This window comes from Salmo trutta, chromosome 34 (assembly GCF_901001165.1).
Source record: "Salmo trutta chromosome 34, fSalTru1.1, whole genome shotgun sequence".
NCBI lineage: Eukaryota > Metazoa > Chordata > Actinopteri > Salmoniformes > Salmonidae > Salmo > Salmo trutta.
Window position 1 is genome coordinate 12,836,782 of NC_042990.1, and position 121,896 is coordinate 12,958,677.

General features: G+C 43.6%; 9 protein-coding genes and 1 pseudogene across 10 annotated transcripts; 3 read left to right on the plus strand and 7 right to left on the minus strand.

Annotated features, from left to right (window-relative positions):
• Window positions 1-4,937: 4,937 nt before the first annotated feature.
• On the plus strand, window positions 4,938-6,770 carry LOC115173201 (cocaine- and amphetamine-regulated transcript protein-like). The gene is made up of 3 exons (XM_029731122.1): window positions 4,938-5,280; window positions 6,162-6,251; window positions 6,477-6,770. Exons 1-3 carry the CDS (start codon window positions 5,134-5,136, stop codon window positions 6,582-6,584), a joined length of 345 nt encoding a protein of 114 aa, XP_029586982.1. The 5' UTR covers window positions 4,938-5,133; the 3' UTR covers window positions 6,585-6,770.
• Window positions 6,771-10,061: 3,291 nt separating this feature from the next.
• LOC115173614 (protein JTB) lies at window positions 10,062-14,236 on the minus strand. Of its 2 annotated transcripts, none has more exons than XM_029731883.1 (6): window positions 14,115-14,236; window positions 12,846-13,033; window positions 12,717-12,757; window positions 12,295-12,380; window positions 11,715-11,791; window positions 10,062-11,384 (listed from the first exon to the last, which is right to left on the minus strand). In XM_029731883.1, the coding sequence occupies exons 2-6, from the start codon at window positions 12,941-12,943 to the stop codon at window positions 11,228-11,230; spliced, it is 459 nt and encodes a 152-aa protein (XP_029587743.1). In that variant the 5' UTR covers window positions 12,944-13,033; window positions 14,115-14,236; the 3' UTR covers window positions 10,062-11,227. The 2 variants fall into 2 exon arrangements, with proteins under 2 accessions (XP_029587743.1, XP_029587742.1); XM_029731882.1 differs by having other exon boundaries at window positions 11,715-11,794; window positions 14,115-14,235.
• A 1,506-nt stretch (window positions 14,237-15,742) lies between these two features.
• On the plus strand, window positions 15,743-29,560 carry LOC115173615 (CREB-regulated transcription coactivator 2). Its single transcript, XM_029731884.1, has 14 exons — window positions 15,743-16,035; window positions 18,468-18,569; window positions 20,235-20,348; window positions 24,269-24,330; window positions 24,417-24,485; window positions 24,568-24,671; window positions 24,834-24,907; window positions 25,065-25,114; window positions 25,219-25,430; window positions 25,528-25,979; window positions 26,093-27,067; window positions 27,956-28,042; window positions 28,170-28,326; window positions 28,775-29,560. Exons 1-14 carry the CDS (start codon window positions 15,862-15,864, stop codon window positions 28,954-28,956), a joined length of 2,814 nt encoding a protein of 937 aa, XP_029587744.1. The 5' UTR covers window positions 15,743-15,861; the 3' UTR covers window positions 28,957-29,560.
• A 435-nt stretch (window positions 29,561-29,995) lies between these two features.
• LOC115173616 (glycosylated lysosomal membrane protein-like) lies at window positions 29,996-37,583 on the minus strand. The gene is made up of 6 exons (XM_029731885.1): window positions 37,450-37,583; window positions 34,243-34,518; window positions 33,701-33,895; window positions 31,834-32,052; window positions 31,370-31,635; window positions 29,996-31,125 (listed from the first exon to the last, which is right to left on the minus strand). The coding sequence occupies exons 1-6, from the start codon at window positions 37,555-37,557 to the stop codon at window positions 30,954-30,956; spliced, it is 1,236 nt and encodes a 411-aa protein (XP_029587745.1). The 5' UTR covers window positions 37,558-37,583; the 3' UTR covers window positions 29,996-30,953.
• Window positions 37,584-39,667: 2,084 nt separating this feature from the next.
• LOC115173617 (T-complex protein 1 subunit gamma) lies at window positions 39,668-49,919 on the minus strand. The gene is made up of 13 exons (XM_029731886.1): window positions 49,815-49,919; window positions 48,841-48,902; window positions 47,475-47,525; window positions 47,308-47,370; window positions 47,109-47,205; window positions 45,801-45,918; window positions 44,614-44,800; window positions 44,246-44,528; window positions 44,054-44,135; window positions 43,638-43,818; window positions 43,138-43,383; window positions 42,835-42,966; window positions 39,668-40,534 (listed from the first exon to the last, which is right to left on the minus strand). Exons 1-13 carry the CDS (start codon window positions 49,840-49,842, stop codon window positions 40,442-40,444), a joined length of 1,623 nt encoding a protein of 540 aa, XP_029587746.1. The 5' UTR covers window positions 49,843-49,919; the 3' UTR covers window positions 39,668-40,441.
• Window positions 49,920-51,609: 1,690 nt separating this feature from the next.
• On the minus strand, window positions 51,610-66,077 carry LOC115173618 (protein disulfide-isomerase A3). The gene is made up of 13 exons (XM_029731888.1): window positions 65,801-66,077; window positions 65,299-65,377; window positions 64,546-64,663; window positions 64,361-64,468; window positions 64,016-64,145; window positions 63,625-63,738; window positions 63,307-63,432; window positions 62,747-62,929; window positions 54,043-54,151; window positions 53,771-53,899; window positions 53,425-53,504; window positions 53,229-53,286; window positions 51,610-52,677 (listed from the first exon to the last, which is right to left on the minus strand). Exons 1-13 carry the CDS (start codon window positions 65,959-65,961, stop codon window positions 52,588-52,590), a joined length of 1,485 nt encoding a protein of 494 aa, XP_029587748.1. The 5' UTR covers window positions 65,962-66,077; the 3' UTR covers window positions 51,610-52,587.
• Window positions 66,078-66,334: 257 nt separating this feature from the next.
• LOC115173619 (GON-4-like protein) lies at window positions 66,335-85,504 on the minus strand. The gene is made up of 28 exons (XM_029731889.1): window positions 85,309-85,504; window positions 84,367-84,650; window positions 84,125-84,226; window positions 83,683-83,888; window positions 83,397-83,471; window positions 83,246-83,296; window positions 83,096-83,146; window positions 82,639-82,734; window positions 82,254-82,370; window positions 81,889-82,086; window positions 81,112-81,310; window positions 79,705-79,806; window positions 79,539-79,579; window positions 79,320-79,438; window positions 78,060-78,270; window positions 75,514-75,600; window positions 75,176-75,353; window positions 74,835-74,985; window positions 74,447-74,597; window positions 72,427-72,543; window positions 70,899-72,158; window positions 70,694-70,778; window positions 70,131-70,303; window positions 68,782-68,979; window positions 68,507-68,650; window positions 67,984-68,312; window positions 67,735-67,837; window positions 66,335-67,456 (listed from the first exon to the last, which is right to left on the minus strand). The coding sequence occupies exons 2-28, from the start codon at window positions 84,635-84,637 to the stop codon at window positions 67,334-67,336; spliced, it is 4,938 nt and encodes a 1,645-aa protein (XP_029587749.1). The 5' UTR covers window positions 84,638-84,650; window positions 85,309-85,504; the 3' UTR covers window positions 66,335-67,333.
• An 11,096-nt stretch (window positions 85,505-96,600) lies between these two features.
• Window positions 96,601-100,548, plus strand: LOC115173620 (tripartite motif-containing protein 16-like; annotated as a pseudogene).
• Window positions 100,549-106,872: 6,324 nt separating this feature from the next.
• On the minus strand, window positions 106,873-112,177 carry LOC115173621 (tyrosinase-like). The gene is made up of 5 exons (XM_029731890.1): window positions 111,204-112,177; window positions 108,347-108,563; window positions 107,676-107,823; window positions 107,342-107,523; window positions 106,873-107,172 (listed from the first exon to the last, which is right to left on the minus strand). The coding sequence occupies exons 1-5, from the start codon at window positions 112,029-112,031 to the stop codon at window positions 106,919-106,921; spliced, it is 1,629 nt and encodes a 542-aa protein (XP_029587750.1). The 5' UTR covers window positions 112,032-112,177; the 3' UTR covers window positions 106,873-106,918.
• A 2,988-nt stretch (window positions 112,178-115,165) lies between these two features.
• LOC115173154 (uncharacterized) lies at window positions 115,166-120,816 on the minus strand. Its single transcript, XM_029731085.1, has 9 exons — window positions 120,799-120,816; window positions 120,491-120,595; window positions 120,270-120,336; window positions 119,905-120,058; window positions 119,584-119,620; window positions 119,166-119,476; window positions 115,747-118,750; window positions 115,480-115,561; window positions 115,166-115,314 (listed from the first exon to the last, which is right to left on the minus strand). The coding sequence occupies exons 1-9, from the start codon at window positions 120,814-120,816 to the stop codon at window positions 115,166-115,168; spliced, it is 3,927 nt and encodes a 1,308-aa protein (XP_029586945.1).
• Between the last annotated feature and the right edge of the window lie 1,080 nt (window positions 120,817-121,896).

Sequence of the window (121,896 nt, forward strand, 5' to 3'; positions counted from 1 at the left end):
AAGTTACTATCATTAGCTACTGGCTGATAATGTGAAGAAATCCATTGTAGTTGTCCAACGGCCTTAAGTCAGGTTCCATCAACATTAAATACTCTCGGCTAAAACAGTTGTACATGCGAGTGAACCAACAGAGAAATGGAGATGGCCCTCCGATATACTTTTGACTCTAATCACAGCTCCCAGACCAAGATCATTCCTGGGGCAAGTTCTGGCCAGACAAAACAATACCTAGCATTTATAATAACAGTACAAGGAGGACTGTCAACAACATTTTTATAATCATCGATACTGCCCACTGTACACTTCCAAAATAACTACCGCCCCTACAGTAAACAATGGAATGTTGTTTATAATGAATAAAAGTTCCTAGAATTGATCCCTGTGGCACACCTGAATGCAGGTGTAAAATGTCTGACTCATGGCCACCTGCTGATACAATGATTTTAGTCAATAAGCCCAGGTTTGTTAAAAGAGACACTCTTTGAGTTGGGTAATAAATGCCACCCACTAAGCACACGTAAATATAGGCTTGTTTACAATAGAATACTATAAGATTCAGAGTGATATCATCCCATGCCCTTGAATTACACAACCGAAGTGTTCATGTAGATGTGTCTCGTCAGATTAAACAGCTCTCTAGGATTTTTCTTTGAAAACAAATACCATTTGATCCACATTTCGTTAGCTACTGTTAGAATGCAGTACTGTATTTATGGAGTTCTGAATTAAGGATACACATATTGAGACATGCTTGCGCCAGCTTTCAGCAGCTTGGGAATATTTCAATTTAAATCCCCACCGACTACATGTGAGTGTGGTGATGTGCAGACTAAATGGCTATGGCAACTCAGAAGTGAAGAGTAGTAAAACTCATAAGTCCTTGGTGGACAATTGCAGACTTGTTGGGTCAGTTAGTACTTCATAGAACCCAGTCCAGAGTGCAACTCCTTCCTATGTGAGAGGTCCTTGGGGAGGCTTCGCACGGTGCCGCTGACGCACTGCCTATACATATTTCAGAGTGTTTGTTCCTCTGTGTGTGTGTTTCACAAGGTTATTGTGATAATCAGGTGAGGGGCTGAAAAATGACCTGACTTCTTGTAGATGGGGGACATGGCAGACCCCACACCTCTGAATAATGCAGGGCTGTCTGTCAAGGGCTCACACGTATGTGCACACACAGACATGTAAACAATCAAAATCGACCAGTATATGTTGCCAAGTTTTAATTTACACTATGGCCTTGGTGAACAATCTACTTTCAGCTCTTTGCCTAAATTATTCTCTCTTAGTGATCATCGAGTGCAAACATTTTCAGTAATATCTTCCAAACTCTTCAGCCAATTACTTCAAATACTTCAGCCAATTGCTTTGTGGCATGTTTTTTTCCCAGTATTGCATTTCGACAGGACTGCATCACGGAAATTGAGTAGTTAATTTGTAAGACGAGTCACTCCAAAAAAGAGGGAGAGTGAGTCATCTAGTCATTACAATTGTAAGTCATTCAATAATCAATAAAACGCTGGAGGAGTGATCCCTCTCTATTCCCTGCAGGCTGAAGACCAACTGTCCATTCCTATAGTATTATAATTATAAGAGTGGACCAAGAATTTACCTGGGAATCAGTATTAGAAACTGGTCTGAACTGGCCAGCAAGGCCCTGGTCATTCCACATTCAGGGGAAGTAGAGATGGAGTTAGGAATTGTGATAGAGAGGTCAGAATGAACTCACAGACTGCCAACATGGGCCAGCATCCATGTGGAACGCTTTCAACACCTTGTGGAGTCGCATGACGAATTGAGGCTGTTCTGAGGGCAACTCAATATTAGTGAGGTGTTCTTAATGTTTTGTACATTCAGTGTATATTGGGTGGTTGAAATGCAGAATTTTAGATTCGATTGCACATAGGTTATTTGACTTTGTTTCAATGTTGATAGCGAAATGGTATATTTTAATCAACGTTATTGTTTTAATGTCATTCTGTCAGCCTCAGCGACAATTACTAGAATAATTCAATGGATGTTCTGTGCACAAAGGTGATGACTGAAGTGTCTTATTATAGATTTTCAAATCTGACCTCTCTATGTAGTCATCTACGGAGATTGTCTTTCTGGGCCCGGCGTCAGTTAAGCTGTAGTACCGAAGCAAGACTGTAGGAGCAGTCAAAAACATTCTCCTAGACTGGATCCCTGGCCCCTTGGTCCAAACCCTGGCTCAATCCTAGCCCTAATTCTGACCCTTTTGTTCAACTCTGGCTCAACCCTTACCCTCAGCCCTCTTAAACTCACCCACACCCAAATACCCAATATAATCCCGAATTACCACATCAATCCAAGAACCACTGTGATGAGGCCAATTGGTTCACTTTGGAATGACTGAATCCTTTCATTACCTACAACTTTACTTGACCTGTCAATTAGTCAACAATGGATAGCAGCAGCCCAAAGGTGACCAAATGTGAAAGTCCACATCACTTGCACAACAGCATGTGCCTTTCTTCTCAGCAAGTGCTAATTGCATATCACCCTGTAGCCACTTTCCCAATGGACGTCCATCATGGCTCAACACTGCAGTCCAGTTTCCACCTCCACTTGTCTGTGGCTGGGGAGTGTCAGGAAAGTAGGAACTTAATTACGCCTTGGTGATGGAGAGGGATCCTTGAGCTAAACCTTCTGCAGTGAATTATAATGAGACGACAGTGATGACAGCTGTTGAACTACAGTGGCAAGAAAAAGTATGTGAACCCTTTGAAATTACCTGGATTTCTGCATAAATTGGTCATCAAATTTGATCTGATCTTCATCTAAGTCACAACAATAGACAAACATAGTGTGCTTAAACTAATAACACACAAATGATTGTATTTTTCTTGTCTATATGAACCAAGAAGGGATAATATGCTACTTTTGACAAAGACTTGGAGGAGAACAGTGAGGACGAGTCTGTAGATGTCTTTATAACTTCTAGGTCTAATATAGGATGGATCAAGACCCACATGGTGCGCACCATAGAGGCCTGAGGCTCCTTGCACTTTGAGGTCCACAAAGCGCAAGCTGCTTTCTGACTCATCAAAGTCCTGATGCGAAGAGAGGCCAGTGCATGCTTGGTCCCATTTAACGCTCCTCGGGAGTCCAATACCAACGCCTTGCTAAATTTGAGAAACGCACAACGTGCCCTCATTCTCTGAAACAAGCTGTGCTCCTGACACCGGCGCTCTTCCTTCGAGATTTACATTGATGAAGGGAAAAAATCAGTATTGACTGTAGGCAAGTTGTTTACGGACCAGAAATTGCTCAGATGTTACCTAGGCCTAGGATATATCTGCTGGACACCATAGATTGAGTCATTTGACATTTATGGTGGACCTATTCTCTAGCCTTGATTGCCCTTACACACTAGCAGATACTTATTGGATTCAATCACACTAGAATAACATTAAAGAGAGGAAATTCCACAGAGGCAATAATTCAAGCCTCAAAGCCTAAAGTGACGTCACCGTCTAGCAAGGGAGCCATGCATCAAGTATCCCAGCAAATGACATATGTGCCGTTTGCTTAGGTACTTTAGGCACTGTAGGCAGAGTCATTCACACAACATTGAGAAACATCCATAAACCTCTCATGTGCATTTAGGCCTAGATATTGAAGAGTAATACGGCATTTGATTTAATCACGCCAGTTAAGCCAATTGTAAAGGTGACTGTGGGAAAGGGAAAAGGGGGATACCTAGTCAATTGTACAACTGAATGCATTCAACTGAAATGTGTCTTCCGCTTTTAACCCAACCCCTCTGAATCAGAGAGGTGTGGGGGGGGGGCTGCCACAATCAACGTCCACGTCTTTGGCGCCTGGGGAACAGTGGTGTAGTGTAGGTCATTTTCTACTGACAGTGAGATGATCAGTAATCTCACATTAGGCTACATTACATAATCTTGTCCTATTCCTGATGGTATCAGAAGGCACTTTATGTCCAAGTGATCCATAAATTAATTAACATAATTCATCAAAATGAAACAATTGCAAAGTAAGTTGTGCTTCATATGCATTTATACAAGGCATATTGTAGTTTCCTTCCTTCGAACTGTTGTGCATTGAAGAAATGAGAACAACATCAATCATAAAGCATTATACAGAATGTTGACTTCTCTTATTTGATGTAGCACCATAGCAATATGGATACATGACACCTTTCAACCTGGACTCAGAGATAGATGTAACAAAGTAAATATAAACCTGTCTCCCTCCATTTAGTATGAAATGTTACATTTCCGTATGATATGTTACGAATTGCAATTCGTACAATATGTAGAAAATGTGCAATACGTATGATATGTTATGAATTCCAATTTGTTGTGGCTAACGTTAGCTAGGTGGCTAACATTAGCTAGGCTAGGGTTAGAGGTTACGGTTAGGGGTTAAGGTTACGTTTAGGAGTTAAGGGAAAGGGTTGGCTAACATGCTAAGTAGTTGCAAAGTAGCTAAAAAGTAGTAAGTAGCTGCACAGTCGCTAATTACCTAAAATGCTAAAGTTGTCTGTGATGGGATTTGAACACGCAACCTTTGGGTTGCTAGACGTTTGCGTTATATGGCATCCATCCTCCCCGACCAACCTCCCTCTTTTCGTTTTAGCATAAGTAACCTTCTGTCTTATGTAACTATAACAAAGTAACATATACTAATTTGAGTGTCACAGATTTACATGTACTATGTTACGTCTAGCCTGAGGCCAGGCTGCAACTTTGGAGGCACAATATAAACATCATGGTAATATATGGATAGGCTCCTAAAGTTTCACCCTGGTCGATGAATTCCTTGGTGTCGCGTGAATGTTTAATATTATTGACCGAGATACCCATCTCACCCAATCCATGCAAAAAAAAGTCTGAGGATACGACGGTGATGACGTTTGAGCGAAACGGGAGCAGCACGGGGCTGGTTCTGTATAAATAGCCAACAAAAGTTTCCAAGCAACAACAGAAGCAAGTGCAGTACCCATGAGAAGAAAGAGTGAGGACCTGAGCTGTGAAATAGAAAGGGAGAGAATAATACCAAAGACACGGATAGTTACCAAGAGAAATTAGCTGAAATTCGACTTGTTTCGCATTCTCTCAGTTCAAGCGCAAGATTTTGAGCACCATGGACAGCATCAGGGTCCGAGCACTCTTCTACCTGGGCATCTGTCTGTCTGTCTTTAGTGTTGTTTGCCAGGGGCAGATGTCAGATGACAACAGACTCTCTTCACAAGAGGAACAATTTCCACTGGGATATGTCACCAGAGATTTGGTAAGTCACTTTACTAATTTACTTGGTTTTGTCCTTTTTGAGGATTTTAGGATAAAGCAGTTTGTTTCGATTCAAACCAATCCAGAACTTGTTCAAGTTTGATCTATTTTTTTTTACCATCAACTGATGTGTGACTATTCTTTGATAGAGATGGAGGATAGTCTACTTTTACCTTACTTATTCAAATTAGCTATGTAGGCTATATGTTATCTACATCAGTGGTTCTCAACTGGTTTTGCCTAGGTACCCACATTGAACCAGGTTGTCTCAATCGTGGCCCAATATTTGCATAACGAAAAAGCATCAGCAAAATACAACCTGGAAAACTATTTTTTTTAATCTTATATTGATATTAAATGTAGCAATTATATGACAAGAGAACAACATTCCCACCTCTTTCATTGTCAATAATAACATTTGGCCCATATTCTTGATGAAGAATGTTAGTAATCTCGCTGGTTTGAGACCACAAAATCAACCAAAATAGTGCTGCTCTATATTGAAAATACTGTGATTGAACAATTCTCTTCAGAGATTACATTATTTAAAAGATTACGTTCATTATAATTTCTACACACTTGAATTGAAGTTGTTTAACTTCAGACTGTAGTATTTTTTCATAAAATAAAAAATGTAAATGTTTTTTTACTCAGACACCAATGACCCATTCAAAACTTCACTCGACCCAAATGTGGGTCATGACCCACCAGTTGAGAATCGCAGATCAACATGATACATTTGTGCCCATTCTTTCCCAATGTAAAGTAGCCGATTCTATCGTCCCAACTTCAAGCTAATGTCAAAAAATTGATGACATGCAATATTTATTTGGTCTGATAATGAAGATGGTTCTAATAATCTTTATTGGGGACATTTTTCAGGCTGATGCGCTCGAGAGGCTTCTGGAAGGCGTACAGCAAGACAACAGGATAGGTCTATCGGTGGAGAAAAAAGCAAGTCTCATTCCACGGGTAAGTAAATTAAGTCAAGAACCTTCGTTCTTTCACATCTACCTCATATCTCTCATTTCCAAAACGCAACAGGTTGTACCAGAGCCATTTGTTTGGAGAGCCAGCATAGCCCATGGTGCTGTGAGAAGTTGTCTGTTACATTGAAGATGCTTTGATTTGGGAACAGAAATGTGCAAGTAGGACCTAACAAATTTAGGTCATCTCTTTCTTCTTTCATATATACAGTGTGATGTTGGAGAGCGGTGCGCTATGAAGCACGGGCCGCGCATTGGAAGGCTTTGTGACTGTCTGCGAGGCACCGCGTGCAACACATTTTTCCTGCGTTGTTACTGACCCCGGTCACATACCTATACCCTCAGACGCACAACATTTCCGAGACCCAGGCTTGTGATACTCCCATGCACGTATGCCATTACCAATGTAAATGTCAGTCTGCATGTATGACTTTGTCTTGAGTTTCTTTGTCTTCTCGAAGTATAAATAAATGTATTTATTTGTTTATTAAAACGTCTTCATAAAGCTCCATGCGTCCTCTTGCATTGTATAGTACTAGCCTTTTGATGACCCATTTAAAAAAAGTGAACTTACTATTTTCCTATTGCATTTGTAGCCCTACAGCTACATTTAAATCAGTTTAGGTTAAACTCCAAATGGGTTGCTTATAATGACATTGAAAATCGAAAAATTGGATTAAGTTTCATCCATCAGAAATGCTGTCTAAAATGCTGTTTTTATTAGGCCTACAATTTTGAACACATTTTAGTTAATGGATAAAAGACCAAGGTGATAACTGCACGTTTGGAAGTAATTTTACATTGATGCAATTGTTGCTAGGCCTTAATCTTGCCGAGAGATGCAGTCACTGCTGTCTTTGCTCCATAATGACTAGGCCTATGACTAATTGTGCTACAATTGTGCTACCACTAATTGTGCTACCAATTTGTAGATTGTTGAAAGTTTCCAAGCGCACAGTGGTCTCCACATTGGGAAATTGAAAAAATATGAAACTACCCAGACTCTGCCTAGAGCTGGCCGTCTGACCAAATTGAGCAACAGGGAAAGAAGGACCTTGGTCAGGGAGGTGGCAAAGAACCCAAAGAACTCAGACAGAATTACAGAGTTCCTGGGCTGAGACTGCAGAACCTGCCAGAAGGACATCCGTCTCTACAGTACTTCACCAATCTGGGCTTCATGGTAGAGTGGCCAGATAGAAGCCACACCTGAGAAAAAGACACGACAGCACTTCTGGAGTTTGCAAAAAGATGTGAAAGACTCAAGAGCATGAAGCAAAAGATTCTGGGGTCTGATGATACAAAAATGTAACTCTTTGGCCTGAATGCAAATCTCTGTCTGGAGAAAACCAGGCACAGCTCATCACCTGTCTAACACCATCCCTACGTAAAGCATGGTGGTGGCAGCAGCATCATACTAGGTGGATGCTTTTGAGCAGCAAGGTCTGGGAGACTGGTAAGGATAGAGGGAACAATGAATGGAGCCAAATAAAAGCAAATCCTTGATGAGAACCTGCTTCAGAGTTGAACATCTGCAGAAAGACTTGAAGATTGTTGTTCACTGCCACTCCCAATCTAAACGGAGGGTCTTATTTTGGTGACATGAGGATTGATGCTTGACTGCCGTTTGACAAATAAAAATATTCTAGCGCATTTGTCCATAATAATCTCATCATGTAGTAGGCTATATCTGCAAGCTGTTGGCTTGAGTGCATGTGCCAAGACCAGGGTGGGCACATATACTATATAACGCAAAATGTATTGTGCCAAAACCAACAGTAGAGTTTAAAATGTGATGGAAACCCATTTAAAATGTGGGAATTTAATGTAAAAGTTATTTTTATGTCCACTACCTCATCATGCTTTTATCCGCAACAAGTAAATTAGATGGAAACACACGGTGGGAAAATGCGCATATTGTTTTTATGCAGATTATTTTGACTATTGGAATGAAAACGTCACCAACTGGATGGAAACCTAGCTAGTAAGGTTGTTACCCAGAAATGATTGGATAGTGATAAAAACGATACACTAATTATTACACACGGTGATTCCATGCAAATCATTATGACTTGTTAAGCAATTTTTACTGCTGAATTTATTTAGGCTTGCCAAAACAAAAGGGTTGATTACTTATTGACTCAAAGCCATTTCAGATTTCATTCATTTGTAAACATTTCGAAAAACATAATTCCACTTTCACATTATGGGGGTATTGTGTGTAGGCCAGTGAATCTAAATGTAACATGTGGAAAATGTCAAGGGGTGGGAATACTTTAAGGCACTGTAGATTAACAAAAATGAAATTGTGTGATTAGCTAATAGGCAATGTTTGTCCTGTCTTGTGGATATAAACCATGTTTGGTTCATTTGAGCTAAACGCCAACGCCTACAGCCTGTGTCAACTTGTCAAAGTGTCATTGCACCTGATGTGATCATTAAATCCGTTAAGAAACAGGAAAGATTACTGTGCATCGAGGACAGTGTTTTCGGCAGGGTGCTATAGTGTCAGTAATCGACGTCGAGACAAAATATTGTTTGGGGACAAAGGAGTCGAACGACTCACCATTTGACCGGAAATCCGCTCAGCACCTTTGAGTTCTCGCGCGTTGTGAATCGCGTGACGTGTACAGATCAGCTGCGCAACTGTCTGACCATTACGGAAATTACACTGACGAATTTCACCGTATCATTTCTGCTGTGTTGTGCACTGTCTGTCTGTTGGAGTAGAGGCTAGATTACCAGACGTCCCGTCGTTGGAAACGCGTGACTCACGCGAGCGTAAATTAGGTTAGGTATCCTGGCTATGATTCAAACAGCATAGTCATTTGATAAGGCTAAGAGACTAATTTAATGCTACGAACAAATTGTCTAATATAATTGTTTAATGGTAAGAGGAGTATGATGATTTGTATTATGGTCTCGGCCCCAATGTAGCTGTCATTTTCACTCTTCGATTCTACTTCCAAGATAGGGGACAACTTCAGAGGGAATGGTCTTCCTTAGTTTTGAGAAATACGTTCAACCGTCTTCCTGGAGTATGTCAACGTCTAACGTTACCCAGAAAGCGAATCACAATTATTGTACATTATGGTCTGTAACTAACCACAGGTTTAGACCTATTTTATATGCTTCATAGAGCGGCTTTTTTGTTGAGCTGTTTTGTATTTTTTTTAAATTATTAATTAATATGCAGTTGGACAACTTGTTTTTAGTAGCCTAACCCTGTCCCCTTTCCTAATTTTGGTATTTTATAAACTAAGGGCCCAATCAAAACCTTTAACCAGGTTTCTGGGATATCCCAGTTAGGCCTACCAGCTTTGAGTAGGGCCCCAAGTTTCTCTAGTTGCCTTCAGTTTGATTCTGTGGTACTAGAGCAACATCTAGCGGTTACTTGGAAACCCACACCTTGTTTGCGAGAGATTGCACTACCCAAACAAAATCAACTTTGTCATTTACTTTTCTCTTTTAGTGCAATTCCAACGTGGACAAGTACTGTTCTGTCAAAGATGGAGCTCAACATGGCCACATTTGCTGCTGTCCAAGAGCATCAAAAGAGTCTGTGGAGCTCATTCTAGATTGCCCATGTCAGTTGTGCTGTTTTGTCTCCCTCAAACTGTATTGAAAACAAAACTGCACATTTTCAAGTGAAAAATACAATGAATGCTTTCCTGGTACATTAAAGTGTATTGATACAAATACTGTGGTCCAAGTTGACTCTGGGAAGCATCTTTTTCATATTCAACTTGTGTTGTCTATTATATCCCTGAAAAGTGGACTTAATTACAACAAAAACCCAGATTTTTCTCCCCCATTTATTTTGTAATCTGTCAGCTGCTGAGGTTTGAAAAACATCTTACACCTTTCCTAAAAATACATTATTTACAGTTGAAATGTAAACATATGATAAAATCATTAGTTTGAAACAAATCTGTAAAATCTTGGCAATCACTAAGCTCAGAGACCAACATTAAAAGGAGTAAAAAAAATAAAAAATTGAGTCACAGTGCAAATCCAACAGTTTTTAAATGAATGTGTGTTGTGTATATTGGAAACTCTATAGCCTATCAAAAACACTACTAGGAAATGTTAGTGTTTGCATTTAGAACCATGTCTGGAATGGAATCTCCAAACACACAAGATTTCACAACATAGTGATCCTAGACTTTCGGCAGAACATCAATACAGAACTTTGGAAATATGAAACCCACGAAGGTGAAAACAGCATTGCAGCATGAAACTCATACTCCAGTACACGGTAACACTATGCAAACCCATCCCATATTAAAAAAAAAAGTAACCTTTATTTAACTAGGCAAGTTAGTTAAGAACAAATTCTTATTTATGCCCCAATAAGACCAATTCTAGATCCATTCGAGTCACAGACCTAGTTATTAGTCCATGTTTCCAAGTGAGACAGGGCATTTGACACTATATTATATTCTTGGTTCTCTCAGAGAACAGAAACGTGCCAGAAACTTGTTTGGTATTTGTCAGACAATTCTGTACACAGGAAAATAATAATAATTCAAACGTAATTAAAGAACCATGTATGTAGCTTGAACGAATCCATCAATTGTCTGCTACTTAGAATGCAGCCAGTTCCCAACGTTCATCAACTTCAGACTTTGTCTAGATCAAAGTACCGCAAGTTCACTGCTCAGAAGAGCCATTCCCTTTAGGGATATTAATTCCATTGACAAAACGCCAGACACTGTTCATCATTTGTGCTTTGGCGGGTTATAATTAGGGCTGGAGTTTCATTGTCAATCTTGATTTCATTTTCATTTCTTCAACAACAAAACGTAGAAACCGTTTTCCAGTAAGCCTGGCCCATTGTCGGATATACCGTTCTCCAGACCTCCATGCTGTTGAAATTTGGTGGCTCTGTTCATTCTTAAGAGTTTGAAATGAGCTGAGCGACTATGTTGAGGTCTATTAGTCTCTTCACTCTGGTGTACTGTGCTAGATGGACTCGATCTGCCTGCGGACTTTCTCGGAGGCAAGCCGGTCCAGCGAACGTTGCCTAGCGACCACTACGAGGGCGAACAGTACGGTAAGGCCCAACATGGCTCCCTCAAACTTCCAGAAAAGGTGTTCCTCCATCAGGGTAGAGCGGCAGCTATGCGCAGGAGGGAAACAAGCGTCTTTATTATGGAAATATTAGCTTGACTGAATAGTATTTCTGATATGTAAAAATCATACAAACTTAAATCTTCATTCAAACTTAAAAATCAGTCTGTGTAGTAGTCTAAACATTTGAGTTTGTCTCCTGTAATCTATGATGAAAAAGTGCTTCAAGTGCTTCACTTTTTATTATTAGTCAACTGTTTACACAGGTTAATTACATCCAATTCACACAAGATCTGGATCCAACCTGTCAAATCAAGAGATCGTTGCTGTGATGCCGAGCGATCACAAAGAAATGTCAATAGCAGCTGTAGGGACTCACCTCTTGTACTCGTCTTTATTAGACTTGGTGCAGTTGATCCTCTCCACATATCCCGTCTGAGTACATGCTGCCCATGACTTCTAGAGTGAGGACAGGATGGTTAAGGGTGCCTAGTCTACCAACTGTCAAATGATGCATCAACAAACAAAACAATGTTTTAATTACAGTAATGTGTTGGTGGAAGGTGCAAGACAATTTAATGGGTTTACACCGAATTTACAAGTCCAACAGAAAAGTTGGAGAGAGGGTTCTATTTTGGCTGGGAAGCGTCCTAAACCAGATTACAATACTTGACAGTGTTCTCTTTCACTGAGCCATCTTAAAACCTGTCCACTTTAAAATCAGATAAGAGTATCTAAGTATCTCTATAGCTTACAGTTAAAAGGCCTTGTTGCAGCTTGAAGTCCACTGTCATAAGCCACCATTTGGACTGTGAGGTGGCATAAACCATGACTACATTAATGGCATACATTCACATCTCCCAAAAATAAACTCTCTCTTAAGCAGAGAACTATTGGCGGACGAAAGGAAAAGTCAGCAGAAGTGTGGGGAGGGAGATGGACAAAGAGAGAGATCTCACCGACTGGAAAGCGTTGCACCGGAAGCATTCCACCGCAACCACAAACTCCTCCATCTGCCAACAGGGGGTGGTCACCGGCCTGGCCACTAGAAGACAGGCAAAACAAAAAGCCTTGAATCAGTATCCGAAAAGGGCTGGGAATAGTTGACAGAAATTGTGCTTAATGAGACGAACAGAGGCACACTTTTTAAAAAATCCTGACAGGAGTCAAACAAACTGGAGCTTCTACTGGAACATTGATATATGTTGCAAATAGTAGATGCACATATCAGCCCCACGCACAAACATTTGCTTCTCCGTGAAACGTGTTGCTAACTTGCTATACTAACAATGTATGAGCACTCATTTGTGTTTGCAGCACCACATCAATCCTGGACTCAAGTTCTCCAACTCATTCTTAAATACAGATACAAGTATAGTACCTGTGGTCTTCTCCTCACTCAGCAGAGCTGCACCAAACACTCTGAAAGAGACAGTAATGAGAGTTAAGCTCTGAAGCAATGCAGAGCATAAAGCATTATCAGCAAGAAGTACAACACCAGTACACTCACCTGAGAGACACCAAACCCCAGAAGAGTGCATGCAGAGCCAGGACTCTGGGCCTCAAGCACAACATGGGGATTCTGCAATCGTTCTCCATCCTCCCCATGCAGGTGTGTGAGATGTGCGCCACAATTACAACCAAGGCTGGAAGCTTGTCATAGTGGAATTATCCTCTATGGTCCAAAATGGCTGAAACCTGTCACACAATCAAATGACCACTAAGAGACAAACAATGGGCAAGGGCGATGCTCATGTTCAACAACTCAACACCCCTTTATCCCATTTATAATTAGCAACCACTTAGACACGGTTTGAAAGAGGTCAAAGAAGCTTATCTAGTTGCCACTGTTAATCTCATTACATGTCCAATTGAAGCATGCTGGTTCAAGTTCAACTGTGTCTAGAGCTGGACCCCATACCTCTGTCTTCCAGTCATTTAAAACGACCCCCCATCAGATACAGCGTAAGTCGACACCTAACGTTACTTCTGTGGGGAAGGTCTGCTAAACAGCTGTAACCGACTTCATGATGAATACATTAGCCAGGTGTGGTTTATCCAGCAATTTCTCTCTTAACTCACCAGTGGATGAGACAATGCAGTAAATATTTCAATAGTCAACTGGACTTCAACCTTGATCTCATCTTTCCAATAGCGATATTAGGCAGCTCCTTAACGTTGTGAGCAAAGCAGATAACGCGGGTCGCTTTTAGGGAGTGCAGTTGTGGCCAACCAACGTTAGCTGGCTAACTAACAGCTGGAAACAGTTACAACGCTAGCTAAGATAAGTTACTTAGCTATTATCAGTTATATAGTGAGAAGATGGCATACTAGCATACTCACCAAAAGCCCTTCTTATACAAATGCTGAAAGAATTGAACATAAAAACCACGCCAGGCCAATGTATGCATCACGAAGCTAAGATAAATTACTTAGCTAGCTAGGTAACGTTAGTGAGCTGGGTTCTCTTTTTTTGACAACGTGAAAGTAATAATTATATAATAGCTAGCTAGTAGCACTATCATAACTTCGTTTAGGCAATAACTAACCAACAAGTTAGCTACATGACATCCCAAACAAGATGATTAGCAGCTGGCTATTTTGTTCCAAGTAGTCTGGCTAGGTTTACTACTATAAGTTAGCTAGTAACAGTTAACGTTATATAGTGAGAAGATGGCTAGCCAGCATACTCACCAAAAGCCCTTCTTATACACATGCTGAAAGAATTGAACGTAAAAATGTATCGTTAGATTACGATATTATTAGTTGAAAAACAAACCTTAACAGATGTCGAACAAATTGTTGGTGGGATTAGGTTGCTTTTTCTTTCAGTTCCCGAGTAGCCGTCTAGTGGAGAAGAGCACAGCCATTTTGAGTCATGTTGTAAACGCTGATGAATACGTACGTCATCAAATGCGTTGCACCCGGTCCCAGTACCGACAGCGCCCCCTGGCACTAGTCTTGAAAGCAGGCCTTTAATAACCTGTGTCTATGTCTGCTGTTAGTGAAAGAACTGGAAAACAATTTATATGACAAATGATGTTGGATAACTGAAATGACAAGGGGCCGGTCGGCCCAGATGATGACCAACTACTCTATTACACTTTCATTTTATTTTTATTTTTTTTAATTTTCACCTTTATTTAACCAGGTAGGCAAGTTGAGAACAAGTTCTCATTTACAATTGCGACCTGGCCAAGATAAAGCAAAGCAGTTCGACAACATACAACAACACAGAGTTACACATGGAGTAAACAACATACAGTCAATAATACAGTAGGAAAAAAAATAAAAAAATAAATAAAAAAAATAAATAATAATAAGACTATATACAATGTGAGCAAATGATGTGAGATAAGGGAGGTAAAGGCAAAAAAATGCCATTCAAAGGTATCTTTTGGGCATACATTGGCCTTATGCATAATATTGCTCTGTAGTATCTAACTTGATATTTGATCATGTCAGATCAAATGTAGGCCTACTTCATTTCCAGTTGACCGTAGCCAATGCATGGCCCCAATACCTGCCCTTATGAAAAAAAAAGATTGCTGTCGGGGTGCAGTATAACTGCAGTACACTGTAGTATAACTGTATTTAGAGTGCAGTGTAACTGCAGTATGCTTCAAATACTGCTTCCAAAAGAACAGTTTTTTTACTGCAGTAATTTTGCAGTGTGTCTGCAGTTACAGTGCAGCATAACTGCTGTTCAACTGCAGTTATTCTGAAATTACTGCGTCCAAAATACCACAGTTGACAGCAGTTACTGCACTTTTAACTGCAGTTTCAAAACTGCCATCTTTTTTTTGTAAGGGTGATACATAAGTGGGTACAGCAGATTATTGGAGATACAGGTACACTGTGTCTCCAATACTGTTATTACATTATATATACTGGTAGACCATGGCTGTGTCTATTCATAAACAATGGTAGATACACAGTTCTATAATACATGGTGTTTGCAACGCCAGGGTTGTGGGTTCGATTCCCACGGGGGGCCATGTATGAAATGTATGCATTCACTACTGTAAGTCGCTCTGGATAAGAGCGTCTGCTAAATGACTAAAATGTAAATGTAAATGTAATTATACCAGGTTGGTTGTGGCCAATGATTTGGAAATAAACTCTCAAAAGAGAGGACTAAGTGATAAAAAAAGGACAATTGTTCTATAGTGAGGTGATATATACATCTATAATAAATTAGACATAGTTAACCTGTAAGAAACTATAAACAGGCTATAAACAATTACACTATAAACAATGTAATTACAACGTCGTCACAATGTAATGGGACACAACACTTAAAACCACATATCCCATATCCACAAAGTTGTTTTTGTCTGTGATGAAAAAACTAAGCCTGGGTCTTGTAGTTTAATTTTGTGGTTTACACGCCTCCCGCTTCTATTAAAGAACAACATATCCCACAAAGCGTTTCGAAATGACGTGCATAAAGTCGTCCGTCTCGGCTTGCAACTTGTTCTCTAGGGGCTTGTGTCCAGTTAATTGTACACTAATTGTGATCCATTATGTTTATGGCAGGTACAGGCAACGGGGGCTGCGGGGTAGGCCAGGGGCCAGGCTCTAGTTCTGGGTCCTGCAATCCGCGAAAGTTTAGCGAGAAGATAGCACTCCTCACCCAGCGGCAAGCTGAGGACACCGCAGCCTTTCAGGAGGTTATGATGGACATCACTTCCACCAGGGTGAGTCAAGAGGACAGGCCTACGCGCTTCGTGTTGATAAAACTAGAGTAACCACAAAGCTGTCAAAAACAAATCAAACGTCAGTGATGTTGACCACCAGACAAAAAGAGGACTTTGTTTTCACTTTTCAGAGGCGCAATAAATTCCAGGCCATATCAAGCAGCGCGCTCAATTTTGCAATATAGAGACTATCACCGCAAATAGGCTATACCCTGGTTGACAAATCTCAGTTTAATCCAAGGTGTCGATATAATTTAGCTTCAAAACACTCTAACTGTAACCTTTAAACATAATATATGCTTTATATATACTTATACCACATTTATTGCATGCTTATAACACCTGTTGATTTGTCATACAGCTGCATGGAGTGCAGGCTGCCCACAACCTCCAAGGCTAGAATTACAAATTGCACTCTTGGGATAGCCTGCATAGTAGATTTGAACAATGTAAATATGTTAAGATTTATGGGCTATGTCCTCACGTTGCTATTCATGTGGGTGTCAATTAGGCTAGGAGTGTGCTGATTTGTTATTGTGTCAATATTAAATATAATTACTATTCTATTTCTATGGGAGTGTCATTGTCCCAGTACACAGTTGGAGTGCTACAACCTCACAGTTCAGTGAGCGTATTAAGTAGTGGATAATATGATACTTTATGTTTTCGTTTCGGAATCTAATTGCCTTCTGTGCATTTGACTCCAGCATTTTGCCGGGGGTGTAATAAATATATGTTTGAAACATGGTAGATGTATGTGTAAAGTGCGCAAGTTTGCGTTTCCCTATTCTGCGTTATAGAGCGCACTGTCCATGTTATAGCTGGGCTACATTGCACCTCAATCTTCAATGTTGTGAACACAATACAGAATCCTATTGAATAAGCCTCTGGTGTTGCAACCTGGTCTCAGAGCTTTTTGTATTATTCTGTATGTAAATCCGGGACACTCCATTTAGTATGATATGTTACGTTTCGTACGAGAATGTATTAATTTGTGGATGACCATCACCTATTTCGTATGATATGATACAATTTACAATTCGTATTATATGTTACGAATTTGCAAAACCTACAATATGTTATGAATTTGCAAAACCTACAATATGTTACGAATTTGGAAAACGTATATGTTATGAATTCAGGCTAGGTGGCTAACGTTAGCTAGCTGGCTAACATTAGCTAGGCTAGGGGTTAAGGTTAGTGTTAGCTAAAAGGGTTAAGGTTAGCGTCAGGGGAAGGGTTAGCTAACATGCTAAGTAGTTGCAAAGTAGCTAAAAAGAACAATGGTAAAAAGGTATACACAAACGCGCTTCAGCACAGCTTAAACAAAAAAAGGGGGGATCAGGTGCTTGACTGAAGGCCTTGAAAATGCAAAAAACATTCCTTACCCTAGGAGAGAATAAAGAAAAAGAGCACTCTGTTGCTGCATAAACCTGATCGATTTATTGACGGGACAAACAAAAAATAGGCCTATGTTTCGGCATGAATTGCCTTCATCAGAGTGGCCGATGAAGGCGATTCATGCCAAAACGTAAGCCTATTGTTTGTTTGTCCCGTCAAAAAAATTATCAGATTTACACAGCAACTGAATGCTCCTTTTTCTTTATTCTTTTGGATAGTCACCAGTTGAAGTATCCTGGGATAAGGAAAGTTTTTGGATAAAAATAAGTAAGTAGCTGAAAAGTTGCTAATTAGCTCAAATGCTAAAGTTGTCCGTGATGAGATTAAAACACGTAAGCTTTGGGTTGCTAGATATTCAGGTTCCACCCTACTTTTGTTTTTTCCTTAAGTAACCATCTGTCTTATGTAACCATACCAAACGTAACATATCATACAAATTTGAGTGTCCTGGATTTACATTTACTATGTTACGTTTAGTCAATGAGACCAGGCTGGGTGTCAGGGGAAATGAGGTGCAGCCCCCTGCTCTGGCTTGAAAGGGAGGAGCCTAGACTTCATGGCACTTGTTTTAAGGTAGCTCTTTGACCTCTTGCATAGCCTACACTTTACATATCATTAATACTCGAATTCGTCATGTTACATAACCACCATGCAACACTATCCTTAAAGTAGCAATAGGAGATGGTAGTCAGCTATACTTATCGTTTATTACACATTGGCTTTTGAAGTATGCCAGGGTATTTCTCCTGCAGTATCTGATTTCCATGTTCATGCCAAGGGTTGGCAGTCAGGGGGTATTCTTTCCAAGATTGAGCCAACAGTAACCTTGACTCACTCTTACAGTGTCACTATATACGGAATATACTTTGTCTCAGTTTTACAATTACCAGTAATTCCATTATACAAGTGAGACTGTTATAACAATGACTGTAAATGCCATTAGCTTTTTCTGGTAATTAACCAAATTAAACTAGTTGTTGTCTTTATTCACTCCTCCTTTATCCCCCCCCCCCCCCCCCACACTCTTTCAGATTCAGGTCCAGAGAGCGCGGCAGGCCAGAAGCCTTGGCACTTATTACGGAGGCTCCCTTCCCAATGTCAACCAGATTGGGAGAAGCACTTCAGATGTACAGGTGAGAGTTATTACTAACATATGACTTTTAACTACATGACTTACTATTTATAACAATTTGTCTATTTCTTAGCCTATTTACATACATGTAGGCTATAGCAATGGTTATATGATGTACAGTTGATGTCAGGAAGTTTACATACACCTTAGCCAAATACATTTAAACTCAGTTTCACAATTTCTGACAGTTAATCCTAGTAAAAATTCCCTGTCTTAGGTCAGTTAGGATCACCACTTTATTTTAAGAATGTGAAATGTCAGAATAATAGTAGAGAGAATGATTTATTTCAGCTTTTATTTCTTCCATCACATTCCCAGTGGGTCAGAAGTTTACATACACCCAATTAGTATTTGGCAGCCTTTAAATTGTTTAACTTGGGTCAAATGTTTCGGGTAGCCTTCCACAAGTTTCCCACAATAAGTTCGGTGAATTTTGTCCCATTCCTCCTGACAGAGCTGGTGTAACTGAGTCAGGTTTGTAGGCCTCCTTGCTCACTCACGCTTTTTCAGTTCTGCCCACACATTTTCTATAGGATTGAGGTCAGGGCTTTGTGATGGCCACTCCATTACCTTGACTTTGTTGTCCTTAAGCCATTTTGCCACAACTTTGGAAGTATGCTTGGGGTCATTGTCCATTTGGAAGACCCATTTGCGACCACGCTTTAACTTCCTGACTGATGTCTTGAGATGTTGCTTCAATATATCCACATCATTTTCCTTCCTCATGATGCCATCTATTTTGTGAAGTGCACCAGCCCCTCCTGCAGCAAAGCACCCCCACAACATGATGCTGCCACCCCCGTGCTTCACGGTTGGGATGGTGTTCTTCTTCTGCTTGCAAGCCTCCCCCTTTTTCCTCCAAACATAATGATGTTCATTATGGCCAAACAGTTCTATTTTTGTTTCATCAGACCATAGGACATTTCTCCAAAAAGTACCATCTTTGTCCCCATGTGCAGTTGCAAACCGTAGTCTGGCTTTTTTATGGCGGTTTTGGAGCAGTGGCTTCGTCCTTGCTGAGCGACCTTTCAGGTTGTGTCGATATAGGACTCGTTTTACTGTGGATATAGATAGATACTTTTGTACCTGTTTCCACCAGCATCTTCACAGGGTCCTTTGCTGTTGTTCTGGGATTGATTTTCACTTTTCCCACAAAAGTATATTCATCTCTAGGAGACAGAACGCGTCTCCTTCCTGAGCGGTATGACGGCTGGTCCCGTGGTGTTTATACTTGTCAAGCAAAGAGGCACTGAGTTTGAAGGTAGGCCTTGAAATACATCCACAGGTACACCTCCAATTGACACAAATGATGTCAATTAGCCTATCAGAAGCTTCTAAAGCCATGACATCATTTTCTGGAATTTTCCAAGCTGTTTAAAGGCACAGTCAACTTAGTGTATGTAAACTTCTGACCCACTGGAATTGTGATACAGTGAATTATAAGTGAAATAATCTGTCTGTAAACAATTGTTTGACAAATTGCTTGTGTCATGCACAAAGTAGATGTCCTAACCGACTTGCCACAACTATAGTTTCTTAACAAGATATTTGTGGAGTGGTTGAAAAACAAGTTTTAATGACTCCAACCTAAGTGTATGTAAACTTCCGACTTCAACTGTAGGCTACTGAAAGTCAAATGAACCCTTGATCTGTCTGACTCTGTTAGGGTCAGCTCTCCTGTAATCCAGACAATGGCTACCCCATAAGACTTCACCCAATGGCAGAGCGGGCACAAGGAGAGGGGCGGCTCAGTTTCCCAGTCAGGCCAAACAGGAAACATGTATCCTTTATGTTCAGTCAAAGGGCAGGCAGTGACGGGTCACTTAAAGTGACAAAGTGAAGTGAGGCCACTGCTAGTGTAACAATGTCTGTATTGCTTAGTTGATCCCATAGAACAGTGGTCACCAACCGGTCAAGCCAGTCCTAGTCAATCACCAAACATTTCAGTAAAAAAAACAACGATAAAGCCTTACGTTTCTATTTTTGTATTTGTTTCGTGCTGTTGACGGTAGGTGCACTTGATTCAGCAGCCCTAGCGCCGGGAAGGCAAAGTGTTCCCATTTTGAACCATTTCATATCTATGAAGGTAGAACTCCGCCTACCCGGCAGGCCCAGCCTGCATAGTAGATGGCAAATCAAGTGCACCTATAGGCCAATCAGATAGCTCAGATCACTGTGTCCCAACAGTTTCCTCGCGCCATAGACTGTTAAAAGAAGCCTCAAACGCACAGCAAAGTTGATAATGTGAAATTTCAAAACCCTGACTAGAGAGAGACTCAATGAATATAGCAAATAACTGCTGTTTTTATGAGTAAGTTTATGTTTAAGTTGTTATTCAGCACTGTAAACACTTTGCTCAAAAGTTTAATAAGCCATAAAATGCGCATTTCGATAAACTTGCGTTATTATTTGCGGCTTGTGTCTTTTTTAATATCGAGGAATATTTCACTTTCTCTGGTCATAGGACTAACAACATGAATTGGTTCACGAGGCAGAAGTAATGCAGTTCGACTTAAGTTTCGCCATCAGCTGGAGGACTGTGTCCCTTTTCTCAGCGGAGGGAGAGAGAAGGGACGGTGAGTCCCCTATTTGACCTAGATAATTTGTATGTGTTCATTGATATGTAGGCTACGTGTGCCTTTTTAAAAATGTACGTAGCTGCTGCTTTTGCAACAGCTAATGGGGGTTCTATTAAAAGACCAAATACTAATACCTCCCCTCAGACTGACCATCAGATGCAAGCCATCAGTCCAGTAAAAAGTAATACAATACGTGATATATTACCAGTGTGATCATATACCTTATATACCATTTAAAAAATATATAACTTTAAAATGGTCTGAGAAGAACAACATTGGCAGGGCAATTCAAGCGTCACCAATATGCAGTGATAAGGTATTGGGCCTATAGCCTACTGCACAAACCTCATTGCTACATAACTGTTTTCAATGGGTTAATGTTGTATAGGCTTATGTTTTTTAAGTCATGTGGTCATGTGACCACTAACATAGGACTAGCTGCGATTCAAAGTTTGCTAAAGCACAAACAGAAGCTTTTAGGGCAAGGTTTTCTAATGGTCAATGCTAACGTTAGCCATTTGCTACTCTAGTAAAGTAAGCACACAGAAATGATGGTCGTGCTCCATGCACTCCAGATATCTGTCACGTCCTGACCCTTGTAAGAGGTCATTTTCCATAGTAGAGTGGTCATGGCGTGACAGGGGGGTGTTTTGGGTGTGTTTTTGGGTTTCTGTTTCATTGGGGGGTTTCTAGATTTCTATTTCTGTGTTTTCCTTTTCTATGCGTTGGCCAGGTATGGTTTCCAATCAGAGACAGCTGTCTATTGTTGTCTCTGATTGGAAGCCATACTTAGGTAGCCTGTTTTCCATGTGTGGGTTGTTTAATTTTTGAGTAGTGTTTGTTGCCTGCTCTGCGTTACGGTTGTGTTGTTATTTCTAGTGTTTAGTTATAGCATTCAGTTTCAAGGTAAATAAAGATGTGGAACTACGAACACGCTGCGTTTTGGTCCAATCCTTCAGAGAGCCGTGACAATATCTGAAGTGCATGGAGGACGACAGTGCTCGACTTGGACTAAAATAGGTGCCTGTACTCATTTTGGGTGCCAGCACTGTTTACATACTGTTAACCATGAGATTCTCATCACAAAATCAAGTTACATTTTTCCCCCGATGCTTTGAGATGGTGAAATCATACCTTGAAGGCAGAACCCAGTGTGTCAGAGTGAGCAATGAGCTGTCACCCACTCTTAGCTATGATGTGGGCGTGCCCCAAGGGTCAATACTGGGGCCCCTCCTGTTCAGGCTGTACATTAATGATCTGCCTTCTGTCTGTACTGAAGTTCAAATGTATGCAGATGATACAGTGATATATGTGCATGTAAAGAGCAAACAACAAGCTGCACAAGAACTCACTACTGTAGTGGTCCAGGTTACAAAGTGGCTCAGTGACTCGTGTTTGCATCTCAATGTGAAAAAAACTGTCTGCATGTTCTTCACAAAGAGGGCAACAGATGCTACTGAGCCAGATGGCTATGTGTCAGCGGAGAAGCTCCAGGTGGTATCTGATTTTAAGTACCTTGGCATCATACTTGATTCCAACCTCTCTTTTAAAAAGCAGGTGAAAAAGGTAATTCAAATAACCAAATTCAACCTAGCTAATTTCCGATTTATACGAAATTGTTTGACTACAGAGGTAGCAAAACTGTACTTCAAATCTATGATACTCCCCCACTTAACATACTGCTTGACTAGTTGGGCCCAAGCTTGCTGTACAACATTAAAACCCATTCAGTCTGTCTACAAAGAGGCTCTCAAAGTGCTTGATAGGAAGCCCAATGGCCATCATCACTGTTACATCCTCAGAAAGCATGAGCTCCTGAGTTGGAAAAACTTGTGCAATACACCGACGCATGTCTTGTATTCAAGATCCTAAATGGCCCTCCCTCCACTTAGTACTTTTATTAAACAGAAAACCCAAACATATGGCAGCAGATCCACAAGGTCTGCCATGGGAGGTGACTGTATAGTTCCCTTAAGAAAAAGCACCTTTAGTAAATCCGCTTTCTTTGTGAGAGCTTCCCATGTCTGGAACACACTGCCATCAGACGCATGTAACTGCACCACCACACTTTCACAAAAAACATGAAGACATGGCTAAAGTTCAATCAGACTTGTGAACATAATCCCTAGCTGTGTATTTGCCGCTTTCCATGTTGTCTGTTGTCTGTAGCTTGTGAGGTGTGGAAACACTGTTGCTTTTATGGATTTTGTCTTGTTGCTTTTTGTTCTATGTTGCTCTGTCTGTATGCTACATCTTGCTTGTCCTATGTTGCTCTGTCTGTATGCTACATCTTGCTTGTCCTATGTTGCTCTGCGTGTGCTCACTGTTCTATGATTGTGTGTATTGTAATTGTTTTTAATAACCTGCCCAGGGACTGCGGTTGAAAATTAGCCGGCTGGCTAAAACCGGCACTTTTACTGAAACGTTGATTAATGTGCACTGTCCCTGTAAAAATAAAATTAACTCAAATAAATAAATAAACTCAAACATTTAGGTGCAGGAGCTCCACAATACTTTTGAGCTAATATTCTAGAAGAGGAACAGGAGCTCAAACAGTAGGAAATTGGTGGTGCCAGTACTCAGCTCTGGTGAGCTCCTGCCCAAGTCAAGCACTGGAGGACGACCATAAAAGTGGATGTAACGCAATAGTTATATATTGCAATAAATATATTGCAATAAAGGGGTGAACTATTGCCTTAAATCCACAGTAGCCTACTTCCTGCCTATTGCAAGATGACCAAACATCTATTGTGTGTAAAAGCGGGCTGGGGTCAAATGCCACACTACTGTTCTTCAGCTGTCCCCTTTTTGGTTCCATGTAGAACTCTCTGTGAAAATGGTTCCACCTGGAACCAAAAGGGTTCTAGCTAGAACCAAAAAGGGTTATTCAAAGGGTTCTCCTATGAGGACAGCCGAAGAACCCTTTTAGGTTCTAGATAGCACCTTTTTGTCTAAGAGGTTAAATGTTGATCCACTTAAGAAACAGATAAGGGGATTAATCATGTACACCGCACAGTGCAGGTAATGCCCTGTCAATGTTCCGTACCGTTGTTTGCCAACAGTAGGTCTATGCCTAGGTTTTTCTAAGGGCACTGTGTGTAGCCTTAACACTCCGTCACAGACTGACAACTCTCCCTACCGCTCAGTTCATCTGTCTCCACCACCCGAACCCAGCTGGAGAAGGTAATGGATCCAAACTGATATGTTTAGTTCACTTTGTAATTAATATCTTAATACATATTTTGACTCTGATTCTGTCACACGAAAAGGAACTGGTCTAGCAGCTCTCCAGTGGACAAAAGCCACCAGATGCACCATCCCATCACAGCACTTAATAGGTGAGCAATGTATCCATGGTGTTTCTCTGTTGTTCTTCTAAACTCTTGCTTTCCCCTCTAAGATGTGTGCTCTCCTCCCCAGAACTAACTCGGACTCGGCCCTGCACACCAGTGTGAGGAACACCCACACGGGGGACCATTTGAGCCCAAACCAGCAGGCTTTAACCTCACAGAACAGACATGGTGGTAAGTCCACAAAGCCTCCAGTTGTATTGAAATAGTCATAGTATTGTGTTCGGTGTTCCTGCGTTAGTCCTTAGTTAATTATGGCGAATGCCTCTTGAAAGGGAGTTTTATTTTCTATGCCATGCGTTAATCCATTTGATGGTTTCCTCTTTGTCGACTCAGTTTTTCCATATCCAGTGCCTCCGATTGAGGAGAATGTCCTAGAAGAGGGAAAACCATTAAGAAATACCAAGAAGGTATTATTCTCTTATTTCCTGCCAACGTAACCATCCACAATGCTTCATATTTCCTATGTGAATAGGTGCAGTATTGCTCTATTGAGTCTAGCAAATGCATGACTATTTTTCTCATTGATGTAGCTGATGTATCCTTGCTAATTGTTTCTCATCCTAGTGTCCTGCACTTCCCACTGGAATCAAATCACGTAAATTCCCTGGTGTAAAGTAAGTTCTGCTTTTCCAAATGAATGTTGTCAAAAAGAAAGTCAACCCCTGGGCCCTAACTGAACCTCCCTTTCTCCTACCTTTCCCTCTTGTGGTTTCTCCAGCATCCTGTCCTCTCCAGATCAGCAGTTCAGTGCTCTCAACGTCCCTTCCGCTCTCAATGTGAGTGGCTCCTTGCCCGACCTCTCCAGCCTGCACCTTCCCTCCCCACAGCCTGTAGGTGTGGACCCAGACAAACCCACTGCCTGCAGCACTGGCCACCTACCTGGAACTCCCTCTCACCTTGGTGCGAGGGACGATGAATTTCCTTTGCCAGGTGTGTTTGTCTGTGTGCTAAGTTCTTACTGTATGTCAGTGCCAGTTTAGGTATGTTCATATTGTGATGATGGTGTCCATTTATTCTGTATTCTCAGGTTTGTCGTTGTCTCTCCAAGGTTCATACAGTAATCCATTGCTCCAGTCCTCCCACAGCATCCCCAATATCCAATCCTCTCTCAGCAGCCACTCCCTTTCCAGCTCTCTAAGCTCCACCTCCTTGAACTTCTCACTCAGCAACACTTCCCTGCAGTCATCCCCTAGCAACCAATCCCTCCAGTCCTTCCTCAGCAGCTCTTCCCTAAGTGGCTTATCCCTGCAATCCACAACTAGCCACTGTAGCTACAGCAGTGGGATTGGTGGATCTCGCTCTTGCTCCTCCTCTTCGCTATCCTGCTCCCCACGTCCAACTAGCCAGACGCAGGTGCCTCCGTCAAGGAGGCGGACTCCCCTCAGCCCACTGGTCGTTCCCACTGGTGGAGAGTCTCGCTGGCTCCAATCTAAACAGTTTTCACCGGTTGGGTCTCCAAAGTTATCTTCTATAACTCAGGTATCTCAAGCAAACTGGAATTTAAGTGACATCATTGTTTTTCATTAATACGATTATTTCATATAATTCCATATTAAGACAGTTTGATGTATTGCTCTTATTTACATTCCAAGGGAGTTCTCCTGAACACCAACCAATTACCACAGGAGTCAAGGCCACCAGGATATCGTCACTGCCAACCTCAACACGAGGGTGCTCCAGCAGCTCAGCAGCCCATGCATAGAGGTCTGCCACAGCGACAGCATTCTCTGACAGAGGGGCAGCAGCAACCCAGGCAGGAACCGCAGAAAACGCCGCCACACCACGAGAAATCCAGGGATCTACAACAACAAGGTGTACATCAGCAGCAGCAACAACAACACCCACAGCAACAGCTCCCACAGACACACAATCTCCAACGAGTGGAATACCACCATCAACAACAGTACCAACACCCAAATCAACTATATCAATGCCAGACCCAGCATGTCCAGACAGAAGGTCAGGACCTGGACACAAAACAGCAACGTCAAAGTGGGTCAAACCAGTGTGAGAACTTACAGCAACAACACTTACATCAATTACAAAAGGAACAGCATCAACGACAACAAGAGCACCAGCAACAACAGAAACAAGTGTACCAAAACCTCCCACAGCAACAGCAAGAGAAGCAAAGGCAACAATACCAGCTGCACCAGCAACACCCACACCAGCAGAACCCACATCAGCAACAGTATCAACAACAAGCGTACCAAAGACAACCTCAGCAACACCGAGCACTTCGACAAGATGAGGTGCTACAGCAGCAACAGCAGCTCCAGCAGTTTCAACCATACCAACAGCAGCAGCGGCAAAATGGCAGCCAGCAGCAACATCAGTGGCATCTCCAGTGTGCATACCCGCCATCTCAGAGCCTCAACTTGAACGGACAGAACATGTCAAACCCACAAAAAGTACCTACAATGCAGATGACTCGTAAGCATCAGACCCAAGCCCAGGGAAGGAGCTGGGCACATCAAAAGGTGCAAGGTCAGAAGGACCAGATTCAGTCGACCAAAATCTCCTCACAGATGAACTCCTTCATGGACAACAGTCCGGACCTCTACAATGTGAGAATAACCCCATCTGTTTTCACTAGTTTGAGTTTGTTTATTTTGGCTTTGTGTCAGTGTACATTTTGCACTTTTTGTTTTGTCTGTGATGTAGGCTATGTTTAGGATCAGTAAGAGGCCATTTGAGGTCTATCAGTAAGGTATGGTAATGTAGGGCTGCACAATATGGGCAAAAAATCGAATTGCGAAATTTCATTTTGATTAAAAAAATTGGATCAGATTTTGCGGTTTGATGTGCAATATAGATCAAAAAACTTTGGTGAACTGTTGGAATAGAATGTAGAAGCAAAGTGGAAAGCAGCATCATTCTTCTTTGGAACAGTTGACTTTTGACCTAACAGAACCGCAGGCAAACTTACAGATGTAGGATCTTAATTTGATAACCCTGTTGCAGGAGAACGTACCTGTAGAACTTGTATTGTATTTGAGGTTTAAAAAGGCATTTGAAGTTTGTGATTTCCACTTTGAAATTTCATTCTTGATTTTCCCTTACCATAAATGTATCAACCCCTACAAACATGTCCATTAATTATAATCCACATAATAATTCAAATGTCCTGTTGCTGCAGGATTATTTTCCTACTGTAGCAAACTGGTTCAAATTAAGATGCTACATCTGTATAGGGAATCCTGTGTAGTGAATCTAACTGGGGAACTGTGCTGCTAGAGTGACAGGGGGCGGGCTTGTTGTGTGTGTGGGAAACAGCCGCAAGATAGAAAAAAACGAGTGAACTATCAAAATGGATGTTACACACGGCTGAGATGCGTTTCAAAATATTGCATGCGATATGGATCTCTTGCGATATGGGTATTGCACATGTCAATATTAAAATGTCAATGTGCAGCCCTATTAATGGTTCACTCACCCCCCTTCTGCTTTCTTAGGACTCTTCCATACTGGATCATTTCCAGAATGAGTCCTACATGGGCCTACACCTCACACCCAGCCAGACTCAGGCGCTCTCCCAGCAGGTAACCTAAGACCTAAAACTGTAAATAATCTAACAGTATTGAAAGGACAACTCTATTTTACCTGTTGATTCATTCAGTGTCCATAGTTTTAATCTAACGGTCTCTAATCTTTGTTGGTTGTCCACAGCTGGGACAACTCAGTAAGGAGCCTCTCTGGGGAGATTCTGGGCCTCAATCTGTGGTTGGGAAAGATGGAGGGGTTTACTGTGGGAACCAGGTACCGCAGATGTCCGTCCACTGCCAGAACCAAAGCAGTGTGGACTGTCATAACATCCTTATGACAGGTAGGACCCACTCCTTCCCCCCTCTTGTACTTTTTAATTGCTTGCTGCAGTTAGTTAACTTTTGGGGGAACTGTTACCTTATTTTCAATTTACACAGTGTGTTTCATCAAGAAGGTTACAAGTCCATTTCCTGAAAGGTTGGACCTGGCAATTGAATCATAAACATGGTTAAAAAAAAAATTGGCACCGTGATTTTAACCTTTATAGAGCTTATCTTGTCTATTTTAAAACTTTGGCCGGGATTCAATCCAATTGCGGGTTATAGGCATTGCGGCTTTTAAAGCCAATTTCCGATTAAGCCGACATATGCAGCGTTTACCGTGAAGGGGAACTCCGCGTACGGGAGCATTACCTTTAAAAGCCACAATGCCTATAACCCGCATTCGGATTGAATCCCGGTCATAATCCTTCTCTCTTATCCGCTTTATCTTTGTTTCTCACTTAATAGACAAAACAGCTTTTGAGGATTTCTCTGGAGTACTGCCCATGCTGGGATTTGATGCAGACCCCTTTGCCCTGGATAACCCCCTTCAGATTGATCCCCTAGACCTGGAGGAGCTTAACAAGCTGGCAGATGGCAACATGGTCGAGGACTCTGTGAAAGGTCACTGCTCTAACCTACTTAGGTGACCTGGGGAATTGGATGCATCCAGGAACACTATTTTCAACTAAGATTGCTGTCTTGTTATCCTCTAATGGCAGCAATGATAAACTACAGCCAACTATGCGTTTCAGGTTCTCTCACTGCTGGACATAATTTGATTGGACATGGTATTTCTTACAGCATCCTCATGTGATTGGACAGGTCCATGTCATGGGATTTGAAAAGCACGTGACTGGACATTGACTGCCTCACATGACTGGTTAGCTGACTGCACTTTTTCTTAGTTGTAATTTAATGCTTGCCTGCAATGGAAAAATGCAGCCAAGAGCTGGCATCCTCTGCATCTTAGTGTTAATGTAGTTCAATAATAAGAACAGATGTGTAGTTTGTGTAAAGAAAATATATATTTTTGTAATACAATTATTTACATTCTAACAGCCTGCCTTTTCCCATCTCTTGTAGAGATGGGAGAAGAAAAAAAATCATCTAAAACGATATTGTGTATATAAAATGTGGCCAAGAAACCAGTTATATTTAGAGGTCCTTGTTGCTTTTTTAAACATCTTGACATTTCTGTAATGACATTGTGTACCAGACATTGTTTTACAAAGAAAATAAATGAGCAGTAAATAACTTTCCTGCCCATTTCTTCTTCAAAAAAAAAATACAATTGTATGGATTGAGACAATACATTACCATTCAGTTAAAGGGAAAGTTTCCTCAAAATAAAAATTAACCTGACCTGTGTATTAGATTGCATAATAATATTTCAGGTACTCGTGTTTTCGCATTACATTTCGCATTTAGCTCTAAAATTAAGGTAACATATTGTTGCCTAATAGAAACACAGGTAAATACTCCACAAGGCAATTTACTCTCCTATGTGATTACCACCTGATTATGAAGCATGTTTTAAATTCAGTCCAAAGGAGAGGTTTGACAAAAGTTTTTGGGCAACAATCAACACTGGGCGTCAAAGTAACATTAATTACAAGATCATACAAAACATTTTGTAATCTCATACCGATTGCTAACTTAACTTAGCTGACACATTGAAGCTCAAACATTAATCAAGAATTTAAAACAAGCCTAAACATATTTTACAATGATCACATTTCAGTTTACTTTGAAGAGCACATGGACCCAAACTATGCTTCCCATTTCCCCAAAGAATAACTAACATCCAGGGGGGTTGGGAAAGAAAGCAACAAACCTTGTTTCTATAAGGTTCTTCCCTGAGATTTATTTTCCTCTCACTGTGTGGGTCTCCTTCAGGCGCAGATCCAGGATTAGCTTATCTTCACCAATTCCTAAACCATTACAATAGAAACTGACCTCAGATCAGTGTTTCGGGGGAAAAAAAGACCCTGCTCCCTTCTGACTCTTCTAATGTCGTCAGATATTTATATGTGCGTGAGTCGATCATTAGACAGTGTAGAACCCATGTCAGGTCAGTATATCCTATCTTGGCAGTGCCAAACATAGACAGCTTCAGTGTAGCATGTCATGTACTGTTTGGTGAGCAACAATAAGATAATATACTGTTTTACACAGAACTGAAAGAGTGTACTCCATGAGTCATTTAGTTCTTACTACAGTAAGAAGCCTTTTCACAATTTGCTGTATAAAAATGCTCACATGGAATGCTAGGGTTGAGATGGGAGCCTTTAGCATTCACAAGCACAAATAAACGCACTCATTAATTGGCTCTCGTCCACATGATGATTCAGCCCATACCTAAATTATGCAAGTGGTTAGAAATGGGTTTCTGTCAAAGACTTATTGGTTGATTGTGCCAACAATGGATGGCCATATTACACAGAGCTCCGTGCAAGTGGTGTATTCTACATGTATCAGTGCACCCCGTATTTAAAAAAAGAGTGACACCTGCTGGACACTTATTCTATGCATTTAATCGTATCCGATAGGCCAAATCCAGATAACTTTTGAAAAACTGGGCCCAGGTGTCTCTGTTCATTGGCTAGAAAATGGTTAAAGGCGGGACACGTATCCTGGCTTGGCCTCAGTTGATTGGCTCGTAAACCTGCGTTTGGGTCCTGTTCTTGCGGACACACACACACACCCCGCCCAGCAGGATGATCAGCATGGGAGTGCCCAGCCCCACCGCCATGATGACCAGAACCAGGGGGGAAAACGAGTCCACAGGAGGAGAGCCCAGTCCCACCAACACAGTCCTGAATTAGGAAGGAGAAAAGGTCAGGCGATAAGACAGAAAAAGCAAGAGAAGGAAGAATATCATCAGTGCTGACAATTTCATTCTAATTTCAGGTAGTTGGTGGTGATGTGAGATGCTTGATAGTTGATGCTTGGGTAACAGAGGGGCTATAAACTGCAATTTGCTGTATAATTCATTTCAAGTTGCTAAAATGCAACATATTATAGCAAGGATGAACCAATAGGATGTAAACAGTTACCTACCAGCTAAGGTAGTTGGTGGTGTTGTAGAATGGGTCTCCAGTGATACTGAAGGTCATGTTGAGCCCGGTGGTCTGGCTCTCCCCTCCATAATAAGCCAGCACCAGACCGGAGGGGGGAAGCTGGGCTACGAGGACAGGGGTTGAGTGCCGGCAGGGAGTGGCGTCCTCAAAGACAGGCGATGGCCTGCGGTAGGCCACGGGCTTCCATTGGGCGTAGCCAAGAACAGGGGAGGTGGAGTTGACTGGAGAGGACACCCACTGAGATACCTAAGGGAGAAGACAAGATCACTGTAGAATCTGACAGCTTTAGTGACAGTCTACAGACAGAAGGACGTTTAGAACAGTGAATCAACCATAAATGATCAACCACACAAAATTTGTTGAAATATAAACATCTAAACACTATGTTACTCAGTAACATTTACTACAGTATAACTGCATGTCTATAACACACACAGACATTACCTTGAATATGGAGGGAGTGTATTCGTCATCTATTGACCGGAGGAAGTCCACTCTGCTCATGGGCTGGGTGTCTCCCACGGCCTGTAGCTCTAGGGAAAAGCGGGATCGATTGGACCTCGGGGCCACGCCGTCCAGCCCCACCCTTAGCTGGGAGGAGTTAGCGTTGTGGAGGAGACTGGGCCAGCCTTGGTCCCGCCCCTCAACATCAAAGGCTGAGAACTAGGTTAGGAAAATAATGGTTGAATACAGGCTAGCTAACATGCAATAAAATTAATAATCTCACTGATCAGTAGTACTCACTTCACTTCAGTAACCAAGTTTAAAATCATAAAATCTAAGTTTGTCAGACATTTTCAGACCTTTAACCTGTTGGGGCTAGGGGGCAGTATTTGCACGGCCGGATAAAAAACGTACCCGATTTAAACTGGTTACTACTCTTGCCCAGAAACGAGAATATGCATATAATTAGTAGATTTGGATAGAAAACACTCTAAAGTTTCTAAAACTTGAGAAGATTCCATACAGGAAGTGCCCTGTCTGACAATTTGTTCTCCTTCTGTGGCATCTCTATCAAAAATATAGCATCTCTGCTGTAACGTGACATTTTCTAAGGCTTCCATTGGCTCTCAGAAGGCGCCAGAAAGTGTAATGGGGTGTCTGCAGTCTCTGGGCTAAGTACAGCAGCTCTGTTTGTGAGTGGTCAGGCTGGGAACAGTGACACGAGATGCGCGTTCATTAGAATTCTCCATTTTTTTCTTTCAGCCTTTGAATGAATACAACGTCGCCCGGTTGGAATATTATCGCTATTTTACGAGAAAAATAGCATAAAAAATTGATTTTAAACAGCGTTTGACATGCTTCGAAGTACGGTAATGGAATATTTTGATTTTTTTTGTCACGAAATGCGCTCACACGTCACCCTTCGGATACTGACCTGAACACACGAACAAAACAGAGGTATTTGAATATAACTATGGATTATTTGGAACCAAAATAACATTTGTTGTTGAAGTAGAAGTCCTGGGAGTGCATTCTGACGAAGAACAGCAAAGGTAATCCAATTTTTCTTATAGTAAATCTGAGTTTGGTGAGGGCCAAACTTGGTGGGTGTCAAATTAGCTAGCCATGATGGCTATATGTACTCAGAATATTGCAAAATGTGCTTTCGCCGAAAAGCTATTTTAAAATCTGACACCGCGATTGCATAAAGGAGTTCTGATTCTAATTCTTAAAATAATTGTTATGCATTTTGTGAACGTTAATCGTGAGTAATTTAGTAAATTCACCGGAAGTTTGCGGTGGGTATGCTAGTTCTGAACATCACATGCTAATGTAAAAAGCTGTTTTTTGATATAAATATGAACTTGATTGAACAAAACATGCATGTATTGTATAACATAATGTCCTAGGAGTGTCATCTGATGAAGTTCATCAAAGGTTAGTGCTGCATTTAGCTGTGGTTTTGGTTTTTGTGACATATATGCTTGCTTTGAAAATGGCTGTGTGATTCTTTTTGGCAGGGTACTCTCCTGACATAATCTAATATTTTGCTTTCGCTGTAAAGCATTTTTGAAATCGGACAATGTGGTTAGATTAACGAGAGTCTTGTCTTTAAAATGGTGTAAAATAGTCATATGTTTGAGAAATTGAAGTTATAGCATTTGAGGTATTTGTATTTTGCGCCACGCGATTCCACTGGCTGTTGACAAACGTCCCACCTTGCCCAGGGAGGTTAAAAGTGGTGTAATGTAGAGATGAGTCCATGTCCCATGCTATCTGTTGAGTGGATCCAAACAAAGGTCTGAATCTCTCATGATGAAATGTCTAATTTCATCATGCAGGCTTTAGATGATCCAGTTCCACCTACCTTCAGACAGAGCGAGCCATTGCTGAAGCTCTCGCTGGCGTCTCTTCCACAAAGCAGGGCGGTGTTGGCCATGGGGTCCAATGTCTTGTTCAGGTCGCCCCAGGTGAAATTCTGCAGCTCGTAGGGCTGGAAAAAGCTGGAAGGGGGTAGGTGCTCAGGGTCAGCTGTGTCGTTGACATCGTCATACTCCCACAGCTGATGAGAGACAAATTAGTTGGTTTAGTGAATGAGTTACGTATGGCTGACCAGTCTGAAATCAACCCGTTTTTAATACCCAGGTGTTTGTTAGAGCTATTTCCATATTGCTAACAACCATCCAAACATTTATGATCTACAAGAAATGTATAGAGCTAGAATTTGACCACGCAAATTATTACTTTCAATAACCTGGATTATGGTTCAAAACCTAGAACCTCACTTGTCTTTATGGTTTATGCATTTGAATGAGATAGTCATGTGACCTGTATCAGCCACTCAGAATATCACCTCAACTGACACTTATGAACACGATGACCATCAATTTAGAACTACTGATGACTCACCCTGGTAAAGACGAGTGTGTTGCTGTACAGAACACTGCTCTCTGGAGTCACTTTCAGGCTGCCTGTGGTATTTTGCACAAGGAAGGCAGGCCAGTCTACCACTACCTTGGATGAAATGGAGCTTGTGTGCACCAGTAGTAATGCTGGCGCCCCCTGGCTGCAGAGGAGGTAATGCAGTGTGTTGTTTTTGCCAAGCGCCCGCACATGGAGCAAGCCAACACCAGGGGGCAGCGGTGTCAGCAAGGAGTTCAGACCAGGGTTCAGCTCCAGGGATACCTGGGAAGAGGTAAGTAAAACAGAGTATGTTTTATAGTTTTTCTTTGGCAACACAGGTGAGAATCAAACAAGCAAACCGAAATTGTAAACAGAGGTGATTCATGAATCAATAACAGATTTGCACAGAGTCCTGCTCAGGCCAACAACGCTAAAAACTTGGTAAGCAAGGAAGTCTCAAATGAGATCGTTCATAATCAATATTTATTCATATCTGACATGGCTGGATTGCCAGCACAGAGTAGTGTTCGGTTTATATTTGTTTCAGCACTATTTGATTTAGCTATCTCAGCAACTGGGGCGGCAGGTAGCCTAGTTTTTAGAGCGCTGGGCCAGTAACCAAAAGGTTGCTAGAGTATCCCTGAGCTGACAAGGTAAAAATCTGTCGTTCTGCCCCTGAACAAGACAGTTAACCCACTGTTCCTAGGCCGTCATTGTAAATAAGAATTTGTTCTTAACTGACTTGCCTAGTTAAATAAAAGGTTAAATAAAATAAAAACGTATTTAAATGTAAAACCCAAACACTTTGGCCTACACCTACAGCGCATTCGGAAAGTATTCAGCCTCCTTGACTTTTTCCACAATCTACACACAATACCCCATAATGAAAAAGCAAAAACAGGTTTTTAGAAATTTTGGCACCTATCACATTTACATAATTATTCAAACCCTTTACTCAGTACTTTGTTGAAGCACCTTTGGCAGCGATTACAGCCTCGAGTCTTCTTGGGTATGACGCTACAAGCTTGGCAGACGTGTATTTGGGGAGTTTCTCCCACTCTTCTCTGCAGATCCTCTCAAGCTCTGTCAGGTTGGATGGGGAGCGTTGCTGCACAGGCATTTTCAGGTCTCTCTAAATATGTTTGATCGGGTTCAAGCTCTGGCTGGGCCACTCAAGGGCATTCAGAGACTTGTCCTGAAGCCACTCCTATGTTGACTTGGCTGTGTGCTTAGGGTCGTTGTTCTGTTGAAAGGTGAACATTCACCCCTGTCAGGTCCTGAGCGCTCTGGAGCAGGTTTTCATAAATCTTTCCCTTGATCCTGACTAGTCTCCCAGTCCCTGCCCCGTCACTGAAAAACATCCCCACAGCATGATGCTGCCACCACGATGTTTCACTGTAGGGATGGTGCCAGGTTTCCTCCAGACGTGACGCTTGGCATTCAGGCCAAAGACTCCAATCTAGGTTTCATCAGACTAGAGAATCTTGTTTCTCATGATCTGAGAGTCTTTAGGTGCCTTTTGGCAAACTCCAAGCGGGCTGTTATGTGCCTTTTACTGAGGAGTGACTTCCGTCTGGCCACTCTACCATAAAGGCCTGATTGGTGGAGAGCTGCAGAGATGGTTGTCCTTCTGGAAGGTTCTCCCATCTCCACAGAGGAACTCTGGAGCTGTCAGAGTGACCATCGGGTTCTTGGTCACCTCTCAGACCAAGGCCCTTCTCCCCTGATCGCTCAGTTCGCCTGGGCGGCCAGGTCTAGTAAGTCTTGGTGGTTCCACACTTCCTCCATTTAAGAATGATGGAGTCCACTGTGTTCTTGGGGACCTTCAAAGTTGCAGAATTTTTTTGGTACCCTTCCTCATATCTGTGCCTCGACACAATCCTGTCTCGGAGCTCTATGGACAATTCCTTTGACCTCATGGCTTGGTTTTTGCTCTGACATGCACTGTCAACTGTGGGACCTTATATAGACAGGTGTGTGCCTTTCCAAATCATGTCCAATCAATTGAATTTACCACAGGTGGACTCCAAGTTGTAGAAACATCTCAAGGATGATTAATGGAAACAGGATGCACTGGAGCTCAATTTCGAGTCTCATAGCAAAGGGTCTGAATACTTATTTTTTTATAAATTTGCACGCACAAAAAAAAAAAACATATTGCTTTGTCATTATGGGGTACTGTGTGTAGATGGATTAAAATCTAATCCATTTTAGAATACGGTTGTAACGTAACAAAATGTGAAAAAAGTCAAGGGGTCTGAAAACTTTCCGTATGTCCCTAGTTCAAATCACACCCACCACAACCACAAGGGATTGTGTAATCTTATGTCGCTACAGTATGCATTGTTGGCTGGGGTCCAACAATGGGTAAATGACAGTGGTGGAAAATGTACCCAATTGTCATACATGAGTAAAAGTAAAGATACCTTCATAAAAAATGACTCAAGTAAAGGTGAAAGTCACCCAGTAAAATAGTACTTCAGTAAAAGTTTAAAAGTATTTGGTTTTAAATCTACTTAAGTATCAAAAGTAAAATTATTAATAATTTCTAATTCCTTAAATTAAACAAAACAGATGGCACAATTTTCTCTTTTTTTACAGATAGCCAGGGGCACACTCACACATTTACAAACTAAGCATTTGTCTTTAGTGAGTCCGCCAGATCAGAGGCAGTAGGGATGACCAGGCATGTTCTCTTGATAATTACATGAATTAGCCAATTTTTCTATCCTGCTAAGCATTCAAAATGTAACAAGTACTTTTGGGTGTCAGGGAAAATGTAAGGAGTAAAAAGTACATTATTTTATTTAGGAATGTAGTGAAGTAAAAGTAGTCAAAAATTTAAAAGTACACATACCCCCAAAAACGACTTAAGAAGTACTTTAAAGTATTTTTACTTAAGTACTTTACACCACTGGTAAATTATAGTTTTATAGATTGTTGGTCATCATTACAATATGGCTAGCGCTATAAATACAAACCCAAACACGTATATCCAAAATGTTAGTAATCACCAACTAACTAAAATGTATAACTTGCTATCTAGCAGTAGTTAGCTTACTAACTAAATTCTCAAAGCGTCAGCTAGCTAACGCGTTAGAGTACGTTACTACTTTATCTGGTCAGCAAAAGATTATCTAACGTTATCAACCTTTTATAGCACTTTATTACTATACAACAGAAATGCAAACAACAATGTACTACCCAACTTACATTCCGTCGGTAGTTATCACCATTGCCGATAAAACTAGAAGAAAACCGAATCGTTAAAAGCAAAAATAAGACATAAAAGTGGATTGTGTACAAAATCTCCGCCGCCATCTTTCTTTTTCGGCATACACATGGAGGAATCACGTGTCGAGTTCTTTATTTGATCAGCTGATTTGTCTTCAGCTGACTCGTCAGTATCGATTTCAGCAGTTGTGGAAAAAGTACCCAATTCTCATACTCAAGTAAAAGTGAAAGTCACCCAGTAAAATACTTGAGCAAAAGTCTAAAAGTATTTGGTTTTAAATATACTTAAGTATCAAAAGTAAATGTAATTGCTAAAATATACTTAAGTATTAAAAGTAAAAGTATGAACAATTTCTAATTCCTTATATTAGGCAAACCAGTAGGCATAATTCTCTTGTTTTTTAAATGTATTTTACAGATAGCCAGGGGCACACTCCAACACTCAGACATGATTTACAAATTAAGCATTTGTGTTTAGTGGACACTGATGTCTTGCTTCCCGATATGCTTAAACACCTTCTTTGCCTGCTTTGAGAATAAAACAGTGCCACCGACTCGGCCCGCTACCAACACCTTCTCCATGGCCGACGTACAACACTAGCTGCATCCTCAGAGCATGCGCGACCAGCTGGCTGGAGTGTTTACTGACAAATTAAATCTCTCCCTATCCCAGTCTGCTGTCCCCACTTGCTTCAAGATGTCCACCATTGTTACTGTACCCAAGAAAGCAAAGGTAACTGAACTAAATTACTATCGCCCTGTAGCACTCACTTCTGTCATCATGAAGTGCTTTGAGAGGCTAGTTATGGATCATATCACCTCTACCTTACCTGACACCCTAGACCCACTTCAATTTGCTTACCGCCCCAATAGATCCACAGACAATGCAATCGCCATCGCACTGCCCTATCCCATCTGGGCAAGAGGGATACCTATGCAAGAATGCTGTTGTTGACTATAGCTCAGCGTTCAACACCATAGTGCAATCCAAGCTCATCATTAAGCTCGGGGCCCTGGGCCTGAACCCCGACCTGTGCAACTAGGTCCTGGACTTCCTGACAGCCCCCCCGCCCCCAGGTGTTGAAGGTAGGAAACAATACCTCCACTTCGCTGATCCTCAACACAGGGGCCCCACAAGGGTGCGTGCTCAGCCCCCTCCTGTACTCCGTTTACCCATGACTACATGGCCACGCACGCCTCCAACTCAATCACGTTTGCCTGATTACCAACAATGACGAGAGAACCTACAAGGAGGGGAGGGCCCTGGTTGAGTGGTGCCAGGAAAATAACCTCTCACTCAATGTCAACAAAACAAAGGAGGTTGAAGAAATTTGGCTCCTAAAGCCCTCAAACTTTTACAGATTGAGAGCATTCTGTCGGGCTGTATCACCGCCTGATACGGCAACTTCACCGCCCGCAACTGCAGGACTCTCCAGAGGGTGGTGTAGTCTGCCCAACGCATCACTGGGGGCACACTGCCTGCCCTTCACATCTACAGCACCCACTAGTCACTTTAATTTTTACATTTACATTTTAGTCATTTAGCAGACGCTCTTTTCCAGAGCGACTTACAGTAGTGAATACATTTCATACATTTCCCCCCCCCCCCCAGTACTGGTCCCCCGTGGGAATCGAACCCACAACCCTGGCGTTGCAAACACCATGCTCTACCAACTGAGCCACAGGAGACTAAATACTGCTTTACTCATCTCATATGTATATACTGTATTGTAGTCAATGCCACTCCAACATTGCTCATCCTAATATTTTAGGTATTTCTTAATTCCATTTTTTGATTTAGTGAATCCAGCAGATCAGAGGCAGTAGGGATGAGCTCTTAATAAGTGTGTGAATTGGACCCTTTTCTGTCCTGCTAAGCATTCAAAATGTAACAAGTACTTTTGGGTGTCAGGGAAAATGTATGGAGTAAAAAGTACATTCTTTAGGAATGTAGTGAAGTAGATGTTGTCAAAACATAAAATAGTAAAGTACATATAGCCCAAAAAACTACTTAAGTAGGACTTTAAAGTATTTTTTACTTAAGTACTCTGGATTTCAGGATGCAGCAAATGTAATGCCACCTTAGCAATTAATGAAACATTTCACCATAGGCTAAGCTACATGATTAATAAAAGTGGTGAGAGAATCATAATCCCACATCATGGGCGTCAAAGTGAATGAAACAAACATAGGCCTGTCATTTGTATTCACTTTTATTGAGGTTGATTCTATCACAGGTAACAGCCCCAGGCAAAGGGTAATGGAGGGAAATGGTCTGGTGGAGTAACAGGATTCAGAACCAGAGACACCGTAACTCCAACTATTTCTTACAGAAAAAAAAAAAGCATTCTCACTCATTGAAATGCAAGACGATCCAATCCATATAATGCAGCATTTAAAAAAAGGACCTTCAGGAGGTAGACATTGCAGGCTATAAATAATTTGCAAGGTCTATTTTTCTATAGGATCACAGTGCTTTAGTAGTTCATTCAAATGACTTGGTCACATGATTTGGTCACCACCCACTGGCAACCGTTCTTCAACTCAAGTCACAAAAGGAGTTCTCCCAAACAAAGAAATGCCTAGTGAGACTAACCGAGGTAAACCTTGGTCCCAGGAGAACATATTCAGTCACATCTTACTGCCATAAATACTGCACAAACACACACAAACAAACCAAACTAAACTTGAGTGCCTTGGTACCAAATCCAGTACATTCATACAGTATGTAATACATGCAACAACCCTATCCGTCTGCTTAGAGTGACAATAACAAAACGTCATATCTGAGTGAGAGGCTTATAAAACAGTGCTGTTAAGTTATTAAATCATATGTAGAAAATACACATGGCATACACTGTCCAACAAAATGCTTACTTGCAGGTTCCTTCAACAATGCAACAACAAGAAATAGCTCAGATTGCCTATTCCTCCACTACCCTCTTCCTCTGTTCCCAATCCTTCTCCCCCTTTACTCGGCACCCTGTCCTCCTCCTGTCTGCTCATCTCCCTTCTTCTTGTGTCCAGAGACGATGTCGTCGATGCGCAGCAACAAGATGGCCGTCTGGAGAGAGAAAGAATAAGGAGTCCAAGGGAGTAGAACTGCACAGCCAAACAATATGTACAGTGCCTTCAGAAAGTATTCATACCCCCTTGACTTACACATTGTGTTACAGCCTAAATTCAAAATGGATTAAAAATCTCAACCCATAATGACAACGTGAAAACATGTTTAGATATTTTAGCACATTTATTGAAAATAAAATAGAGAAATCAAATTTACATAAGTATTCAAACCCCTAAGTCAATACATGTTAGAATCACATTTGGCAGCGATTACAGCTGAGTCTTTCTGGGTAAGTCTAAGAGCTTTGCACACCTGCATTGTACAATATTTGCACATTCTTTTGAAAATTCTTCAAGCTCTGTCAAGTTGGTTGTGGATCATTGCTAGACAGCCATTTAAGTCTTCCCATATATTTTTAAGCCAATGAAGTCAAAACTGTTACTAGGCCCCTCAGGAACATTCAATGTCGTCTTGGTAAGCAACTCCAGTGTAAAAAAAACATTAGGAACACCTTAACCCTGAGTTGCACCCCCCCCCCTTTTGCCCTCAAAACAGCCTCAATTAATCAGGGAATTGACTCTACAAGGTGTTGAAAGCATTCCACAGGGATGTGGGCCTATGTTGACTACAATGCTTCCCAGTTGAGTCAAGTTGGCTGGATGTCCTTTGGGTGGTGTACCATTCTTGATACACACGGGAAACTGCTGAGTGTGAAAAACCCAGCAGTGTTGCTGTTTGACACAAACCGGTGTGCCTCGTACCTACTACCATACCCCGTTGAAAAGGCACTTAAATATTTTGTCTTGCCCATTGACCCGCAACAGCACACATACAATCTTTCTGAAGGCTTAAAAATCTCTTTAACAGGTGTCCTCCCCTTCATCTACACAAATTTAAGTGAATTTAACAAGATACACCAATAAGGGATCATAGACTGACCAAGTGAAAGCGATGTCACAGAAAGAGCAGGTGTTCTTAATGTTTTGTTCACTCAGTGTATATTTGGCCTTGTGTTTTGGTTATTGTCTTGCTGAAAGGTGAATTTGTCTCCCAGTGTCTGTTGGAAAGCAGACAACCAGGATTTTGCCTGTGCTTAGCTAAATTCAGTTTTTTTTTAGGATTAAAAGAAACTTTAGTCCTCGCCAATGACAAGTATACCCATAACATGATGCAGCCACCACCATGCTTGAAAAGATGACTGGTACTCAGTAATGTGTTGTGTTGGATTTGCCCCAAATATAACACTTTGAATTATGACTTAAAGCTCATTTCTTTGCAGTTTTACTTTTAATGCTTTATTGCATGTTGATACATCTTCACTTCTATTACAGCCATTAAGCACTAACTGTTTTAAAGTCACTATTGGCCTCTGAAATCCTTGAGCGGTTTTCTTCCTCCCTGGCAACTGAGTTAGGAAGGACGCCTGTATCTTTGTTGTGACTGGGTGTGTTGATACACTATCCAAAGCGTTATTAATAATTTCGCCACGCTCAAAGGGATATTCAATGTCTGCTTTAAAAAAAATCAACCAATAGGTGTATTCTAGTCAAAGCTCATCCTATAAAACTAATGCTGTACACACCTTTTCTATTCATAATGTCTATACACACACCATCATATAAATATATATTTATTTCGGACCGACATTGCTCGTTCTGATATTTCTTAATTATATAGGCGTGTATTGTTTTGTTAGTTATTACTGCACTGTTGGAGCTAGAAACAAGCATTTCACTGCACTGTTGGAGCTAGAAACAAGCATTTCACTGCACCTGCAAAATGTGTACGCGACCAACATTTGATTTGAGGTGCCCTTTGAGGCATTGGGAAACCTCCCGTCTTGGTAGTTGAATCTGTGTTTGAAATGCATTGCTCAGTTGAGGGACCTTACAGATAATTGTATGTGTGGGGTACAGAGATGAGGTAGTTATTCAAAAATCATGTTAAACGCTAGTATTGCCATGCGACTTATTATGGGGCTTGTTAAGAAACTGTTTTACTCCTGAACTTATTTAGGCTTGCCATCACAAAGGGGTTGAATACTTATTGACTCAAGACATTCCAGCTTTTCATTAATTTGTAAAAATGTCTAAAAACATTCCACTTTAACATTACAGGGTATTTTGTGTAGGCCAGAGACAAAATCTAAATTTAATCCATTTTAAATTTAGGCTGTAACAAAATGTGGAAAAAGTAAAGGGGTGTGAATACTTTCTGAAGGCACTGTAACTAATGAACACTTGTGTAGCGCATCAATGCCCTCAACATTATATTGAGCAGGTGGTTGGAAGTCTCACCTCTACTGCAGTCTTGTAGGTCTGAGCCTTGACGGCCAGTGGCTCCCAGATGCCCAGGGCGGTCATGTCAGCCAGAGTGCCAGTCTCTCCGTTCACCCCCCACGACACACTGCCCTTCTGGGTGTGCTTGGCCTGGAAAGAGATGGAGCTCAGTGAAAAGGCCACTATAATGTACAGTAAAACCTCCATCTCCCTTTCACACCCTCTCTCACGCTTGCACACACACACACACACACTCTCCCATCGGTCTTCCTCCGAGATGGTATGAGGTTCTACCTTTGACTCTCTCCGTCTCTCTCTTACCCTGAGGGAGGTGAGCACGCGGATGGTGGAGGCGCCACAGTTCTGGATGAGGGTGCGGGGGATGACCTCCAGGGCCTGGGCCAGGGCACGGTAGGGCCACTGCTCCACGCCAGTGAGGGCCTTGGAGAGCTCCATCAGCCGCTGGGACACAGCCATCTCGGCAGCGCCACCGCCAGGCAGCAGGCTGGGCTCCAGCAGCACATTGCGGGTCACCTGCATGGCATCCTGCAGGTTACGCTCCACCTCCTGGGAGAGGTAAATGGGGAAAAGAGAGATTTCAGAACACAAGTAAAACCTAATTTAGACATCTTTGCGCTGATAACTTCTGTGACTTACAATTAAAACAAAAAAGAGACAGGTTCTAGGAGGGGAGTGGGGGAGCAGAGACTCATCCCATTAACATTATTCTTTACATTATCATCCCTTTCTTTTAGCACTTAGTGATTGTTGCACAATAAAAAGCGCATATTATTTTGAGAGCTTTATTCTCAGTTTCTCACCGCCAGGATTTCCTTGCTGGCTCCTCTCAGCAGGATGGTGCAGGCTTTAGGGTCTTTGCACTCTGTGACGAAGGCAAAGTACTCGTCTCCAATCTTCTTGACCTCAAACAGGCCCGCCCCTAGGCCCACGTCCTCCTCGCGCAGCTCGTCCGTACGGCTGGCAATGCGTGCGCCACACGCCCTGAGGGGTAACAGGGAAATAGGTTAGAGCAGTAGTTGTGAAGACCATACACCCCGTTAAAGAAACAGAAATAAACCAATATTCAATGAAAGTGCTCGGTCATTCGCTAGCTATGTACATAGTAACATAACACAGAGAAAAACGTCAACATTTAAACATGTTTTTGTTTGTGACAATTGTCTCCAATAATTGATGTAACGTCCCCCAAATGTTTTTTTGCTTTCAATTGGCTTACCTGGCGATCCTGTTGTTGTCGGTCTTTCTTACACGGCGAATAGCCGTGATGTTAGCCTTCATCAGGTAGTGCTGAGCCAAGTCTGAAGAGAGGCAAAATATAGTCGAGGTAAAACATATTTTTTTTTAAAAGTCAGTTGCATCAGACATATGCCTTAACAAGAACAATGCATTTTGAAGCAGCGTGGGGTACCCGAGATGCCCTTCTCTGTGAAGATGAGGTCAGGCTTGAGGCGGATGATGTCTTCACAGATCTGCTGGATGTACTCCTCCTCCATCTGCAGGATGCGGGCAAAGTCCTCCTCACGAGTGATCTCAATATCAGTCTGGCTCTCTCCCTTCTTGTACTCCAGGGAGCAGTCCAACAGGACAATACGGGGATCCTTGATCATTCTTCGCATGCGCGGGTGGGTCACGTCCTTGTTTACCATCACACCTCTCAGCACGCACGAGTCCTCGATGATCCCACCAGGCACCTGGACAAACATTAACACAGAGGATGAAGTAGAACTTGGACTGCACAGGAAAACAGACATTAAAAAGACACACTTTGACCCTTACCTTTTCTACTTTGGCGTACTTCTTGATGTCGATCTCCTTGCGTCCGTTCTCCTCCATCTCCACAGTTTTGACGGCGTCCAGGGCGATGCTGCAGGCCATGTCAGACCAGCGGCTCAGAGCCTTGGTGTTGATGGCAGAGTTGATGATCTTTAGCATCATCTCCCTGTCACTCACATCCACTGGGGTGCTGGGAGGAGGGGAGGGATGGAGGAGAGTGTTGTTATACAAATGTTATGAGCGTGAAAGCAGTTGCCACCTAAAACAGTGGTTCTCAAACTGGGGGTCGCGAGAAGGTTTTAGTGGGGGTTGAAACTGAATGGGAAAAATACATATTTTCCCTACATTTTAATAGGCTACATATACCAATTGTATTGTATATTTATACATTTGCCTATTCGATCTGGTTACTAACATAATCATTTGGTACAATACTGTAGGCCTGTCTCAAAAACATCTCATCTGTGCCTCAGAACCAAAAAGTTTCTTGACTCTTGACCAGTCATCAAGCATTTGGCAACAAAGGCGGGCATGCGTATCCAGATGAATGACCAGAAAGCACTGGTTTCATTTTCTCCAGTTTTACCTGGCAAAAACATAGTATGTTTATATATAAAAATGTTTCGCAATGTGCTACAGACGCATCTTTGCCAGAATAGGCTTCCTGGATTCGTTGATCATTTTCATATTTAAGACAGGCCTAGGCCAAGTTTGAGTGGCTACTGGCTAAAGACACCATAGCTGTAACGTCGCACTGCCTTCAATACTTATGGGATGAAGATGTAATACATTTACCAGAATATGTTACAATATTTGTGAGGAAGAAAAAGGCTGCAGACAGACCATGCTTTCCATCCGATCCTGCAACATACAGGTCGGCTATAACCTGCTTGCTCTGGACTCCAGAGAAGTGACAGGACATTGGCTGATAACACAAATGACTTTCACCTTAAAATGCAGGTCTAAAACATAACTTGCATTTTGAAAGTGGATCACTGTTTGACATGAAACATGCAGTGACCAGAAAAAGTATTTGGGCCAAAGCTCTAGACTTCATATAAAATCAAGGATTAATGTCAATCACAGATTTGCATAAAAAGTGAAGTTTTACAGATGTCAAGTTAGGATTCAGTCCTTAACAATTAAAAGGTTGTGTGTGTGTGTGTGTGTGGTAGAGGCAGGAACAGTACCTGATATCTTTGAGCAGGTTGAGCATATCATCCAGGGCTTGTCTGTAGGCGCTGATGACAACCGTCGGGTGCATCTGCTGCTCCAGGAACTGCTCAGACACGGACAGCATCTCACCCGCTAGAGAGATGCACAAAATGTATGGATGTCTCCCCAGCCATGGCTGTCGATGCCCCCTTCTGTGGCCGAAACGCCCCCTAAAAAAAATCCACGCCTTGCGGCCAAAGTGGCCATTGTGCCCTTGAGCTGAATATAATAATACTAATTCCCTTCTCCCAGCTGACAACCGCCCTGCTCCGAAGCACCTCTCCACTCACATGGCTCTCTCAGATATTTAAATTCTTATTAGTCAATGCCCGTCAAGTGATCAGGTCCTTTTCACAGGCATTGCAGCGCCGAAGTAGACTACTAGTGATGTCAGAAACATTGGGGATGCAACAGCGTGCGCAACCTTATCGAATCCCGAGGCACACATTGAAGACGTTAGAACTGTCCATGTTTACTTTGTCAGCCAACAAGATGAGTAACAAACAGCAAAAACACTAACCTATGTCAACCTACTATCTCACATATTACATAAGTTGACCTATTCTATGGGTCAGCTTGTCGTTCTGTACAAGAAAGAAACATTCCAAACAGACGCTCTGGGACAGTTGTGGGATGATAGAACCCAAATGAACACTACTACTGTACATCAAAACAAAATTGTAAAAGCAATGAGGCTGATGCAAGAGATCAGAACTTCTAGATTAAAATGTTGATAACCTATTATTTCTTCGCATTATAAGCGCAGCAATGCGCACACGGCAGCAAGCTATCCCTGCAAATGTTCCAACATGCATTTAGCAGGAACGGTCTATCAGGTTGCGTGGAAAATACAACTAAGGGGACGCAGAATTAAATGTACATTATTAAAATGTTATATATATATATATATATATTAAAAAAAAAAAAAAAAAAAATCAGGCCCTATTCATTTCTGCATACTTTTAACTCCGATCTCGTACGTGTACAGAGAATTGCGCTGTTGGTACGCAAACCGCGTGCATGTTGGCAGGTCTGCAATTGGCCCAGCGTCGTCCAGGTTTGGCCGGTATAGACCGTCATTGTAAATAATATTTTTTCTTAACAGACTTGCCTAGTTAAATTAAGGTAAAAAAGCCAAATGGCCATGCCCCTAAAACCACTAAATTCTTTGCCTGGTTGAGACACAGGAGTAATACATGAAGAATAGGCTGGATTGGATTACTACTACGAGAATAGACCTGATGGTGCAGAGTATTCACAGTATTGGGCATGTGGTGACTCACCCAGGATGATGACAGAGGTGGTGCCGTCTCCCACCTCCTCGTCCTGAGTGCGGCTGATCTCAATCATGGACTTAGCAGCCGGGTGCTGGACCTGGATCTGTGGAAACATATACAGAGGGAAGGAGGTGGGCTTTGCACATTGATATTTTCTGCATGGAAGTAGACGTATTGGGAATCACAGCAAGTGTGCTCTTCTCACCTCTCTCAGGATAGCGTTACCATCGTTGGTCATCACGATCCCACCCATGGGGTCCATTAGCATCTACACACAAAGCATGTTATGGTTTCCCAATTCAAGTGCTACCATAAAGTATGTTTCAAGCAAAACTGACAAAACCTGAGGATAAAAAGAAACCTATAGCTCACTTTCATCATGGCCCTCGGTCCCAGGCATGTTCTGATGACGTCTGCGATCGTCTACAACACACACATACGAAAAAAGGTTTATGTATACAGTGTCAACAGGCAATGCATCATGGCTATCCTACAGTCTATCACAGTGCCATCCGTTTTGTCACCAAAGCCCCATACACTACCCACCATTGCGACCTGTACGCTCTCGTTGGTTGGCCCTCGCTTCATACTCGTCACCAAACCCACTGGCTACAGGTTATCTACAAGTCTCTGCTAGGTAAAGCCCCGCCTTATCTCAGCTCACTGGTCACCATAGCAGCACACACTCGTAGCACGCGCTCCAGCAGGTAAATCTCACTGGTCACCATAGCAGCACACACTCGTAGCACTCGCTCCAGCAGGTATATCTCACTGGTCACCCCCAAAGCCAATTCCTCCTTTGGTCGTCTTTCCTTCCAGTTCTCTGCTGCCAATGACTGGAACGAACTGAAAAAAAATCTCTGAAGCTGGAGAGTCATATCTCCCTCACTAGCTTTAAGCACCAGCTGTCAGAGCAGCTCACAGATCACTGCACCTGTAAATAGATAGGCCATCTGTAAACAGCCCATCTACCTACCTCATCCCCATACTGTATTTATTTACCTTGCTCCTTTGCACCCCAGTATCTCTACTTGCACATTCATCTTCTGCACATCTACCATTCCAGTGTTTAATTGCTATATTGTAATTACTTCGCCACCATGGCCTATTTATTGCCTTAACTTACCTCATTTGCACTCACTGTATATAGACTTTTTGTTTTCTTTTGTTCTACTGTATTATTGACTATGTTTTGTTTATTCCATGTATAACTCTGTGTTGTATGTGTCGAATTGCTATGCTTAATCTTGGCCAGGTCGCAGTTGCAAATGAGAACTTGTTCTCAACTAGCCTACCTGGTTAAATAAAGGTGAAATAAATAAAATAACAATTCCTCATAAATTGAGCTACAGTAGCAATGTACTGGGTAGGGATGTGACGATACCAGTATCGCAATATTTTTTCCATGGCAAAAATGAAAAAGCAGACCAACTTCTTTGGTCCTTAAACACCTGCAGTATGTCAAATATTGCATGCTATAGCTTGGGAAATAAATGTGACTCTAGATGACAACATGTTTGTTTCCAACATTAGGGCTGTTTTCCTAAAGAAGTTCAGACCGCTTCATGTTTTGTTCTTTCCACGATGCTAGCAATTATCACGATACTGGTATCATCCCAGCCCTAGTACTGGGCCCCATAGTCAGCAATTAAACATACAATTATGATGAAATAACATAGCTAGAATCCATGATAATTCAACCAAGTACAGTGGAAGACACCAACTAATGGGACCTCACCTTGGCTGCACTGATATTTCCCGTCTGAACCTTCCGTCCAGACTCCCTCTTCATATTCTGGCCTGTAGGGAACATGAGAATGAAGTTAATACTATATTGTGTAACATAATGCTGCTAAAAGACAGCAGACCAAAACATCATTACAGCAATTAGTCTAGTTACCTCTGGGATCCAACCAGTCTACGTTTGTTCTACACCTTTTGATTTCCATGTACAAATTGAGATCCCACATCTGTAGCTCGCTAGCTACCTACATCATACAATAGCTAGCTAGGCGTATCGTGCTTGGATTATGGGTGTCTCGTATTTTGGAAGGCTGACATTTTACACTAATACTATGCCTTGCTGCTAACAGATACATAGTTACTAAACTACACACAAATACAGCACCAAATTTGGCTTAAATCATCTGACATGCTAGTTACTGACATGCAGGAGCTGTCTAATGTTGACATGCCAGGTTCAAACTGCAGTGATTTGAGTCGAACTGAGTTTCACTAATGTTGCCGAACAGATGGGCAGGACTCCCATGTTTATAGCCCCAATTGGTCAACAGCAACCAAACTAGCTAAAATTAGCTAGCAATAAATTGTCAATGTGAAACGTCATTGTAAAATGTATTCTTGAGAATGGACATTTTAGTTGAGCACTTAACGTTAGCGGTTGTGTAAAACGCACTGTAGCCAGCCAGAGAGGTTTATTGTAACGTTATCTGACGTTATGGCCAAGAAAGTCATACAAAGAGCTAGTTAGCCTACTAGCTAAATACCTTGCTAACGCTAGCTAGCGAGCACTGTCAGTTGTCGTCAAGGAAGCAGAAGCACATGCTTTGTTGCTGGCTACCTGTGTAGCCTGTACTGGACGCTTGTCAGGATATTACAAACGACAAAAACATCAAAATGCGTCACATTTCCACAGATATCAAAGTTAAGATGTTAAATTTGTCGTCGATTATGGTTTTTCTATTTACTTACTCAGCACGAGAACCTGTTGGCCCATCATTGTGACAGTGTGTGTGGGACAACGTCTGGAACCTTCTGGGAAGCACAAGAGGAAGAAGATCCAGATGCGGGGCGGATTACTCCCAGTGTTAACCAATAACCTTCGAGCAAAACATGATGTACTGTGACTTCCACCAGTTGGGGAACCGGGGTAAACGCAAGAGGATTCAAGGGGAGGCGAGATAGTACAGGGCATCATTGCGAGACACACCCTGTATCATATATTCATTGCCCTGTACAAAACCAAGCAACTCCATATACAGTAATCCAATATTGGCTAGACCTTTCCTGAAATTCAACGATACCTGTATTACAGGATGTTTCCCTTCTTGTTGTTGAATTGAATTTTTTTTAAAGATATGACAATACCAAACCACTATTTTGTATTTATTTGACCTTTATTTAACTAGGCAAGTCAGTTAAGAACAAATTCTTATTTACAATGAAGGGCCTAAACCGGACGACCCTGGGACAATTGTGCGCCGCCCTACTAATGCAGGGATCAACTAGATTCAGAAGCAGGCCATTTTGACTTAAAATCACTTTGAGCTGATTTCCTTGTTTTTAGTTTTTTATACTGAACAAAAAATATTAACGTAACATGCAACAATTTCATTGATTTTACTGAGTTACAGTTCATATGAGGAAATCAGTCAACTGAAAAAAATTCACTAGGCCCTAATCTATGGATTTCACATGAATGGGAATATAGATATGCATCTGTTGGTCAAAGATACCTTAAAAAAAACGGGCCTCGGGATCTCGTAATGGTATTTTGTGCATTCAAATTGCCGTCGATAAAATGCAGTTGTATTCAACTGTGTTCGTTGTCTGTAGTTTATGCATACCCATACCATAATCACACCACCAGCATGGGGCACTTTGTTCACAATGTTGACAGCAAACCACTTGCCCACACAACGCCATACACGTGGTCGGCGGTTGAGGCCAGTTGGACATAGCCAAATGATCTAAAACAACGTTGGAGGCGGCTTATGGTAGAGAAATGAACATTAAATTATCTGGCAACAGCTCTGGTGGACATTCCTTCAGTCAGCATTCCAATTGCACACTCCTTCAACTTGCAACATCAGTGGCATTGTGTTGTGTGACAAAACTGCACATTTTAGATTAGCCTTTTATTGTCCAAAGCACAAGGTGCACCTGTGAAATGATCATGCTGTTTAATCAGCTTCTTAATATGACACCTGTCAGGTGGATGGATTATCTTGGCAAAGGAGAAATGCAAAATTTGAGAGAAATAAGCTTTTGTGCATATGGAACATTTCTGGGATCTTTAATTTCAGCTCATGAAACATGGTACCAACACTTTACATGTCGCGTTTATATTTTTGTTCAGAGTATGTCCGACAATGAGTATGTCCAACACAAAAAAACATATATATATTTAAATATATATATATTTTTTTGGGGGGGGGGGGGGGTGGCTCGCCAGTTGGGGAACACTGCACTGTGTCCAGAAAACGAAATATGTATTCACTGATGTAAGTATGCGTACTGTGTTACTACGTTGTACGACAGTAGACTATTGTCTGACTGTTTTCCAGAAGAAAGTCAAAGACACATCAAATACCATTTTTTTTAAAATGGTACCAGAGTCGTTTAAGTGAGAAAACACCAAAGACATATCTCAATTTCTTAGCAGATCAAAAATAAACTAAGGATAATGGGTCCTCTGAGTGCAAAACTCTAGCAACAAAAAAAATGTACATCAATAAATTATAAGGCTCAGTCAAAAAAGAGACAATTAAGATAGCAAATATCCTTTGTTTTCACACATTATGTACAAAGTATGTTGCTTACTGTATACTCTATTCAATAAATATGACTACCCACACACACACGTCCTTCATGGCCACATCCAAACATCGTACAGGCCTTTCAGAAGTTAGTTGCTCTAAAAATTCCTGGCAAAATGGCATATAATTTTGTATGCAGTCAGGAGGCAGATAGATCAGGAGTGGTTGGTTGGTTGTTGGTGCTGTCTGGAATGACACCAACTCAGTAGCTCAAGCGCACATACAAAAAGACCAGCAGGTATTTATACCCGTCTGAACTTTTTTTTTAGAACTAGGAAATATGGAGCCATTTCAGAGTATTTTACACAAGCAAGCATCATTGGTGGAATGGATGGTATGGCTTATTATGGTGAGGAAGACAGATGGTTCTGAGATAGAGGAGAGATGGTAAGTCAAGATCTATATACTGTAGAAACAAATAGGTGTTATTACAGTATCATTATACAGCATATATTAATCTCACGGTATTTGATGCATGACAAACCTGCAACAAACTGATCCTTGGTGAGTTCATGCTGTTGATGTACATTTTGATTTTGCCTTTATATGAATGTAAATTGGGAAGGTTTGGTTCAGTCTTATGCCAAGACAATCAGCCTCATCTCTCTTCCAGGTCACTTGACATTAGAAGCTGGCAGTCCTTACTCATTGTTTCTCTTCTTCTGTAGAAATGCTATTCCTCCTCCTGATCAATTACAAGGGGCTCTGTTCCTGGAGAGTCAATCGTGTAACTTGGATTTCATTCAAATCTGTTGTTTCAAGTGAAAAAAACTTTGTGGGTAGAGTTTTTGGAGTGTTATTTCATCAGAAATAAAGAATCTCAGCAGAAGTTGTGACTCTTCAGGAACAGTGTATCCACAACTGCAATTCCAGGGGTCTCAAGCTACATTTCCCATCATACACCCCTGCCATCGCCTAACTTCTGTTCACAAGTCTTCTCTCACGCCGCTGACAACGGGGATGTGCGAGGCTTCTCTCTTCAAGTACTTGATGAAGTCCTTCACTTCACGGGCTCCCTGGAATTACAGAGGAAAACAATTTAAGCTCCCCTTGTAACTCAACATATACAATCTTTGAGACATCAGTATATACAGTGTTTCCCCTAGGATTTATTTTCAGCAGCGGCGGCAAATCGTGCACTATCCCTTTAAAAGCATGTTTCGGCAAAATCTCTCTCTCTCTCTCTCTCTCTCTCTCTCTCTCTCTCTCTCTCTCTCTCTCTCTCTCTCTCTCTCTCTCTCTCTCTCTCTCTCTCTCTCTCTCTCTCTCTCTCTCTCTCTCTCTCTCTCTCTCTCTCTCTCTCTCTCTCTCTCTCTCTCTCTCTCTCTCTCTCTCTCTCTCTCTCTCTCTCTCTCTCTCTCTCTCTCTCTCTCTCTCTCTCTCTCTCTCTCTCTCTCTCTCTCTCTCTCTCTCTCTCTCTCTCTATATATATATATATATATATATTTATAATATTTTTGGGGAATGGTGGGACGCCGCTGCTAAATGAATATATGGGAAACACTGGTATATGACTAGTTTGTGTCTGCTTATGTAAAATGGTAATAACAGTGTAGGGAGATTTCACCTCATATCGTTTGGGCTGGTCCTTCTTGTCTGCCCGAGCAAAGTAGATGGTGGGAAACCTACAGAACAATACATGAGAGAGCGAGAGAAACACAATGAATGAATGACCAGAGACCAGAGTGTGAAAATGAATGGAAAGATAAGTGAGAGCTGATAGAAGGGAAAGGATAACCAGGCGATAAAGTGTGGTGTCTCACCCTTGCACATCAAAGCCTTGTGGAACATCATTGGCTGTGGCGTCCATCTTGGCAATGACAATATTAGGGTCAGAGTAGAGCTGAGGGGAGAAGAAAACAGAAGAAATAACCAATGAGAACAAAAGGGTTTACTTGGCTTTAACTCTTTTCCTTAGTTTATTAACACTTAGTTTATTAATAAACTATTATTCCTTAGTTTATTAACACACTAATCACAATTTTCAATGCATAATATTGTTCTAAGGAAAGCCATAATAGTAAACAGTGGCAGTAAATAAAATATTCTGTTCTAATTTGAAATGACTTAAAATGTGGCATTGGTGAGTCTGTATGTAGTCTTTCTCACCTGTTCTGCCAACTCCTTGTACTTGGGCTCCAGGCTCTTACAGTGACCACACCAGGGGGCATAGAACTCAATCAGAACGTCCTTCTCAGGGTCATTCACAATCTCCTCAAATGACTCTGCTACCACTACCTGGGAGTGGGCGCGCACACACACACACACACACTAAATGTAAATTGTTGCGACAACAAAATCAGAAACACAAATGTACTGTGATTGAGTATTGAATAATAACACAGAAATACACACACTCGTACACAGACAAACAAACATACCTTGACGGGACCCTTGTTTTTCTCAGGGATGGGCTCCGACTTGATGTAACGTTTTAGTCGTCCAGCAAAGTAATCCTCCAGGAATCTTTCCAGGGACTTCCCATCTCGCCTGTTAAATAGGTTCAACAACAAACATAATTAGTAGGGTTGTATGTGGTAGAACTTAAAGGTTAGCCTTAAAACCTCAACTAAACTCAGCAAAAACAGTAACGTACTCTCACTGTCAACTGCGTTTATTTTCAGCAAACTTAACATGTGTAAATATTTGTATGAACATAACAAGATTCAACAACTGAGACATAAACTGAACAAGTTCCACAGACATGTGACTAATAGAAATGGAATAATGTGTCCCTGAACAAAGGGGGGGGGTCAAAATCAGAAGTAACAGTCAGTATCTGGTGTGGCCACCAGCTGCATTAAGTACTGCAGTAGAGGTCAACCGATTAATCGGAATGGCCGATTAATTAGGGCCGATTTCAAGTTTTCATAACAATCGGAAATCGGTATTTTTGGACACCGATTTGGCTGAATTTTTTTTACACCTTTAATTAACTAGGCAAGTCAGTTAAGAACACATCCTTATTTTCAATGACGGCCTAGGAACGGTGGGTTAACTGCCTTGTTCAGGGGCAGAACGACAGATTTTTACCTTGTCAGCTCGGGGACTCAATCTTGCAACCTTACGGTTAACTAGTCCAACGCTCTAACCACCTGCTTTACATTGCACTCCACGAGGAGCCTGCCTGTTACGCGAATGCAGTGAGAAGCCAAGGTAAGTTGCTAGCTAGCATTAAACTTATCTTATAAAAAACAATCAATCAATCATAATCACTAGTTAATTACACATGGTTGATGATATTACTAGTTTATCTAGCCTGTCCTGCGTTACATATAATCGCTTAGGTACACGTTGCTCCAACGTGTACCTAACCATAAACATTAATGCCTTTCTTAAAATCAATACACAAGTATATATTTTTAAACCTGCATATTTAGTTAATATTGCCTGCTAACATGAATTTATTTTAACTAGGGAAAATGTGTCACTTCTCTTGCAACAGAGTCAGGGTATATGCAGCAGTTTGGACTGCCTGGCTCGTTGCGAACTGTGTGAAGACTATTTCTTCTTAACAAAGACAGCCGACTTCGCCAAACGGGGGATGATTTAACAAAAGCACATTTGCGAAAAAAGCACAGTTGTTGCACGAATGTACCTAACCATAAACATCAATGCCTTTCTTAAAATCAATACACAGAAGTATATATTTTTAAAAGAAATCCAGGTTAGCAGGCAATATTAACCAGGTGAAATTGTGTCACTTCTCTTGCGTTCATTGCACGCAGAGTCAGGGTATATGCAACAGTTTGGGCTGCCTGGCTCGTTGCGAACTAATTTGCCAGAATTTTACGTAATTATGACATAACATTGAAGGTTGTGCAATGTAACAGGAATATTTAGACTTATGGATGCCACCCGTTAGATAAAATACGGAATGGTTCCGTATTTCACTGAAAGAATAAACGTGATAGTTTCCGGATTCGATCATATTAATGACCTAAGGCTCGTATTTCTGTGTGTTATTATGTTATAATTAAGTCTATGATTTGATAGAGCAGTCTGACTGAGCGATGGTAGGCACCAGCAGGCACGTAAGCATTCATTCAAACAGCACTTTCGTGCGTTTTGCAGCAGCTCTTTTGCAGCAGCTCTTTTTCAGTCTTCCGGTTTGGAGCGAGCAGTCGCACTTTGCTTCGCTCCACAGGTAATATTACACTTCATTACATTACAACGGTTTGATTTGTTTGATCTGAGCAATTTTTCTTAGCTAGCTACATAGCCGTCTTTGTATCAAAGATAATTGTGTAGTTTAGAGTAATTAGAGTATTATCGAGGTTAGCTATTTTCGTCCTAACGTAGTCAACACTGCTAGCTAGTTAGTCAACACTGCTAGCTAGCCAAATAGCTGACTTCTACCGACTAGCAGCACTGTAGAAACTATTACATTACAACGGAACGACTTGATTACTTTAGTGTTAGTGTTAGTTAGCTAGCTACATAGCTGTCTTTGCTGTCTTTGTATCTAAGATAATTGTGTAGTTTAGAGTAATTATCGAGGTTAGCTAGCCAGCCGCGACGCCGTTGTCCGTTGTCCAGACTCCAGACTTAGTCATCATCAAACCCACTGCTAGCTAGCCAACCGCTACCGACTAGCAGCGCTGTAGATACTAATACATTACAACGGAACGATTTGACTAGTGCAGTGTTAGCTAGCTAGCTACATAGTTGTCTTTGTCATAGCTTGATAATTGTGTAGTTTAGTAATTATCGAGGTTAGCTAGCCAGCTATTTCCGTCCCCCGCGACACCATTTTTCCAAAAGTAGCCAACTATTACCGACGAGCAGCACTGTAGAAACTAAATACATTACAAAGGAACGTCTTGATTAGTGTTATGTTAGCTAGCTACAAAGTTGCTTTTGTATCATGACAAGGTGTAGTACTGAAACTATCGAGGTTACCTAGCCAGCTACACGTTCAAAGTCAACAACGCAGCCACTGCTAGCTAGCCTACTCCACTAGCCAGCAGGACTGTATCATTTTCGTCATTTTAGTCAATAAGATTTTTGCAACGTAAGCTTAACTTTCTGAACATTCGAGACGTGTAGTCCACTTGTCATTCCAATCTCCTTTGCATTAGCGTAGCCTCTTCTGTAGCTTGTCAACTATGTGTCTGTCTATCCCTGTTCTCTCCCCTCTGCACAGGCCATACAAACGCTTCACACCGCGTGGCCGCTGCCACTCTAACGTGGTGGTCCCAGCGCGCACGACCCACGTGGAGTTCCAGGTCTCCGGCAGCCTCTGGAACTGCCGGTCTGCGGCCAACAAGGCTGAGTTCATCTCAGCCTATGCTACCCTCCAGTCCCTAGACTTCCTGGCGCTGACGGAAAGATGGATTACCACAGATAACACTGCTACTCCTACTGCTCTCTCCTCGTCTGCCCACGTGTTCTCGCATACCCCTAGAGCATCGAGCCAGCGGGGTGGTGGCACTGGAATCCTCATATCTCCCAAGTGGACATTCTCTCTTTCTCCCCTGACCCATCTGTCTATCTCCTCATTTGAATTCCATGCTGTCACAGTTACCAGCCCTTTCAAGCTTAACATCCTTATCATTTATCGCCCTCCAGGTTCCCTTGGAGAGTTCATCAATGAGCTTGACGCCTTGATAAGTTCGTTTCCTGAGGATGGCTCACCTCTCACAGTTCTGGGTGACTTTAACCTCCCCACGTCTACCTTTGACTCATTCCTCTCTGCCTCCTTCTTTCCACTCCTCTCCTCTTTTGACCTCACCCTCTCACCTTCCCCCCCTACTCACAAGGCAGGCAATACGCTTGACCTCATCTTTACTAGATGCTGTTCTTCCACTAATCTCATTGCAACTCCCCTCCAAGTCTCCGACCACTACCTTGTATCCTTTTCCCTCTCGCTCTCATCCAACACTTCTCACTCTGCCCCTACTCGGATGGTATTGCGCCGTCCCAACCTTCGCTCTCTCTCTCTCCCGCTACTCTCTCCTCTTCCATCCTATCATCTCTTCCCTCTGCTCAAACCTTCTCCAACCCATCTCCTGATTCTGCCTCCTCAACCCTCCTCTCCTCCCTTTCTGCATCCTTTGATTTTCTCTGTCCCCTACCCTCCAGGCCGGCTCGGTCCTCCCCTCCTGCTCCGTGGCTCGACGATTCACTGCGAGCTCACAGAACAGGGCTCCGGGCAGCCGAGCGGAAATGGAGGAAAACTCGCCTCCCTGCTGACCTGGCATCCTTTCACTCCCTCCTCTCTACATTCTCCTCTTCTGTCTCTGCTGCTAAAGCCACTTTCTACCACTCTAAATTCCAAGCATCTGCCTCTAACCCTAGGAAGCTCTTTGCTACCTTCTCCTCCCTCCTGAATCCTCCTCCCCCCCCCTCCCTCTCTGTGGATGACTTCGTCACCCATTTTGAAAAGAAGGTTGACGATATTCGATCCTCGTTTGCTAAGTCAAACGACACCGCTGGTCCTGCTCACACTGCCCTACCCTGTGCTTTGACCTCTTTCTCCCCTCTCTCCAGATGAAATCTCGCGTCTTGTGACGGCCGGCCGCCCAACAACCTGCCCACTTGACCCTATCCCCTCCTCTCTTCTCCAGACCATTTCCGGAGACCTTCTCCCCTACCTCACCTCGCTCATCAACTCGTCCTTGACCGCTGGCTACGTCCCTTCCGTCTTCAAGAGAGCGAGAGTTGCACCCCTTCTGAAAAAACCTACACTCGATCCCTCCGATGTCAACAACTACAGACCAGTATCCCTTCTTTCTTTTCTCTCCAAAACTCTTGAACGTGCCGTCCTTGGCCAGCTCTCCTGCTATCTCTCTCAGAATGACCTTCTTGATCCTAATCAGTCAGGTTTCAAGACTGGGCATTCAACTGAGACTGCTCTTCTCTGTGTCACAGAGGCTCTCCGCACTGCTAAAGCTAACTCTCTCTCCTCTGCTCTCATCCTTCTAGACCTATCTGCTGCCTTTGATACTGTGAACCATCAGTTCCTCCTCTCCACCCTCTCCGAGTTGGGCATCTCCAGCGCGGCCCACGCTTGGATTGCGTCCTACCTGACAGGTCGCTCCTACCAGGTGGCGTGACGAGAATCTGTCTCCGCACCACGCGCTCTCACCACTGGTGTCCCCCAGGGCTCTGTTCTAGGCCCTCTCCTATTCTCGCTATACACCAAGTCACTTGGCTCTGTCATATCCTCACATGGTCTCTCCTATCATTGCTATGCAGACGACACACAATTAATCTTCTCCTTTCCCCCTTCTGATAACCAGGCGGCGAATCGCATCTCTGCATGTCTGGCAGACATATCAGTGTGGATGACGGATCACCACCTCAAGCTGAACCTCGGCAAGACGGATCTGCTCTTCCTCCCGGGGAAGGACTGCCCGTTCCATGATCTCGCCATCACGGTTGACAACTCCCTTGTGTCCTCCTCCCAGAGTGCTAAGAACCTTGGCGTGATCCTGGACAACACCCTGTCGTTCTCCACTAACATCAAGGCGGTGACCCGATCCTGTAGGTTCATGCTCTACAACATTTGCAGAGTACGACCCTGCCTCACACAGGAAGCGGCGCAGGTCCTAATCCAGGCACTTGTCATCTCCCGTCTGGACTACTGCAACTCGCTGTTGGCTGGGCTCCCTGCCTGTGCCATTAAACCCCTACAACTCATCCAGAACGCCGCAGCCCGTCTGGTGTTCAACCTTCCCAAGTCCTCTCACGTCACCCCGCTCCTCCGCTCTCTCCACTGGCTTCCAGTTGAAGCTCGCATCCGCTACAAGACCATGGTGCTTGCCTACGGAGCTGTGAGGGGAACGGCACCTCCGTACCTTCAGGCTCTGATCAGGCCCTACACCCAAACAAGGGCACTGCGTTCATCCACCTCTGGCCTGCTCGCCTCCCTACCTCTGAGTAAGCACAGTTCCGGCTCAGCCCAGTCAAAACTGTTCGCTGCTCTGGCACCCCAATGGTGGAACAAGCTCCCTCACGACTCCAGGACAGCGGAGTCAATCACCACCTTCCGGAGACCCCTGAAACCCCACATCTTTAAGGAATACCTGGGATAGGATAAAGTAATCCTTCTAACCCCCCCCCCTTAAAAGATTTAGATGCACTATTGTAAAGTGGTTGTTCCACTGGATATCATAAGGTGAATGCACCAATTTGTAAGTCGCTCTGGATAAGAGCGTCTGCTAAATGACTTAAATGTAAATGTAACCCCTTCGCAATGCTTCAAGCATTGCGCTGTTTATGACTTCAAGCCTATCAACTCCCGAGATTAGGCTGGTGTAACCCATGTGAAATGGCTAGCTAGTTAGCGGGGTGCGCGCTAATAGCGTTTCAAACGTCACTTGCTCTGCATGGGTAACACTGCTTCGAGGGTGGCTATTGTCGATGTGTTCCTGGTTTGAGTCCAGGTAGGAGCGAGGAGAGGGACGGAAGCTATACTGTTACACTGGCAATACTAAAGTGCCTATAAGAACATCCCATAGTCAAAGGTATATGAAATACAAATTGTATAGAGAGAAATAGTCCTATAATTCCTATAATAACTACAACTTCTTACCTGGGAATATTGAAGACTCATGTTAAAAGGAACCACCAGCTTTCATATGTTCTCATGTTCTGAGCAAGACACTTAAACGTTAGCTTTCTTACATGGCACATATTACACTTTTACTTTTTTCTCCATCACTTTGTTTTCGCATTATTTAAACCAAATTGAACATGTTTCATTATTTATTTGAGGCTAAATTGATTTTTATTGATGTATTATATTAAGTTAAAATAAGTGTTCATTCAGTATTGTTGTAATTGTCATTATTACGACTTTTTTTTAAAACAAAATCAAAATTCTAAAAAAATAAATCAATAATTTAAAAAAAAAGACTTTTTTTTTTTTTTTTTTTTTTTTTTTTTAAATCGGCCGATTAATCGGTATCGAAAAATCATAATCGATCGACCTCTATTCTACAGTGCATCTCCTCATGGACTGCACCAGATTTGCCAGTTCTTGCTGTGAGATGTTACCCCACTCTTCCACCAAGGCACCTGCAAGTTCCCAGACATTTCTGGGGGGAATGGCCCAAGCCCTCACCCTCCGATCCAACAGGTCCCAAACTTGCTCAATGGGATTGAGATCAGGGCTCTTCACTGGCCATGGCAGAACACTGACATTCCTGTCTTGCGGGAAATAACGCACAGAACGAGCAGTATGGCTGGTGGCATTGTCATGCTGGAGGGTCATGTCAGGATGAGCCTGCAGGAAGGGTACCACATGAAGGAGGAGGATGTCTGCCCTGTAATGCACAGCGTTGAGATTGCCTGCAATGACAACAAGCTCAGTCCGATGATGCTGTGACACACCACCCCAGACCCTCCACCTCCAAATCGATCCCGCTCCAGAGTACAGGCCTCGGTGTAACGCTCATTCCTTCGACAATAAACGCGAATCTGACCATCACCCCTGGTGAGACAAAACCACGACTCATCAGTGGAGAGCACTTTTTGCCAGTCCTGTCTGGTCCAGCGACGGCGGGTTTGTGCCCATAGGCAACGTTGTTGCCGGTGATGTCTGGTGAGGACCTGCCTTACAACAGGCCTACGAGCCCTCAGTCCAGTCTCTCTCAGCCTATTGCGGACAGTCTGAGCACTGATGGAGGGATTGTGCGTTCCTGGTGTAACTCGGGCTGTTGTTGTTGCCATCCTGTACCTGTCCCGCAGGTGTGATGTTCGGATGTACCGATCCTGTGCAGGTGTTGTTACACATGGTCTGCCACTGCGAGGACGAACAGCTGTCTGTCCTGTCCCCCTGTAGCGCTGTCTTAGGCGTCTCACAGTACGGATATTGCAATTTACTGCCCTGGCCACATCTGCAGTCCTCATGCCTCCTTGCAGCATGCCTAAGGCATGTTCACGCAGATGAGCAGGGACCCTGGGCATCTTTCTTTTGGAGTTTTTCAGAGTCAGTAGAAAGGCCTCTTTAGTGTCCTAAGTTTTCATAACTGTGACCTTAATTGCCTACCGTCTGTAAGCTGTTAGTGTCTTAACGACCGTTCCACAGGTGCATGTTCATTACCGTAATTTCCGGACTATTGAGCGCACCTGAATATAAGCCGCACCCACTGAATTTGTCTATAAGCCGCAGGTGCCTACCAGTACATTGAAACAAATTAACTTTACACAGGCTTTAACGAAACATGGCTTGTAAGAAAAATAAATAGGCTTTAACGAAACACGGCTTGTAACAAAAAATTAAAAAAATAGCAGTAAACAGTAGCCTACCAAGAAAGTCAGTGGTCACTATCTTCCTCCTCCTGTGCACTGAAACCACTGAAGTCATCTCCTTTCCAAAAAAATTTAAAGCGGGAAAAATCCATATATTAGCCACGTCATTGTTAAAGCCGCGAGGTTCAAAGCGTGGGGAAAAAGTTGCGGCTTATAGTCCGGAAATTACGGTAATTGTTTATGGTTCATTGAACAAGCATTGGAAACAGTGTTTAAACCCTTTAAAATGAAGATCTGTGAAGTTATTTGGATTTTTACAAATTATCGTTGAAAGACAGGGTCCTGAAAAAGGACCAATTCTTTATTTTTATTTTCTTCACCTGTTTTTTCTCCCCAATTTCGTGGTATCCAATTAGTAGTAGTTATAGTCTTGTCTCATCCCTGCAACTCCCGTACGGACTCGGCAGAGGCGAAGGTCGAGAGCCATGCGTCCTCCAAAACACAACCCAACCAAGCCGCACTGCTTCTTGACACAATGCCCATCCAACCCAGAAGCCAGCCGCACCAATGTGTTGGAGGAAACACCGTACACCTGGCGACCGTGTCAGCATGCACTGCGCCCGGCCCGCCACAGGAGTCGCTAGTGAGCGATGAGACAAGGATATCCCTGCCGGCCAAACCCTCCCTAACCCGGATGACGCTGGGCCAATTGTGCGCCGCCTCATGGGCCTCCCGGTCGCGACCGGCTGCGACAGAGCCTGTACTCGAACCCAGAATCTCTAGTGGCACAGCTAGCACTGCGATGCAATGCCTTAGACCACTGCGCCACTTGGGAGGCCCCCCAATTCTTTTTTTTTGCTGAGTATATATATGTCTGTAACTCACGTGAACTCCTCCCTCATGGTGTACTTGAAGCCCTGTCGTGTTCTGATGGTTACGAAGGGAAGATCTCCTCCGTCCGACGCACCCAGACCAAACTCCTCCTCCAGCTCGTCCACAAAGTCCCTGCGATTGGCCACTGCAAAACTCAGGCCCTGGGACGCAAACTGATAACCCACCTTCATCACCCTGAGAAGAGCAAATTAACGACATTTAATAATAATGATAAGAGACTTATATACCACCTTGTATACAATATTTGGAGTTCAGGTATTATATGTAGTGTATGTAGGATAAGATCGAAATCAAAATACATATCTACATTACTACTTGGTCACACTTTACGTTGCCCAATGACCATGTAAGGTAATAATAGTATTTCAATATCATCCCATAAAAAAAAGAGTGTAACATAATTGTAAACAATACAATAATAACATACCTACTATGAATTCAGTATCAAATTAAAAACAGAACTGACTTAAAAGAGAAAGTTGCTATTATTAAGTGTGGGTCATCTAATATGAGTGTGGTTTGAAGTGTTGTGGTATTGGAGGTGTACCAACCTGTTCCTCCAATAGTTGGAGCCTTTGGGGTTCCGAAGGTAGTCCAAATCATAGTACGCAGTCAACAAGTCCTGCCCCTTCAGCTTATCTCTGTTCTCATTGGTCAGATGGGGGCACATTCCGAAACTGACCAAAGGAAACAGGAAGACCAATAACGTTAGACACTCAAGTGGAGGTAGAGGGGGAAACAGAGTTGGAGAAATGAAAAAGAGAGACTGATATGATAGAGAGAGAGATAAGAGAGAGATAGAGACACTAATGTAACACAGACATTCAGGTGATGGATTTAGAGTAGACAGACGGGAGCAGTAGTCTTACATGTTGTCTCTGATGAAGCGGCGCAGTGTGTGGGTGGTGATGGTCTCAGTAAAGCGCAGCACGCTCTCCTCAAACTTACCGCTCAGCCTTGGGGGCCTGAACAGCAGAACACTCCTGGAGAGACGCAGGGGAGAGCGATAAGACGGTAGTTGATCAGTCTGTTGGTCACACCATGTACAGTCACACTATAGCAGTGTTTCTCAGTCCATTCCTGGGTGTACACAATTTTGCTCTACCCCAGCACTAAGACACCCGATTTACCTCAACAGGGTTATCTTGATCTCACTCTCTATCACGCTCACTTCTTCCCATCCCTCCCCATCTCTCTACCCCTTCCTCCCACTCACTCACTCACTCACTCACTCACTCACTCACTCACTCACTCACTCACTCAGTGTCCACCCCGTGTTTGAGGCCCAGGGTCATGTTGATGGTGTGGGCGAAGCGGAAATGGTCCCTCATGGCGCCGGCCGCCTTCAGAAACTCTGCCAGCTGAGCACTGTCAGGCCCAGAGAAGAAACCTGGGAAGGGAGAGATAAATATGGAGAGAAAGTACATTAGCCCTTTCCAACACTGCCAGTGTTGGCGTCCACCATGTTGCATTCACCTCTCACAAGGCTTTTCAGAGCACTGGACATCAATTACATGATGGCCAATGTGAAAAGTACAGATTCAGGGAGCCAAAGATTCAGTTAAGAACAAACAGGTAACTATACTCTTCTAGAGTACTACGTACCCACTACACTGGCGTCAAAGTGGTTGACAAAGGCCTCGACGTCTGCCTCGCTGCGCAGGGTAACCGAGTTGGGTCCAGCCTGCTTCTTCATGTAGTGGACAATCCCATCTGTTTGTATGCAGACAAATACATTAGTAGGCCTACATGATTAGTGCACTTTAAATAACACTTAAAATCACACACACCTGCTGAGCGTGGTCCATCATAGGACGAGGAGTCTTCTCCGTTTCTGAAGATCTTGAGCGTGGGGTATCCTGTGACTCCGAAACGCCCGCATGTGTCTGGGCTCGCTGTGCAATCCACCTGAGGGGTGAGAGAGTGAGATGGATGGAAGAGATACAGAGGATGGGGAGGTAGAGAGAGGGGGGAAGGCTCTATTTAGGAGTGCATTTCACACTACTTTTGGATTATAATTGTATTTTAAGGCTCGTGTGAATGTCCTGCTTAATATAATATTTGTGTCATCGTCGCAAATCAACTGCATTATACTTTTAAAAAAACACTTAAACCAGAAAAATTGCTCTTTGGCTAGCTTTTGCTACAGCCTATGTAGCAAAACAACTGCTGCATCCAAAAGTTATTTTGCAAAGATCACAACCAAACATAATCTTAGCAACTTTTCAAGCAAGAATCGAAACATCATTGTAAGCATATGAGAACCCAGAAAAGTTATTTTGTTTAGAAGTAATAAAAACGTAAATCCTGGATGTTTCATGGGCGAATATGTCGATGCCTTTCTTACTGCAGCCAATGTAGGGTGCATCTGTGCGTGAACGTCGACGTCACTGTGTCGTGTACCGGAAAGGGGTCTATATAAAGTATATGACCCCTTTCATATAATGCCCCTGGGTTATATAAATAGCTACTGTACCACAAATTGACAAACAAAATCAATTGGAAGCTATTCTGACAAAGTGTGTGTGGTAGCTACATCATACCTTAGCAAGTGGCACTGTTCCTTTCAGTCGACTGGCCGCGGTCTCAAAATCTGGGGCTAGTTTCTTACAATGTCCACACCTGCGAAGCAAATAATGATCAAATAGATTACTGGAGATATAATCCAAGGAACTGAATATGAAGTGACAGGCAATGCAAATGACACCATAGTTATGCGTGGGTATAAATGTGTTATACCTGTAAAACTCATAAGCAAATTGGGGTTATAAAGACATATTGCCAATTTTGAAAACATATCAATAGCGCAGATACTATTTGCACATAACGGCCAACATGCTGCTAGCTAGCTTGCATTGATACAGTAGCTACTTGCCTTGAGCTTGACAGCTGAAACAAAGAATATAGTTAGCCGGCTAAGGGAACATGTCTTGGACAATTGCCTAGAATAGATACTGTACTTACATATTTGCCTTAAATTACATTGAATGTCTATGAATGACAATGGATAAAGCCATGAGGGAATGTTTCCATTTGTTCTCTCACCATGGAGCGTAGAATTTCACTAACATCGTCTCGTGCTCCGCTGCCAGGTAATCGAAATCCGCGTCCCCTAGCTCTAGCACGTCACCCCGTGCGGCTACCGCTCCACAAAATATCACAACCGATAACGTGAAAGCAGGGATGAGCGACAAAAAGAATGCCATATTTCTAAATCCTTCAAGTGAACAGAATGATCAAATAAAATACAGAAACATAACGAGAGGCCATATGTTGTGGAAAAGAGGACCCTCGCTGTCACCCTGCGGCTCCTCTTTCGGAAAAAGACGAGTGGGCAATTGAAAGGCGGGACATAAACATAATATGACGGAAACCTGACCTTGTCATTGGTCGAGGAGGACATACATTGATGCGATGTAAGTAGTACATCGGTCCACTTTGATGTCAATCATAGTGCAACGAAGGTCCATATCATCGCACATGACCAAATGACAGGCTTCTTCCTACAGTACAAGTACAGAGCACCTGTCCCAAATATACGCCATCAATTTACAGACATCAAATAGTATAAGTAAGAATCCCATTCACGTTTTGTTTTTATTTCAACACAACAATAAACTAGAAGGCACCACTGTTTTATTCTGTAAAATAAATGTGTACATTCTATTCAAATATACACAATTGCCCACCCACTCAAGACCAGTAGATTCATTAGAAAACACAATGGCAAACTACAATTGGAAACAGGGCTGCCCTAGCCATTTGGGGGCCCTAGGCAAGAAAGGGTTGAGGGGGGTGCTGGCAAGACTAATTTACCAATCTAAAAATGGTTAGCTGACATTGCTAATTTAGTGACTGTCAGTAATTGATGAGAAAAACTGCTGGTGCACAACCAAATTTTGAAATTGCACCTTGTGTATTCTACTATTCCAACTCAACAGTAAGTTGTAAGTAACAGTAAGTTGAGATCCCAAGGCGACCGACTATGTCGCTTAGGCATGGGGCCTGACCTGGTTGTTGGAAATCAATTACCCGTTTTCCCCTTTAACAACATATTTCATATATATTTCAGCTGATCATTTCAACATGATTGTGCTACTGCATATATGTCCGTTTTCATTGAAATCCCCTCAACAGCAAACTAAATATTATGCGGAGCCACGACCAATTTTACACATTCTGCAATCCGTCTCTTTTAAACAATCAAGGCAATTGTACTTCACAGTTGCTGCACCTCCTCCCACCTACATGGTTCATAGCACCAGCAACCTCATGTGGCCTGGACATGGCACATAATAGTAAAAAATCCTCTCATTAGTGGACCCATATAGCGCCATCAAAGGGAGACATGTCTTTGCAGTCCCCTATAATGTTGAGTCAGAGATTCTTATACAGTCCCAGCCAAGTATTCAGAGATTGTTAAATCAAGTGCTCCTCCTTTTCTGTAGCTTGGACTGCTCTCAGGTCAGTCCAGCTGACTGTTATAACAGTACTCTTCCCCTGGGCCACGCTCAGTATATGTCCATTTGAATGTTCCACGTTTTCCCCGCTGATCGCAGCCCTGGTGTTGGGTCCGGTTCAGTCCAGTTCTGGCTCCCTGCTGCTGGTTGGCTGCTCTGTGTCACTAGCGTCCTCATCGGAGCAGACCCGTTGCGTGGAGAAACGGAACAGGCGCATGAGGTCCTGGAAACGGGCGCAAACCTAGAGGAGACATGTTTAGGGAAGTTACAGTAAAGGGATAAAAGGGTAAAATGGCCACCTCCTCAAAGGAAACATCTTAAAAATCACACACAGACCCAATTCCATTTAAGTATCCATTGGTCTAGCTGCTGGCCCTTCACAGATCTAAATAGGAAGTAACATGGTTATGGTTCTACCCAAACTAGCAGTTTCCTTCACATTGCTATCCTGTTCTTTCAGCCCCATAGTGGGGCTATGGGAAGTGGTAAGGGGTAGAAGTGGGTGTGGTTCTCTCTCACCTCATTGGCTGTCTTGTTGTCAAGTTGGGTGGAGACGGCCTGAAAGGTGCTTTTATTAGCTCCCTTCTGTTGACAGGCGGTCAAGATGGCACGGTCCGCCTCCCTGTTAAATAATAACAATAATGAAACAAGATTGAATACAATTATTTCAATAGCGAAGCATCTATTTGACAATACACCAGAATGGTAGAATACACTTTGCATCCCACTCCTTAAATGAGCATACAACAGGAGGACAATGGATCTAACCTGGTCCAGAGGATGACTTTCTCTCCACTGGGTGTAAGCGAGATGTTTTTGGCACAGACTAGGTGGTTAGAGCGATCCCCTTCTTTCTCCTCATCCGCTTCATCCTCCCTTACGCGATTGGCTTTTGGGGTTTTAGGACCTTGGCATCTCTTGGCATTTGCTGCTGATGACCTCTGGGAAGTGGAGTTTGTGTTGGTCACACCACCACAGCCTCTGTTCTTAGTCTGCCACTGTAACGAGGGCCGTATGTGGAGCTCATTGAAAAAAACCCAGAATTCCCCCTGCAGGTGGGTGTGACCTTGGAGAAGGGTGGCCATCTGAGCTTTCATCTGAAAGATAAAGAGACATCTAAATGTCCTAATAAACTACCTCTCGAATCTGATGAATAAATGGACCCTCCTCCACTATGATATTTCACTCCCATCTGCTTCGCTAGCTTTGATATTACGCTATATTGCGTTTTCCAAGACAAAAAGTAGAACATTCTGCTCATGTGAAATCAATGTAGCACTCCCAAGCACACCTCCTTGATGCCAGCAGGGCTGAGAGTAGGGCCTCCTTGAAGGACGCTCACTATCTTGTAGTAGCGCGAGGAGGTTTCCCCGAAGCTCAGCTCCAGTTGTCGCAGGAAGCGCCGGCTCCGCTCAAATGCCTGCTGTTCTGCGAGCTACGGCAGGTGGAGGAGGAACATTAACACTGACCACTGTCTGTCACACACAAATAACAGACACACACACACACACACACAGTTCAAAGTGTGTATTTACAAAGTGAATAGAAGGCCAAGCCAGCACATACCAGTCCACACTCCTGGGCTTGTTCGAGATGGAGGAAGGCAGCAAAGTCTCGGAGCAGCTCCGGCCACTCATTCAGAACAGGCTTTAGCCTGGTGAAGAGTTCCACAGAGGTGTACTCATCTCCGTCCTGCTCAAACTCATAGAGTACCTCCAGAAAGTCCTCCACACGCCCCGGCACCTCCTGCAGGGCATGGCACACCTGGTCATAAAGAGCAAGAGAGTTATATTTGCAGTAGGATTAAGGATTTCTTAAGCTCTTAGCTGTTACGTCCCCTATATAGGGGATTTTGGGCGGTTCTGGACTGGTTCCGACTGACATTCTGGTGTACAAAGCGCTCTGTGAATGTCGTAAGGTCCTGTTCCTTCTAGTGCCAGAAACCCCCATCTGTCTGCTCTGTGCTACCACTCTCTCAGCTGCGCTGACTTGAAGTGTCAGGTTTTAGACCCCACATTTGCATAAGGAGTGATTTTCTGGCCTATCCAGACAAATAATCAATTTGCTCTTCCTCTGAGTGACTGAGCCCAGCCTGGGAGACGGTATACGAAAGGGGACAGTCTAGCGAATACAACAGTTGAGGTTTCATCTCACTGTGATATTCTCAGTCAGATGAACAGCTCTCAACCGGAAAAGACTACATTTCATAGAATTTAAACAAGACCACTTTCTCTTGGTCACAGATGGCCGAAATCAATTCCTGCTTAAAGCTGCAGTTGTAACAAACCTGCACACATTTGAATGGCGTCTGCGCCGCTCAGTGGACGTTTAGGAGAAAGGTCTCTCGTCAGTTATATGAACTTGTGCCAATATTGTACTGTCACTAAGTGTGATCACATTTATTTTACTGTTCTAAAGGTGAAATCTTATAGTAAGTCGTTTATAATTTGATTGTTTCTATATTTAGAAATCATTATGAAAAATCTGATATTAGTACTATGTACTTGCGTCCTCAAAGTGAGTACACCTCAGCAATTGATAACTATTTTTACCAGAAAGGTGAGTTCCAGACCTTTCTGAAACTACGCAACAGTTATTAATGGCCGTCTCGTGAAAAATAATCACGTTTGGGTATGTCTATTTAGGCAGAAATCTAAATGGTGTTGATGAGAGGGTGGCTATAACTGTAAACAGTGCAACAACGTATTGCATGTGATACACTGCATGCAATCGCAAGCTGCCTTATTCCGATGTAGTATCGGATTGAATGCCACCCCAGTCTATTTCAAATGATTATTTTGGCCAACTTCGCTCAATGCTAGGGGTGTTAATCAGACAGAAAATGTAGCCCAAAGCCTTTTAAGCGCTTTGGGTGCGAGAAATGAGCTTTATAAATAAAATGAATTATTATTTACCCTGTTGAGATAATTCTGAGCGAAGGCTATTTCCTTCTTCTCCCTCAGGGGGTCGCTGTCGAGTACGTCGTCATCGTCGTAGAGGATTGGTGGGCTTTTGGACATGCCCTCGCTGGCAACTTCTCCGGTGTGATGCTTTGTGCTGGGAGGGTTGGGGGTGCTACTACAGCAGCCTGGGAAGGACAAATCAAATCCAGCAGGTGTGGTTAGATGGGAGAAGAGCAAGAGAACTCCCTAATTCCAAACAGACCCCTAGGACTTTGTAGAAATCTTATATATTTCATAAACCTATTCAATTCTATCAATGCTATGTGAAGTGTTCCCCCCATACACATTTAGCAGCGGCTGCTACTGCAAATTGTGGCCTATACTGCAAAAAATAAAAACAAGTTTTATTTATAATGGAGACATATAGATATGCCCCAGGAAGACCGCATGCGCTGCCCCGCGCAGGAACCCCCCCCCCTGCTAACTTTGCAATTGCTGCTGTAAATAATCCTAGTGGAAAAACGGTGCGTGTCCCCCTACATGTTGTGGTTTTTAAAGATTGGCGGGACGCTAACCTGAGGGTGTGCCTGATCGTTCGCCTTCTTCCGAGTCCTCTGACCTCCCCCCTGACGCCAGCCGTGACAGTTTCTCCATCGTCTCCTACAAGGAAAGATAACACACAAACCAAAACTATGAGGCGTGTGATATACGTGTATAGAACTTGGTAAATACCATTTATTAATATGTTGTAATATCAACGTGTCGCATGATCTCACTCACTTGCAGCTCTGGCACAGACAATGTGGACACCTCGGAGGCTGGTGACACCGCTTCCTCTACCTCCTGATGTCTGTCTCCCCTCCCCTCGTCACCCTCTCTCCCTCCGTCCCCCATGCCCGACGGCCTGGGTGATAGGGTCAGCGTTATCTCCTGCACCTCCTCTGACCCCTCCATGGAGTCAATACAGTCAACGCTCCTCGGGGGACCGGCCGAGGAGTCAGACAGGGCCAGGAGGGTCATTCCAAAATCATCCCCATCCTCCTCTTCCCTGCCACAGTCCTCTTTCTCTTCATCTCCCCCCTCTTCCTCCATTACAACTGTGACACAGTCGTCTGGGGTCAGAGCCTGGTCCAGGGCAGGGGGTTCCGGGGAGGCTGAAGGCTGGGGCTGACCCTCACTCTTCAGGCTGCTTTTGAGTTCCTTCGTCACCCGCCGGCTGGTCCTGGAGGATTTGTCCTTGAATTGTTCGATAGGAATCGTAGTAGAGACAGAGGTTTGGGCTTCGGTACTAGAGGAGGCTGTTCTACTATTCATATGGGAAAACCAAAGGAGGTTTGCTCCACTGTTAGGGGTCACGGTATTCAGGTTTGTTTGTGGAGGGTTCTTGTTGTTGGGTGGAGGAGCTGGCAGCAGCCTGGGCAGCCTGCGGAGGTTGGCGAGCGTGCTGAACTTCACAGCAACCAGGTCTTCGGCCAATGGAGCGGAATGGGACAATCGGGAGGCCAATACCCTGGCGGAATGAGCGGGACAAAGGACAGCTGCAGCCACTGGGGCAGGCAAATTGAGAATGACTTGCAGGGGCTTCTGGGAAGGTTTGGGTTGAGGCCTGAGGGGATGTTTCAGATGAGGCTTGGTGGGATGCTGAAGAGAAGGAGGTTTGGATGTTGCAGGGTGGATGGGTTGCAGTTCGTGGTGGGTCATGCACTGCTGAATCACAGCACCTGTCTGCGAATTATTTTCTGAGCGTGTAGTTCCACTTTTCAGACTGTGGGTGGCACTGTGCGATACAGCAAGGGACAGCGAGAGGTCACAGTCTGGTGGAGGGTGACAGCGCCTGAAGCCGCAGCGCTGGAATGAAAGGCTGTCGGGGAGTTGGGGCGGGTAGCGAGTCGCGGGTGGGAAGCTGTAGTCCAAGGTTCTGGAAGAACTGAAGAGAAGCGTGTTGAGTGGGGCTTTCTTTGATTGACAGGCCGACATGGTTTCCGCATCTGGCGAGCTGTTGAGATCTTCGATTGCCTCGTAGATATAAGGCAAACTTCTCTGTAGGAATAGAACAAGTATTTAAATCAATATTAACTATTTAGTTATCCAAATATCCAAACAAAGTTGACTTTTATCTTAACTGGTACAAACAAACTTTCAGTCTGAAACAACCTTTATTGTTAGCAGACAATAAGTGTTTGCAATACGGTGGAAGCTCCCCTAGGAAAATTGGAATGCTAAGTAGCCAACAATATAGTTTCTAACTATCATAGGTGTTGATTTGTGATTGGGATCAGGCAGTAGTATTCTAAGTGTTGGTTGGTACCCCCAGCCATCCGGGCATGGCTCTCTCCTCTCTCTCCACTGAGGGGCGCAGGTCACCCGGGTTCACTCGTTCACAGGCTACTGGCATGGGCTGGACCACCTTCTGGAGCCGGTAGGCCTGAAAAAGACGTAGGGAGAGGCACTTTTTGAGGCCCATTCGTTCTTATTGTTTATGGTCATCGCTAACATTTAGTTGAGTATTAGTTAATGTATGTGGATACAGTGGCAAGAGAAAGTATGTGAACCCTTTGGAATTACCTGGATTTCTGCATAAATTGGTCATCAAATTTTAAGTCACAACAATAGACAAACACAGTGTGCTTAAACTACCAACACACAAATCATTGTATTTTTCTTGTCTCTATTGAATACATAATTTAAACATTCACAGTGTAGGTTGGGAAAAGTATGTGAACCCCTAGGCTAATGACTTCTCCAAAAGCTAATTGGAGTCAGGAGTCAACTAACCTGTGGTCCAATCAATGAGATGAGATTGGAGATGTTGGTTAGAGCTGCCCTGCCCTATAAACACACTAAACATTTGAGTTTGCTATTCACAAGAAGCATTGCCTGATGTGAACCATGCCTCGAACAAAAGGTATCTCAGAAGACTAAGATTAAGAATTGTTGACTTGCATAAAGCTGGAAAGGGTTACAAAATGATCTCTAAAAGCCTTGATGCACATCACTCCACAGTAAGACAAATTGTCTACAAACGGAGAAAGTTCAGAACTGTTGCTACTCTCCCTAGGAGTGGCTGTCCTGCAAAGATGACCGCAAGAGCACAGCACAGAACGCTCAATGAGGTTAAGAAGAATCCTAGAGTGGGAGCTAAAGACTTACAGAAATCTCTGGAACATGCTAACATCTCTTTTGACAAGTCTACGATACGTAAAACACTAAACAAGAAGGGTGTTCATTGGAGGACACCCCGGAAGAAGCCACTGCTGTCCAAAAAAGACATTGCTTCACATCTGAAGTTTACAAAAGAGCACCTGGATGTTCCACAGCGCTACTGGCAAAATATTCTGTGGACAGATGAAACTGCAGTTGAGTTGTTTGGAAGGAACACACAACACTATGTGTGGAGAAAAAAGGCACAGCACACCAACATCAAAACCTCATCCCAACTGTAAAATATGGTGGAGGAAGAATCATGGTTTGGGGCTGCTTTGCTGCCTCAGGGCCTGGACAGCTTGCAATCATTGACGGAAAAATTAATTCCCAAGTTTATCAAGACATTTTGCAGGAGAATGTAAGGCATTCTGTCCGCCAATTGAAGCTCAACAGAAGTTGGGTGATGCAACAGGACAACGACGCAAAACACAGAAGTAAATCAACAGAATGGCTTCAACAGAAGAAAATACGCCTTCTGGATTGGCTGACCTCAACCCGATTGAGATTCTGTGGCATGACCTCAAGAGAGCATTTCACACCAGACATCCAAAGAATATTGCTGAACTGAAACAGTTTTGGTAAAGAGGAATGGTCCAAAATTCCCCCTGACCATTGTGCAGGTCTGATCCGCAACTACAAAAAACATTTGGTTCAGGTTATTGCTGTCAAAGGTGGATCAATCAGTTATTTTTATTTAACTATTAATTCCAAGGGTTCACATACTTTTCCCACCCTGCACTGTGAATTTTTACATGGTGTGTTCAACAAAGACATGAAAAAGTATAATTGTTCGTGTGTTATTAGTTCAAGCAGACTGTGTTTATCTATTGTTGTGACCTAGCTGAAGATCAGATTACATTTTATGACCAATTTATGCAGAAATCCAAGTAATTCCAAAAGATTCGCATACATTTTCTTGCCACTCTATGTCTGTGAAGAAATCTAGAGTGTAGATTGCAATCTCTCCTGGCCTATAAAACAGGTCCAAGTTAAAGAAACTAGCAAACTAACTAACTAGAAACAAGTCATTTAGAAAAATGTGTGTGCACTATCCCAAACGATAAATAGTCCCACTAACACTTACTTTAGTAATACTGTATAGAATTTGTAGATCCAGGTTCTACCTTGATGACGTTGTTGGCATGGGTGGGTTTACACTTCTCCAAAATGTGGTCACGGAGCTGAGACACCTTCTTGGCGCGGAGCAGGTAGTGACACAGAAGCTCCTTGGGCTGGAGGGTCTCCCCCAGGTTCCTCAGGCCCAGGACGATCAGGCTGGAAAAACAAAATGGCGAAGAGCAAAAAAACTCAGCCTAAGGACTTAGTTTATTTCTCAGTGAGTTGTTGACACAAAAAGCATACAGAAATCAAATTCATTTAGATTCCAAGTTTACGTACTACGGAAACAAATTGGTTTAGGACGGTGTGCATTTAACAGAGCATATACAGTGTAATATGGGCATTCTAGGAGGGTATAACGTATAGTCATGATATTTAATAGGTTATTCTTACCAGTCCTCTCCTGCGGTGAACATGCTGACGGAGCGGGCGGAGTGCAGGGCTGGGTCCAGGCTGACGTGGGGCAGTAGCTCGGGGTACAGGAACACCGGCCGCGTAGCAAACAGCCATGCCAGCTGGGGGGGCATCGACGGATGCTTCCGGACTGGTAACACACAACAAACCAGTTAGTGTGAGAAAGATTAAACAAACATGAATTAGGCCAAACATCCTAAGTGAGTCCAAATATTTTCAATTGAGACGGGTATGTTGTAATGAAGTGAAAGTATACGTTGGTCAGAAGTTGTCTTTACCTCATCAATTTGACTATCGTCATAGCTCTCGCGCACGCTTACCTCTCCTGCGTGTTCGTGGCTCGTTAGGGGCTTCTTGGTAAGGGATTGGGGACAGTGAGAGCTCCTCTAGTAGTGACAGTGCCCCCTGTAGGTTACAGGCTTTGAACACACTGGTGAAGCCTGGCTCCACTTGGCCCCGGGTCAACTCCCCACGCTGGGCAAACATCTGTAACTCCATCTGAGGAAGAGGTAGGGAAGGAGCACATTAACTATATATATTTTGAGAGAGAGAGAGAGAGAGAGAGAGAGAGATGAAAAGGGAGGGAGATATGGTGGGAGTATCAGAGAGAGAATGAGAGTATGTTTTTAGTGTGTTTGTCAGTATGTTTCTCTCTCACCAGGAACTGCTTGGTGGTGGCAGCTTCGCTCTGCAGTGCAGCCACCGGGCTGGTCAACATTTGGACCTGGGTTAAGAGCTGGACGTGCTGCAGACAGAGGAAAATACAGTCATTACTGACCAAGAAACAAACAAAGGTCATCTTCATTGTGAACCCAGGATTGACCAGGATTTTACGACCTAGGTTGATTTAGATATTTTTGTTGTTGTTTTAACAGGTTTATCTCAATGAAATAAAATATCAATAACAAATATACAGTTGAAGTCAGAAGTTTACATACACCTTAGCCAAATACATTTAAACTCAGTTTTCACAATTCCTGACATTTAATCCTAGTAAAGATTCCCCGTCTTAGGTCAGTTAGGATCACCACTTTATTTTAAGAATGTGAAATGTCAGAATAATAGTAGAGAGAATGATTTATTTCAGCTTTTATTTCTTTCATCACATTCCCAGTGGGTCACAAGTTTACATGCACTCAGTTAGTACTTGGTAGCATTGCCTTTATATTGTTTAACTTGGGTCAAACGTTTCAGGTAGCCTTCCACAAGCTACCCACAATAAGTTGGGTGAATTTTGGCACATTCCTCCTGACTGAGCTATTATATATTCCCCTGTAGCTCAGTTGGTAGAGCATGGCGCTTGCAACGCCAGGGTTGTGGGTTCGATTCACACGGGGGGCCAGTATTTAAAAATGTAATAAAATGTATGCACTCTACTGTACGTCGCTCTGGATAAGAGCGTCTGCTAAATGACTAAAATGTAAATGTAGAGCTGGTGTAACTGAGTTAGGTTTCTAGGCCTCCTTGCTCGCACATACTTTTTCAGTTCTGCCCACACATTTTCTATAGGATTGAGATCGAGGCTTTGTGATGGCCACTCCAATACCTTGACTTTGCTGTCCTTAAGCCATTCTACCACAACTTTGGAAGTATGCCTGGGGTCATTGTCCATTTGGAAGAGCCATTTTCAACCAAGCTTTAACTTCCTGACTGATGTCTTGAGATGTTGCTTCAATATATCCACATAATTTTCCTTCCTCATGAAGCCATCTATTTTATGAAGTGCACCAGTCTCTCCTGCAGCAAAGCACCCCCACAACATGATGCTGCCACCCCCATGCTTCACGGTTGGGATGGTGTTTTTCTGCTTGCAAGCCTCCCCCCTTTTCCTCCAAACATAACGATGGTCATTATGGCCAAACAGTTCTATTTTTGTTTAATCAGATCAGAGGACATTTCTCCAAAAAGTACAATCTTTGTCCCCATGTGCAGTTGCAAACCATAGTCTGGCTTTTTTTAATGGCAATTTTGGAGCAGTGGCTTCTTCCTTCCTGTGCGGCCTTTCAGGTTATGTCGATATATGACTCATTTTACTGTGGATATAGATACTTTTGTACCGGTTTCCACCAGCATCTTCACAAGGTCCTTTGCTGTTGTTCTGGGATTGATTTGCACTTTTCGCACCAAAGTACGTCCATCTCTAGGACATAGAACGCGTCTCCTTCCTGAGCGGTATGACGGCTGCGTGGTCCCATGGTGTTTATACTTGCATACTATTGTTTGTACAGATGAACGTGGTACCTTCAGGCATTTGGAAATTGATTCCAAGGATGAACCAGACTTGTGGAGGTCTACAATTTTTTTTCTGAGGTCTTGGCTAATTTCTTTTTATTTTCCCATGTTGTCAAGCAAAGAGGCACTGAGTTTGAAGGTAGGCCTTGAAATACATCCACAGGTACACCTCCAATTGACTCAAATGATGTCAATTAGCCTATCAGAATCTTCTAAAGACAAGACATCATTTTCTGCAATTTTCCAAGCTGTTTAAAGGCACAGTCAATTTAGTGTATGTAAACTTCTGACCCACTGGATTTGTGATACAGTGAATTATAAGTGAAATAATCTGTCTGTAAACAATTGTTGGAACAATTACTTGTGTCATGCACAAAGTAGATGTCCTAACCGACTTGCCAAAACTAAAGTTTGTTGAGAAGAAATTTGTGGAGTGGTTGAAAAACGAGTTTTAAATGACTCCAACCTAAGTGTATGTAAACTTCCGATTTCAACTGTAACAACGCAGGGTTCAGGTCAATTCCAATTTAATTAGAAATTGCAATTCAATTCACTCATGAAGTGGAGAATTTGCATTGAATTCAATTGGAATTTAGAATTTAAATATTTGTAAATGTCCCAGTTAATGGAATTAATGCACTTAGTATAAAACAATTGACTGCAGTATTTGTTTTTAATTATTTCAACATGTATTCCTATATTTCCAAGTATAGCTAGGCTGTCTAAACAGTGACATGATCAGCCCGAAAGCCTGAGGGAATTTAATTCGTATTTGTGGAATTGTTTGGGATAATATTTAATTGGGAATAGAATTCTTGGAATTTACCTAACATTGGAATTGAGAGGAATTGAATCATCTCTGAATTCAAAGACTGACCTGGAATTTGAATTGAATTAATTTATAGGGACAGGGAATTTAATTAGAATTGAATTTGTGGAATTAACCCCAACACAAAGACAAGGACCACAGACCTGCTGGACTTGCTGCTGGAGCTGGAGTCTCTGGCAGTGGGAGAGGGTGGGGGTGAAAGGAGGTGGGGGCTCACGGGGCTTGGTGACGAGGGCCCTGGGGGCCAACAAGCCCTGGCTCTCCAGCAGGGCCCGGTGATGCCGGATGGCGGCCAGCTGCTCCTTCACCGTACGGTAGCGCCCTGCTGTCACCTCCGCCATGGGGTCACCCAACCTAGAGATCATAGGTCAAACTGGGTCAGCTATACAGCGGTCAAATCAGAGGAGGTTGAAAGTTGTCACTCAGAGGTATGAAGGTTGTGATTGGAGATTGAAAAAATGTCACTGGGTGGGTGAGTTGAAGGTATAGAGGTTGTTGGGCGAGTTGAAGGTATAGAGGTTGTTGGGCGAGTTGAAGGTATAGAGGTTGTTGGGCGAGTTGAAGGTATAGAGGTTGTTGGGCGAGTTGAAGGTATAGAGGTTGTTGGGCGAGTTGAAGGTATAGAGGTTGTTGGGCGAGTTGAAGGTATAGAGGTTGTTGGGCGAGTTGAAGGTATAGAGGTTGGTGGGCGAGTTGAAGGTATAGAGGTTGGTGGGCGAGTTGAAGGTATAGAGGTTGGTGGGCGAGTTGAAGGTATAGAGGTTGGTGGGCGAGTTGAAGGTATAGAGGTTGTTGGGCGAGTTGAAGGTATAGAGGTTGTTGGGCGAGTTGAAGGTATAGAGGTTGTTGGGCGAGTTGAAGGTATAGAGGTTGTTGGGCGAGTTGAAGGTATAGAGGTTGTTGGGCGAGTTGAAGGTATAGAGGTTGTTGGGCGAGTTGAAGGTATAGAGGTTGGTGGGCGAGTTGAAGGTATAAAGGTTGGTGGGCGAGTTGAAGGTAAAGGTTGGTGGGCGAGTTGAAGATATAAAGGTTGGTGGGTGAGTTGAAGGTATAAAGGTTGGTGGGTGAGTTGAAGGTATAGAGGTTGTTGGGCGAGTTGAAGTGTGACATTAATATTCAGAATTACATTTAACTGACTATGAATTCGTTATTCACTGTGTATTTATTCCTCGTGTCACTATTTCTGTTGTATTTTTGTTGCATCTTTAACTCTGCATTGTTAGAAAATGACCCGTAAGTCAGCATTTTTACTGTTAGTCTACACAGTTACAAATTTGATTTGAGAAATGGAATTCAATTGACCCCAAAACCTCCTGCAGCAGAGTGTACTTGTGAAGATGACACCGTAACAAAACAGCAGAACAGTGTGTATATGACGTGCATAAATGTGCGGGTATACTAACAGGATATCTGGCGGGGTACTGAAGGTGGGCTTCCCCAGGGCAGGTGCCTCTTCCTCCCTCTCCTCCTCTTCCTCGTGTCCTTCCTCATCTTGCTCCTGAGCAGTGAGCTCATCCTGGAACTGGAGCACACAGAGAAAGATAAATACACATAGACAACCACACAACATAAAACACAGGGGGAAAGAGACTAAAGAAACAACATAACACAGAGTCTCTTACGGTCTCAAACAACTCCTCCATCAACTGGTTCACTTCCTTTTCTGAAAAAGAATTACGAAGAACGGGAGATGAGGGTCAGCGCCCGACATAGTCACAGCCTAGATGAGTTGACTCCCTCTCTTGGCTGCTAGGCAGCCCCATCCCTAGGGTCCCCATGGTAACTCACTGGGGATGCGGACGGCTCGGTCGTTACGGTAATCCTCCACGTCGGGTTCGTCGATCTCCGCCAGGAAGTTATACTCGGGGTCGTCATCATCGTCGCCTTCCTCTGAAAAGAGTAAGAGAAAGGACATTTGAGAAAGGGGAACAGAGTTTGTGTGCAAGAGTGAGCACGTCAGAGAGTAGTAGCACTATCTATTATATAGATCAGAGATGGGAAACTCCAGTCCTCATTTGTCTGATTGGTGTCAATTTTCCCTCAGCCCTATAGCTAACACAACTGATTAAACTAGTTGCATTCTAAACTAGACCATGGTAAGTTAATTATTGGCGTCAGGAGTGTTAGCAGGGGCAAAAGTGTCACCAATCAGGCCCCTGAGGACTGTTGCCCATCCCTGATAGGAGACTGCAATTGGCATGCAGACTGCGGGTATGTCAACCAGAGCTGTTGCCAGAGATTTGAATGTTCATTTCTCTACCATATGCCGGCTTCAACGTCATTTTAGAGAATTTGGCAGTACATCCAACCGGCCTCACAACCACAGGCCACGTGTAACCATGCCAGACCAGGACAACATCCGGCTTCTTCACCTGCAGGATCGTCTGAGACGGGGTGCTGAGGAGTATGTCCGTAATAAAGCCTTTTTGTGGGAAAAAAATCATTCTGATTGGCTGGACCTGGCTTCACCCATGGTTGCACCACTGCCCAGTCATGTGAAATTCATAGATTAGGGCCTAATTTATTTACTTCAATTGACTGATTTCCTTCTATGAACTGTAACTCAGTAAAATCATGTTGCATTTATATTTTTGTTCAATATTTTGTTCAATATTTTATGTTTGTTGTGTGGTAAATATTTCAGCTCTTATTTTCATTTGTTTGTTTTCCAGCAACCTTTCGGTTACTGGCCCAACGCTCTAACCACTAGGCTATCTGCCGCCCCCAAGTTAACTTATTTGCTAATAGGTCTTCAGAATGAGGTTTATATTTTCAAAACACCCCTTTTACACCACTTGTCCTTCTCATTACAGAACTGGCTAAAGAGCTCAAATTGGGAAAAAGATCAATTTTATTTTCAGTGTTATGTTTAACTCATTAGGGGAGCAATGTAAAAAAAAAAATATATATATATAATTCTTAGGAATATTAATTTATTATTTTTGGACTTATAGGATAATGAGAATTTTGTGAAAATGTTGGTAAAACACATTTGATTAAAAAAAAATATAATAAATGATGAAATAGATAAGTACAGATCCTAATCTCAGTGATTCAAGAGGACATTTTGTGAAAAATGACACTTGAGAATTGTTTTTGTTTTTTGACAGCATGTCCCATCTACACTGGCTGCCGAGGGTAGTTGCTTGGAGTGGATTTGGAATTGAGCAGCGCACACACGCTCCACCCCCTCACCATCGTTGTACATGTCAGAGGTCATGATGCCCTGAAGCCAGTGGGTCCACTCGGGGTCCTCGGGGGCGGAGCCACACCCGTACATGTCAGGCGTGATGTCGGGGGCGCAGAGCTCTGCCTCCAGCTGGCCCATGGGGACGTCCCGGAGGGGCCTCTTGGAGCGAGTACGACACGCCATCAGACCGTCCGCCATGGGTGGCTGTGAGAGGGGGAGGGAGACAGAGGGTGGTGGAGGGAGAGGAATAGGGAGGAACAGACATAGGAAAGACAATATGGAGAGGTGGACGGGGTTGGGAGAGCGAAAGCAGGAGGTTACCAGATCAAATCATACCGTCAGAATTAGCAGAGAACCCACTCTGTAAATGTGATGTACTAGAGTATATTGTTCTAAGCAATATGTCTTACAATAATCAAAATCAATTAGGGTATTTGAGATATTAATAATTATAAATGTTGAATAAATGAATGTGACATTTTTTATTTCAGAATCTAGACATTCCATATTTTAGAGCACAATATAAAGAGGATAATGACACCAAGAGTTTGTATGCATCATGTTCAGTTCACAAATCATAGGGTCTTACAGGAGGCATGTACAGTATAGGTCTAAAAAATAACCTAAAATTAGGATTTTCCCAACAAAAAATTGAGATACAAATGTAAAAAAGCGTGTGAAATATCATTCCTCCCAATTAGGTTTCTATGTGATAATTGCCAGAACAATCTGAGACAGCGCAAATATTTTTGTCCGATCATGGCGTGGAATCGCCCTTGTACCTGGTAGGGCTCCAGGCAGACTGGACCGACGGCCAGCTCCTCCTCCACAGCATGGAGCTTCTCCAGGAAGCTGAAGTCTGGAAGGGCCCTGGTGGTAGAAGAACCCTGGGGGCCATGGGAGGAGGAAGGTTGGGGGGGAGGGGGAGGGCCCATGGGGACCACCTCCACCGCCAGGTGTCTGGACCTGCTGCGTTGGACCTAAGAGGAAAGGAGATACATTTCAATGTATCTCACAAGAATAGAATAACAAGAGCATATTATGCTATTTACAAAAGGCAATATTCTGTATTTTATAAATTTTACATGAAAAAGAAAAATGTTGTTACAAATAAAAACATTTGAAATTGTATTTTAGAGTGTGTCACCTGCATGGGGCTGACGCTCCTGTCGTCGTCCCACTGTGTGTGTATTCCCCTGTGGAAGCCTCCTCTGATTCCTCTAGGAGACGAGGCCGTGCTCTCCATGTCACTCTCCTGAAATGTCTACAACACACACAAAGTTCAATACAGTCATTTTAATAGATAGATAGAGAAACACATGTTCTATTTAAAGTATTGAAATATACAATCATAACCCATCTATGGCATTCTAAAAGGTGATAAAGCTGAACCACTTTGTTTCGCTTATTTAACTACAACAATGACTCCGTAAGCATGATGAATGCCTTACAATGCATTAAAAACATTTTTTTATTTTTTATTTCAGGCCACAAGCTCACAACAAGACACAGCCAAATCCTATGAATCTTACATCTTCCGCTGTCTCGTCCTCCTCCTCTTCGTCGGGGCAGTACTCTTCATCAGAGGAGTCTTCCTCCGCTAGTTGAATGTCAACAAACTGTTGGGCCTGAAAATGGACAAGCACTTCAGCCTTTTCTAGTACGGTGCCATACTTTCCAGTTAGGTATTGAGTGTTTGATACTAAACTAACAGCATTAGCAGGACGATTGATTGTTTTTCATTGGTGGCGGCAGGTCGCCTAGCGTTTAAGAGCGTTGGGCCAGTAACCGAAAGGTCGCTGGGTTCGAAACCCCGAGAAGGCAAGGTGGAAAGATCTGCCGTTCTGTCCTTGAGCAAGGCAGTTAACCGACAACAACTGCTCCCCAGGCGCCGATGACCTGGATGTCGGTTAAGGCAGCCCCCCGCACCTCTCTGATTGTGTTGGGTTAAATGGATTCAGTTGTGCAACTGACTAGGTATCCCCTTACCTTCTCTTTATTGACCTTTTTAATGGGTGAGATGTTCCAAGTGGGAATTACCTGAAATTACACAAAGATTCAATTACAAGAGGCTCAATAGCATAACATGGCAAATCTAAATGTGTGCTAAAACGCACACACTAGAGGCAGTGAACTCACCACTCCTTTTTCTACCACTTCCTTGAATTTGGAACGTGTCATCTTGGGTTCCTAAGAGGTAGATGAGAAAGATGTTAAATGAAAGTGCACACAGAGACTTGAACGTGTCAAGTCTTCATTTGGACATGGAAATGCAATGGTTGACACTCACAAAGACAGGCACGGCCTCCGTCTCATTGATTGCGGCTTTCATCATGGCCACCACATGCTCATTGGTGATCACTTCCTGTGGGTCAAAGGTCAAAAAGGTTTAAAACCAGGCTTACAATCAGTCTGTCTGTATTTGTCTGTCAGTATGTGAGGTTGTAGGCAAATTGTTTTTGTAGGAAATCAACGCTTCCACAGTCCACACTAGCTGCATAAGGAACATTGGCAAGGTTGCAGCTATGAGTGAGTTAGTGGTAGGGTCGTAGTGAGTGGTCCCTCTCTGCACTCACATGAATGATGTTGCGGACGTTGGCCGTGGTCAAGTTGTGTTGTCTGGACTTGTTCTCTAGTTCACGGTCCAGCTCCCTGTCAATCTCCACCTCTGGACTGGCCCCTCCCTGCTCTCCGCCCCCCACCTCTCCGTCCGCAGCTCTCTTCTTCCTCTTTACCCCTCCCTTCTTCCTGCTGCCCTTGTGTCCCCCGCCCTGCCTGTCATCTGACAGAGAAGGAGAGAGAGTCAATCAGTCTTGCCCTCCTACAGTATGCTTTACTCATACTATAAAAGGAAAATGGTTAGCTGAGCAAACTTCAGGATCGATTGTGGATAAGGTCCTGCTCCAAGGTCATTTTGTGCACCGTTCCTTACCTTGTTCATGTTGTATACAAGATGTGAGTACTGTTTCAGGATTAGTTGCTAAGGGCGGGCAGTTAATAGATATAGGTTCTCCTCACCCATAGTGATGACCAGGTCTGTTTCCTCTTCTGTCTGAGGGGGGCACTGTGCAGGGCTGCAATGGCCTGCCTCCTCTTCATTCTCTACCTGACCTGGAGATCCTGCAAAGCCAAGAGCCTCACATATTTACCTATATATCAATTGCTTAGGTAGGAGGCACAAAACATAGATAAAACGTATCATTAAATGCTAAATGTGAGAACTACTCTCCTTTGCCCCAGTCTCCCTTTCCTCTACTTACCCTCAGCAACAAGAAGGTCTGAGCTGGGAACCTGGCCAACCAGGCCATGACTCTTGAACCTGGGAGACCGTCTCCATGGCGACGATGTCCCATGGATCTCCGGGCCTCTCTCCTTCGTGGAAATTGTAACGATGGCACTGGCCTCTGTTGTGAGTGGTGATGATGCATTGTAGGATGCTGGTGTTGTAGTAGACTGTAGTTTCCCTGTCCTAATAGACTTGGCAGGGCCGCCTTTGAGAGAGCTGGACTTGCGTTTGCGGACCAGACTCATCGTGTAGTACCATCTGTGAGATTGATTGAGAACAACCATGGAAAGAGTTTACGATGGGCATGTATCACTAGTCTAAAGTATCTCCCTATCCTTGTCCTCTGGACCCTTTGATCAGCACTGGTCTGACAAGATGGGGGGGAAGCCATATGGCAGAATAGAATATCCTAAATCGTAAGTACAGATAATTAGATTTTACCTGCTCAGGTTGGTTTGGGGAGAGAAATGAGACACATACTATGTTTTGTACACATATGTGCACTACTATTAGCTAACGTTACTCCTACTAGTATTAGCTAACACTCAAAGCAAATGTCAATACTTATCTGCCCAGCTCCTTCTGTAAAGTACTTACGTTAGCTAGCTAGAGGTGGTATGTATGAACACGTTCGCATTCAGCTAGCTTCAGTTGACAAATGTTAACTCTTACTGAGTGAGTGGTGTTGGCCATGGCATCAATCAGTGGCAATGGCATCCTCATAGCGCCTGTTGTGGTATGACGGCTAGCAACCTAAGCTAGCTAGCTAGCTAAGTAGCTAACAAACTGCCTTTGCTACTAGCCTAGAAATTCTTCTCAACAGAACAACATTTCAACAAACGAATTTCCCAAAGGGCGAATACTATGTTCAAATTAATTGATGAATAGGAGTTTACAAAACAACACATGATCTTACCCGCCACAACACCGCTAGCTCCATCAGCAGTAAACGCATAAAACTACAACTACATTTACATTTACGTCATTTAGCAGACGCTCTTATCCAGAACTAGCATTATGTTTCCGGGTGTAACACTTAGTTAATTCCTGTCAGAGATACTTTTGAGGAGATGGAAAACTCCATTGTGTACGTTGCCCATGCGACGTCAATGGACCACGCGGTGCATACTGGGAATGATTATGTGACAAGGAGAGCTCTCCCTCCTTCAAGGAGGGAATGGGAGTCTATTGGGTGCTAGCTCGAAAACCCAACATTAGCATGAATTTCGTCAACAAGAAGTACAACATTACAAATATTTTCAGAGATGTGAGATAATTAACTTGCTATATGTAATATTGTATAGCTTTGTAATCGAGGAAAATAGGCACTTTCTTGACTCATACCCTGAGAAGGAATAGAGCCCCACAGTGGAGGTGTCATAATAACCACAAACAGGGAAATAGTTCCAGATTTTTTTTTCACCATTCAAATTTCCCATAGGCTTTTTTTAGAAACACTTACAATATGGGCTGTGTTTTGTGTAGGCTTACCTTGCCGTGATGTTTTGATAACCATGTAAATCTCTCTCGGACAAGGTGACTTTTATCAATTTATTCGGTTCTATTTACTCTCAGATTAGCATCAAAGTAGACATAATGCGAGACCACAAATCCCTACAAGCTACTGCACGTCATCTCTAGCTGACACCATTGCTAACAGGTATTGTGACAATTTAAAATTTGCACAAGACAGTTCACAGAATTGTCCATTTAAAGAAATGTTGCCAATTTTTCCATTACTACATTTAGTTAATATTAGATGGTTAATCCAGAGATTCTTACTTTTGCCTCGATTCGGAAGTCTTGTCCATATCATCATAGCATTTGTAGTTCTTTATGATAGCCACATTAGCAGCTAATTAGCATTTCATTTTGAGGGATAAGCGAATATATTGATAAGTCACCTTATCTAGAGAGATTTACACGGTAATCAAAACACAGCACTTATTTTAAGTGTTTTCTAAAATCCCCTATGGGAAAAATGAATGGTGGAAAAACGATTGGAACCATTTCCCTGTTTGACTGCTAGGTTGTATGGGTATTATGACTCATACTGTGGTACTCTATTCCATGAAGATTAAATTAGCAACCACAACGCAGCATGACAAGGTGAACACGATTGATCGACAGTCTGCTGGGTGGGGCGTTATACGTGCCTCCATTTATTGGCCAATGGGATTCCTATCTCCTCCTTGATCTAATATCTCTGTTCACATCCCATAAAGTGCCATACAATGCTGCTTCTTCTTCTTCTTCTTCTTCTTCTTCTTCTTCTTCTATAGAATGGTGGTCCTCAAACAATTGTTATAGGTGCATGCTGCCACCTACCTCTATTGGCTATGTATCAGCCTACTTTTCTAAACCACAACATCTATCATCTGTGATTTATGTCCCATTCCTGCAGTACAGTTGACAACCATGGCCACGAACGCCAAAACAAACAACCTTCCTGAAGCACATGTTATTCCTATCTCTCTATTGGCCTCAGCCTACTCACAAGGATCCTCTTAGGATCAGGCTGGTTATGGCTCATATCAACACCATTATCCCAGAAACCCTAGACCCACTCCAATTTGCATACCGCCCTAACAGATCCACAGATGATGCAATCTCTATTGCACTCCACACTGCCCTTTCCCACCTGGACAAAAGGAACACCTATGTGAGAATGCTATTCATTGACTACAGCTCAGCGTTCAACACGTAGTGCCCTCAAAGCTCATTAAACAATAAGCTAAGGACCCTGGGACTAAACACCTCCCCCTGCAACTGGATCCTGGACTTCCTGACGGGCCGCCCCCAGGTGATAAGGGTAGGTAACAACACATCCGCCACGCTGATCCTCAACACAGGGGCCCCTCAGGGGTGCGTGCTCAGTCCCCTCCTGTAATCCCTGTTCCCTCATGACTGCACGGCCAGGCATGACTCCAACACCATCATTAAGTTTGCCGATAACACAACAGTGGTAGGCCTGATCACCGACAACGACGAGACAGCCTATAGGGAGGAGGTCAGAGACTTGACCGTGTGGTGCCAGGACAACAACCTCTCCCTCAACGTGATCAAGACAAAGGAGATGATTGTGGACTACAGGAAAAGGAGGACTGAGCACACCCCCATTCTCATCGACGGAGCGGTAGTGGAGCAGGTTGAGAGCTTCAAATTCCTTTGTGTCCACATTACCAACAAACTAACATAGTCCAAGCACACCAAGACAGTTGTGAAGAGGGAACGACAAAACCTATTTCCCCTCAGGAGACTGAAAAGATTTGGCATGGGTCCTCAGATCCTCAAAAGGTTCTACAGCTGCACCATCGAGAGCATCCTGACTGGTTGCATGGCAACTGCTCGGCCTTTGACCGCAAGGCACTACAGAGGGTAGGGCGAACGGCCTAGTGCATCACTGGGGCTAAGCTGCCTGCCATCCAGGACCTCTACACCAGGCGGTGTCAGAGGAAGGGCCTAAAAATTGTCAAAGACTCCAGCCACCCTAGTCATAGAATGTTTTCTCTGCTACCGCACAGCAAGTGATACCTAAACAGCTTCTACCCCCAAGCCATAATACTTCCTGAACATCTAATCAAATGGCTACCCAGACTATTTGCATTGTCCCCCCCCCTCTTTTACGCCACTGCTACCCTCTGCTATTATCAATGCATAACCACTTTAATAACTCTACCTACATGTACATATTACCTCAGTTACCTCGACTAACCAGTGCCCACGCACATTGACTCTGTACCAGTACCCCCTGTATATAGTCTCGCTATTGTTATTTTACTGCTGCTCTTTAATTACTTGTTCCTTTTATTTCTTATTCTCATCCGGACTTTTTTGAACTGCATTGTTGGTTAGGGGCTTGTAAGTAAGCATTTCACTGTAAGGTCTACACCTGTTGTATTCGGCGCATGTGACTAATAAAATTTGATTTGATCCCTCACCCTGGACCCATCTTCCTCTACTACTCTCTTCACTGCCTCTGCATACGACACCTTCTGCACTACTTTGATCCTGGCAACCTCAACCTGCCTTTCTCTCATCGGATACCTCTAATCTCCAGCATCATGGGTACCCCTACAGTTTACACATGTTGGGTGGTCCTTTGCATGGGGTGATGTAAGTTTCCTTTAACAATCAGTCTTCCAGATAGATGACACAGACACAGGAACCTTGGTATAAAACTCTTTAGTAATAAAATGCAATTGCAGACAGATTCACATACAGAATACCTCAGTAGTCTATAGTAAAGATCTGTGTGGCGAAACAGGAGACAACGCTCCTTATACTAGTTGGTGTGGACAACCTACTGTCAATCATACCTAAACATTGCTGCATTGGATTAGATACAAAGTATCTAAGATGAGAAAAACATTTCTAGACTGTGGTTTCTCACTCTACTATCTCGGCCTTGAGGCTGTGTGACTATCAGCAGGTGCAGACAATTCTCAGCCTGAGAACTAAAGCAGTACATCTCCATTTACCCATTACTTTTCCATCATTGCGCATTGCAAGCATACAAAGTTTATCACATATATATAGTAATCATGGCATTGATGTAACACTCATAAAATACAACATTCCACAGGCCTGATCTGTCTCTGCCATTGGTCTACTCATTGAACCAAACAACTCTCTCATGGATTTGGGTTTAGACAAAATGAACACTGTAGTCCCATTTGGGGACACTTTTCTACCTAAGTCTCGAACAAACTTTACCCACGTGTTGACAGGGCCGGCTTCACCCACACAAACAAGTAGTATGGATAGAGCCAACACAGTCAACCACCAACGACCACATGCTGTCGTCTTCCCTCCCTTATACCGCCTAAGGGTTTGTTTATTTACAACATAACCTTGCTGATCATGTGAAACAGTTGCTTCTTCAGTGCTTTGGTCTGGCCCTTCATCTTTTTCAAGTCTTTGGTCTCGACTCACATCTGCTTCTGCCTCTTGTTTCAGGCTGTGTCTGGCTCCATCATCTCCTGTGGGCTGAACACCTTCTGGCAGTGGGGCAGGTGGTGCCAGCCGGACCTTTCCTGGACTCTGACCGCTGTTGGTGTTGCCATGGTTACCTGGAATGGCCCCATCCATCTTGGCTGGTTCCATTTTCTTCCATTTTCTTCCATTTTGACCCAGTCTCCAACCTCCACAGGCAGGTAGTCGGGGTCCTCATCTGGTACCTCCTCCTGAGCTTTCTTAGTGTGAGAGTGGAGAGATCTGACAATAGTAGTTAGCTCTTTCATGTACTCTAAGTGTTCTACTTCAGCTAGAGTGAGGTCTATTTGTCTGTCTGGGTCAAGTTTACAACCCTGCTGTTGCCATACCAAATGAGAATCAACATCCAAAGCCTGTTTAGATGCCAAATCATCAGTGTCTTTCTCAACAGTAGCAGAAAAGAACATGGAGTGGCTATGACACTTCGAGGCAGCCAATTTAGCACCTCATCTGCCATGGCGTTACCCATACTCACACAATCTTTCCCCCCAGTGTGAGCAGCAACCTTCACAATAGCCAAGGGCAGAGGGCAGCGTCATAGCCTCCAAGAGATCTAAAACCATAGTTCTATTACGAATAGGACTTCCACAAGCATTGTGAAAACCCCTACTCCTCCAGACACCACACCAGGAGAGACAAACCCCTATTGCATAAGCAGAATCAGAGAAAATTGTAACCGTTTTCCCTTCTCCCATTTTACAGGCAGTGGTTAGTGCCAGAAGTTCAGCCTGTTGATCTGAGAAAGTATCTGGTAATGGTTGTTGTATGTGAGTGGTTCTATCAATTGTCACAATACCAAACCCTGCATGTTTCTTCCCTGTAGTTTGATCTATATATGCAGAACCGTACACGAAAAGCTCCAAGTCGGCATCAGTCAGGGCAGTGTCAGAGAGGTCAGGCTGGTACACCTAAGCAAGAACAGTGGGCTCCAGTGTCAATTAAGAATGGGACAGTTCTTCCACGTACCCAAAGTTTGATAACTGGTCCTTTTTCCCCCATCTTTGAATATGTACTGGGGACACTGGAGGAAAGGGTCTGGGCCTCTTCATTGCTGATCGTCAGGAAAATAGGAACTGTTGGTTTTCTGATTTCCTTGTGGCCAGACACCTCCTCTTCCCCCTCTCTGTGGTTGATTTCCTCCGTGTCCTCCTTGGTGGCCAGGACCAGGCTGGTAACCTCCTTGTGCCTGCTAGGGAGGTCCTCCATAGGTTTGGGGTTGCTGCTGATATCCACCTTGTTGTTGGTATCCTCCTCTGTTTCCTCCTCTGAAATTTCCTCTCCCTCTTCGGTTCACTCCAGGTGTTGTAGCCCATCCTTGATATTGAGGATTTTGTGGACATTGGTTACTCATGTGTCCAAATTGTCCACACCCGCAGCATTGCATAGGTGGCATTCTGGGTGATGGTGGGCCCCGTGGTTGTGGGTTCCCATAGGTCTGAGGGGGAAATTGTACAAAAGGCACTATGGGCTGTGGTTGCGGTGCAGGTCCTCTTGGGGGCGCTGTAGGAGCAAGAGTGTTCATCATCACCATGTCAGGCTCACCTCAATTACGCTTCTCCAATTGAACCAATCGGGCCTTTTTTACTGCACCATCAAGCCCCTGTTTTCTTGGTTTCTCTGCTTGTTTATCACAAAGCCAGTTCTGGCAGTGGTGTCTCATATAATCCTCGCGTTCTCCACCCGCCTTTCTATCCCAGCCCACGACATCCCTCAGTTGCGTCTGTACTTTTTCTGGGAGGTTGCGGCAGGCGGTGTCATAAAACATGTTCCTCGGTGGCTTCAGAATGGTCATGGCGCTCTCCCAATTCCTCAAGCCATTTCTGTTTCAGGTTATCTATTCAATCTCCGAAATCTGAGTCGGGTCCAAATTTATAGTCAGATAGTCTACTCATGTCTCGCATGGTAGGGAACATATCTCTCAAGCAGTCCCATAGGTGTTGTCTGCACTGGCTTAACTCCAGCTCAGCGGGTTGAGCTGTTAACCCACAACGGATCATTAAATCAGTGAGCTGTCCATGGGTGAGTGCCCGGGATAAAATTACCTTCATATCTCCAAGGCATAGGGTCTGGTGGCCGCTCCTTTCAACATTCTTGGTAGGGATTTAGCAGCAATTGCAATATCTCCAAAACTCCAGGGTTTGTATTCAGCATACATTTAAACCCCCCCCCCCCCCACCCCAAATGTTCCTGTGACTGGATATCTGTAGTTTTCTTCTGTTTTTGTCCATTTACAAAACACCCAGTCCACGTTGGTTCTCAAGTAGGGATATTTGTCCTGCAAATATTGTTTAGGACTATTATGTTTCGTTGATGTGGGACCCACTGTCTCTGCACTGCCTTTGGTTGAATCTGTCATGGTGCCCCGTGATTTTGTTTTAATCAGGTTCTATGTAATGTGGACTGAGTGACTTATCTGTATGGTAGTGTAGAAAAACCCAGTTCTATCCCCGTATACGGGTAGTAGAACCCAACATAGGATGATATACCCAACGCAGTTCTATTGTCTCTCACCCCTCTTCTTCTTTAGTTTCACTACATTCATTCACTAACAACGCTACTGTAAATGGTTCCACACACGTGTGGTAAATAACCACAATTGGTTTCAATTGTATTTTAACTTCAGTACGGGGGTCTCCCCGTTTCCTCTCCTGTGGATGTAATGGAAGAGTAAAGTCACAACATGTCTTTCTCAAAACTCAATTCGCAAATGTATCCCTTCTTGTACTAGTCTTAGAGACTTGTTGTCTATACCAGTCTAGATTTATTTCAGTTCATAGAAATTCTTGATATTGACTAGCATATTTCCATTCACTGTTAGCAAATACACTCAACTCATACAACAATTGTCCCACACAAAATCTATAATCCCACCAATTATACATATATCAAAACAAAACCAGTGTCTTCCCTCAGGTAAGAACACCATACATAAAACCAGTGTCTTCCCTCAGGTAAGAACACCATACATAAAACCAGTGTCTTCCCTCAGGTAAGAACACCATACATAAAACCAGTGTCTTCCCTCAGGTAAGAACACCATACATAAAACCAGTGTCTTCCCTCAGGTAAGGACACCATACATAAAACCAGTGTCTTCCCTCAGGTAAGGACACCATACATAAAACCAGTGTCTTCCCTCAGGTAAGAACACCATACATAAAACCAGTGTCTTCCCTCAGGTAAGGACACCATACATAAAACCAGTGTCTTCCCTCAGGTAAGGACACCATACATAAAACCAGTGTCTTCCCTCAGGTAAGGACACCATACATAAAACCAGTGTCTTCCCTCAGGTAAGGACACCATACATAAAACCAGTGTCTTCCCTCAGGTAAGGACACCATACATAAAACCAGTGTCTTCCCTCAGGTAAGGACACCATACATAAAACCAGTGTCTTCCCTCAGGTAAGGACACCATACATAAAACCTGGGATTTTATGTCATTTATCACATACACAGAATTTTACGGGCTTGTACATACATTTAGGTATCGAGTGTTCCTGTAATTATCAACCCCATGAGTGAGGTGCCACTTACATACTGGAATGAGTCATCAACCACACAGGGATTTTTCTAATTTCAGACTTTTGGTTTAACAGACTTCTGCTTACCTAATAATTTGATGAGCTGCACAGTGGGACGAAGACCATTCAGAGGCAGTGGTCACCCACTCCTGGCAAGCTCACCAAATGTTGGGTGGTCCTTTACATGGGGGGGATGTAAGTTTCCTTTAACAATCAGTCTTCCAGGTACATGACACAGACACAGGAACCTTGGTATAAAACTCTTTAGTAATAAATTGCAATTGCAGACAGATTCACATACAGAAAACCTCAGTAGTCTATAGTAAAGATCTGTGTGGCGAAACAGGAGACAACGCTCCTTATACTAGTTGGTGTGGACAACCTACTGTCAATCATACCTAAACATTGTTGCATTGGATTAGATACAAAGTATCTAAGATGAGAAAAACATTTCTAGACTGTGGTTTCTCACTCTACTATCTCGGGCCTTGAGGCTGTGTGACTATCAGCAGGTGCAGACAATTCTCAGCCTGAAAACTAAAGCAGTACATCTCCATTTACCCATTACTTTTCCATCATTGCGCATTGCAAGCATACAAAGGTTATCACATATATACACAGTAATCATGGCATTGGTGTTCCCAGTTGTCTTGTCTTGAACTCACTGAAGTCTAAGATTTCCCAGTTCCGAGTTTCTAGTTTTTTTTGAACGCGGCAGAAGTCATGCTGAATTGACAGCATGGCGAATGTATTCAACCCTTTCTGGCCCATGGTGTTGGATGTTTATCCCTTTTAAGATTGGAAAAGAGACCCTTAAACCCAGATTTGGACCACACACCCACTACACTGAATAGCAGGCTAGTGATTGCTTTGCAACGCTTGCAGTTAGCCACTGATTCCTTTCAAACCACTCATTGTTGAATTTGCGATTTCCAACTTGTTGTGTAATGTTTATGTCCAATTAGCACCGATACGTTTTATCTATAATTTCTCTTCATATGACAAGGATTGAAAAGGATTTGCCAGTAGATTGTCAACTTGATTCATGATATTGACTGCTTGTCTAGCTTGCTAGCTAAGATTTTGAAAGTATGATGTCGACATGATCAGTCCAATCAAAGCTACGGTAGATATAATGTGATTTGACTTCATTCTATCTGTGGCCAATGACCTCGAGACTTCTTGGATGGGCACTTCTAATGTAACTCTATGGCAGCACCCAAGGGGCTTGAATTTACGAGCTCTCCCCCTAGATTCTGCGGGGACGTAGTGTCCCCATGAGTGACAGAACACTCAGCCAATCACGGCGCAACTAGAGAACATTAACCTCTACGCTCTGTAGGGGTTAATGGCTGCCCCTCCACCACAGAAAACACTGAGCTAGGCTGAAACACCTGCATTTTGGAGTTGCCTTACTCAAGAAAGCAAAAAAGAGACCATATTTGTATGTGTCTTTATTAATTCAAAGATGTATTTTTTTTACATTGTTTGCAAACTGACATGTGACATGTATTAATGGCAAAATAACATGCAAAACAATTTATTATTATTATTTATGTTGCTAAACAGGTGGGGCTCAAAACAGGTGCCCTGAATGATGGGTCCCCACTGAGCCTTGTACATTCCAGTCACAGCCCCTGTGACTACACTTTCCTCCCTTCTCTCAGTCACAGCCCTGTGACTACACTTTCCTCCCTTCTCTCTTGGCCTGATGACCTCCCTGCCCCCACCTTTTCCTGAATCTTATACAGGTGCCTTCCTCTTTCCACAACTCTTGCCATTTGTTTTTAACCACTGTTATCATCAACCCCTTGGCTTTCTGCTTTACTGATTGACAATTCCATGTCAACATTAGGATGTTTAAGAGCCTGCTTGGTGATAACATCCACCACCTCATTCCCCCTCTACTCCCACATGAGCTGGTACCCAGAGAAACATCACAAATACCGATAGGTTCATTGGGCAAAATAGTACAAAGCATCATCTGGATGTGTGCAACAACAGTTCAACATTCACCTTCTGCTACCATTTCTGTCAAGCCGTCTACGCATAGAGTTTAATGCACATGTTTGATAAATCCAACGTATGCACCACACCGAACGCACTACAACGCAATGCTGCAAGGCAAACGCAGTGTTCCATTGGAAATAAATGTACTTCTGGTGTACCAAAATCCAACGACACTGTCGGTGTGATCGTAGATTTCTTTTTTTTTTTTACAGAAATGTTTGAAATGCCTTGGCGATCGACTGGTTGGTGACCACTATTTCACAGACTTCGGTCAATTAACAGAACCTGTGAAATGGTCTAATTAGTTTGGGTCATTGGTTAATTCAATTCACCTGGTGCGCCATTAGCCTAGGCTATGAAAACACCATGTGGGTTGCCCAGGGAAACCTGCAATTGAACACTACGGTCATTACGACGTTTTTATAAAGGTCTTTGTTTGAAAATATACCAGTAGGTTTGGCTCGAAGTCTGTCGCACATTGTTTTAGCAGCTTAAGTTGAACGTTACGCACACTGAACTATCGACGCTTTTTGACCATGCATGCATCAAAGGCAGGTGTGTCTCTGCGTAACATTGCTCTGACTCCTGAAAGGATTCCTACCTTTATAATTCCGTCAAAGCTGCGATCTCCCCATGCACAGCTAGATTCAGAAACGGATCAGTCAAGACTGCTGTCCCCGAGCAGCCCCAACCAACACCTGTTCGCATCTACTCCATCCTCTCGGGTCCCTCGACTACCATCGACACCAACTATGAGGGCCAAGCTTCACGGGAACCTCTCACCAGGAGAGGACCTATCTGACCCATCCACCCGGGCTGCAATGTCCCTGCCACACGTCGACAAAGTCACCACCTCATATGGCTTCCGTGCACTCGCCCAGAGTCCATGTACGCGACGAAGGGAATCGCTATTCCACAAGGGTGCGACGACCACAGGACCTTCCTTTGAAACCAACATGGACTGTCTCTCTCGCACAACTCGTCCAAGTTCTTCTGTAGACGTTGGAGACAAGCGCAGGACCACAAGCACCAACTCCAACTTGGCTGATGCGCTCCCGAGCATGGCAGCCCCTTCTCCTTGTGTTCAGATTCTGAAGACCAGTAGAGCGGCTGGGCTACAGGTACTGTTCACCAAACCTCTAGCTGCTTTGAAAGCCTTAACACCAGTGCGTAGACGGAAGGACCAGGTCAAAACCCATGGATGGTCGTTGGAGAGCTAGGGTCCCGTTTTGCTACAACAGTGGCAGTCCAAATTGTTTCAATCCAAATGTATGTCATTTTTGTGAGATTTGTCAAAATAAATATATTTTAATTTGTCTCATCATTCCATTAAGACTAGTTTTTAATGTCTACTTTCATCTTTGGAGAATATGCCTATTGTCAATATCTGAAAGTAATGTTTGGATTGTCGACATACTCATCTACATAACAGGAAAGTCTTAGGTTTTTATATTACTGATTGTTGTTGTTCCATGGCTGCGCAGTGCCAAATAGTATGTCTGCTTTGAGTCCTTTCAGAAAGGACATATACATTCTAATGACTTATATTTGAGAATGTTCCTATGGTTACTTAATATTAAAAGGCCTTAACCCTAATTAAAACCCTATGCCTTTAAGTTGCTTGCTCTTTCTAACCCCACCCCTCTGGCAGAACCAGGAAGTCGCTCCTACAAACTTTCTGTTTTGAAAGAGAAACTGATTTGAGTCAGTCTTTGTGAGTGGAAAAATAGTCCAAATGGCTAAACAGGGAGTTCTGCTTGACCAGGATCAGTTCCGTTGTTCGGTCTGTCTGGATCTACTAAAGGAGCCGGTAACTACTGGCTGTGGACACAGTTACTGTAGGAGCTGTATTGAGGGCTGCTGGGATCAGGATGACCAGAGGGGTGTCTACAGCTGCCCCCAGTGCAGACAGACCTTCACTCCAAAACCTGCTCTGAGGAACAATGGCATGTTGGCTGAGGTGGTGGAGAAACTGAAGAAGGCAGGACTCCAGGCTGCTCCCCCTGTTTTGCGCTATGCTGGACCTGGAGATATGGCATGTGATTTCTGCACTGGGACCAGAAAGCCCTCATGTCCTGTCTGGTGTGTTTGGTGTCTTACTGTGAGACTCACCTCCAACCTCACTATGATATTCCTGGCCTAAAGAAGCACACGTTGGTCAAAGCCACTGCGCAACTACAGGAAAGGATCTGCTCTCATCATGACAAACTGCTGGAGGTTTACTGTCGTACCGACCAGAAGTGTATCTGTGTGCTGTGTATGGATGAACATAAAGGCCATGATACACTGTCAGTAGCAGCAGAGAGGACTGAGAAACAGGTAAAACTAGATCAACTTGTTGGTAAATCTCTGATAAACATCTAATCAGTCCTGGCTGGGTTGATACTATTTACCAACCTCAAACCTTGAGTGCATGTAGATTTTAACCTAGATTCTCCAAATGTATTACCATTTTACAAAGTCAAAAGCCATTGCTATTCTTTCTTTTTATTTAACTAGGCAAGTCAGTTATGAACAAATTATTATTTACAATGACGGCCTACCAAAAGGCAAAAGGCCTCCTGCGGGTACGGGGGCTGGGATTAAAAATATAGGACAAAACACACATCACGACGAGAGACAACACAACACTACATGAAGAGAGCCCAAGAAAACAACAGCATGGAAGCAACACATGACAACACAGAATGGTAGCAGCACAACATGGTAGCAGCACAAAACATGGTACAAACATTATTGGGCACAGACAACAGCACAAAGGGCAAGAAGGTAGAGACAACAACACATCACGCGAAGCAGCCACAACTGTCAGTAAGAGTGTCCATGATTGAGTCTTTGAATGAAGAGAGAACTGTCCAGTTTGAGTGTTTTGTTGCAGCTCGTTCCAGTCGCTAGCTGCAGCGAATTGAAAAGGTGAGCGACCCAAGGGTGTGTGCGCTTTGGGGACCGAGTGTTGAGAACGAGTGTTGTATGTGAAGGATGGCGGCTGCAGTAGATATCTCAGATAGGGGGGAGAGAGGCCTACGAGGGTTTTATAAATAAGCATCAACCAGTGGGTCTTGCGACGGGTATACAGAGATCACCAGTTTACAGAGGAGTATAGAGTGCAGTGATGTGCACTCTATACTAATCTGAATAACCTTTTGTGAGTCCACATTTAGTTTAAAGGGATAGTTCACTGTAGCTCCACTTTTTCTCCACAGACACAGCTGGGGATGAGTCAGCAGAAAGTCCAGCAGAGAGTCCAGCGGAGAGAGAAGGAGTTGAAGGAGCTCCAACAGGCTTTGGAGTCTCTCAAGGCAAGTACATTATTATTGACCAAAAGAGATGCACCGTGTCACTTCCTTCTTCCAGTCAGTCAGTGAGCGACGACGATTCAGTCCCCCTGAGCACCACTGTGGGGAACAGGCTGTCTTGGCTCCCAGTTAGCTAGGGAATACAGCATGCTGCTTAACATGGAGTCTTCTCTTCTCTGTCTGTGTGTCCTAACAGCGCTCTGCACGGGAAGCGGCAGAGGACAATGAGAGGATCTTTACAGAGCTGATCCGCTCCCTGGAGAAACTGCACACCGAGGCGAAGGAGCTGATAAAAGCCCAGGCGAAGGCTCTAGTGAGTCGTGCTGAAGGACTCCTGGAGCAACTGGAGCAGGAGATAGCTGAGCTAAAGAGGAAAGACACTGAGCTGGAGCAGCTCTCACACACAGAGGATCACATCCATTTCCTCCAAGTAACTGTATTGCAATTTGCCTTGTTACTTGGAATAACAAATTCTGTCAATGACCTTTCGACTATGTATTTCTCTCTCTGACTCGTTTTTAATTGTGTACTTTGGAGCATAGGCGTAATGTCCATTTCTGAATGTAAATATCTGCTCGCAAGTAACATTTGGATTGTCCAAATACAGCATGCCCTTGCTCAGTCGCACACTTCCTGTAATAAGGCAAGGGTGGCAAGCCCAGGGGCCATAGGCTATCAAACATCAAACACCTAAGAATCCTCTGAAAAAGCTGAAGTAAAAACGTTCTTCACTGAAGTCTTATTTGAATGATCCCTGTGATTTTCTCTTCTTAACTATTACTGTATTTCATATATCTACAAGACAACAGGAAAGTCTGAGGTTTTTAGAATACTGATGGCTTTTGTTTCGACTGTCTGCAGTGTTTTTTAAAATATATTAATTTCAGAAAGGACAGATAATACAGTACATTCTATACTTGAGAATGTTTCTACAATCATTTATTTCATGTTCTCTCTGTGTCTGTCTCTCTGTCTTCTCTCAGTCTTACTCCAATCCTAGTGTATCTTCAGACTTACCCGCTATCGTTGTTAGTCCTCATCAGTACTTTGGAGACGTGAGCGAGGCTGTGTCTGAGCTGAGAGAGAAACTACAAGGCTTCCTTAAAGGACAATGGACCAAGATCTCCATGCCAGGTGGGTTAAATAATACAGAACTAATACACATGGTAAAAACATCAACTTTAGACCCAAGGTCCCAGACTTAACGTTATACATGTGTAATATTGTAGGTAGGATGGTAACATTCCCCCTCTCTCTGTGAACATGTTTGTGTCTAGTGAATACAGTGGATGTTCTATTACCTCCAGAGCCCAAGACCAGAGAACAGTTCTTACAATGTGAGTCTCTTCATCCTGACGTAACTTACAATCTTTTTACTGACACTTCTCACACACCCTCATATTGAATTATACAGCAATGGTAAAAACTAGGTAGCTATCTGACTCCTGCACCGATTGGATCTCTGCTCTGCACTAATCAAAGACAGGGTACCGGCCAGGGTACAGTAAAATAGTATAGTATTATTCTCCCCTCATTGGTCTCTGCTCTGCTCTTCTTCCAGATTCCTGTCAGCTGACTCTGGACCCAAACACAGCACATTGCAACCTCTCTCTGTCTGATGGGAACAAAAAGATAACAGCTATACCAGGCCATTCATATCTTGACCATCCAGACAGATTCACTGACCGCTGCCAGGTGCTGTGCAGTGAGGGTCTGTCTGGACGATGTTACTGGGAGGTGGAGAGGAGTGGGAACGGGGTTTCTATAGCAGCCTCATATAAAGATATTAAGAGAACAGGTGGTAATGACTCAGTATTAGGACTCAATGACAAGTCCTGGAGTTTACAGTGTCATCATGGTGATTATCATTTCAGACGCAATAGTGTTGAGATTAAAGTATCAGGCTCTCAGTCCTCCAAAGTAGGAGTGTACCTGGATCACAAAGCAGGTTCTCTGTCCTTCTACAGTGTTTCTGGTACAATGAGCCTCCTCCACAGGGTCCAGACCACATTCACTCAGCCCCTCTATCCTGGGTTTTGCTTTGGTTATTTTGGAGATACTGCAGAGCTGTGTAAGTTGTAGAGGTTGCCTTACTGGATATGCTTTATCATGTACTTTAACCCTGTGCAATTATTGCATTCTGTGATTTAAGATGATATCTTTAGTCAATGTTTCAGTCTTGTACATTCACATTCATCTCCATGTATTCTCACTTTCATATAAATGAATAACAACTACTGTACTGCTATATTTTTTATTATGAAACACAGTAGGCCTTTTTTAATGGATTTCAATAAATTAAGACTGATTGTCTGGTGTTTTTACCCACTGATCCTTAGATTTGAATGTGTTAAAGGATATCTTTGCTTTTTTTTTGTTGACTTAATGTATCTCTATTTTCCTATTTAACCTGAAAGTAGTCTATTGGGCCAGGAGAAACTATCGAGCCATTAAGTCAACTGAAGCCACTTTTAACCAGGAATTTGGAATTAATGGGGCTTTCGGATCAAGTTCACAATTGCATCAACTAAATAATGCAGGCTATGTTATTCTCATGCAGTGAAACAACATTACCCGTTCCCAGTTCAGCGATTTCGTATCGAGTGGAATAAGACAACAATGAAAACAATAGGAGTGAATGGGGCATGCAGACCAAGTTTACCACTTTGAAATGATTTGTCCAGAAATGTTAAACTTGGTCTGCATGCCCCATTCAATCCTATCGTTGTTTTAAATTTTTTTTTTATCTCGATCCAATCAAAATGAAATCCCTGAACCGGGAGGGGGAATGTTGTTTCACTGCAAGAGAACAACATAGTTCATAATGCAGGCTATCTCTGAGCGAATGGAACTCTTGTTAGCGTAATTGTGAACTCTAGTCATTGCTGTCGTAATACTACTTCAGTGTGAAAACTCAACCTGAATCATACTTAACATGCAACACTCAATCTCTTATTTCAAGATAATCGTCAAACACATTACATAAGACTATATCTCCACACCACAGTTATTTTTTTAGCCCTTTTTTATTAATATAATCATTTAACATAGTTATGACCTTCAAGAGAGAGAGAGACGCCATGAACTCTTGCATGCTTTTTAGACGAACGGGGGAGGAATCTAAACCTAACCTTCTACATGTGCCTGGACACAGGTGCATCTCGTTGCTGGTGATTCAAGTGACGCACCTGACACATCCTCCTGATCCGTGTGCTTATCAATCAATTGGTGCGCTTGGTTGAGCTCGGGCGGTGTGTCGGTAGACAGAGATCCCGCTTTGGAGCCAACAGAATGACCCAAGAATGCACAATCCGATGTAAATCAAGCACATCTATTGTAAAAGGGTGTCTTTTTATTGTATATGTTTACCACAGGAGGTTGGTGGCACCTTAATTGGGGTGAATGGGCTTGCTGTAATGGCTGGAGTGGAATTAGTGGAATGGTATCAAATACAAACACACGGTCTCCATGTGTTTGATGCCGTTCCATTTGCTCTGTTCCTGCCATTATTATGAGCCGTCCTCCCCTCAGCAGCCTCCACTGATGTCTACAAATGCAATACTCCTTTTTCAATATTTCATTACTCTATATTCCTACTAAAGTCAAAGGCAGGGTGAATTGCATAGCACTGTAAAATATAAGTATAAAATATGTTCATGGCACAACTCCTAACATTGCCCAATAAAAAGTATGAGCTGGAGCACCCCCAGAGAACATTATCTAGTGTTGAGGTGCTGACTAACGGAGAATAAACTGGAAGTTAGAAAAACAAAGAGAGTCGCACACTCCACATGTATAACCTCCTAGTAAAAAAACACTGACGTTTAGCGATGCCGAAACGTTGGTGTTTTTTTACACAATAAACGACTGGGAGGTTATACTTATGAAGTGTCCAACTCTCTTTGTTTTTACAACTCTTCACATAAACATGGATGAATGTGAGTTACGCAACAACAATGTTTGTTAGTTTGAATGGTATTATGTTGCACGGAGGAGGCCATTGTACAGGTAATGGCCTCCTCCTATATTGTATTAATAGTCACAGTAGTCCAAACTGCTACATGAACAGTGTTAATGTTACACATTCAGCTTGAGGAAGAAAACAAAATAAGAACATAATATATAATGTTGCCACTCAGAAATGTGCCATATAATGTACTGTATTTGATGAGGTATTTGGGAACATTGTGGCTAAGTCAAGGGCCTGTACAGAGACATAGATAGACAGAGAATAGCGTAAGGCACCAAGCAAAGATACCAATACAACACTCCAAATTGTTTTATCGGAGTTTGAGCCTCTGTGACATTAGTTTAAGTTCAAATTTAAATTCAAGTTCAATTTGAACTGGCCCACATGTTGATGTGATACATACAGATGTAGAATCTTAATTTGATCAATCTTTTGTTGCTGAGAATTTTCCTGCAAAGCAAGAAATGCAAACTTTGAAATTTCAAATTTCAACCTCTACAAAAATGTCCATTAATTATAATCCAAATAATAATTAACATTTCCTGTTCCTGCAGGATTATTTTCCTGATATAGCAAACTGGCTCAAATTAAGATCCTACATCTGTAAGGGCCCTGTACATGTTGGCAGGTGTGACAGATAGGCAATGAATTGTCTGGGTGGTAGTTAAAAGGTTAAGGCTTTGCTGTAGGCTAGGGTTGCAGGGTTAGGAGTTAGCTGTATAGTTGCTGTGGATAAACAGTGTGCTCGTTGGGGTAGTTGGGACTAAACAGTGTGGTACTTGGGGTAGTTGCAGATAAACAGTGTGGTAGTAGGGGTAGTTGGGACTAAACAGTGGGGTAGTTGGGGCTAAACAGTGTGGTAGTTGGGGCTAAATAGTGGGGTAGTTGGGACTAAACAGTGGGGTAGTTGGGACTAAACAGTGGGGTAGTTGGGACTAAACAGTGGTGTAGTTGGGGCTAAACAGTGTGGTAGTTGGGGTAGTTGGGACTAAACAGTGTGGTAGTTGGGACTAAACAGTGTGGTAGTTGGGGTAGTTGGGACTAAACAGTGGGGTAGTTGGGACTAAACAGTGTGGTAGTTGGAGCTAAAAAGTGTGGTAGTTGGGACTAAACAGTGTGGTAGTTGGGGCTAAACAGGGTGGTAGTTGGGGCTAAACAGTGTGGTAGTAGGGGTAGTTGGGACTAAACAGTGTGGTAGTTGGGGCTAAACAGGGTGGTAGTAGGGGTAGTTGGGACTAAACAGTGGGGTAGTTGGGACTAAACAGTGTGGTAGTAGGGTAGTTGGGGCTAAACAGTGTGGTAGTTGGGACTAAACAGTGTGGTAGTAGGGGTAGTTGGGACTAAACAGTGTGGTAGTTGGGGCTAAACAGTGTGGTAGTTGGGACTAAACAGTGTGGTAGTAGGGGTAGTTGGGGCTAAACAGTGTGGTAGTTGGGACTAAACAGTGTGGTAGTAGGGGTAGTTGGGGCTAAACAGGGTGGTAGTTGGGGCTAAACAGTGTGGTAGTTGGGGTAGTTGGGGCTAAACAGTGTGGTAGTAGGGGTAGTTGGGGCTAAACAGTGTGGTAGTAGGGGTAGTTGGGGCTAAACAGTGTGGTAGTTGGGGCTAAACAGTGTGGTAGTAGGGGTAGTTGAGGCTAAACAGTGTGGTAGTTGGGGTAGTTGGGGCTAAACAGTGTGGTAGTAGGGGTAGTTGAGGCTAAACAGTGTGGTTGTTGGGGCTAAACAGTGTGGTAGTAGGGGTAGCTAGAAGCCTGTGTTTCAGACATAAGGAAGTGGATGGCTGCAAATTTTCTACTTTTAAACTCGGACAAAACAGAGATGCTTGTCCTAGGTCCCAAGAAACAAAGAGATCTTCTGTTGAATCTGACAATTAATCTGGATGGTTGTACAGTCGTCTCAAATAAAACTGTGAAGGACCTCGGCGTTACTCTGGACCCTGATCTCTCTTTTGAAGAACATATCAAGACTGCTTCAAGGACAGCTTTTTTCCATCTACGTAACATTGCAAAAATCAGAAACTTTCTGTCCAAAAATGACGCAGAAAAATTAATCCATGCTTTTGTTACTTCTAGGCTCGACTACTGCAATGCTCTACTTTCCGGCTACCCGGATAAAGCACTAAACAAACTTCAGTTAGTGCTAAATACGGCTGCTAGAATCCTGACTAGAACCAAAAAATTTGATCATATTACTCCAGTGCTAGCCTCCCTACACTGGCTTCCTGTTAAGGCAAGGGCTGATTTCAAGGTTTTACTGCTAACCTACAAAGCATTACATGGGCTTGCTCCTACCTATCTTTCCGATTTGGTCCTGCCGTACATACCTACACGTACGCTACGGTCACAAGACGCAGGCCTCCTAATTGTCCCTAGAATTTCTAAGCAAACGGCTGGAGGTAGGGCTTTCTCCTATAGAGCTCCATTTTTATGGAATGGTCTGCCTACCCATGTGAGAGACGCAGACTCAGTCTCAACCTTTAAGTCTTTACTGAAGACTTATCTCTTCAGTAGGTCCTATGATTAAGTATAGTCTGGCCCAGGAGTGTGAAGGTGAACGGAAAGGCTGGAGCAACGAACCGCCCTTGCTGTCTCTGCCTTGTCGGTTCCCCTCTTCCCACTGGGATTCTCTGCCTCTAACCCTTTTACAGGGGCTGAGTCACTGACTTACTGGTGTTCTTCCATGCCGTCCATGGGAGGGGTGCGTCACTTGAGTAGGTTGAGCCACTGACGTGGTCTTCCTGTCTGGGTTGGCGCCCCCCCCTTGGGTTGTGCCGTGGCGGAGATCTTTGTGGGCTATACTCGGCCTTGTCTTCGGACGGTAAGTTGGTGGTTGTAGATATCCCTCTAGTGGTGTGGGGGCTGTGCTTTGGCAAAGTGGGTGGGGTTATATCCTGCCTGTTTGGCCCTGTCCGGGGGTATCATCGGATGGGGCCACAGTGTCTTCTGATCCCTCCTGTCTCAGCCTCCAGTATTTATGATGCAGTAGTTTATGTGTCGGGGGGCTAGGGTCAGTCTGTTACATCTGGAGTATTCTCTTGTCTTATCCGGTGTCCTGTGTGAATGTAAATATGCTCTCTCTAATTCTCTCTTCTCTCTTTCTTTCTTTCTCTCTCTCGGAGGACCTGAGCCCTAGGACCATGCCTCAGGACTACCTGGCATGATGACTCCTTGCTGTCCCCAGTCCACCTGGCCATGCTGCTGCTCCAGTTTCAACTGTTCTGCCTGCGGCTACGGAACCCTGACCTGTTTCACCGGACGTGCTTGTTGCACCCTCGACAATTACTATGATTATTATTATTTGACCATGCTGGTCATTTACGAACATTTTAACATCTTGACCATGTTCTGTTATAATATCCACCCGGCACAGCCAGAAGAGGACTGGCCACCCCTCATAGCCTGGTTCCTCTCTAGGTTTCTTCCTAGGTTTTTGGCCTTTCTCAGGAGTTTTTCCTAGGGAGTTTTTCCCAGCCACCGTGCTTCTTTCACATGCATTGCTTGCTGTTTGGGGTTTTAGGCTGGGTTTCTGTACAGCACTTTGAGATTTCAGCTGATGTACGAAGGGCTATATAAATAAATTTGATTTGATTTGATTTGATTTTAGTTGGGGCTAAACAGTGTGGTAGTTGGGGCTAAACAGTGTGGTAGTTGGGGCTAAACAGTGTGGTAGTAGGGGTAGTTGGGGCTAAACAGTGGGGTAGTTGGGGCTAAACAGTGTGGTAGTAGGGGTAGTTGGGGCTAAACAGTGTGGTACTTGGGGCTAAACAGTGTGGTAGTTGGGGTAGTTGAGGCTAAACAGTGTGGTAGTTGGGGCTAAACAGTGTGGTAGTTGGGGTAGTTGGGGCTAAACAGTGTGGTAGTAGGGGTAGTTGAGGCTAAACAGTGTGGTAGTTGGGGCTAAACAGTGTGGTAGTAGGGGTAGTTGAGGCTAAACAGTGTGGTAGTTGGGGCTAAACAGTGTGGTAGTAGGGGTAGTTGAGGCTAAACAGGGTGGTAGTTGGGGCTAAACAGTGTGGTAGTTGGGGCTAAACAGTGTGGTAGTAGGGGTAGTTGGGGCTAAACAGTGTGTTAGTTGGGGCTAAACAGTGTGGTAGTAGGGGTAGTTGGGGCTAAACAGGGTGGTAGTAGGGGTAGTTGGGGCTAAACAGGGTGGTAGTAGGGGCTAAACAGTGTGGTAGTAGGGGTAGTTGGGGCTAAACAGTGTGGTAGTAGGGGTAGTTGGGGCTAAACAGGGTGGTAGTTGGGGCTAAACAGTGTGGTAGTAGGGGTAGTTGGGGCTAAACAGTGTGGTAGTTGGGGCTAAACAGTGTGGTAGTAGGGGTAGTTGGGGCTAAACAGTGTGGTAGTAGGGGTAGTTGGGGCTAAACAGGGTGGTAGTTGGGGCTAAACAGTGTGGTAGTAGGGGTAGTTGGGGCTAAACAGTGTGGTAGTAGGGGTAGTTGGGGCTAAACAGGGTGGTAGTTGGGGCTAAACAGTGTGGTAGTAGGGGTAGTTGGGGCTAAACAGTGTGGTAGTTGGGGCTAAACAGTGTGGTAGTAGGGGTAGTTGGGGCTAAACAGTGTGGTAGTTGGGGCTAAACAGTGTGGTAGTTGGGGTAGTTGAGGCTAAACAGTGTGGTAGTTGGGGTAGTTGGGGCTAAACAGTGTGGTAGTTGGGGTAGTTGAGGCTAAACAGTGTGGTAGTTGGGGTAGTTGGGGCTAAACAGTGTGGTAGTTGGGATAGTTGAGGCTAAACAGTGTGGTAGTTGGGGATATCACCATCACTGCTGATGATGAGAGGTTCCCTCTCTGGTAGGTGGACCGCTGAACTCTTCTCTGCGTGTTGCCATGGCCACGCACCCCAACACACCCGGGTCATAGTCGCAGCTACTGCAGCCACAGTCATGGTAACCAGCGCCCCCAGGACCAACGCCCCTAGCAACCAGAGCCACGCCTCCATCATCAGCTCCAGGTAAGGACTGAGAACCTCCGATATCCTCTGATCTGGAGGGGAGGAGCAAGGGATGAGAGGAGAGGAAGAATGGAGGAGGGGAGGGGAAGAGAGGGGAGGAGAGGAGAGGGAGGAGTCCTTTAAAATCATTCACGATTAAAACATGCATATTACTACATTAGTCAGTCAAACAACACACACTGACACACACACAGTACTTACCTGAGTTGAGCATATAGGAGTATTGGTACCCCAGTTCTTTGCTGGAGGTAAAGTATTCTATGTTTCTGTGTAGAGGTATGAAGGGCACCATGTGGTACTGCCTGTTGTGGCCAATGGGAGCATTGGACTCTGGGTAGTGGGTCTGCTCTGGAGCATGTCTCCTCAACCACTGCTCATAGATACTGAAAACAGAGAGAGACCGAGAGAGAGAGAGAGAGAGAGAAGGTGTGTTTTTGGGAGAGAAAGCGAGAGAGAAAGAGAGGGAGTGAGGGGCAGGGAGGGTGTGTTTTGGGAGAGAGAGAGAAACAGGGTGTGTGCGTGTGTGTGCGCTAACCTGTCTACGTAGGCGTGGTGCAGTAGGAAAATAGGGTCGTTAGCTGAACCCTGGACTGAAGACATGGAGCCGTTCATGAAGATATGAAGAGAGGAGTGCATCCCCATCACCACACTGTTACCCAGGCCTGTCTGAGGGTTCCCAAAACCTAGAGGTCAGGGGTTAGAGGTTAGATGTCATCCCCATCACCACACTGTTACCCAGGCCTGTCTGAGGGTTCCCAAAACCTAGAGGTCAGGGGTTAGATGTCATCCCCATCACCCTACTGTTACCCAGGTCTGTCTGAGGGTTCCCAAAACCTAGAGGTCAGGGGTTAGAGGTTAGATGTCATCCCCATCACCACACTGTTACCCAGGCCTGTCTGAGGGTTCCCAAAACCTAGAGGTCAGGGGTTAGAGGTTAGATGTCATCCCCATCACCACACTGTTACCCAGGCCTGTCTGAGGGTTCCCAAAACCTAGAGGTCAGGGGTTAGAGGTTAGATGTCATCCCCATCACCACACTGTTACCCAGGCTGCCAAAACCTAGTGGTCAGAAGGCAGGGGTTAGAGGTCAGAAGACAACACCAGAGTTAGGGTTAGAACAACGCTCTCTAGTGTTCTAGAACTACTGACATTCTAGAGGTCTAGAACTAATAACACAAACACACACACACATACACCCCAACTTACCTTCCAGTGTGTTTCTGAAGCTGAAGTTAGCGGAGCGGTCCATGGCTCCCGTGTCGTAGTCACGGAGACTGACCGTGAACTCCACCTCTGCTGCCGTCGGCAACCGCACAACCAAGTTATGGTCGTGGTTGCCAGGGTTACGCAGCAACGGCCCCTCGTCGTTACCGTCACACAGAACCCCCCTCACACTGTAGTCTTCCGCCCGCGAACACATCACCTACACAAACACACACATACAAACAAAAGTATTGAATCAGGACGACTGCATGCCACATGATTGTGTTAGCCTGCTAAGCTAAAGCCTAGGCCTAAGCATTGAAGTAACTGTTCAGTGAAAATCTCACTTTTAAAATTATGTTAACTCATACACAAATTATGTTGTCGACTCATTGTATACTCGTATTTGTGGCCAAAGCATAAACTGGTGAAAAAACACATACAAGTTTGAGGTGGGTTTTTGTATCTTAAAAAAAAAAGCTTGCTATTTCCTCATAGAGGATGACGTCATCCTCCTGAGGATGAGCTGGCCAATCAGCAGTCTACTCGCGTTAATATTTGTAATGACTGGTTACGCCCACACCATTCTGTTGTTGGGATACGTACGCCCACACCATTCCAATACATTCACACACATGCACACACACACAGTATAAAAGCCATATGAGTCACTTTAATTTGACTCAGAGTTAGAGAAGCAGTAGTGATGGAGTTATGTAGAAGGTAACACATCTGATAATGATGATAATGATTATCTATGAGCCTGCATGGCTTCTTTTACTGAAATAGCAGCATTATCTCTGGTTGAACCTGAATACGCTTTTAGAAAGTCTCTTCTCTTCCTCACAACTTTCTTTCCACTCTGTGATATTGGGTTATATAACCAGCCACCCATATATACTGGCGCTCCTCTCCTCTCTCCCACTTGCGTACAGCCTCCCACCACCCACGGAGAGAGAGGGAGAGTGTGTGTGTGCTAATCACAGAACATGGCCTCTGGCAGAAAGATAAGGTCGTCAGACATTCTCCTGATCACCACACTCCTCTACCCCTCTTTTCTCCTCTCCTTCCCCCTCCTCTCCTCTCTCCTCACTTCCTCTCCTCACCCCACCCTCTTCTCCTTTCCTCTCTTCTTCTCTCCCCAGTCCAGTCCTCTTCTGTCATCTCCTCTCCTCTCTCCTCTCATCTCCTTTCCCCAGTCCTCTCCTGTCCTCTCCTCTCTCCTCCTCTCATCTCATCTCCCCAGTCCTCTCCTGTCCTCTCCTGTCCTCTCCTCATCTCCTCTCCCCAGTCCTCTTTTGTCCTCTCCTCTCTCCTCCTCTCCCCAGTCCTCTCCTGTCCTCTCCTCCTCTCATCTCCTCTCTCTAGTCCTCTCCTGTCCTCTCCTCCTCTCATCTCATCTCCCCAGTCCTCTCCTGTCCTCTCCTCATCTCCTCTCCCCAGTCCTCTTTTGTCCTCTCCTCTCTCCTCCTCTCCCCAGTCCTCTCCTGTCCTCTCCTCTCTCTAGTCCTCTCCTGTCCTCTCCTCCTCTCATCTCATCTCCCCAGTCCTCTCCTGTCCTCTCCTGTCCTCTCCTCATCTCCTCTCCCCAGTCCTCTTTTGTCCTCTCCTCTCTCCTCCTCTCCCCAGTCCTCTCCTGTCCTCTCCTCCTCTCATCTCCTCTCTCTAGTCCTCTCCTGTCCTCTCCTCCTCTCATCTCCTCTCCCCAGTCCTCTCCTATCCTCCACCCCTCCTCCCTCCTATCTAGGTTACAGCAGAGCTCAACAATGATAGTATATCATCACAGTATTCATTCAAGTCATCACATGAAAAGTAATAAAGAAAATGTCTCTTCACGTTTTGTGAGTTGAGAAGCATACACTGTGTGGTTGATTACATCTCTATAGTCTCTTCTCCTTGACCAAGTCAAGGGCCTGTGCAGAGATATAGATAGACAGAGAATAGCATAAGGCACCAAGCAAAAATACCATGAAACAACACTCTAACTTGTTTTATGGGAGTTTGAGCCTCTGTGTCACATCCTGGCCAGTATAAGGGTTAATTGTTATTGTAGTTTGGTCAGGACGTGGCAGAGGGTATTTGTTTTATGTGGTTCAGGGTGGTGTGTTAGTTAGGAGGGCGTTTGATTTATTATTTCCGGGTTTTGAGTTATGGTCTATGTTTATGTATTTCTATGTGTAGTCTAGTAAGTGTGTTTCTATGTTGAGTTAATTGGGGTGGACTTCCAAGTGAAGGCAGCTGTTTGGTGTTGCCTTTGATTGGAAGTCCTATATTAGTTGGGTGTGTTTGTCTGTGTATTTGTGGGAGATTGTTCTTGGATTGCTGTGTTGCCTTCAAGACTGTTATTTTGTCGTTCATCGTTTTGTTATTTTTTGTATACGTGTTTGTTTGGTTTTTTTCCTTCTTTTCCCGTAAATAAAGAAGATGAGTATACATGTCCCTGCTGTGTTTTGGTCCTCCATTTCTAACGACAAGTGTGACACTCTGTGACATTAGTTTAAGTTCTAGTTAAGATTTTAGTTAAATTTGAACTGGCACACATGTTGATGTGATACATACAGATGTAGGCTCTTAATTTGATCACTCTTTTGTTGCTGTTCATGTAGCAGTTTGGACTACTGTGACTATTAATACAATATATGATAAAACCTGTACAGTGGACTCCTCCTCTCCAGACCTCCCATAACCGTTCATTAAAATGCAACACTTTGGAGACTATTGTGAACTTCTAAGAACAATGTCAAGGTGACAGTGAGAGTGAGATGAATGGAGGAGAAAAGAGGTAGTAGGCAGGAGGAGTGAAGAGAAATGAGAGAGGAAGATGATGGAAGAGACAGGAAGAGGATGAAAGGTGTCTCACCCTCCAGGAAGAGAACACTGAAGCAGGGCTGATGAGGTTGGGGTCTCGCGGGCTCTGGGCGCCCATCAGGTCGTCGGTGCAGACGTCACAGCCCTGCGCGTCCCGCCAGTCCCAGTACGGGATGGAGAACTCAAAGTCCCCGGTCAGTTTTCGGATCTCGCGCTCCCAGTGCAGCAGGTACACACGGTGCCACGGCAGAAAGGCGGGAGCCCAGTGGGCGAAGTCCACATCGGTCCAGACATTCCCCGGTCCACCGAGAAGAGCATTCCTCGAGACATAGTAGTGCATCCACACAAACACGTCATAGGTTGAGACATCAGAGAACAGCGGGGTGCTCCCGTTATTCATCTCCCGGTAGGTCCCGGTGGCTATGACGTAATCCTGGCTAACGGTGTGCTTGGCCAGGTTGAGGTAAGAGATGAGTTTCCGCCGTTCCGCTGCCGACAGGTGAAACAGGTTCCTCCGCATGGACTCTCTCCTCTCCTCGCAGTTAGCCCCAAACAGTCCGAACTGGCACTCTCCGCAGTTGAACCCCATGTAGTTGGAGGCACACTGGCAGGTCCGGTTATAAAATACCAGAGGCCACCTCTCTCTGTCGTCCAAGCCGGAGAAGGGGTAATTCAGCCCGTTGGGGAGATCCGATACCTCCACGTCCCGGCAGAACCCCCTGCCAGAGCTGGCCCCGCAGGCCGAACCATCCCCTTCCCAGACCGGGCAGCACTCTTTAGAGAGCAGGGCCTCCGTTGTGGCGCAGAGCCTGGGAAACTGCTGCTGGGAGAACCGCACACACTGGAGGAAAAACACACTGTGGATGAGCAGGAGCCGCATCGCAACACACCGAAACACACACACCTGTCCCGTCCTGGCACACACACCAGCCCGGTGATGTGCCTAGATAGTCATGGAGAGAGGAGTTGGTAAGTGGAAGTGAGAGAAGGGGAAACACATGTACATAGTAGTCCAGCCATATCAGAGTCCCCGCGGCTCCGACTCGACTTCTCCTCCCTCACCCGCCCTCCCCCTCTCTGGCACGGCGGTCACATGCCTCATGACCCCGGGGGTAAGTTAGTTTCATGGGCGGCTGGTTCCCTGAACACACACACACCGATGGTCTTTCTCACACTAACAAACGCATGTAATTTATTTAATTACACTTCAGCTTTCAAGGGGAGAATAAATGTAGTTCTTTTTTTTTATCACAAAAGCACTTGCCTACAGGTTTCAGTGAAGGCAATTGAAATGTGACTATAAAAAGAATGGCATTTTGGTTTCTTAAAGTTTCTTTAAATTATAAAAGATGAGTTTTTCTGATACTGTGCTTCACTGCAAGTTTCACAACCACAGAGTTTTGTTGTCGTTATGAAAATGTTTTCACGTTTCTCCTTTTATAATCCGTTCTGGTATTTCCCTGCATGAAGGTTGAGCAGCCAGGCGAAGCAAGGATGTCGCATAGCATAGATTAGACAGCATTGCAGCCAGGTGTCTAGCCTAGGTCATACACTGTGATTTATAGAAAAGATTAGCCTACATTTGAGTTTTTTTAGGTTTTTGATTATTTAGGTTTCGGTTCTACATGTTTGAGTTTACAAAAAATCGCCTAGTCTATAACCCAGATTTTCCAATTTCCCCTCAGACAAAAGAGTCTCAGTTCAGAAGGCAAACTGTTATCATAGAGAGAAATAGGAGAATAATCATCTGGACAAGCATAATCATTTATGATTCATGAAGGTGAATAAAACAGAAATGAATGTCTCCTCACATCATTATCACACTTGAGTTACTTATTTGTTTAATTCAGACACTTTGTGTGAAAAAAAAATCTCTCTTAATAATACAATATCGTTGAAGAATGATTCATATTTTTTTTAGGCCTAATAATCAACGTCGCTCTCTTACAAAAAGGCTTTCATTCTCATAATCATTGCAACTCCACGAGGTGAGATCTTGCATGGAGCCCCAGGCCGAGGGAGATTGACAGTTCTTTTGTGTTTCTTCCATTTGCGAATAATCGCACCAACTGTTGTCACATTCTCACCAAGCTGCTTGACGATGGTCTTGTAGCCCATTCCAGCCTTGTGTAGGTCTACAATCTTGTCCCTGACATCCTTGGAGAGCTCTTTGGTCTTGGCCATGGTGGAGAGTTTGGAATCTGATTGATTGATTGCTTCTGTGGAGAGGTGTCTTTTATACAGGTAACAAGGTGAGATTAGGAGCACTCCCTTTAAGAGTGTGCTCCTAATCTCAGCTCGTTACCTGTATAAAAGACACCTGGTAGCCAGAAATCTTTCTGACTGAGAGGGGGTCAAATACTTATTTCCCTATTTAAAATGCAAATCAATTTATAACATTTTTGACATGCGTTTTTCTGGATATTTTGTTGTTATTCTGTCTCTCACTGTTCAAATAAACCTACTATTAAAATTATAGACTGATCATTTCTTTGTCAGTGGGCAAACATACAAAATCAGCAGGGGATCAAATACTTTTTCCCCTCACTGTATAGGTTTGTCTTATTCCAGAATACACCCATAATTGTGATCCACACAGTAGGGTTCTATGTTTTCCACTCTGTGATTAAAAGTAGTTCTCAGAATAGAGCATTTTTGAATTGCTAATTATGTTTGTTATTATGTAATATAAGGGGCATGCATCAAGATCTAAAGCATGGCAGATTGAGCTGCTGTGGAGTGTTGTGCTACTTGGGCCTCTAGTTCCTATGCAGGCTACAACATGTTACCAGAAGAATACGTTCAGGAAATGTAGTATTCTTATATTTTATAGAGTACATTTACAGTGCAAAGCCAGTGGCATGTCGTCAGTAAAGATTGAAAAAGGTAAGGGGCCTAAACAGCTACCCTGGGAAATTCCTGATTCTACCTTGATTATGTTTGAGAGAATTCCATTAAAGAACACCCTCTGTTTTCTGTTAGACAAGTAACTGTTTATCCACATTATAGCATGAGTGGCTTTGTTTGACCGCTCTACCATAAAGGCCTGATTGGTGGAGTGCTGTAGAGATGGTTGTCCTTCTGGAAGGTTCTCACACCTCCACAGAGGAAGTCCGGAGCTCAGAGTGACCATCAGGTTCTTGGTCACCTCTCAGACCAAAGCCCTTCTCCCCCAATTGCTCAGTTTGGCCTGGCGGCCAGCTCTAGGAAGAGTCTTGGTGGTTCCAAACTTCTTCCGTTTAAGAATGATGGAGGCCACTGTGTTCTTGGGGACCTTCAATATTGCAGAAATGTTTTGGTACCCTTCACCAGATCTGTGCCTTGACACAATCATGTCTCTGAGCACTACGGACAATTCCTTCGACTTCATGGCTTGGTTTTTGCTCTGACATACACTCTCAACTGCTGGAGCTTATATATTCAACATACAGAAAACATCTCAGAGGGTTGATCTAGCTGCAGATAGCTAATTCTCCTCTATGTGTTTTCCCCTTGCTGCTAATAAGCTCTTATCAATCTAACTAAATTAATAGAGAACATCTGGTTATCTGACGGTCTATGCAGCAACTATTGTATTAGAGACAAGCTCTGGTTATTTTATTTATTTTACAAGACAAGTTGTTAAGAACAAATTCTTATTTACAGTGGCAGCCTAGGAACAGTGGGTTAACTGCCTTGTTCAGGGGCAGAACAACAGATTTTTACCTTGTCAGCTCAGGGATTTGATCTAGCAACCTCGCGGTTGCTGACCCAACGCTCTAACCACAAGGCTATCTGCCACCCCAAGTCCTGCCAACTCAAAAACTGCACAATAAATGTGTAACCAAGGGGGAACTAGTGCATTTCTCTGAGAAAAGCTGCTTCGGTGCTACCAATCATCCAAAACACTTGAAACTCTTGTAAAATAATTTGCATTTATTTGATCAAATAGACTTTGAAAGGGTAGACATGCAGAAATTCCTCTTGTCAAAAGTCTTGCTGTTACAAAAGTAGTTCTTCATGCAGCGTAACAGGTTACAGGTTCTTCTTGGTGAAGCGCCTGAATGGCTTCATCATTGCTGAAAAGACCCTGACAATCAAGGATTGTTTTTTGATAGGCTGAGATATGGAGGGAGAAACCTCTCCAACTGGAGATTCAGCACCATGAGCCTCAATGTGTGGAGCTAGAAACACAAGATAAATGGATGGGGAGAGAGGGAGAGAGAGAGAAATACAGTATAATAACTTTGATAAATAACAGTGCAATGAGTTTGGTAGGCATACTCTATGTTTCTAACACACACCTAAACAAAACTACAAGCTATAGCAGAGCTCTAAAACATCCTTACCTATGCAATGTCCATCAGTAGAGGTAATCTCAGTCTGTTCCTGGACTGAATGGCAGTCCTTTTTGTTTCCTCTCTTGGAACGCTAACAGGAGAAAGGTAAAGAAAATGGTACAGAAAATATATAAAGAAATGGAACACTTCTGAATCCAAGGCAACAATTTAGTGATGAATAAAAACATATTTATCTCATATTTGTCTTATCATAGCCACATCAATAACATCAGCACCTAACTGGAACAAAAAACAAATGCTAACTCCCTGCTATACCTTGAAGTTGATCCTGAGTTTGGTCATTGAAAAGCAAAGGAAGCTCCTTCTTGCTTTCTGCTCAGCCCCCCTCTCTGTCTCAGCCTGGTCTGCTGGGTTTGTTGCAGCAGAAGCTGGTCTTGACGCCTCCTTGCGTCCCTGTACCAGCTGCTGGGTCAAGGACTTTACCAGGACTCTGTCAAATGCAGGGTCCTGGGAGAAAATAGCTGCTTGCAGGGTGTTATAAGAGCCAAACTCCTCCATCAAGTTTTTATGTACACCTCTGAACACCCTGTGGATGTGCAGGTTCTGGGAATATTCCTGTGTCCTGGAGAATCTGGATGCAGCACAGAACTCAGACAGGACTTGTCTGATGAGTTGCTGAGATGTTTCTGTCATGTCTGGTGCCTGTTGGAAGGGTCCATCTAGGGCTGAGGGTCTGATCTTCGATAGCAACCTTATCACCAGTACGGTGACCAAACAGATGACATCATCTTTGCTGGAGTCCATCAAGTACTGCAGTGGGAATGCAGTGGCACTGCTGATGTCTGGGCTGATTAAGAGCTCCCTCAGATGGCCAGAGCTGCTGGGGATGCTCACCTCCTTCTCTTCAATGTCAATCCCATTTCCCTTTGGTACCAAAGAGGTTCCCTTGCTGGTGAAAGATGGAGTAGTGGAGGATCGAAAAGAGGCTTTAGCACTCGGTGGTCGGCTGCTGTCAGTCATTGGACTGTTACGATGCAGGGGTTCATCTGTGTGTGCCATCATCTTTGTCCTTAGGTCACTTGTAGAAATCTCTGGCATTTTAGAGTCCCTGGTGTCGATGCAGGAGCTCCTGACGATGGGGCAGGTCAGATCAAAAGGCACTTCGTCAGGGATGGGAGTGCCAGGGAGGTTGATCTCTAACTCACACTCTGACCTAGGACCCTTTGAAGAGCTAGACAAGGAACTACGACCCTTTAAAGAAGTGGACAAAGATGAACAGGTTCTAGGGATGTCTTGGCAGACTTGTTCACTGTCATCCTCACTTTTCTCAACCTCCTTCAGCATAGTTCCTACCATATCGTTGATCTGAAGGAGCTCCCTGGAATCCTTAATTCGCCCTAAGTTTGAGATTTCACTCTGGATAGCAACCAGGATTTCCCCAAGGGTCTCTTTGGAAGAAGCATTTTCTGTCCTTTCGGATCCGGATGGCTTCAGCCCTGTGAAGAAATCCTTAAGTATGTTCTTCATATTGACGCAGATGGTCTTAGCTGTTGACCAAAGCTTCTCTTCTGATATTTGAACACTCAATTCAGTATCATCCAGTTGGGAGCCCCCGTGGGAGCACTGCAAAACTCTCCCACTTCTTTCCAGGAGCACAGTGTCAGTGGACTCATTTTTCTGGAAAATAGTCGCCATTCCTTTGACAAAGGTTTCCACTAATCCAGGGGCTGTATTCTGAGAGGACATGGAGGCAATCTCTGATGGCGAGCTAGATGATAAGCCAGCCTGCAGACTTTTCTGAAGACCAGTATGGCTGATCTGTGTGATAAAGGAATGACTGGATCTCATCAGCACTTTACTCACTGCCTCTTCTGCCTGAGTCTGAAAGTCATTGCTAGAGAGCTTCTTAATGCTCTGAATCAGACTAGTAGAGGACTGTGTGATTCTGACACTCTCTTCTGAGCTCAGTTGAGAACATTGAGTACTCACACTCAAGTCTTCATTGGGTGAGGGTGACTGGGAAATAGTATAGTCATCAAGCTTTGATAGGACACCATCAACAAGCCAACAAGCATCTAGGGACTCATCAGATGAACTGACAACGGCCAAGCATTTACTCTCCACTTTTGATAACTCTGACTTGTAGATGGAAAAAACACTGCTAAGAACTTCTTGAGTGCTGTTATCCAGATTGGAGAGACAGAGAGCTGGTATTGGTTGGCTCTCACTGGGAACTCTACTAAGTTTGGTGCTGGGTAACTGGACCTCAACAGTTGAAACAGTTGCCTTTTCCAGGGTGTCTGAAGACTCCTGAAGAGAAGCATCCTTAGCCACACCTTCTTCTCGAGCGGATAGAGTTAAAAGGTCCCTCAGCTTTGCTCGTATAAGGCCATAGAGTGTGCGGGCTGGAGAGAAGGTTATCTTCTGTGAAAACCCTGTTTTGTGGTCATTTACAGGAACTGGCCAATCAACTGCTTCACATTTGCCTTCAAATGATGCTATCGTCTCCATGCCTCCCACAAATGCCTTAACAATCACTGTGGCAGTGGAGCTTACAGATGTCAGGGCTGTGCAGCTGGTATTCAGGGGAGCTTCAGTAAGGCTAGGAGCAGCACTAGAAGGCCTAGAGGAAGGAGCCACGCCAGAAGAGCTGCTGACTTTCCTTGTAAGGATGGTGCTCACCGCCTTGAGGGCTTTAGACTGAAAGTCGGGGCTAGAGAGGGTCTGAAGCTTTCTGGACACCACACTGCTAGAGGATCCAGTCTCTTTGAGAAAGTGAGTGGTCCCTTCTTTCCCAGATGGACACTCAACATCAAGGCCACATTGAAGATTGGTCAGAAATGTAGACCCCAAGATTGTCATCTTCTTGGCCAGATCCAATAGGATGTTGTAGTCCTGTGCCATTTTGTCCATTGTGCCGACAATGGCATTCAGCACATCATCGGTCACAGGGTCCATGAGGGGCTCGATAAACCCTACCCACTCTGGCTCAGATGTTTGGCTCTGTAGCTCGGCCAGGATCTGCACCGAGGCTACCCGAATGACCTCCTTGCCTGCTGCTATGTCCTGACTGTCCATAGGGGGGCAACTCCCCGAGCTGGCCTGAATGGCCACTGAGAGGCCAGAGTTAAGCTGGTGTACTACCTCTCCCGCGATAGCATAGCTCAACTCGGAAGAGCTGGAGGAAGTGGGGTTGGAGTGACCCTCAACCAGCGATATCAGGAGGCTCTCTTCCGTTACCCCAAAGAGAGCTTTCAGAGGCTCCTCCATGAGGGGAGCCTCTCTAGTTGCTGGCAAACTCTGCAATGAGGTCTGGGAACTTGAAGATAAACACACAATCACCACTTATGCCATGCAAATGTGACCAGCCAGCTGGTATCTAATCTGGGTCATTAGTGAGCTTGAAAATCAAATGAGAGCAATGATGGTTTACTTCTCATACCACCGTAGTTCTAGAAGCCTAAAGCCAACTGACACGAGTTTTTGCCAGATTTTGATGTTTGTACGACATCAGAATATGATTAATTCTGAAAGGCATGTACCTGATCTATTTATTCATAGATTACTTTATGGCTAACCCAGTTAAAAATTACTTTCACCTGGACCCACCCCCTCAGGGGCAACATTTCTGACCAGAACTTCAAACTACAAGGTATGAATTCCAAGTTAATAATTTATGATAAGTATGGGTCAGGTCTTGCAATTATTAAGTTGAAATATTGCTGTGAACATACCTCTTAGGCGACCAGCATGGTGATGAGGTTCTGCGAGTGGATTTTTGGCGGCACCCTGCACTGCCATTCCTCCTCCTCTCCTTAGTCCAGTAGTTCATCTCACTGATCAGCAGCCTTTTCTCTCGCTCATCCAGACTGCCTAAGGAATCCTCAGACCCTGTCAGAGAGCACTGGGATTCTGGGGAGGCTGCCCCACTCCTCAGGTCCACACCCATGATACGAGCTAGCGCTGGTAGGAGAATGCGGAGGGCTGTCTGGGTCACGACCTTAACAATCTTCAGACACAGCATGGAGAGCTGCTCGAATGTGAGCTATGGCCAACAAACAGAGTAATGTTTTTGTCAATCAAGCAATTCCATGACACCATTCCCTATATAGCGCACTACTTTTGATCAGAACCTTATGTGGAGAGACTTACGTTATTTTTCATGCCATGCTGAATCACTCTCCATTGGCTAGAGAAAAGAAAAGAAAGGAAACATATTTTAGCTGCACACTGGTGTTGAGTTAGTGGAGTCACTAGATAGCCATGTTAGGGAAAATAAAAGTGTATTTAATTAAGCTATTAGCAAGTACATGAGCCATTTTGTTCTTGATTTACAGGAAGAGTTAGGGGTGTGGTTACGGTGATGTTAGGGTTAGGTGTAGTGTTTGAAATCGCATTTGTGGTTAGAAGGTGCACTATGACTATAAATTCAGAGTTGTTGTATGTGAGGTTGGAGAAAGACATGGGACTTGCTCATCAGTTAGACTCCTCAGGAAGGAGAGGAGGATTGGGGCACAGCATGTCCCAATCTTGAGAGAAGGCATTAGAGTCCTCTGAGCCTCCTTCTCCAGCTGCTCAATGATAGATCCCCTTTCCCGGAAACCACACCCGGGTGTCTGAGAAGACTCTGGGAATCCGCAAAGAGAAATCTAAAGTTGAATCTGAACTTTATATCTAATTTCCTTCACCTTTAGTGATTTGATTGCACTGGACAGGTAAAAGCACATCTCTCTGCGGGCCTCCACTATATTGCTTTCACCTATATAGATCCCTCTCATCTCAGATCAGTGCTGATGAATTTGAACACAACCTGCACCCAACATGAAGTAATCTCGGACCTGCACCAATGCTGCTGTCCTCCTCCACGGAAGTCTTCTTGGCACTGCCACTGGACTTACGTTTAGCCTACATGACAACAGATTATAGGTCTCATAGCAGATCTAAGGTCAGTGTAGCGTCTCCTCCTAATGCTTTAAGGTTAGGATTTAGTGATAGTAAACTAATCCTAGATATGTGCCTAAGTAGGCAGAGGATGTGTAAAGGACAGCATATTTCTTACCTTGCCTCCAGTCCTGTTCTTGTTGTTCTCATGTGTCTCTGTTTCATCCTTCATATTCTCCACAACTTTATTTTGATCATCTGGGGAATCCTCCCATTTCACGCTCTGGTGGATAAATGAGAGGTCAATAGCAGTCTTAGGTTGTGACTTCATAAAACAACTTATTCGCTCCTATTTTAAACAAAATGGCAATAGTGGTCAGATTTCAGTCCATGGATCAAACCAGTGAGACCTATTGCCGTGGTAGTGACCTACTATACTGTTAGTAATTTCTCCTCTAAACTCAAAATAGGCTAAATGAACCATACCTTGCTGTTGTCTGACATGATGTGTAGCTTATTGTTGTAGGCTATTTATAGGTAATACTAATATCTCCTTTGAAAAAACGTCAGTGAACCATCGGCAGACAACTGAAGTGAATATGAACGTCATTGAATTATGCCAAAGCATTGTTGAATACTCGATTCCGATTGGCTGAAGCAAGGGCATTCCTCAAATATGTCATACACACATGATGTCACAATTAGGCCTAAGTCTAATGTCTATATGAATTGTCAATGTCATTAGAAAACAGATCATAGCTTGTCAAAGTTCTGCCAAACGAAAATATTTGTAAGTGCACGTTTTTGCGTTTAATTTATGGTTTATCAAGCATCCTCATTCATCACCATGCACAAAAACGTAACTCGCTGCAATCCATTAGCTATAATTCTGAGGTTGCAAAGCTGCAAAACTAGGACATGCAATAAATTATAACCACTTGCACTTAGAATAATTTAAAATCAATGACGTTCTAGGGGGCTTTAACTATTTCAGCATTATGAAGGTGTCCGCTGCATAGAGCTGACACCATTCTAGGCGTCAGGGGAACGTGCCATGGTGCTGAAATGTTTCGAGTCTGGGCAGCACCTGAGACCGCGGCATGGTGCTGAAATGGAGCAGGGCTCAGTTCTATGGGTATCTCATGCGGATTTTCCTGCTAGCCTATGTATAACGATACTATAATTACATTATTTTCATCCATCCGTCAACAAAAAGGGCATGTCAACGTTTCCCAAGCAATAATGCAATGAAGCCAAGCCGAGATGTATAGTTCTTCATCCAGAGGACGAAGTTCCACTGTATCATCTAAAACGTTCAGAGAGATCCCTTAAAACTGCAGAATAAATTCTCCACAGCTGTTATGGTAGCTAGGTTAATTTAGCGAGACATGGACAAATCCAACACATAGCGTTTCTACTGAGTCCTGCTTAGAGGTGACTGGCTGTCATGTTGCTAGTTGTAATGACGCTTTTAAAACAAGAATAGTTATTTGTAATTGCTCTGGGAGCTAATTATTGCAGAGTCCAGCTACACATCCTGCTCGCTGGGCTCATTATGGACAGCCAATGAGCAGCTCAGGTGAA

Bases quoted from the DNA above. Each gene is read 5' to 3' on its own strand.
- LOC115173154 (XM_029731085.1), bottom strand. The intron at 118,751-119,165 runs GTATGTTCACAG...TTTATCTTCAAG, and splicing joins CCATGCTGGTCGCCTAAGAG to TTCCCAGACCTCATTGCAGA. The intron at 115,315-115,479 runs GTAAGGATGTTT...TTGTGTTTCTAG, and splicing joins TACTGATGGACATTGCATAG to CTCCACACATTGAGGCTCAT.
- LOC115173615 (XM_029731884.1), top strand. From the start codon at position 15,862: ATGTTTATGGCAGGTACAGGCAACGGGGGCTGCGGGGTAGGCCAGGGG. The intron at 24,908-25,064 runs GTATTATTCTCT...TTCTCATCCTAG, and splicing joins CATTAAGAAATACCAAGAAG to TGTCCTGCACTTCCCACTGG. The intron at 28,043-28,169 runs GTAACCTAAGAC...GGTTGTCCACAG, and splicing joins CTCAGGCGCTCTCCCAGCAG to CTGGGACAACTCAGTAAGGA.
- LOC115173619 (XM_029731889.1), bottom strand. From the start codon at position 84,637: ATGAGTCTGGTCCGCAAACGCAAGTCCAGCTCTCTCAAAGGCGGCCCT. The intron at 82,371-82,638 runs GTAAGATTCATA...TGTGTGTTGTAG, and splicing joins AGGACGAGACAGCGGAAGAT to ACATTTCAGGAGAGTGACAT. The intron at 79,580-79,704 runs GTGAGTTACCAT...ATTCTTTTTCAG, and splicing joins CCGAGCCGTCCGCATCCCCA to AAAAGGAAGTGAACCAGTTG.
- LOC115173616 (XM_029731885.1), bottom strand. From the start codon at position 37,557: ATGGCGGCGGAGATTTTGTACACAATCCACTTTTATGTCTTATTTTTG. The intron at 32,053-33,700 runs GTAGGTGGAACT...TTCCTAACCTAG, and splicing joins ATGGCTCGCTCTGTCTGAAG to TTCTCAGCCTTTGATGTTGA. The intron at 31,126-31,369 runs GTAGGTAACTGT...TTCCTAATTCAG, and splicing joins ACCACCAACTACCTTAGCTG to GACTGTGTTGGTGGGACTGG.
- LOC115173618 (XM_029731888.1), bottom strand. From the start codon at position 65,961: ATGGCATTCTTTTTGTCGCTCATCCCTGCTTTCACGTTATCGGTTGTG. The intron at 63,739-64,015 runs GTGAGTGAGTGA...GCGTCTCTCCAG, and splicing joins AAACACGGGGTGGACACTGA to GAGTGTTCTGCTGTTCAGGC. The intron at 54,152-62,746 runs GTGAGTTACAGA...CCTATTTAACAG, and splicing joins ACCATGAGGGAGGAGTTCAC to GCGAGATGGGAAGTCCCTGG.
- LOC115173621 (XM_029731890.1), bottom strand. From the start codon at position 112,031: ATGCGGCTCCTGCTCATCCACAGTGTGTTTTTCCTCCAGTGTGTGCGG. The intron at 108,564-111,203 runs GTGAGACACCTT...GTGTTTGTGTAG, and splicing joins CAGTGTTCTCTTCCTGGAGG to GTGATGTGTTCGCGGGCGGA. The intron at 107,173-107,341 runs GTAAGTACTGTG...CCTCCCCTCCAG, and splicing joins CTCCTATATGCTCAACTCAG to ATCAGAGGATATCGGAGGTT.
- LOC115173617 (XM_029731886.1), bottom strand. From the start codon at position 49,842: ATGATGGGCCAACAGGTTCTCGTGCTGA. The intron at 47,371-47,474 runs GTGAGCTATAGG...CTTTGTGTGTAG, and splicing joins GACCGAGGGCCATGATGAAA to ATGCTAATGGACCCCATGGG. The intron at 47,206-47,307 runs GTGAGAAGAGCA...ATGTTTCCACAG, and splicing joins GTAACGCTATCCTGAGAGAG to ATCCAGGTCCAGCACCCGGC.
- LOC115173201 (XM_029731122.1), top strand. From the start codon at position 5,134: ATGGACAGCATCAGGGTCCGAGCACTCTTCTACCTGGGCATCTGTCTG. The intron at 5,281-6,161 runs GTAAGTCACTTT...GACATTTTTCAG, and splicing joins GATATGTCACCAGAGATTTG to GCTGATGCGCTCGAGAGGCT. The intron at 6,252-6,476 runs GTAAGTAAATTA...TCATATATACAG, and splicing joins AAGCAAGTCTCATTCCACGG to TGTGATGTTGGAGAGCGGTG.
- LOC115173614 (XM_029731882.1), bottom strand. From the start codon at position 12,943: ATGGGGAGGATGGAGAACGATTGCAGAATCCCCATGTTGTGCTTGAGG. The intron at 12,758-12,845 runs GTGAGTGTACTG...TGTCTCTTTCAG, and splicing joins TGGGGTTTGGTGTCTCTCAG to AGTGTTTGGTGCAGCTCTGC. The intron at 11,795-12,294 runs GTGAGATCTCTC...TCCTCACTCTAG, and splicing joins GGTGCAACGCTTTCCAGTCG to AAGTCATGGGCAGCATGTAC.